The sequence below is a fragment of the Magnolia sinica genome, chromosome 2, assembly GCF_029962835.1.
Source record: "Magnolia sinica isolate HGM2019 chromosome 2, MsV1, whole genome shotgun sequence".
NCBI classification, from domain to species: domain Eukaryota; kingdom Viridiplantae; phylum Streptophyta; class Magnoliopsida; order Magnoliales; family Magnoliaceae; genus Magnolia; species Magnolia sinica.
Window position 1 is genome coordinate 65,962,675 of NC_080574.1, and position 144,179 is coordinate 66,106,853.

At 40.8% G+C, this 144,179-nt stretch overlaps 1 protein-coding gene across 3 annotated transcripts; it reads right to left on the bottom strand.

Annotated features, from left to right (window-relative positions):
- Positions 1-58,540: 58,540 nt before the first annotated feature.
- Positions 58,541-110,038, bottom strand: LOC131237169 (probable ubiquitin-conjugating enzyme E2 23). 3 transcript variants are annotated; one of them, XR_009167081.1, is made up of 9 exons: positions 109,883-110,038; positions 74,750-76,834; positions 73,779-73,922; positions 71,686-72,204; positions 70,689-70,761; positions 70,460-70,599; positions 69,414-69,725; positions 59,408-59,729; positions 58,541-58,725 (listed from the first exon to the last, which is right to left on the bottom strand). XR_009167081.1 is itself a non-coding variant. In XM_058234839.1 (9 exons), the coding sequence occupies exons 2-8, from the start codon at positions 76,832-76,834 to the stop codon at positions 59,478-59,480; spliced, it is 3,525 nt and encodes a 1,174-aa protein (XP_058090822.1). In that variant the 5' UTR covers positions 109,883-110,038; the 3' UTR covers positions 58,879-59,328; positions 59,430-59,477. The 3 variants fall into 3 exon arrangements, 1 of the variants encoding a protein (XP_058090822.1); XR_009167080.1 differs by lacking the exon at positions 58,541-58,725 and adding an exon at positions 58,879-59,328; XM_058234839.1 differs by lacking the exon at positions 58,541-58,725 and adding an exon at positions 58,879-59,328 and having other exon boundaries at positions 59,430-59,729.
- Positions 110,039-144,179: the final 34,141 nt, after the last annotated feature.

The following is a 144,179-nucleotide window of genomic DNA, read 5'->3' on the forward strand; positions in this document are numbered from 1 at the left end:
AAATGAGCTTCGTTGGCCTGAAACAGCCACCCTTTGGCTATAACCTAAGTATACCATGGCCCTGGGGCCATTTGCACCAGTTCTGGGCCTATATAAGGGCCTTAACACACCCCTCTCTCATTCCATAATTTCCTAAACCCTAGGAGAGAGAAGAGAGAAAAGAGGATGAAAGAGTGAGGAGAAGAGAGAGAGTGTGAGAGATAGTTGCCGGGATTCATTCCCACCACTCCACGTGCCAAATCATCTCTTCCATGTCGGTACACCGTCGAATCCGAATCCATTTTTAGGTAAGAAATCCTAACCCTAATCTATTTTAGGAATCTGAATAAGGGAAAGGATGAAATAGCTAACCTATTTCATGATTTAAGTAGCGGTTGTGCCATAGACAAAGGCATAGTGTACAAACCGAGTTCGTGATTGGCGTATTAATGAAAGGTGTAGACTATAAATGTTTAGGTTATGGTTTTCAAGGCTTTCAATGTCAGTTAATGATTTATGACTAACTTGATTCCTGTCACATGTACTTAGATGCGATGTTCTCCGTGTATTACACATATATGAACTATGTTGAGTATAATGCAATCCATGTGTTTGTTGAAATGTCTGAATGAAAATAGAATTGATTTGTGCTTAACATGATTATTGATTGAGAATACATGATTGTTGTATGTGTGGTAACTCCCTTGTGAAAGGATTTGTGATAATATATGTTATAACAAATTTATTATATGTATGTTGATACGTGTAGTCCAAGTGTTTGATAAAATGTCTGAATTAGAAGTTGTTTGTTGAAATGTATTTAATAAGGGCATTGAGATAAGATTCTCAATTACCTCATCTATAGTTACAGTTCCCTTCATGTAACCTATCTTGCTACTACGTTAGTTATGGGTGAAATGCCTATGTATGATAATATGTACACCATGTGTTTGTTGAAATGCTCAAATGAGATTTATATTTGATTGGTTGTCACATGCTGTTTGACTATCACACATGAATGCCTATTGTATTTGAGTATGATTGGGACTAATACGTAGTCCAGGCAATCGGTAACGGCTTACGATCAGTGGCCGAACTAGTTTCACCACAACGGATACATTCGATGAATCCGAGTTATACGATGATTATCGATAGTGGTTAGGCCATGAGGGGTGCATATGTGCTCCATGTCGATTAATTTAGCATGCACTCATACTAGTTGATCTTGTCAAGTAACCCGATTGGCCTAATGTATTTTCACCATGTATGGACATTATTGCTTGAATCTAAGGTAGCACTTACCAGTGAAAAGTCTGTTTAACCTTGGTACCACGATCCGTTAAGACTCATGAGCCGAGCATGGTGGTATGAGACACCATGGTCAAGCTGTCGGCCTATGTTGGGGTGACGAGCCTCCCCTTAGTGTCCATTGAGCAACCCAAACTTGTGAGCTGAATACGGTGGTATGGGACAAGCCTTTCCGTAGTGACCTGAGTATAAAATAAGCCTACATTGAGGTGACGAGCCTCTTCGTAGTAACCTGAACTTGCCTATCCACTGCTTTTCAATCAAGGGTGATGTTGCCCTATAACTTGCCTATTGTATGTGATTAACTAGGATTGACGACCCTAAATGGATCATTATTTGGGTAAATGATATAAACGGAGGTACCTTAGCTTCCCAAATCTATTGTATGAATAAGCCTAATTAAATATTGGCTAACATGACCATGCACCGCATTGATGTGCTTTGGTGAGGAACTGCATGTGTCCGTAGCGGTGCATGCGCGATCGTCAGATGATGTCGCTGAGGGAGTGCAGGCGAGGGCATGCATCATTATCGCATACTATTCTTGCATTAACAAGAGTACTTAGGATATGATTGTTGTATTGTTTTATCATTACTGCTTGATTGAATTGATAACATGTTAACCTTTGCCTTATAGCTAGACTGAGTTGATCACTCACTCCCACTCTCGGACGGTGTTTTAAAACACCAACCAGACTCTGTTTTAGTTGTAGATGATGGCGATGCTTATGAAGCGGAGCCTGACTTTGATGATGACGAAGAGTTCTCCTACATGCAACTCTCTGGCGGGTCTATGTAGACCTGGAGTTACATCGCTGGTATTACCAGGATACAGATTAGATGACCATTACTTTTTTTCTATTTTGTAAATTTTGAAACTATAAATGTACATATTTAGCCTGGTGACATGATCATACTCTAGGGATTTACTACCACTTATATACTTTATACATCTATCACAGTCTTCTGCTTGCTAAATTTAATCATTTATGGAGTATGATTTGCTATTTTAGTATAATCCCATTCATGTTAATGTACTAATATGGACACCATTTAATCATCACTATCTATGTTGCATAAGTAATACATCGAAACTCGGGAGTTGAGCTTCTGCTCGACCCTCGATTTTTGGAGCATTACAAGTTGGTATCAGAGCACGATTTGGATTAAATTGGACCTGGGTTATGGACATATGATGCATTCTAACGTACTTTGACTTAAGAGGGGGTGATAAAATGTAGAAACGAACGTAGGATTCCAAGTTTCACCGACAGGCAAAATTAACCATAGAAACAGGACCCATGTGCATCTGTGACCATGTGAGATGATCCCAGTTCTTCTCTAGACCATCAATCGACAGGTTTAGATGATAATTCAGCCTATTCCACACTCAAATGACTAGAACATGTGAATATGCGTGAGATGGATGCCGAAAACATCTTAAATAGACTTGGGGGCCCAAACAGCGCAAATCGGGGGGAACCAAAGTGGCCCCTGTACATTTTCGGCACCTGGGGGGGAGGGGGGATGTCATGGCCCCTAGGGTGATGCCATCGCCCTAGGTCTAGTGGACCGCGATGGCATTGCACCTACTGCAAGGCCACCCGGTCTAGGTTCAGCGGGCCAGTCGGGCCACAGCGGGTCGCGTCGGGCCGATGATGTACACAGGTGTGGGGCATTGCACGTTCACATGGGACCACTCTATATGTTCCCTTTAGCTTCATTCTTCCATTTTTAAGTTTCCAAACCCCTCTAAGCTCTCAAAAATTTAATTTTCCTCTCTCAAATCCCCCTACCATTCTCAAATCTTCTTCTTCTTCATCACTACATACCCACCTCCCACCATTCCTTTCAAACCCATCTCCTATCTCCCTTATTTCCTCCCATTTGAGCACACAAACTCTCCTTTGTGTCTCAAAAATCTCAAAGTCCACCAATCCATCCTATCGCTCCATCTTGTTTCACTCTCATGGCTCTTTTCGAGCTCATGGCTGCTATCTTCTCTCTCTCCACGCTTCTTTCCCTCATGGGAAAGAAGAGGGCTTCCACAGATGAAGCTGGGCCTAGCCACCCAACCCGTCCAAGGAAGAAATTGAATGCCAAAGCAAGTATAAGCACCGTACATGAATAGAAGATGAAGCGGGATCTCGATCCCCAAATTCCTCTTGAAAGAGCTCTACCGGCGGACATGGGACATGGTAGGTTTCAAGGCCGTAAAGTCATCTTTGAAACACACATGGATAAAAAATTATTTGGGCTTTATCCGGCGATGGACCTCCTATTGGACGCCAGGTGGGGCCCCATATTTGAGAGCAAGTCAAGTGCGAATGAGAGCACTGTCCGAGCCTTTTACACCCACATACGAGATCCACGACTAGAGCCTTTGCAGTTCTCCATCCCCGTGGGAAGGCGGGAAGTCATTGTCAATATAGACTTGATAGCCCAAATCATGGGGATTCCACATGGAGAGGTACATGCTAGCGAGAGAAATCTCAGGAGTATGCGTGAAAGAGATCATCGTACACGATTTCTTTGCTGCCAACTGATCCACTGGAATCGAGGTAACTGCCTTCCAGTGACCAAGATGGTTCATGACTTTCACCTACTCCACCACATATTCACACACAATGTGTATCCTAGGTGGAGCAATTGCAGCGAATGCATGTGTTTAATGGTAGTCTTCCTATATAGAGCTGGGTAAGGAGAAAAGTTGTGCCTGCCTACGTACTTACTACTACAAATAGTTTAGATCGCACGCTCTCATAGGACAGTCATTTCACTCCCATTCGACTGACTTATATGTAAGCTTGCTTGTGAATTCAGCTACAGACTTGGCTTAAAGAATCTTGCGTCGATCCATTTCATCAACGACACTATGCTTAACAACATGGGTATTGGACCACAACAACATCAAGCCCAACTCGATGAGAGTGAGTATGAGATGGGAAGTGAAGAGGAAGAAAGTGATGAAGAAGTGGATGAAAATGAAATAAAGGAAGGAAGTGAAGAAGAGGGAGAGCATGAAGAGGAAGAAGAGGAGGCTTAAGACTCTGATGAGGGCTCTTTACCTGTTGCACATGAGAGCCACCCTAATCGGACTACTTTAGAAGCACGCTTGGCTCAGATCGAGGAGGGTCAGGTCGCCCTGACATAGCAAGTCAGAGAGACTTGAGCCAAACTTGAAGAGAGTCAGGCCTACATGAAGTAAAGATTTAAGAAGGTGTCACGCACCTTAAAGGCTTTCCTATGCTATATGTAGGACAAGGGCCCTCCCCCACCATCACTAGATTCGGACGACTAGTCCTATGTTGCAGTCGTCATTGGGTCTTTTCTTTCCTTATTTTTCTTGCTTTCTATGTTAAAGCCTTGATAGGCTTAGTAGTATGGTAGAGTGGTTGGTGTATTTTAGTGTTTAAAAACTTTCTTTAGATTAGCTCACATGCATCTTCTGTCATGATCCATGTAAAACTACATCTCATGTATTGTGACAATTTTTGTTAAATGAAATGTATACAGCTCCTTTTGTTATGAAATGTGTAGAATGCTTGAGAAATTGAGTGTTGTTATGATGAATCTCACACACGTTACACCCTATGTTGTATATAAGGAATGCCACCTAAGGCCACTCGGAGTACGGCATGTCTTACACTTGGTGAATCGATTGACGGGGCACCTCCCCTAAGCGATAGCCATATGGACTCCAGTTTGGGCTTGAATCACGAGACTATGCCGGATTCTCATCCGGCCACAGGCCTCACAAATGGGCCAACACCTTTTGCACCACCGGTTCCAAAACAGAACCACACATGTACCTCGACGCCACACATGCCTTAGGCGGCTCCTCCTCTTGATAGGCTGGAGCATATAATGCTCCTTATGCAGCAGCAGCAGAAGATTTAGACCACCATCGTTGGGGCCCTTGCCCAGAACATAAATGTGGTCCCACCTGCATCACTAGTGCACCCTGCTGGAAACCTGAATGCCATCGGCTTCTTCGAGTGATTCCAACACTTCTGACCTCCCACTATTGTGGGTACTCACAAACCTGAGGAGGCCGAATATTGGCTTGACCACATTTCTAAGATGCTGAAGCTATTGCACTGCACTAAGGCAAAGCAGGTTGAGTTAGTCACGTATATGTTTGAAAAGGAAGCCCGTCTCTTGTGGGACAGCATCCTTTGGACCATTCCCCAAGGGTATGTGTGGACATGGGATGCCTTTAAGGCACGCTTCCACTGGAAGTATTTCCCCCTCACCTACCGTAACGAGAAGGAGAGTGACTTCCTTCGCCTCCATCAAGGAGGAATGACTGTGGCCGAATATGAGAATAGATTCATGGAGCTGGCCAGATATGCTCCCTTGATATTAGCAGACGAGCCAATGCAAAAGTGGTAATTTTCTAAGGGTCTGTGACCTGAGAGACGTACAAAGATGTATTGCGCTAGCATTCCTAACTATGTTGAGCTAGTGAACATGTCTCTTCAAGCTGAGCAGGATGGGGACAGACTATCCCATTCATCGTACCTATGGGTCTGAGGCCTCGACCAGATTTACCGAGCAGATCATTCCTCGGTAAGAGGCCACGCACAGATTCGCCTCTCAGACTTATGGCTCTACCGACTCAATTGAGGTGAGCAGACTTGTGGTGCACCTACTGCAAGAGGTTGGGCCACACTGACACTTACTGCTTCACCAAGATAAGGGACAACGGCTTCGCACCTCCTCAGAAGATCAACCGTTAGTTACCTCAGGCCATCTCAGCTCCACTTCTACGATCAGCACCACCTGCACCTCGATTTAGGCCGTCTGAAGGGCCTATGGCACCGCAGCTGAACTGTTCTCAACAAGCACGAGTAAATGCTCTTACAGCTGAAGCGTCTGAGTCAGCAACTGCAGCACCACTAGCTTTCGAAGTCACGGCACATATCCAAGGTACACCAGTCTTCCTATTGGTGGACACCAGGTCTACTATTTCGATCATATCATGCACAGCAGTTAAACAACTAGGGTTGGTAACTACTCCTATGGTTGGGGTGAGGCTCCTTACCACCACAGGGACCTTCTCAGACTCCACCAAGACTTGTAAAGGTTGCTCAATAGACTTAGGGAGCAGAACAGTGCTCGTTGACCTGATGGTCACCCCATTATATCATTATGACGTCATTCTCGGTATGGATTGGCTCACTGAAATAAAGGCAGAGATCAATTGCAATACAGGGTGGTGACAGCCCATGGACCTAAGGGCATGACCTTTACTTTCCCAATTCAGGTCAGTTGGTATTACAGCGTTAGTTGTTATGCTACCTTGCTAGAGCATGTTGATGGTCTGACACTTGGGAGCACACCTGTAGTCTAAGATTTCACGGATGTGTTCAGGACAATACCTGGACTACCTCCTAGACGCGAGATCGGCTTTTCCATCGACCTAGCACTAGGCATGACACTTATATCTCTACCGATGTATCACATGCCTCCGTGTGAGATAGAGGAACTAAGAAGATAGATCGATGATCTATTAGATGCAGGCTTTATTCGACTGAGTGTATCTTCTTGGGGAGCACCCATGCTATTTGTGAAGAAGAAAGATGGATCACTGCGATTGTGTATTGATTAACGCAGATTGAACCAAGTGACAGTGAAGAACAAGTATCATTTGCCAAGGATAGATGATCTATTTGATCAGTTGAAAGGGGCTCAGTATTTTTCAAAGATCGACTTACAGTCATGGTACCACCAATTGCATGTCAAGGATGAAGATGTGTAGAAGACAATGTTCAGAACCATCTTTGGGCACTACGAGTTCCTTGTGATGTTGTTTGGAGTCACAAACGCACCCGTAGTGTTCATGGACCTAATGAACCAAGTGTTTCAGCCGTATCTGTACTGATTCATCATCGTATTTATAGATGACATATTGATATACTCTAAGAGTCAAGAAGATCACGATGAGCACCTGTGAGCAGTCTTTGATACTCTCAGGAAAAACCAGTTTTCTGTTCAGTACAAGAAGTGTGACTTCTGGAAAGAAGAGGTCAAGTTCCTGGGACATGTAGTGTCTAAGGAAGGAATAGCTGTGGACTTTTCTGAGGTGATCGTAATTCAGGACTGGGACAACCCAGCTCGATTACTAAAGTGAGGAGTTTCCCTGGCCTGGCAGGTTACCATCGTCGTTTCATTAGGGACTTTTTCAAGATAGCCAGACCGTTGTCTCAACTCACGCGGAAAGATTTCAAGTTTACCTGGAATGAGAAGGCGGAAGCAGCCTTTCAGGAACTGAAGGACAAGTTGACATCCATACCCGTGCTAGTATTGTCAAAGCAAGGGGTCAAATATACGATATACACTGACACCTCTCGTGTTGGTTTGGGTTGTGTTCTGATGCAGAAAGACAGAGTGATTGCTTATGCCTTGCGACAGTTGAGGAAGCACGACGAAAACTATCCTACGCAAGACCTGGAGTTAGCAGCCATCATCTTTGCATTAAAGCTATGGAAACATTACCTCTACGGAGAGGAGTTCGAGCTCTTTTGCAACCACAAGAGCCTCAAGTACATATTCACACAGAGAGACGTGAATATGAGGCAGCGACAATGGATGGAAACCTTGAAAGATTTCAAGTTTGAGGTTTCCTACCATCTTGGCAAGGCCAACCTTGTGGCAGACGCGTTGAGTCATAAGAAGACGATAGCATTTGCAGCTCCGCTGATGATAGAGGAATGGAACATAGTCAAATTTGTGTGAGATTTTGAATAGAAGCTTACGGTAGATGAGCCATTCGAGAGCGTCACACATATTCGTGTGCAGCCACTTATCGATGACCAAATCATTGTGGCTCAGAAGGAAGATGGAGGGTTGACAGAGTTGAGAAAGCGAGCTGGTGATAATGAAGACTTGGAATGGAGAGTTGGTATGGATGGGGGTTTACGTTAATGTGGCCACCAATGCATCCCAAATCTTCATGACCTGAGAAGGGAAGTTCTCGAAGCTGCTTACAATTCGAAGATGGCAATGCATCCTAGTAGTACGAAGATGTATCAAGATATAAATCATTCGTACTGGTGGGACAACATGAAGGCCCACATTGCAGACTATGTATCCCGTTGTCCCACGTGCCAACTGGTTAAGGCCGAACATCACCAACCTCCTGGTTTACTTCAGCCCATGCCTATAGCTGAATGGAAATGGGACTTTATTTCTATGAATTTCATCTCGAGGTTACCGAAGACGAGGAAGGGACATGACTCCATTTGGGTGATTGTAGACCGATTGACGAAGTCGGCTCATTTCCTCCCGATTAAAGTCTCGAACTCAATAGACGATTTGGCCAAGCTGTACATCAAGGAGATAGTATGTTTGCATGGAGTGCCTATGGAGATCATGTCGGATCGAGACACGTGATTCACATCTATCTTCTTGACTTGCATCCAGGAAGTAATGGGTGTGAAACTGAAGTTCAGTACCGCGTTCCACCCACAGACTGACAGGCAGACAGAACGAGTAAATCAGGTGTTAGAAGACATGTTGCGGGCATGTGTGCTTAATTTCAATGATAGTTGGGATGACTGTCTTCCCTATGCTGAGTTCACTTATAACAACAGTTTTGAAGAGAGTATTGGCATAACTCCCTATGAGGCCTTGTATGGGCGCTCATATCGAGCACCGCATGACTGGTCAGAGATTGGCGAGAAGAGTTTGATTGGCCCGGGGTTAGTGCAGGCGACCTCAGAGAATATCGACATTATCAGGCATCGACTTATGGCGGCACAGAGCAGACAAGAGTTACGCCAATACGAGACGACGACCACTAGAGTTTGAGGTTAGGGACCATGTATTTTTGAACGTTTCCCCAATGAAGGAAGTCCTCCGATTTGGAAAGAAAGGAAAAATCACACCAAGATTCATTGGCCCATTCCAGATATTAGACCGAGTGGGGGTGGTAGCGTACCGCCTTGCTTTGCCCATGCCACTCGCAGCCATTTACAACATATTTCATGTATCGATGCTGAAGAAATACGTTCCTGAACCTTCCCACATTATCAAATGGGAGCAGGTACAGTTGAGTGAGGATGCTACTTATGTACTGCGACCGACGCGTATCCTAAACAGGAAGGAATAGGTGTTACGCAGAAAAGTTATTCCGCTTGTGAAGGTACTGTGGACACATCACACTGAGGAAGAGACTACTTGGGAAACAAAAGTGGAGGTCCTTAAGAACTACCCTCAGATTCTCAAAGAGTACAAAAAGGTACTAATTTTAAGGATGAAAATTTTCTTTAAGGGGGGTAAATTGTAACGTCTCGAAAAAATCCGTACAAAAACCCGAGTATCACCTCAGGCAGAAATCACTAAGGATCAAATTATATAGAAATTAGATGAAAATTAACTAAGTACTAAACTAAATTAATTAGTAGATTAGCTTGAACCGCTTTCTATGCGAACTGCAAGACCCAAAATTTGTAGAATCGTTAACTCTACATTACCTAAAAACTTAGGAGAAATCTCAAAACCCAGTTGCTCTCGGGAGCACACTGAAACTCCGTATCGAACCTAGACTGCACGTCAAAAGTCTGATTACTATGAAACTATATGATTATGACCTCCTTACTAGGCTTGACAACCATCACGGGAATCAAGTCCAAATAGTATCCAGAAATGCACAACTTGAGCCCAGAGCTTACTATGTGAGAAACGCGAATATCTTTAGAAAATGAACTCAAACTTAAGTGATTTGGGTAGTTTACTTGCAGGCCAAATTTAAGGTTTCAGATCATCAGATTCTGACCCAACTACACCCTTAGATCAGAGAAATTTTCCAACACATGTCAGTGTACTTGTGGCCTTGATCGAGTGACAGTGGTCGTTGAACTGAAACTGGTCCTCCACAGTCGATCTACAAATCCGATCAGATCAAAACTTTAACCTGGCAAAGATCCATTGTCAGGAAACTTTCTCCGGACCGGATGTAGAAAATGGACCTCCAGATGAGCTCCATTGGCCCGAAACAGCCACCCTTTGACTATAACCTAAGTATACCATGGCCTTGGGGCCATTTGCACCAGTTCTGAGCCTATGTAAGGGCCTTAACACACCCCTCTCTCATTCCATACAAATTTCCTAAACCCTAGGAGAGAGAAGAGAGAAAAGAAGAGGAAAGAGTGAGGAGAAGAGAGAGAGAGAGTGAGAGATACTTGTTGGGATTCATTCCCACCACTCCACGTGGTGAATCATCTCTCCCGTATCGCTACACCATCAAATCCAAATCAATTTTTGGGTAAGAAATCCTAACTCTAATCTGTTTTAGGAATTCGAATAAGGGAAACAGTGAAATAGCTAACCTATTTCATGATTTAGGTAGCCATTGTGCCATAGACAAAGACGTAGTGTACGAACCGAGTTCGTAATCGGTGTATCGATGAAAGGTGAGGACTATAAACATTTAGGTTATGGTTTTCAAGGCTTTCAATGTCAGTTAATGATTTATGACTGACTTGATTCCTGTCACATGTACTTAGATGCGATGTTCTCCGTGTATTACACATATATATGAACTATGTTGAGTATAATGCAATCCATGTGTTTGTTGAAATGTCTGAATGAAAATGGAATTATGATTTGTGTTTAACATGATTATTGATTTAGAATACATGATTGTTGTATGTGTGGTAACTCCCTTGTGAAAGGATTTACGATAATATATGTTATAATAAATTTATTACATGTATGTTGATATGTGTAGTCCAAGTGTCTGATAAAATGTCTGAATTAGAAGTTGCTTGTTAAAATGTATTTAATAAAGGTGTTGAGATAAGATTCTCAATTGCCTCATCTATAGTTATAGTTCCCTTCATGTTACCTATCTTGCTACTACGTGAGTTATGGGTGAAATGCGTATGTATGATAATATGTACACCATGTGTTTGTTGAAATGCTCAAATGAGATTTATATTTGAATTGATTATCACATGTTGTTTGACTATCACACATGAATGCCTATTGTATTTGAGTATGATTGAGACTAATACGTAGTCCAGGCAATCAGTAACGGCTTAGGATCAGTGGCCGAACTAGTTTCACCACAATGGATATATTCAATGAATCCAAGTCTTACGATGATTATCGATAGTGGTTATGCCACGAGGGATACGTATGTGCTTCATGTCAATTAATTTACAGTGCGCTCATACCAGTCGAGCTTGTCAAGTAACCCGATTGTCCTGATGTATGTTCACCATGTATGGACGTTACTGCTTGAATCTAAGGTAGCACTTACCAGCAAAAAGCCTGTTTAACATTGGTACCACAATCTGCTAAGACTCATGAGTCGGGCATGGTGGTATGGGATACCGTGGTTGAGCTGTCAGCCTACGCTAGGGTGACGAGCCTCCCCATAGTGTCCATTCAGCAACCTAAACTCCTGAGCTGAATACGGTGGTATGAGACACTGTATTCGAGCTATCGGCTTATGCTAAGGTGACGAGCCTTTCCGTAGTGACCTCGAGTCTAAACTAGGCCTACGCTAAGGTGACAAGCCTCTCCATAGCGATCTGAACTTGCCTATCAACTGCTTTTCAATCAAGGGTGATATTGCCCTATAACTTGCCTATCGTATGTGATTAATTAGGATTGACGACCCTAGATGGATCATTGTTTGGGTAAATGATATAAAGGGAGGTACCTTAACTTCCCAAATCTACTGTATGAATAAGCCTAATTAAATATTGGGTAACACGACCATGCACCGCATTGATGTGCTTTGGCGAGGAAGTGCACGTGTCCGGAGTGGTGCATGCGCGATCATGAGATGATGTCGCTGAGGGAGTGCAAGCGAGGGCATGCATCATTATCACATACCATTCTTGCAATAATAAGAGTACTTAGGATATGATTGCTGTATTACTTTATCATTATTGCTTGACTGAATTAATAACATGTTAACCTTTTCCTTATAGCTCCACTGAGTTTATCACTCACTCCCACTCTGGGATGGTATTTTAAAACACCAACCAGACTTTGTTTTAGCTGCAGATGATGGCGATGCTTACGAAGTGGAGCCTGACTTTTATGATGATGAGGAGTTCTCCTACATGCAACTCTCTAGTGGGTGTATGTAGACCTAGAGTTACGTCGCCGGGATTACAGGGATACGGATTAGACGACCATTACTTTTTTTCATTTTATAAAATTTGAAACTATACATGTACATATTCAGCCTGGTGATATGATCATACTTTGAGAATTTGCAACCACTTGTATACTTTATACATCTATCACAGTCTTTTGCTTGTTAAATTTAATCATTTCTGGAGTATGATATATTGTTTTAGTATAATCTCACTCATGTTAATGTGCTAATATGGACAACATTTAGTCATCACTATCTATGTTGCAAAAGTGATGCGTCGAAACTCAGGAGTTAAGCTTCTGCTCGACCCTCGATTTTTGGGGCGTTACAATGATCTATATGCATATGACAATGCTTAATCCTAGATTAACAATCATGGCAAGCACTAATTATCTTTTATTGCTCATTTAAACATTTCAACAAACATGTAGGTTACATCATTCATTTATCACAGTTCGTAGGTGTATCTCATACAGAAATCAACGTTGCTCATTTAAACATTTCAACAAACATGTAGGTTACATTGTTTGTTTATCATAGTTCATAGGTGTATCTCATACAGAAATCAACATAGTTAAGACAATACGGTAGAAATCACAGCAGACATAAACCATTAGTTAACATGAAAGCACTGATAAGCAGTTACCTAAGCATTTATAGTCCACACCTTTCGTTAGTACGCTCGATTCGGACTCAATCTAAATTCTACATTTCCAAAAATGGAACGTCGGGCACCTAAATGATGAAACTGGTTAGCTAGGTTGCTGTAAAACTATCCGGGAACTCTACATCGATATTAGGATTGGTATTTCTTACCTGAAATCATAGCCAGAAGAGGTTTGGTCGTGCAACGGAATGGTGATTAGGTGCGTGGATTCGTGGGAGAAGATTCCTATAGCGATCCCCCAAAATTTCTCCTTCTCTCCTCTCTTTTCTCCTCTCTCTCCCTCTAGGGTTTGGGAAATTTAGATATGAGAGAGGGGGGGTGGAATGAAGGCTACTTATAGCCTCAGACGAGATGCAAATGGCCCAAAGGCCACTTTATACATTATTTATACCCCAAGGGCGGCTGTTTCTGACGAACAGGGCTCATAGAGAGGCCCATGACTCATTTACATCATAGGATGCATTCCCTGATAATGGATCCATGTCAGGACATGATTTCGGTGTGATCGAATAAGCCGATCGACTGTGGAGAGCCTGTGTTAGATCAACAGTCATACATGTCTAATCAGGGCCACAGTTATACGGATATGTGCAAGAAAATTTCCTTTCCCCATGGGTGAAGTTTGGTCACAAACTAACAATCTGAATTCTTCAATTTCGCGTGAGAGCGAATGGCCTAATTCACTTAAGTTTTAGTTCATTTTCTAAAAATATTCGCATTTCTCACACTCTTAACTTAGGGCTCAAGTTGGGCATTTTTGGACACTATCTAGGCTTGATTACCGCGATGGTTGTCAAGCCTAGCAGGATGGACATCGACCTATAGTTTCGCGGTCATCGGACCCCCGACGTGCAGTCTAGGTCCATTATAGAGTTTCAATGTACTCCCAAGAGCGACAGGCCTTTAGGATTTCTCCTAGGTCTTCGGGTGGCATTGAGCTAGCGATACTCTTGATTCTAGGCCCTCCCATTTGTAAAAATGGTGGCCCAAGCTTAATCCACCAATTTCTTCAATAAATTCCATTTAAGTTATATAACCGGACGCGGTCCTTGGGTTATTCTGCAAGAAGTTGTACTCAATCTTTGTACAAATTTTTCAAGATGTTAAACCTTATGAGAGACCCGCTTTAATACCAATTACTTTAATACCAATTGAAATTACGGTATAAACCACTATAGTAAAAGTAGGAATAGGTCAAAGTATCCTAGAGGGGGCTGAATAGGACTTTATAAAATTTTATCCCAATCTTGATCTATTATGCAACAATCAAGATATACTCATGTTAATTCTAAAGGCTTCCAAGCCAAGTAGAGGATCCAAGCATAAGACTAGTAAATATTAAGTAGAGTTAACAATTAATCTATGACAGACGATGTGTATGAGTGTGTGTGTGTGTGTGTGTGATGTGATTCTTATCAGTTCTACATATTCAAATAATCATGCATTATATGAACATTCAAGATAAACATAATCAAAAGAATATGCAAGCAACAATCCCAAACACAGTCATGTATAGTGGTTCGGCTATGTGCCTACTCCACTCCCGGTGGACGCACTCAACCCAGGAGTGTACCAGATTTCACTAACGAAGTTTTCAAAATAGGTTCACCTTAAACCTTTACAACCTACACAAGGTTGACTCTAAGACCTATATAAGCAACCTAAACATGCCTACACAAGGCAAGGGTCCTACACAAGGGCATGATAGTTTATGCCCTACACAAGAGCAAAAGTCCTACACAAAGCACCTAGGTTTTAAGCCACACAGGCCAAGGATCAACACAAGGAACCTGAGTTTTAGGCCACATAGGCCAATGATCTACACAAAACTTAATTTAGGCCACACAGCTAAGGATCCACACAAGGAACTTGGTTTAGGCCACACAGGCCAAGGATCCACACAAGGAACCAGGTTTAGGCCACATAGGCCAAGGACCTAAGTTTATGCCCTACACAAGAGTAAATATCCTACACAAAGCACCTATACGTACTCTCCTGTTGGAGGCCTCCACTGAGGGCTTAAAGGGTTTGAGATAAACTTGGGACCCAATCCTACACAAGGAATGATCAATAGGGTCTCTGGACTCCAACGACTTACAAAAAGTAGATGAGCCCCATTTTACGCATTGATGAAGATGCACTCCCTTGATGATGGAGATTCTTCGGCTCCCTTGATCCGCAACATTAATGATGCTTTAATGTAAGGCGACAGGGTTGGGTTAAAGTTATGTTAGAATCCACTCTAATGAATGTTACTCATTAAAGAGACGGAGTGATTCCAAGGTCTTTAAGCATTCAAGGGATCCCAGCTCAATGATTTACCATTAAAGAGGTAACTTGATGCTCCTTGAATGGGGAAGTTCATTCACCAATCCACACTATTGAATATCAATGATGAGGGTGGATTGAAGGATGGATTCCCATGAGAAAAAGGGCTTAGGGTTGGTGATAAGCAATAACTCTCTCAAAGCTCTCTCTCTCCCTCTCTCTCTCTCTCTCTCTCTCTCTCTCTCTCTCTCTCTCTCTCTCTCTCTCTCTCTCTTTCTCAATACAGCAACCAAGAACAAGCTCTCCTTATAAAGGTAAAAAGCTCCAACGGTAATAAAATAGTCAATGTCTGACTGAGTTCGATGTCATTAAACCTGATTCGATGTAATCGAACATATACTTTCGATGACATCGAATGTCAGTTCGATGACACAAACTTTACTGAAAAACATTGCTGGAACTTTTTGACTGGTGATCGATGTCATCGAACTTGATTTGATGTCATCAAGATTTGAACTCTGATGTCATCGAATTACAGTTCAATTCCTCGACAATCTGCGTGACATTTCACTAGAGCTTGCTGGACAATTTTAAGCCTTTCTTTGATGTCATCGAGCCTGATTCAATGTCATTGAATTTTAAATTTTGATGTTATCGAATCACAGTTCGATTCATCAATCTTTTCAGAAGATATTCCTTGAAGGCTCGCTGGACACTTCCTTGTCCAATTTTGATGTCATAGAACTAGTTCGATGTCATCGATGTTTGAATTGCGATGTCATCAAGGCTAGCTCGATTCCTCGAGCATTTCAGTTTAATTTTACTTTCAAGCTTGCTGGACACAGACTTGTCCATATTCGATGTCATCAAACCTTATTCAATGTCATCGTAGTTTGAATCTCGATGACATCGAAGCTCATTCGAATCCTCGACAATACCAAAATATTTTCCAAGAAGTTTTGTTGGACAAAGCTCTAAGTCCTTCGATTTCATCGATCCACCCTCGATGTCATCAACTACATGTGTTCAATATCATCGAAGGTACATTCGATTCATCAAATATTCTGTCCAAATACTTATGTGGTTGCTGGACATAAAAGGTCACTTTTCGATGTCATCGAAACCTGTTCGATGTCATCAAAAATGAGTGTTTGGTGTCATTGACCTAAGAAGAAAACTTAGAAAACTTTTCATTTAGAAACACGTTTTCAGACTTTTTAATACCTATGTTGTTCTAAGGTTTTTAAGGATTTATTTACCTGGGTGTTTTGTGACATGGGATATGAGGCTTGATTTACCTTTGACGATCTTGAAACACACATCCAATCGGGGCAATAGCAAATCTGATACCGCATATTCTTCCATCTACAGCAAGGGGTGATGATGTACTAAATAACGGATAGGGTGGGAGCCATACTCACATCAAGAATAGGCCTCATGGGTGAGTCTAATGGCTATACAACAAGGCGAATTGAGAGGGTGAAACTATGTACAACAAGTGGGCTTCCTCGCCCTCTCTATCATGCAATAAATTGGGCCTTCTATGGGGCCCGATCCGTACACAAGGTGGGCTCCAAGGTTTGTGTAATCCTACATGGTATGGTGGAAAGCAGCATCATTAATGGGGGCCCAATGGTTTGGGTTAGCCCAAGGGTATCACTAATATCAGTGGGGACCCAATGGTTTGGGTTAGCCCACTAGGGTAAGGGTGGAAATGGGCTTAACAATGGGCCTTAGGGAAGTTTACAATAGTGGACATTTAACCACCATTGTATTAAGGTGCGGTCCATTTGGGATTGGAATCAGAATCACAATAGGGCCCTCGGCCCTCTAAATATCTAGAAAATGGATGGGTAGCATAAGCACGTCACTTATACATGATGGACCTTACAAGGCAGCCGAATAATGGGACATAACTCATTCATCATGGTGGGCCTACATAAGGTAACCCATGGTCCGCATAAATGAATGGATAGCGTGCATGTAACACACACATCATGGCGGGCCTCACACATCTCAATTGGGCCTCACACATTACAATGGGCCTCACACATACAATAGGCCTTACACATACAATGGGCCCCATATATACAACAAGTGGGCCGCATGCATCACAGTGGGCCACATACATCCCAATGGGCCTCATGCATCACAATGAGCCACATACATCTCAATTGGCCTCATGCATCACAATGGGCCACATACATCTCAATGGGCCTCATCACAATAGGCCTCACATACAGTAGGTGTGCCGCACATGCAGCAGGTGAGCCTCAAGAGTTTTCAATGGTGGATGCTAGCCCACTGCTGTCCAGCAGCGTGGGCTTGGACGGTGTGGATAAAATACACATAGGGTGGGTCCCATCGTCCCATTTGCTGGACGGTGCGGATACATCACATATAGGTGGGTCCCACTGTCCCAGCTGCTGGACGGTGCTAGACGGTGTGGATAAAACATACATCAGATGGGTCCAACCATCCCATGCTGGACGGTGTGGAATAAATACAAACATCAAGTGTGTCCCACCGTCCCACGCTGGATGGTGTGGAATAAATACATACCTTAGGTGGGTCCCACCGTCCCACGTTGGACGGTGTGGATACAACACATACGGGTGGGCCCTGCAGCTGTTGGATGGTAGTCCAACAGCATTCCACTGGATGGACGGCGTGGGTGCCGCACATACATCAGGTGGGGTCCACGTGAGTGGGCCACCCCACTCCCCAAATCAAGATGATATTTATGTTTTCCCTTCGTCCAAATCAAAAACTGGCAGCGGGGTGGGCCAACTGGACGTGGCAGTGAGGTGGGCCTCGATTTTGGATGGCGGGTTGGTCCGCTAAATGGACAGCGTGTATGAACTTCATACATCGAGGTGGGCCATCAACAAAGAAAGAGAGAGAGAGAGAGAGAGAAAAAAAAACATGTGTGTGAGGGAGGACCTTCGTCACTATGAAAACTCCTCCAAGCATTGCAACACATACATTAAATGGGTCCCACCACATGTGGGCCTACAAATATGCAATCAAGGTGGGGATACTATCCCCACTACAAACTTAAGGTCTAGGTGACCTCTTCATGTTGATCATCAAATAAACATCATAGTGGGGTCCATCGAGAATGGCCCCATCATGGATTTACATATATGAATCATGGTGGGCCATTAGTCACACCTTGGGTCCCAAATAAGATCCATACCATTAACCGGTAGGCTCCACTAGTACCATGCATCAAAATCAAGATCTAAACCTAAGATCACCCACCTATAGCTTATTCTTCCTAGCTCCTTGGACTCCTTGGGTCCTAAGCTCTCTCTTTGATGGTGGATAATGAAGTTTGGATAGTGAGATTGGGTGGTAGGGAGATGGAACTTCTCTTGGCTTCTCTTTTATCTCCTTAATCTTTTTTTCTCTCTTGGTTGCTAGGGAAATGGAGGGAGAAATGAGATGGAATGAGTGAGGAATGGGTGTTGTAAGAAGAGGTGACATGGAGGGTATGGGCTTGGTTGACTTTTGGGGGCATGAGGTGGCATGGGGCATGAGTTGCCTTACATTGTTGGTAAGAAAGGAATGGGATAGGTATGGGTTAATTTGACTTGATGATGAGAGAGGTATGGGTGAGTGATGGGTTATACTTGACTAATGATGTGATAAGTTAGGTAGAAATTCCTCTCTCGGGATTCTCAACACGCAGTGTTCCTCAAAATATACGCGAGCCCACAACTCCTAGCCTACACCTCACATTGGTGCGCAAGACGCGGTGTTGGAACCGTGGCGACGGCGCGGTCATTAGGGTATAGGTTTCGGGTTAAGTCGACTCAGATCTTCGAGATGTGACTTAAGGTCATGCACATTCACTGTTTACAGGTCGTGGGTTGCCAAAATTCGACAGGGAAGATTGCAGGAGTTGGTGGAATGGTACGGTATATGGGCCTTATAGAGAACCATGAGAGCTCCCGAAGAAGATTCAGAGCATGTAAGGGATCTCTGTATTAGAGATCTTATTATAGAAAGGATTGTAAATCTTGATCATATTGCTCCATTCAAACTTTTGCCATTCTTTCTACTGTCGGTTGGGAAAATATTCTGAGATGGGGCGGAACGACATATCGTTCCATAGCTCAAGGGATGTATGCATCAATAGGAGAACTATCTCTTGATAACCTTACATTCTTTATTAATTTTAGAAAAGGGATAGTTGCAGTTGATAAACATTTAATCTCTAGATTACTTGATGTAAATGTGAATGATGAAGGCATACCCATTGCCCCACTTGTTGATAGAATGTTTGAATCTGAGAGTCGAGATATTACCCATAAATTATGTCGGTTTAATGTTGAATGGGGTTCTAGTAATGCTCTCCGTACACCCAGATGATTCCGAGATTCAAGGTCCATCATATTTTTACATCGAAAATGTATTCTCATTTCGGGAATAAGTCTGAACTTACTCCCTTTATGGCTCGTATTCTTCATGCTATTGCATCTGGCATTCCTATCTATTTTCTATCTTTGATATGTTACTTGATTATTCAATTTTGTATCCATCCGAGTCATGGGTTGATTCCTTTTATATATCTTATGACAACTCTTGCTATCCAATGCAACACTGTCATTCCATCGACTGAGGTGCTAAAGTGCTTTTTCTTTTGATAATATGAATATTCACAAGATGAACTTGGCATACCTCCCCGGTCAAAGAGATGAAAATGACGTTGAAGAAGAAGCACCATTACCTAAGGACACATCTATGGATGATATTTTTGCAGAACTGAAATTAAATGATGAAGCTGATCCTGAGTATCAACCATCTCAGGTTGATGATCGGCTTAAGTCGTTAGAAGAGAAAGTAATGGAGTTGAAGGTATCACAGGATACTCTGGCTGAAAGTCACAAATCTTCCATGAAATACATGCGAAAATACTTTCATCGCATTACCAAAGGAGAAGACCAGATTGATCCTTCTATACCTCCTACATCTTCCTCTAGATCCGATTATCTTGATTTTCTTTTATGTTGGGTTGTATAAATTTTAACTATGTGTGTGTTTGACTTGTTAACTCTTGAACTATGCTCTCTTTATACTCCTTCCTAATTTTGATAACTCATTTTCTGGACTTAATTATAATGATTATGTTTTAGTTCAGTTATGCATCTTCTATTTCTTATTCTGATGATTCAGTTATATATATTATGTTCACATAGTTACTCTTTCCTTTGTCAATTTGTGACAAAAAGGGGAGAAAATATTAGAATGATGGGAATGATGAATGATTGAACTGATTGATTAGAATAATGAATCCATGGAAAATGTCGATATCTGTTGGAGTTGTGCATTGGAAGTATATGTTATAATACAGGTGTAGTATAAGGTACAAAGCAGAGAAAAACTCACATTAAGGGGGAGTAGTAGAAATTTCAGCAACATGGAATTATTTAACAACATTTTATTTGGAATTATTGTACTAAGTGTTTTGTTATGAATTTAAAAAAGGAGGAGATTGTAGGTTCTATAATGTATAGAGCACACTCTTGTTTGTCAAATTTTGATGGGACAAAACAACTTATATATGGTTCACACAACGTGATGGAAAGTTCACCTTCAAGTGAATCAAGATGAAAAGTTCACCTTCAAATGAATTAAGATGGAAAGTTCACCTTCAAGTGAATCAAGTTGGAAAGTGCATGCATAAGCATAAGTCATGAAGTTGCAAAGTTCAAGCTAAAATGAATTCAACTTCTACTATACTTCTAGTAAAAGATCAAGCTCCACCTTCGACTACACTTCAAGTACAAGATCAACTATGCACTATTGAAGATTCAAGAAGAAGATTCAAGCTTTACACTTCAATGTCCAGTCTTCTAGGTATTATAGACCCTAGAAAGACCTTAGACTTAGGTGCTTTCAAAAGACAAACTTATATGGGTTTTTATACTTTGGTTAGGCTTAAGTTCGACTAGTTTAGGCCTTAATTTGACTACTCTAAGTTGTGGCTTGACCAATTTAAGATAATCTTCGACCAATCCAAATTTAAAATAAAAAATGGATATTTCTGGTGCTTTCTCGACCAGTCGAAGATGGAAGTTCGACCAGTTGAGGGTTGCTCGACTCAAAGTCCAGTTACTACATTTTGGCTCCCTTGACCAGTCGAAGCCCATGCTAGACTAGTTGAGCAAGGCCTTCGACCAGTTGAAAAACAGTTTTATTTGATCGCGCCCAAAATTTGAAATTTTGTTAGTTCTTAGACGAGTCGAAGCAACAACATTTCTAACTATAAATAGAAGCCTTCTCTCATTCTAAGTTAACTAATTCAAGCTAAGAAAAGCCTTCACCAAGAGAGAGAAAAGTCCACATTATTATCAAGCTATTGCATGGTATTTTAATATTTTATTTATATAGCTTTTTGTTTTAATTTCTTGATCTCTTTCCATGAATCTTATTCTTTCAAGAGAGTAATTACTCTTCTTTGAGATCTTGAGGAATTCAAACAAGTAGCATTTGGTTTGAATTAATTTAAAATCAATCTAAAACCTAAAACCCTTGTTTGTGTTATTAGATATTAAACATTCTACTTTAAGCGAAGTGGTTCTACAGGCTACATCAAGAGATACGTCTTCAAGGAGAAGATAAGTACAATTCTATTCTTTGTATTTTAGTTTCTTTGAGATAGCCAGAAAATCTCATGTGTTGGTTTTGACTAAGATAGCCAAAAAATCTCAGTGTGAGGTTTTTTTGTTTATGATAGCCCTTCTAAAATCACAACTGTACATGTTTTAAGGTGAACGTGTGAAAGCCTTATTTTTTAGTGAACGCCAATATCATGTGAGTTGTGATTATTGAGAGTGGAGTAGGTGTGGCTGTTTGAGAACAGTTGGTGTACACACCGAACCACTACAACTCCTGGTATTGTGGTGAATGTTTAATTTTTATATATGTGGTGAATGATTGTAATTTTATTTCTGCATAAGTGGTAAATGATTGTAATAGATAGGTTTTTTTATCTCTTGCTTGGTTTGAAGTCTTGATCCTTACAAACGTTCGTGAAATCAGGTTGTCCTACCTAAAACTTTATTTTTAGTGTAAGGTTGTCCTATGAACCTAGTTTGAATTAAATTTTTAATACTGATACTATTGAGATTTGTGATTTATTCTGATTTGTTTATTATTTCAGTACTTTAAGTTTTTATTTGGCATAGTCCTATTCACCCCCCCTCTAGGACTGTTAAGTTCGCATTTTTCAAGAAGAGCCAAACAATCGCAGACAATATTGTGAGATGGTGGAAAAGTCACCCATTGTTGTGATGAAGTGCATGAGATGTTCTTCTGGGGATCCATCCTCATTGAAATTTTGAAAGTTTGGATGTTTGAAATTGACCGAAAGTGATACGTCTTCTACTTCCCTTGGGTATGGTGTTCAGTAGTGGAATCTCCCAATATTATCGCGTTCTTTGTCGATCCTGACAACCTCCGCAACCACCTATCATACTTCCTCCTGAATTATTCCCCTTGTCGCAGGAGTGAATTCGTGTGATCCTACTCTCGATGGTTGTGAACCTTCGGGTTGCTATTCACACTCGTTCATAGTAGCCATCATTGAGGGAGCTATGATGTGAGCTACATTATGCGTGAGAGTAGCTAATGCTTCTCGGAGGTTACTGCACTCCTCCATAAGTGTTATTTGTGCTTGTCGCATCTCGGCTATGCGATCACCAATGGTTGGCGGTGACCCTTGACTTGCTCCTGCCATACATATAGCAACTTCTCCACTCCCTGTCAAAGCAGTTATTGGAGTGGGACAGGAATATATTGGCACGATAGGGCTTGATGAAAGAAGAGTTTCATCAGACTCTTTTATACTTCCGTAGAATTTGATTGATTGTGACATGACTTGCAAAGGTGTCTTTTGAAGAGATATAAAGACTGATGGATTTGGGAAATTGACAGTATTCGCCTCGAAGTTTGCAAAAATTACCTAGAACGCTACAACACTCCATATATTCCCAGAAGGGCCTTCTAACATGCTTCTGAAAATTACTTGGACCAAAATGCCCTTGTCCTTGTTTCAGTAGTTGTACGGTTTCTCAAGAAAGAAGAAGTTACGTCGTATTTAATGCCAAAAAAGTGATGTGTACGGAACCCTCTTTTGGGTCCGGGCAAGGACCAAGCTTATGGGGTCCACATTGATGTACGTGTATAATCCATGCCGCCCATCCTTTTTACCGTGTCATTTTAGGGCTAGGGCTCAAATATCAGCCTGATCCAGAGCTTCTGTGGGTCACATAATAGAAAATAATGGTTACAATGGAACCCGCTGTTGAAACTTTTCAGGCTCACTGTGATGTTTGTTAGAAGTGGACATTGCCCAAGTCAGGACTTTTTTAGGCCCAAGCAGAGCAGGCCGACAAGGTGGATGGAATGGATCACCCCATTGTGGGCCTTAAGCTATGGTACCAATGGTTTGATAGAAAAGGACGTGAACACATTCAAAACCACGATCCATACAACATGACAACCACGACCCATATAACATGGCAACTACGACCCATGCAAACCACGACCTAAATGGGCCCACAATGATGTGTATAATCCATTCCGCCCATCCTTTTTGTCATGTCATTTTAGGGCTAGGGTCTAAATATCAACCTGATCTAGTGCTTTTATGGCCCACAAAATAGAAAATAATGGTGAATGTTGAAAGTTACCAAGCTCACTGTGATGTTTGTTAGAAGTGGACATTGCCCAAGTTAGGACTTTTTGGGCTCACACCAAGTTGGCCGATAGGGTGGATGGATCGGATCACCCCTTTGTGGGCCTTAAGCTATCGTAACAATGGTTTGGTAGAAAAGGAATTGAATACGTTGAAAACCATGATCCATACAACATGACAACCACGACCCATATAACATGGCGAATACGACCTAAATGGGCCACAGTTGTATGGATCGTAGTTGTCATGTTATATGGGTCTTAGTTATCCTGTTATATAGGTCTCAGTTGTATGGATCGCAGTTGTCCTGTTATATGGATCATAGTTATCGTGTTATATGGGTCGCGGTCGCAGTTGTCCTATTATATGGGTCTTAGTTTTCTTATTATATGAGTCAGTTGTATGGATCGCAGTTGTCTTGTTATATGGGTCACAGTTATCTTGTTATATGGGTCGCGGTAGCAGTTGTCCTGTTATATGGGTCTTAGTTTTCCTATTATATGGGTCTCAGTTATATGGATCGCAGTTGTCCTATTATATGGGTCGCAGTTATCCAGTTATATGGGTCGTGGTCGTAGTTGTCCTATTATATGGGTCATAGATGTCCTGTTATACAGGTCTCAGTTGCATGGATGGTAGTTGTCCTGTTATATGGGTCGCAGTTATCCTGTTATATAGGTCGCGGTCGCAGTTGTCCTGTTATTTGAGTATTAGTTGTCCTATTATATGGGTCTCAGTTGTATAGAACGCAGTTGTCCTGTTATATGGGTCGCAGTTATCCTGTTATATGGGTCGCAGACGCAGTTGTCCTGATATATGAGTCATGGTTGTCATGGGTCGTGGTTATCATGTTATATATAGCCCACAATGGGGTGATTTGATCCATCAACCTTGTTAGCCAGCTTGTCATGGGCCCAAAAAGTCCTGACTCAGGCCCACATTGATGCTTATTAGAACTAGACAATGCCTAAGTCACTATTATTGATGTTTCAACAGTCACCACTATTTTCAAAAAGTCCTGACTTGGGCTGACATTTGATCCATTGATATTTCAATAGTCACCATTATTTTCTATTATGTGGGCCACAAGAGCACTTGATCAAGCTGATATTTGGCCCTTAACCCTAAAATGACATGGCAAGAACGATGGGTGGCATGGATTATACACATATATCAATGTGGGGCCAAGTCAGGACTTTTTGGGTCCATGGCAAGCTAGCCAACAAGGTGGATGGATCAGATTACCCCATTGTGGGCCATATATAACATGATAACCACGACCCATGACAAACACAACCCATATAACAAGACAACTGCGACCTGAATAACAGGACAACTGCAACCGCGACCCATATAACAGGATAACTGCAACCCATATAATAAAACAACTGCGATCCATACAACTGAGACCCATATAACAGGACAACTGCAACCCAAATAATAGGACAACTGCGACCGCAGCCCATATAATAGGATAACTACGACCCATATAACAGGACAACTACAATCCAAACAACTTAAACCCATATAACAGGACAACTAAGACCCATATAACAGGACAACTACAGCTGTGAACCATATAACAGGATAACTATGACTCATATAACAGGACAACTGCGATCCATGCAACTGAGACTTATATAACACGACAACTAAGACCCAAATTACAGGACAACTGTGACCATGACCCATATAACAGGATAACTACGACCCATGTAACTGGACAACTGCGATCCATGCAACTGAGACCCATATAACAAGACAACGAAGACCCAAATAATAGGACAACTGAAACCGTGACCCCTATAATAGGGTAACTACGACCCAAATAACAAGACAACTGCAATACATACAACCAAGACCTATATAACAGGAAAACTAAGACCCATATAACAAGACAACTGTGACCGCGACCCATATAACAGGATAACTACAACCCATATAACAAGACAACTGCGATCCATACAACTGAGACCCATATAATAGGAAAACTAAGACCCATATAGCAGGACAACTACGACCGTGACCCATATAACAGGATAACTACGATCCATATAACAGGACAATTGTGATCCATACTATTGAGACCCATATAACAGGACAACTAAGACCGCAACCCATATAATAGGATAAATGCGACCCATATAATAGGACAACTGCAATCCATGCAACTGTGACCCATATAACAGGACAACTAAAACTTAAATAACAAGACAACTGCGACCACGACCCATATAATAGGACAATTGCGATCCATGCAACTGAGACCCATATAACAGGACAACTAAGACCCAAATAACAGGACAACCGCAATCCATGTAACTGAGACCCATATAACAGGACAACTAAGACCCAAATAACAGGACAACTGCGACCACGACCCATATAATAGGATAACTATGACCCATAAAACAGGACAGCTGCGATCCATATAATTGAGACCCATATAACAGGACAACTAAGGCCCATATAACAGGACAACTGCGACCGTGACCCATATAACAGGATAACTGCGACATATATAACAGGACAACTGCGATCTATATAACTAAGACCCATATAACAGGAAAACTAAGACCGATATAACAGGACAACTGCAACTGTGACTCATATAATAGATAACTGCGACCCACATAATAGGACAACTGCGATCCATACAACTGAGACCCATATAATAGGAAACTAAGACCCATATAACAGGACAACTGCGACCATGACCCATTTAACAGGATAACTATGATCCATATAACAGGACAACTACAATCCATATAACTGAGACCCATATAACATGATAATTAAGACCCATATAACATGACAACTACGATCCATACAACTGCGGCCCATTTAGGTCGTAGTTGCCATGTTATATGGGTCATGGTTGTCATGTTGTATGGATCGTGGTTTTCAACATGTTCAATTCCTTTTCTACCAAACCATTGGTACCATAGCCTAAGGCCCACAAAGGGGTGATCCGGTCCATCCACCTTATTGGCCAGCTTGGCGTGGGCCCAAAAAGTCCTAACTTGGGCAATGTCTACTTCTAACAAACATTACAGTGAGCCTGGAAACTTTCAACAGTCACCATTATTTTCTATTTTGTGGGCCATAAAAGCACTGGATCGGGCTGATATTTGGGCCCTAGTCCTAAAATGACACGACAAAAAGCATTAGCGGAATGGATTATACACATACATCAGTGTGGGCCCATTTGGGTCATGGTTTGCATGGGTCATAGTTGCCATGTTATATGGGTCGTGGTTGTCATGTTGTATAGATCGTGGTTTTGAACGTATTCACGTCCTTTTCTACCAAACCATTGGTACCATAGCTTAAGGCCCACAATGGGGTGATCCATTCCATCCACCTTGTCGGCCTGCTCTGCTTAGGCCTAAAAAAGTCCTAACTTGGGCAGTGTCCACTTCTAACAAACATCCCAGTGAGCCTGAAAAATTTCAACAGTGGGTTCCATTGTCACCATTATTTTCTATTATGTGACCCACACAAGCTCTTGATCAGGCTGATATCTGGGCCCTAGCCATAAAATGACACGGCTAAAGGATGGGCAGTATGGATTATACACATACATCAATGTGGGCCCCACGAGCTTGGTCCTTACTCGCACACAAAAAAGGATTCTGTACACATCACCTTCTTAGCATTAAATATGACGTAACTTCTTCTTTCCTAGAAAACCGTACAAGTCCTGAACTAAGGTCAGGGGCATTTTCATCCGAAACAAACTCCAAAAGCTGTCAAAAGGCCCTTCTGGGAATACATGGAGTGTTGTAGCATTCTAGGAATTTGTCCAAACTTCGAGGCAAGTATGGTCAATTTCCCAATGGATTTTCCATGGGTGATTTCCCTTTCTCCTTCCTTCTCCATCAAGTGCTTGTAGCAGGTGGAGTTAGGAAATCATGCAATGTCAGAGAGGAAGGGGATTTTCCTGGGTATAACGCCAGAGGAGCAAGTGCAGTGTTCTTTCTGGATATGTTCCTTATCACTAGTCTTCTGATCATATGTGGTGATGGAATCATTTTGACAGTCGTAGCATTTCGAGTTCTTGATCTTCAGTGTGATACGACAATCCATTCATTACTATTTTCTTGCGCTAATGGCGAAATAGTTATGACTCTGGCGGAGGCTCGAGACTTGTCATTTCCAGTCATTATGAGTTGATTCTAATGACTCGGAGATTGATTGCCAGCGTATTCCACCACGAATCCAGTTGGCGTAAAGTAAAAGATTGTTTTACTTGTAACAATTGCCATTAGTTGTAGTTTGAAAGTATGTATTGTATTGTAGTTCTGTCAGAAAACATAAAACGATATCGACTAGTATCTAAACAAAGATGTACTTTATCTTGGAGATGAAAGGGAGGATGTTCCCATTGAGAGTTATAAAATGACGCCAAACAATGATGAGATTCTCTAAACTGTTTCTAAGTTAATATCGAGTAAGGTAATAGTCCCCAACAGAGTCCCCATTTTGTTTCGACAAGAACGAAAAGTATTTGGTTTGGGGATTGTCTTACTTAATAGTAATAAAGAAGAATGAAGAGAATAATCATCACATATTATTTATTAATTCTGAATTAATTTACATCATTCTCATCCTTTGATTCCAAGATAAAGAACTTACATTTAAAGAATACAAGTATTGAATAAGCTCAATGTCGATTTCGATAGCATTTCAACTCAGATTATTCATGTCTTCATAAGAGAAGAGTTGTGCGGATCTTCTTTCATGCATATTCCTCCAAATGAGGTCAGGGAATGCTTGACTCCCTTAAAAGGCTGCAATATTTTGAAAACAATAAAGCATATAAGCTACTCCTTAAGCTATCCACACAACTCCTCATTGAGTTGTGCAGGCCCATGCAACTCGTCCTAGTTACACGGTCCTCTCCAATACCTATCAGAGGTATCAAAGTCTTTTTTCCAATAATTCTAAATCTCTCAAATGAAGGGCTAGGGGGTATTTATTGTAACATCCCGACTTTTCACGGCCAGAGTTTATACTCATTCCTGAGGAAATCAGGTGTTAATAATGTAAAGTGGGGATGCTTTGATGACTTTCCTTGAGTTTTCTCCCATCTATATCACATCCATTTACACTTGAAATGGAAATCAATCATAAGAATAGAATTAACTGTATTTCTTATTCCAAAGGAAATTAAACAAATTGTCAAATGCTCTCACAATGGGAGCTTATTACAAAATCAAGTAGCAGCAAAAATGTAAATAAAACTAAGACATATTTTCTGGTTTATTCAATGTATTCTTCCTCAGGAAGGTGATCCTTTGGTTCTTCAATCTATTTGTCACCTACATAATCTATATGGTTAGGAGACAGTCAATGCCCCACTCATAATGATAGTTATCCATTAAGATTAACAATAATTCAAGAGATTCATAAAAGGTAAAGTAAGGGTTCTGATACATCTCGTACTTCACTAATACATGAGATATCAGTATGCACAAACAACCTACATAAGATGCATGCCTAGCATAGTGTGTGCGGCTCATCATGCATAGTGATCATCAAAATGTGGAATATAATTTATAGAAAGTCTGACTCGACCCGTATCCCATAGCTACAGATATTCGCTGGCACGGCTAACATTAACGTGGATTTATGCGAACATCTCGATGCGACACCACAATGCGATTGGGGGATTTACGTAACATGTGTATTCATAGAGAGACTATTTGTGACATCCAATCCTAAAAAGGTGATGTAACACGCATGACGATTTACCTACATTGATTGTACACCATGCCAACCAACCTACAAAATTACATGTCAAACAAGAGAGCCGCTACCCATAACGCATTATGTCCATGATAAATATTGAGTAACTAGTTGTGATACCTTCAACGCATCACTTGCATTAATAGAGAATGTGAACTGAATCATGGAGGTTCGGGAATAGCAAGACACATGCCCAAGCCTCAAAGATAGATAGCACAAGGCCAATATAATAAAGAGCAGACTGACAATGGTCAACTCAAAAGTGGCAATGGCCAGTTTAACAAATAGGAGAGTGACAATGGTCAACTCAATAAGAGAAGATTAGCAACGGCTAACTCAACAAATAAAAGAGCGGCAATGGCCAACTCGATAATAAGGAGAGTAGCAATGGCCAACTCAATAATAAGGAGAGTGGTAATGGCCAAGTCAAATAAAGAGACGAGTGGCAGAGCCAACTTAAATATAGAGACAAGTGGTAGGCCTAACTCAATAAATTTGATAAGGCAAGGGCAAGGCTTATATCCATGGCCCCACATAAATTTAGAGAAATCACTTATAATTAACATCATATCATAATCCCAAAAGGGCTAATAGTTGTTGATGATAAATTAAATAAAAACAGACAAAAAAATTATGGTAATATGAGAACAAGTAAAAGGTACATGAAAGGCGAGATAAAAAGCATCAACTCAATTACGATAAAAGGTACGTAAAATGTGAGATAAAATGCATCAACTTAATTAAGATAAAAGGTACGTAAAAGGCAAGATAATAACATATCAACTTAAATTATGTAAGCTTAAAGGATAAAATCCTCACCTCTAGTGTTGTTCCTTCCTTGAAGTTAGGTATGCATCAAAGGATTTAGTCCTTAATCTAGTGTTTAACAATCCTTAAATGGTTAGATTTGGTTTGAGCTAATTGGTTTAATTGACTTGATTTTAGATCAAGACATAAGGAGAAGGGAGAGAAGGAGTATAGATGAGGAAAGATTGGGTGTGACCTACCTTGGTGAACCAGCGGGCATTGCCGATCCTTTCTTCTTCTCTTTTTTCTTTTTCTTCTTTGTTGTATTTTCAAGGTGATGGAGTGGGTGTTATTTATAGGGTGTGCAAGCCACTAGGTCGGTTGTAACTCTTACGCCGACTTGTTTACGCAACAAGGGAGAATCGAAAAATACCTTACACACCTCCCTGTTTACATGCTAGAAAAACAGGTGCGGGATTTTCTAATTTTCCTAACTTTCTTTATTGTTCTATTGTAGACTTGGTCGGTTAATGGCCTAAACATCTTAAATCAGTTTGCTTCCATTGATTGGCCCACCAGATCAAAGATCTAGTCATCCGATCTTGCTGTTGTGAATCCACTACCATGCAGGAATGTTCTACCGAACACTTAGGCTAGTGGGCTATACACTATGCCTAACACTTAGGCAACATGGTGGGCTCTCAAGCAAGGTTGGGCCCAACCATAAAGATATGAGAACACTCATTGTGGTGGGCCTAATGGTCAGCTCGTCATTCCAACCATATGGGCAATTCTTATGTTTGAAATAAGTGAGTTGGGCCTCACATCTTGGCCCAAGTATGGGGTTAATTTAATGGGCAACCAAAGGCCCAACTTCCCAACTACTTGAGTATTTTGGCCTATAAAATCCATCACAAAAGCATGATAAATATAGGCCCAAAGGTCCAATGGGCCTATCTAAAAGTTCCAGCCCAACTGAGCCTAAAGAATCCAACAATTAGCCATGTTCATGAACCCAATAAAATTCCAACTATGGCGGGCCTCAAAAGTGCATTTATTAAGCCCAAATTTTTTAAGGGATTAAAGGCATAAATGGGGGCCCAATATCTTAGGAAAATTCATGCATAGGGTGTACACATAGCACCACCAATCTGGTAGAAAATTACAATTCAAAACCACCTAACAATGTATAGTGAAAACTGGGCCTTGCCGGAATTTCAGCCCACCCAACTTCCTGGGCCTTCTAGGGTCCAGGAAATGGGCTTACTGGATGAAATAAATATCCTAAGGTAGCCCATACATGATACAAAGGGTCTTACCTAAAAAGGAATTGCTCAAAAATCACAAGGTGAGGATACACAACACATCAAGATGGGCCCACAAGGAGGATGGACGGCCAACCATGGCTAGACATCCTAGCCGGGCGTCCCAGCCTGGTGGGCCGATCTAGCCAGTCTCACGAATTGCATAGGGATCCATTGACCCTAAAATTTAATAGGTGACACCCACCTCTCTGTAAATTTTCAAAATTTTTGGAATAGCAGAATTGTTTTAATTAATTTAAAGAAAATAGGCTGTCTAGAAAATCTATTTGACCTGGGCGTCCCAGCCTAGTGGGCCGGTCCAGCCCTTTCCACGGTGTGTACAGGGGTCTGTCGGCCCCAAATATTGGTAGGTGGGTTCTACCATGGGTGTTCCACCTCTCTGTAAATTTTCATAATTTTTTATTATCAAAAGTAATTTAATTAATTTAAGCAATCCAAACTGTCCAGCAAATCTTTTAAGTGTAAAATTTTGTAGACCCTGATCTGAGCCTCCAATGGAGTGGATCAATGGCCTCAAAAAAATAGAAAAAATAGGTTTTAGGTCCCCTCATATATGTTCTAAAAGGTGGGGTCTACGGATATGGCCCACCAATGGAAAATTTATTTTATATTTAAAGAATTCCACACTAGTATGTTGCTGGAACAGTGCAGAAATTTCAGACTAACCACCTCACTTGGGCCACACCTTTGGGACCTCAATCAGGGTCAGGTGGGGCTGAAATTTTATAAGTTTATAGGTGGGGCATAGGTCTTCAAGAATCATGTATTATGTGGCATCAACTTTGCCACCAAAAGACCAACAATCAGGCCATAAAATGGTCCAAAATCTGTCTAGACAGACTGGACAGCAACATATGCTTCACAAAAATAAATTCAAACATAATTTAAATGGGGATTTAACCCCTAAAATTCATGGTATGGTCCACCCAAGTGGGCCCCACAAATATCCAAACCATCTCATCACCAAAAACAAGCTTGAATGCACCCCTTTTTTGTGCATTTAGGGGTCACACGTTTAATGGGAGGGACTGTGAAAACATCCCCTCTCTATGGATGGTTGGGATCTTATCGGTCCACAAGGTGGGCCACACACATCATCATCCAACATAAGAGAAAAGAGAGAAAGAAGGACAACCCGGCCATGAGGATAGGGCCCTGCCACTAATGGGCCCTCTCAAGAATAATCACACTCATACATCTACATTGATTTACACTTACAACCACAGAACTAACACATGCATGATCTATATTTTCAATGGATGGTTGGGATACCATCCCAACATGATGTTAAGGTCTAGATGACCTTAGGATGTTATAGATCATGAGATAAATCATGATGGGGTCCATGGAGAATGGCCCCATCATGGAACATGACATGTATGAAGGATGGGCCAAGGGCCACATCCATGGGATCAAATGGGATCCCCACCATGGATTGGTGGGTCCCATATGTTCCATTCATGAAGAAATAAGCATATTAAGGGATAAAAAGGAAATCAACAAGATATAATCACTCACATGCAAACCAAGCTCTCAAACTTCCACACCATGTAAATCTTCGACCAATGAAGAGGATTTGATGGTTGAGATGAGTTTTTAATGGTGGGATTAGAGGGAATTTGGAGCTTTAAGGGCTGGAGAAATGGGGGATTATGGGACATTGGGAGAGGAAGGTTTGCTAGCATGGAGAGAAAATGAGGAGGGAGAGAGGGAGGGATTTTCTAGCAACGTAATAATGAGTTGTAAGAAAAGGCAATGATTTCCTATGGGAGGAGAAACGAAAGTGATAGGTCTAGGGTAGGCCTTGGTGGTGTGTGGGGTTGGGTAGTGTTTACTATGAAATTTTTATATGATGTGTGTAGTGTGCTTTGGAACTTGTGCCAAGAGTGGGGGTCATATGCATCAACATAAGTGGGCCACATGATTAAAGGTCATACAATGAAATGTTCATAACTTTTGATCTATATATCGGATGGACGCACAAGACGCGTCGTCAGAACCGCAACAACGATGCGAATAAGATAGCATGAGTCTTGGGCTAATCTAAGTCAGGTCAACGTGACCAGATTCAAGGATGACTGCAAATACTATCTGAGGGTCGTGGGTCACCGGGATTCGACTAGTAAGACCGCGAGACCAAAAGAAATGAAATGCACACCTACACACACATGCACACTCAAGAACTCGAGTCGGGTCTCATAATCCTTCCCACCAATAAAGAAATTTCATCCTTAAAATTGGTAAAACCGGAACAATGAAAATGTATAAACATCATATATATATATATATATATATATATATATATATTAATCATCAATCACAAGAGTAGGTAATACAAGCAATGCAAGCAATCAGTCGTCAAACAAATGGGGATAACGCTCTCTAATATTGGCCTCGTGTTCCCAAGACACCTCGGTATCTGAATGATGACCCCATTGTACCTTCACCAAGAAAATGACCTTGGTCCTAAGGACCTGCTCCTTCCGATCAAGAATATGAATCGGTTGCTCAATGTAGGAAGCATCCTTATGGACCTTGAGTGGGTGCCAATTAATCACAGGAATAGTGTTCGACCCACACTTCCGTAACATAAAACATGGAACACATCGTGGATCGTGGACAACTCAGGAGGTAAGGCAAGCCTATAGGCTACAACGCCCACGCCCTCGGTAATCTCAAAAAGTCCAATGAATCTCTGGGCAAGCTTGGCCTTCACACCAAAGCGAACCACGCCTTTCATTGGTGAGACCTTGAGCTATACCATGGCCTCAACTATAAACTCGAGGGGTCGAAGCTGATGATCAGTAAAACTCTTCTACTGGCTCTGAGCTATGCGCATCCTCTACCTAATAACATCAACAGCCTCCAACGTCTGCCGCACAAGCTCGGGACCTAAGAGACGATGCTCTCCCACCTCGGTTCAACAGCTAGAAGATCTGCACAGTCTATCATAAAGTACCTCAAAAGGAGTCATGTCGATAGTCGCCTGATAGCTATCATTGTACACGAACTCGGCGAGGCACAAATGCTCATCCCGACTACCCATGAAGTCGATCACACAAGCTCTGAGCATATCCTCAAGGATCTAGTTGACCCTTTCGATCTACCCATCCGTTTGTGGATGATAAACGGTGCTGAGATGCAAAGAGGCCCCCATCGCCTGCTAAAAACTTCTCCAAAACTGAGACGTAAATCTGGAGTCTCGGTCAGAAACGATTGAAATTGGGATGTCGTGCAGTCTCACTATCTCCTCAATGAACACCTTTACAAGTCGGTCCATAGACCAAGAAGCACGCACTAGAATGAAATGATCTAACTTCATCAGACGATCGATGATAACCCAGATGGTATGGTGACTGCGCTAAGTCCTCGGCAAACCTGTGATGAAGTCCATCGACGCATGCTCCCACTTCCACACTGGAGCACTCAACGGCTACAAGAAACCAGGGGGTCTCTAGTGATCGGCCTTGACACGCTGGCATATGTCACACTTGGCCAAAAAACTATCAATTTGGTGCTTCATCCCCTGTCAAAAATACTACCTCCTCATATCACAATACATCTTCGTGGAGCCCGGGTGAATAATAAGTCTTGATCAGTGTGCCTTGGTTATCAGATCACGATGTAACTCTTGCACGTCGGGGACACACAATCGGCCTCTGAAGCATAATCCACCATCAGAACCAATATGCCAGTCTGACTACTCCATGGATACGGCCTCTGCTCGGTACTCCTGAAGTGACTTGTCCATCTGTTGAGCCTCGATCATCCTAGCCACCAAAGAGGGTTGAATCAACAAGCTCGAAAGCTGAACAATGGAAGAATGCAGACCAAACTCAAAGTCAAATTCTGAAACATCCTCGAGCATCTGCCACTATCGAACCATCTTATGTGTCACCAGGCCTCGTGGCTAACAGCTGAGCGCGTCCGCCACCACATTCCCCTTACGCGGGTGGTACTGAAGGTCGAAATTATAATCTTTCAATAGCTCCATCCATCACCTCTGACGCAGGTTCAACTCAGACTTCGAAAATAGATACCTTAAGCTCTTATGATCCGAGAAGAGCTCAAACCTAACCCCATATAGATAATGTCTCCACACCTTCAATGCGAAGACAACCGCTACAAGCTCCAAATCATGGGTGGGATAGTTCAGCTTATGGACCTTAAGCTGGTGTGAGGCATATGCCACTGGCTTCCCATGCTGCATCAGTACAGTACCCAAACCAATTCTGGAGGCATCAGTGAATACAACAAAACCCTCACTCCCATCAGGAAGAGTGAGAACAGGAGTAGACATGAGGCAGTCCTTCAACTCTGTAAATGTATCCTCGCAAGCGTCAGTCCAGATGAACTTAACGCCCTTCTGTGTCAACCGGGTCAGCGATGCTGCAATACGAGAGAAACCCTCAATAAACCATCGATAATATCCTGCTAGACCATGGAAGCTATGAATCTCGGAAGCATTTGTGGGCTGGCCCCACTAACACACTGCATCAACCTTTGAGGGGCCCACAGTGACACCCTCCCTCGTCACCACGTGACCGAGGAATTTCATCTCCTCCTACCAGAACTCACACTTATCTAGCTTTGCATATAGCTGGTGGGCACGGAGGGTCTCCAATACAATCTGCAAGTGTTGAACATGGTCCTCCCGGATCCTCGAATATACAAGAATATCATCAATGAATACCACCATGAACTGATCGAGGAACGACCAGAAGACCTCGTTCATCAGCTGCATATATATAGCGGGCGCATTAGTCAGCCTAAACGATATGACTAGGAACTCAAAGTGACCATAACGGGTCCGAAAAGGTATCTTCAGAATGTCCTCCTCTCAGACCCGAATCTGATGGTAACCAGAGCGCAAGTCTATGTTGGAAAAATACTGTGCACCCTACAATTGGTCGAACAGATCACCAATACGGGGAAGCGAGTATCAGTTCTTGATGGTGACTCTATTGAGCTCACGGTAATACACACAGAGCCACAACGAGCCATCCTTCTTCTTCACAAACAATACCAATACTCCCCAAGGTGAACTGCTGGGATGATGAAAACCTAACTCCCATAACTCATCTAACTGCTCCTACAGTGCCCTCAACTCTAACGGTGCCATCCGGTAGGGGGCCTTCGAGATAGGCATGGTACTGGGCACCAAATCAATCTGAAACTCCACCTGCCGACCCGACGATAAACCTGAGATCTCTTAGAACACATCCAAGTACTCACAAACAACTGGCAGCTGCTTAATACACCCAACCACAGAATCCTCAATGACAGAAGCCAAAAAACTAGACAACGGCTCTCCCCTGGGATCGGTGACGAACTGGAACACTGGCAGGCCGGGAATGTGAAACGTAACTGTCCTCGTGGCACAATCCAAGATGGCTTAATACTCCGCAAGCCAGTCCATAACCAGAATAATATCAAAGCCTATCATCGACATCACGAATAGATCGGCAAGAAGGAACATCTCGCCCACTAACATCTGGCAAGAAGGGCAACGACAGGTCAACATAACAGACTTCCCCATGGGAGTCGAAACTGCCAAGGCCTCAGACACAGACTCCGACGGAATACTAGTAAATCAGCAAAACTGCTTGCCCATGAAAGAATGGGAGGCACCAGAATCAAACAAACTATGGACAATGTAAGCAGAAACAAAAAGAATACCTTCGACCATTTCGTCAGTCGATGATTGCGGGTCCTAGCCTGGCGTCTGCTACGCGAAATAAATCGGCCCTGAGCTGGCAAGGGAAGTAAGCTGGAAGACTGTGGATCCTGAATCTACGCCTGGTGAACTACAATACACACTCGACCCAGGGACTGGACCTATGGATATCCCCTCTGCGGCTGCTGCTATCTCTGATGGGGAGGTCTACTTGGCTGCCTCTGTTACTGAGAAGGGGCCCTAGGAGCGGCGGCTGGAACCTACGCTCGCTGTTGTTGCTGCTGCTAAAGAGGATGAGGAGGAGTCAACTATGGCGGCCTTTGCTGCTGCAAGGAGAGAGGGAAATCTCGTTTCTAATGCCTGACCTGCCCACAACCAAAACAAACACCGGAAAAGGGGCCGGAAGATGGAGCGGCTGGCTGTACTGATGATAACGATGAAGCTGCTGACTGAGCTGTAGGCTGTCGAAACTCTTATCTACCCCTCCTTGTCTACTGACGGTGCTACCTGAAACTACTAGCTAGTGCTCTCCTCTTCCGGTCTCCACCGGAACTCTACTCTCGCAATCTCTGGGTCATAGCCCAGTCCTCCTCACAAACCAACGCTCTATGGACAACCTAATCGAACATCTCCAAATAATGTCCCACCACAAGGCTACGAAGAGCAGGATGCAAGTCGGTCATAAAACGGTGAGCCCTCATCTTCTCATCGCTGGTGAGATGAGGAGCAAATCTAGACAAGGCCAAGAAATGGGCCTCATACTGTGATACTGGCATATCACCCTAAACTAGGGTCTCAAACTCAATTGCCCTCTGAATCTGAACATGCTCGGGGAAGAATTTCTGGTCGAAACTGACCACGAATTCCTCCCAAGTCTAAAAAAATTTGGCCCTGCCATCCTGGATACAGACGACCACCAATGACGGGCCCGCCCTAAAGAAGAAAGGTTGCAAGGAAAACTCTCTGATTAGCTGGACACTGCATAGTGTCGAAAATCCTCATGATCTCAGTGCACCATGTCTCAACAGCAGAAGGGTCTGGCTCACCCCTAAATCTCGGAGGGTCATGCTGCCTAAACTCTCTAAAAATAGTGCTAGTGCGTGGCAAATCACTTTGCTCAGAAACTCGAGCAGCTGCAAGATGACGAGTCTACAACACTGTAGCGATAAGCTGCATCAGGTACTAAAAATGCTTGACACCTACTGGCACTATTGGGAAGCTAGGAGTAGCACACGCCTCGGACGGAGGCATGGGTGAGGCTGACAGGGCAGAAGCCTCTGTAACCAGAACAGCAAGCTGAGAAGGGGAAATCGGTGGGGGAACTGGAGCAACTGGAGGAATAGGCACTATAAGAGGAACAGACGCTACAGACTCAACAAGAGGCGGAATCAAGACCTCAAGGATGCGCTCGAGTAGAACGGGTATCATGAGTGCTCTACCGCAGGCACCTCGGCCATGGGCGCCACGTCTAGGCGAAATCATCTACAAAAGAATGATGACTCAAGGAATCGGGATAATTACAAGCTCAATACGGAGCAAAAGAAGGATCTCAAGACACTACTTGTCCTATGCCCTTAGCAGACATGCGATATTATCCTGAGTTATTCCAAAATTACTTGATATGCTCTGATACTAACTCCTGTCACACCCCCAGACTCAGTAATCGAACTCACAAGGAACCCAAATAGACATTTCTGGCAGCGACAACCTCCATAGTACCCCATTCTCGGCTCCTGAGGTAGGTTCTGATCCTAGGATCCCCCAAGGAGGATTTTCATAACCGTATAACCATTTCCAATACGAGCATACCCAAGATCACGGCAACTAAATCTTGAAAGTAACAAAGGGATACATCACAAAATCCACTATAAATTTGAACATTGACAAGTACATAGCTGAAAAGAAATATATCTGATAATAAAAGAAGGAAGAAGATCCACAACACTGGGGGTCCTCGGCTCAACTCTAATCCAAACTCTGCCGCTACGATGCTGACCTAAGATCTCCTAGATGCATCAATCGTGCATAAGCTTATAGAAGCTTAGAGGGTGGTGTGAGTGTGTGACAATAGTGTGTAGAAAAAAAATAGGAGGTACAGGAAGGGAATCATGATCATTGATAATATCACTATCCTTACTGAGGCTTATCATGAATACAATGTAATGAGTACCGGGCGCCTTACTAAGGCGATGCATAAAGGGGGCTTAAGTAGTCGATGCAAATGCAATGTCCAAATCCACATATCTAGTACATTTTCAATCATAAGGAAATCACCGGGGTCCAGTACACTGTTGGATGACTACCGCTCTCCAGACCCGCACAGTCAAACGAGCGTAAGATATGTCGCTACCCGCCTGTGGACAGCTAATCACCAACAAAGCTCGTCGGTAGTGGACCCATTTACGAGCTGGTCAGACTCAGCCTAGTAATGCCTTCTTACACCAGGCGGGTAAGGCCACACCCCTACTCAATCGACTACATGACAGTGAGAGTCGCGGCCTAACAGTATAAGGCCCTCGTGCGCTCATAGTTTCCACTCGGTCACGACATTGGGGCAGATCCTTGGTACCATGGAAGTTTTAGAAATTTCACCTATGGGCATCTTATGCACCCTAAATGCTCAAGTAACATTTCTGGTGTCCATACATACGGTCATCCACGAATGTCCCTGTGGAGGTAAGGCCCTAACGAAGCAAGGGTGGTATCATCATGAAATGCAATTCCAATGCATGAGTCATGCATACAGATCATGCACTACTTCAAGCACTCGACGTGCACAAGGGGAGAAACTCCATCCCTCTATGATATCAACCCAATGACCACACACAATAAAATTCATTCATGCAGATGATGCATATGGGTCATAATAGTGTAAGTGCACTACTCGGTGATGATGACGAGAATCATACTCCTTCCTAAGGAGGGACAAGGTCTAGATACATAGACATGTACTCAAAGGAGAAGTCCTCTAGTGCGGGGCCCAATACTTTAAGGTAGCCCATAAGCCAAAAGGGTCATGAAGGCTCAAGGAATGTGCGGTCCTAATAAGGGTCCAAGGTTGGCCTTCAACCACCTATAACAACCCTATGTGCCTACCTTAGGGCCACCAAGGAGGACATTCAACCTCAACTGGGTCTCAAAAGGTAGCTCGTAACCTACACGCATATAAAGCAAGGCCCAAGGCCTAAGCAATCCATGGCCTGGTGGGCTATACACTATGCCCAATACTTAGGCAACATGGTGAGCTCTCAAGTAAGGTTCGGCCCAACCATAAAGATCATGAAAATACTCAGTGTGGTCGGCCTAATGGGCAGCTCGTTATTCCAACCATATGGGCAATTCTTATATTTAAAACAAGTGAGTTGGGCCTCACATCTTGGCCCAAGTATGGGGTTAATTTAATGGGCAACCAAAGGCCCAACTACTTGAGTATTTTGGCCCATAAAATCCATCACAAAAGCATGATAAATATAGGACCAAAAGTCCAATGGGCCTATCTAAAAGTTCCAGCCCAATTGAGCCTAGAGAATCCAATAATTGGCCATGTTCATGAACCCAATAAAATTCCAACTATGGCGGGCCTCGAAAGTGAATTTATTAAGCCTAAATTTTTTAAGGGACTAAAGGCATAAATGGGGCCCAATATCTTCGGAAAATTCGTGCATAGGGTCTACACATAGCACCCCCAATCTAGTGGAAAATTACAATTTAAAACCACTTAACAATGTATAGTGAAAACTGGGCCTTGCTGAAATTTCAGCCCACCCAACTTCCTGGGCCTTCTGGGGTCAAGCAAATGGGCTTACTGGATGAAATAAATATCCTAGGGTGGCCCATACATGATACAAAGGGTCTTATCCAAAAAGGAATTACACAAAAATCACAAGGTGAGGATACACAACACATCAAGGTGGGCCCACAAGGAGGATGGACGGCCAACCATGGCTGAACGTCCCAGCCTAGGCGACCCAGCCTAGTTGGCCGGTCCAGCCAGTGCCACAAATTGCACAGGAGTCCACTGTAAGACCCGTATCCTAGATCGTACTATTCTGTGGGCTTCCGTGATCCTCCTGGTTGAATTTCGATGACCCACAATCTGTTATTAGCGTTTACGCATGACCCTGAGTCGTATCCCGTATTCTAGACCCAGCTCAACCCAAGACTTATACCCTAGCGATCACACCATCGCCGCAGTTCCGATGCCACATCTCGCACGCCGAGGCAATACCCGGGCCAGGAGATGTGGGCCTGCGTTCAGTTCGAGGAAAACACTGCGCGTTGCAATCCTGAGAGAATCCATCACATCAAATGTCAAGTACACATCACATCACTCCATCACTCACATCACCCCTCTCTCTCTCATATCTCTCTCTCATTTTTTTCTCCCAAGCTCCATGAGAGCAACCCACATCCAAGCAAGCTCCATGAGAGAGCTTTGTGTGGCCCACTCCCTACCACTCAATCCAACCCTTCAAAGTCGATCTCAACCGTTAAAATCCACCCCTTGGAGCTCTAGATCACATTGATGGAAGGAGAAGTCCGAGAAGATCAAAGGTGGGTGATTTTTTATTTATATTTGATGATTAGAGGGCTCACATATGGTGGGACCCATCTTGATATATTTTTTGTATTTAAGAGGGACCTATAGTGGCGGGGTCCCTCCATCATCCAATCTCTCTCTCTCTCTCTCTCTCTCTCTCTCTCTCTCTCTCTCTCTCTCTCTCTCTCTCTCTCTCTCTCTCGGTGTGTGGTCCATAGTGTGTGGCCACTAATGATGCATGTGTTTCATCCATGCTTGGGGCAAGCCATGATGGATGGGCCTGTCTACACCATCCAGAAACTAGACATGTGGGAACCACCCTGATGCATGTGTTGCCCCAGCCGTCCATCTGTGCGGGTCCCACCCTGATGTACCCGTTGTATAAGCGTGGATCCCACCTTGATTTTTACCTTAGCCGTTCGTTCAGACTAGGGAGGTGGGCCACCTGGATGAGGCACCCATCCAAACCATCCATTAGATGGACATCTAGGTCCGGACGAGGGCCAGCAGCCCTCCCAGTTGCTGTGTTGACATAGTAAGTGTTGTAGGTCCCTCATGTGGTATGGATTATATCCCTACCATCCATTCATTAGCCGTGGACCCCACCATGGCAGCGTGTGGGGCCCACCTTATACGTTATGCGTGATATCCCCACCGTCCAGCAATGGGACGGTGGGATCCACCCACCTGCAGCGTGCAGGGCGCTTGTTGATGTATGCATTTTATACATTCCGTCCATCTGTTTTTAGACGTGGGCCTGCCCCACACGTGTGACACGGGGGGCAGGAGGGACCCACCTTAATGAATGTATTTTATATCCCCACCATCCAGAGATTTCTGGATAGTACTGTGGGACCGACTGTGATGTATCTGTTTCTATCCACTCCGTCCATCAGTTTTGAAATGGGACGTGGCCCACCCCACATGTGTGGGATGGGACCCACTTGATGAATGTATTCTATATCATTGTCGTCCACATGGCCATGATAAATGTGTTTCATCTAACCGTCCGTGTGGGGCCTGCCTTGATGGACCGTCCAGATCATGGACTCCACCATGATGTATGTATTATATACACACTATCTGTCCACTTGTGGTGTGACCCACCCTGATGTAGTGTTGTATTCACTCCGTCCATCCATGGGTCCCATGCGAGGCCACCTTGATTTATGTATTCTATATCCCCACAGTCCACTTGACTGGGACAGTGGGATGCCACACCATTGATGTATTTATTCCATATCCATGCTGTCTATCAGGTGGACCACTACAGAAATCAGTGGAGAATGAATGGCTACCATTGAAATCCTTTGTGGGTCACGGAAGTTTTGGATCAATGTGATATTTGTTTTCCTCTTGATTCAGGTCTTTCTGACCATATGAATAGATTGAATAGAAGATAAACGTTTTGGTGGGCCCTACCTTAATGTATTTATGGCCCATCCATTGGGCCCACCCGGATATATTTGAGGCCCTTTAGTGCGACCCGTGGATGCAACCCACTTGATATGTATGAGGCCCAGGTGCAGTGCCCACCTATTGTGTATTTGAAGCCCATGGGTTGTGGCCCATAGTGATGTATATGTGACCCATGGGCGAGGTCCAATATGATGTATATGTGGCCCATTTAGTGAGGCCCATGTAATGTATATGAGACCCATGTGCAGGGTCCACCTATTGTGTATTTATTGCCCATTTGGCGAGGTCCATTGGTATGTATTTGTGGCTCATTTGGTGAGGCCCATTAGTGTTGCCCGTTGATGTGGCCCACTTGGCATATATGAGGCCCATATGATGAGGCCCGACTTGATGTACACGAGGCCCATTATGATGTGTATTAGGCCCTTATCGCGGGCCCATTATGATGTGTATTAGGCCCATCGCGCATGGCCCATTTGATGTATTCGAGACCCATATATGTCACCCATTTGATGCATACGAGACCCATGTGTAGGGCCTACATGTTATGTATTTGAGGCCCATGAGCAAGGCCCACCTATTGTGTACATAAGGCCCATGAGTGAGGCCCAATGTGATGAATGTGCGGACCGATGTAATGTGTGATTTCACTATAATGCATGTAATGATGTTTATATGGGTCACTGCTTAAGAGCAATGTTGGTTAAATGTCCATATTGATGGGCAATGATGGTTGGATGTCTAAATTATAACCTTCCCTTAGGCCTTATTAGGCACATTCTCACCGATTCCGATTGTCGAGGCTGATTTTTAAGGCCGATTTCATTGTCGAGGCCGATTGTTAAGGCCGATTTCGATTCTCATTGTCGAGGCCGATTTTGATTTTTGAGGTCGATTATTAAGGTCGATTCTGATTCTGATTCCAATTGTCGAGGCAGATTGTTGAGGCCGATTCTGATTGTGATACTGATTCCGATTCTGATTGTCGAGGCTGATTCCAATTGTCGAGGCCGATTTCGATTACGATTTGTCGAGGCTGATTCTGATTTATCGAAGCCAATTGTTGAGGCTGATTCTGATTGTCGAGGATGATTCTAATTGTTGAGGCCAATTGTCAAGGCCGATTTTGATTTGTCGAGGACGATTCCGATTGTTGAGGCCAATTGTCAAGGCCGATTCTTATTTATCGAGGCCAATTGTCGAGGCCAATTCTTATTTGTCGAGGCCGATTCTGATTTGTCGAGACCGATTCCGATTTGTCGAGGCCGATTCCGATTTGTCGAGGCCAATTCTGATTTGTTGAGGCCGATTCTAATTTTTCGAGGCCGATTCTGATTTGTCGTGACCGATTCTGATTTGTCAAGGCCAATAATTGACGTTGATTCTGATTGTTGAGGCCGATTGTCGAGGCTAATTTTGATTGTTGAGGGTGATTATCGAGGCCGATTCTGATTGTCAAGGCTGATTCTGATTTGTCGAGGTTGATTCCGATTGTCGAGGTCAATTGTCGAGGCTGAATATTGAGACCAATTGTTAAGGCCTAATGTGATATATATGCGGCACGTGTTTAAGGCCCATTGTGATATGTATTCATCCCATGTTTAAGGCCTAATGTGATGTATATGAGGCCTATGTGATGAGGCCCATTGTGGTGCATTTGAGGGCCAAGCAATGGAGCCCGTTGTGATGTATATTATGCCCATGTGAGAGGCCCATCATGATGTCTATGAAGCTCTTGAGTGAGACCCATGGTATCGTATATTCAACCCTTGTGTGAGGCCATGCGTCCACTATATGTTAGGCTTTATGTGGGCCATTCCTTGGGGGCAATGTTGGTTAAATGTCCAAGGGCAATGTTGGTTAAATGTCCACATTGTCGAGGCCGATTATCGATACCCGTTATTAATACCGATTATGAGTATGTGACAGCATAACATCATGATAAATGTCCATACACATCATTTGCATGTTTATTATGAGATGTGATTAACCATTGCATATGCCATAACATAGATGGTTTATGGACTCCCTGATAGGTGGAGTTATCCCACATGAGTGCACGATATACGCAGGATTGATGCATAATTGGGCTACATGACTCATGCATCTTGCATTGTGTGATTGTGATTACAATATGCCCAACATCAGGGCTGTGACCTCCACAGGTATGTTGTGGATGGCAAGATGGGACACCGAAAATATTTGGTTCGAGTATTTGGGCACTTTGGATGTCCATGGGTGAAAGTCCTTAAACCTCCGAGGCTAAGAGACGCCCCAACGTCTAGACCGAGTAGATACATGAGCGCCCGAGTACCGGATACCAGTAGGCCGCATCTCCCACTGTGTTGTGGTCGGTTGGGAAGGGGTATAGCCTTATCCGCCCGAGTGAGAGGGCCATAAGCTAGGCTAAGTTTGACCAACTCCCAAATGGGTCCACTATCGACAAGCCGGGTAAGCATTGGTATACTACTGGTAGGCAGGTAGTGAGGTCTTTTCCACTCGCTGGGCTGTGCGGCCGGTAGGGGCGGCAGCCAGCTTAGAGTGTACTAGACCCCGGTGATGATCCCAGAGATGTACAGTACTGATTTGTGGAGCAAGAGTTGCATACTCAGCATTATACTCATTCATTTATTCACTATCCACTCGGGCTGGTGGTACGCAATCAAGACATCGTGTGTACCTTGCAATGGCCAGGATTTCGGTTGGGGCGCACGACTAACCTGAGATCAGGAGTTTACCACATTGAGTTTATCTATCTAAATTTAGGTATGGGACTAGTTTGGATAGAAGTCTCTTGTAATAGACCCCGTAGCATGCGATACTACATACTATCATCCCGACTTCATGTTTTGCCTGATTATTTCATTCGCACTGCATATTACATTACATCCGCGGCATGTGGCATTTTGGGTTGTTATATTTTTGCATTTATATGGCTTAGATACGGCTGGTGGCATTCGGGGACTCATCAGGATTTACTTATTGCATTACATTCTCAGTATAAGATATTAGCTTATTATATTTTTACATCATATAGCTTGGATAAGGCTAATGGTATTTATGGCTTACCAGCATGTTTCCACATTACTCTAATATTGTACGGTTTATGGATTGCTAGTATTTTTGCTTACTTTGATATCTATATGCTTGGCACATGCAACGCACACACTTACACCACCCTTTAAGCTTCCTATAAGCTTATGCATGATAGATGCGTGCAGGTGGAGTTACGTCGCAGTAGTGATGAGCTTGGAGCGTGCAGTGGACTTCTAGAGCTTTGATTTTTCGATATATGTACTTCCCTTTTTAGCATTGTATTCAAACGTTTATATTAGTGGATATGTGATGATGATGTGGCCTATGTGATTTGGGTATGCCTGTGGTTATGCTTCTTTCAAGTAAAATGTACATTGAAAAATCCTCCTTGTAGAATCCCAGGATCAGAATCTGGCATATGGGCGCCGGGAGCCGAGAATGGGATACTACGGAGGCTATTAGCACCAGATTCGACGATCGAAAATTTTATGAGACCGGTTTTTGAGTTTGGGGTGTGACATCCACTGACCCCGAAACTTAGTAGATGGGTCCTAACATGGGTAGGCCACCTCTCTATAAATTTTCAGAATTTTTGGAATAGCAGAAGTAATTTAATTAATTTAAAGAAAACAGACTATGCAAAAAATCTATTTGACCTGAGCGTCCCAACCTGGTGGGACAGTCCAGCCCTTGCTACGGTGTGCACAGGGTCCATTGGCCCCAAAAATTGGTAGGTGAGTCCTAACATGGGTGAAACACCTCTCTATAAAATTTCATAATTTTTGGATTAAAAAAAGTATTTTAATTAATTTAAGGAATCCAAACTGTCCAACAAATCTGCTAAGTGCAGAATTTTGATAGACCCTAATCTAAGCCTCCAATGGGGTAGATCAATGGCCTCAAAAAATTGGAAAAAATAGGTTTTAGGTCCCCTCATATATGTACTACAAGGTTTGGTCCACGTATGTGGCCCATCTGTGGAAAAATTATTTTATATTTAAATAATTTCACACTGATATGTTGTTAGAACAGTGCAGAAATTTCAGACTAACCACCTCACTTGGGCCACACCTTTGGAACCTCAATCAGGGTCAAGTGGGGCTGAAATTTTATAGGTTTACAGGTGAGACATAGGTCTTCAAGAATCATATATTAGATGGCATAAAATTTACACCAAAAGACCAAAAATTATGGCCTAAAATGGTCCAAAATCTGTCCAGACAGACTAGACAGCAACATATGCTTCACAAAAACAAATTTCAAACACAATTTAAATGAGGATTTAACCCCTCGAATTTATGGTATGGTCCACCCAAGTGGGCCACATAAATATCCAAACCATTCCATCACCAAAAACAAGCTTGCATGCATCCTTTTTTTGTGCATTTAGGGGCTACACGTTCACTGGGAGGGACTGTGAAAATGTCCCCTCTCTTTGGATGGTTGGGATCTTGTCGGTCCACAAGGTGGGTCGCACACATCATCATCCAACATAAGAGAAAAGAGAGAAAGAAGGATAATCTGGCCATGAGGATAGGACCCCGCCACTAATGGGCCCTCCCAAGAACAATCACACTCATACATCTACATTGATTTACACTTACAACCACAAAACTAACACATGCATGGTCTATATATTACAATGGATGGTTGAGACGCCATCTCAACATGATGTTTAGGTCTAGATGACCTTAGGATGTTGCAGATCATGAGATACATCATGATGGGGTCCATGGAGAATGGCCCCATCATGGAACATGACATGCATATAGGATGGGCTAAGGGCCACATCCATGGGATCAAATGGGATCCCCACCATAGATTGGTGGGTCCCATATGTTCCATTCTTGAAGAAATTACAAGATTAAGGGATGAAAAAGAAATCAGCAAAATTAGTCACCCACATGCAAACTAAGCTCTCAAACTTCCACACCATGTAAATCTTGGACCAATGAAGAGGTTTTGATAGTTGAGATGAGTTTTTAATGGTGGGATTATAGGGATTTTGGAGCTTTGAGAGCTGGAGAAATGGGGGATTATGGGACGTTGGGAGAGGAAGCTTTGCTAGCATGGAGAGAATGAGGAGGGAGAGAGGGAGGCATTTTCTAGTAATGTAATAATGAGTTGTAAGAAAATGCAATGATTGCGTATGGGAGGAGAAACCAAAGTGATAGGTCTAGGGTAGGCCTTGGTGGTGTGTGGGGTTGGGTAGTGTTTGCTATGGAATTTTTGTGTGGTGTGTGTAGTGTGCTTTAGAACATGTGCCAAGAGTGGGGGTCACATGCATCACACATAAGTGGGCCACATGATTAAGGGTCATACAATGAAATGTTCATAACTTTTGATCTATATATTAGATGGATGCACAAGATGTATCATCGGAACCGCAACGACGATGCGAATAAGATGGCATAGGTCTCGGGCTGATCTAGGTCGGGTCAATGTGACCGGATTCAAGGATGACCACAAATACTATCCGAGTGTCGCGGGTCACTAGGATTTGACCGGTAAGACTGCAGGACCAAGAGAAATGAAATGCACACCTACACACACATGCACACTTAAGAACTCGTGTCGGGTCTTACATTAAGTGAACTGTGGTTTGCAGGTGAGCAAGTTTTCTGATCACAAGGATAATTAGCACAAGAGATGGAAATGACAACCGTGAAACCAGATGGACATGGTTGAGTGTGCTAGATAGTGAGATTTGCCATTAGAGAGACTAAATAGGCTTTTTAAATGATCAACATGATTCCCTATTCCTTTGGATAAGAAGTCTTATTTGAAATAGGTGCTTAATTAGATTACAACCCATATTAATTGTAGGGCTAGTGGGAGATAGTTGAAGTTATTTCCCTTAAAAGCTATGCATGCCCTTATCCATTAACCATATGGATGTGATGGGGCCGATCTCAATTGTTGATCTTGAGAACTAAGGTTCCTTCATGGACGTGTGTTATATACTTTAGACATATTTAGTGCTACATCATTCATACATACTACGAGCTATGTGAGGAGTACACAATACATCCTTTATTCCTAGGGAACTTGAGATTGGACATATTGGTCACTGATTGGGGAGAGTTGTATTCCATTGATCTCAATACCCTAATGAGCCATGATCAATAAAAATGCTTAGGACACATCTGTGGATGTTGATCTTAGTGATGTATGATCATCTTATGTGAGAGATTGAATTGGGTTAGGATAGGTCTCCACCATCAAGCACCAACTTGGTGTTAGTTGTACATTTTTCCCTTACCCTACATAAGAATGTGAGTATGCCATGCATATAGGATCTTAGTATGGACCCTTGGACACTTACATTGGTAGATCGAATTTCAAGTTAACAATCTAGGGGTTAATTAGCATGAACTATGATTAGCAATCATGGACTTGATTGTGCACAATAATTGATCAATCCTTAGAATTGGGGACGTGTGAAGATCTTAGATCTTAAATAAGTGCCTTGAGCTCACTTTACAGGGTTTCCTATATGCCACTAAAAGTGGATGATGCTGGGTACCTCCATCAAGGTTCATTTATTCTCACATAGGCCAATAAGGGATCTACCAGTTTTACCATGGGACTTGCTCAAACAAGATCTAGTTAGATAAAGAATTCATCAAGTTGTTTTTTCATTGGGCTTAGTACTTAAAAGGTTTTAATCAACCTTTAGAAATAGTTTCACCATTGAAGTTTTATTTTAACCGTTAAAATAGTTTTGATCATACTTGATGGTGATATGATGGTCCAGATCCAATGGTCCAATTTATAATAGCATGGGATATGGATTATAGGTGGATGTACTTAACACTGAGTGATTAGATTAATGTGCATGTTAGAGGTAGAATGGCGAGCTTCCTTTACAATGCGATATGCCGAAGTTTGTAAGTGGTGGAGCACCATACTAAGTGAACCCTATGAAACCCTATTACAAGAGATTACTTGAGGGGGAGAGAGAGAGAGAGAGAGAGAGAGAGAGAGAGAGATCTGCTCCCTTCCTTGCTTCCATCACCCTAACCCTTGCTTCATATTTCTTGGTGTGGTACACCTTGTAGATGATTTACACATTTACTTAACCCTACCAGAGGAAAATGTGTTTTCTCTTGAGCTCTCTTCATCTACAATAGATTAGGGAGAGACTTTTTTGTTTAGGAAATCAACATCAATAGATTGCATTATGAAAATCGTCTATGCAGTCCAAGTATGTGTTATCAAAAGAAAAGTCTTCAAGACTTTTGTGCTGCTCGACCAGTCGAGGGTCCACTCGACCAGTCGAGGCCTGCTTGACTCAAAGTCCAGTAAGCAGGATTTTTTAGTGTCGACTAGTTGAGGGTCAGGCTCGACTGGTCGAGGGGGTCCTTTGACTAATCGAGGGTTATGTAGATTCTGCACGATTTTTGTGCGGACTGCATAAATTTGAGGCGATTTCGCAAAGCCATGGAAGAGGTGTTTCCTAATCTATAAATAGGGGTCCCTAGAGCTATTTTAAAGGATTCCAAAACTTTCTAAAGGGGTTTCAAGGGCTCCTAAAATAGTTTTAGGGTTTCCAAAGGGTGTAGCAAGGGTGAGATTCGAGATTGTTCGAATCGGGTAAGTCCTCTCTCTTGTAATTTCTATTTCATAGTGGATTTCTGTTGCTTTGTGCCATGATTTTTTCTTACAAGGGTTTTCTACATTAAATTATTGTGTTCTCTTATGATTGCTTGTTGCTCTTGGATTGCTATCCTAGATCTAGATCTGTGTGATTCCACAGCACAAATCCCTAACAAGTCATATCAAAGCAATCATTAGGGCACAGATCTGAATCTACAGGATTAGTAATAATGGGAAATGGTAAGTTTGATATTGAGAAGTACTCAGGAAAAAATAATTTTGAGTTATGGAAGCTTAAGATGATTAGCCTTTTAACCAAGCAAGATAAGATTAAGGCTCTTGAGGATTGGAAATCTACCATAAAAGATGAAGAATGAGAAAACCATGATAGTAAGGCTCTAGCCTATATCCGTTTATGTCTCACGGATGAGGTTCTCTATAATGTTTTAAGGGAGAAAACTGCAACTAGTTTGTGGGCGAAGTTAAAGAACATCTATGCTAAGAAGTCCTCTAAAAATTGCTTACACTTAAAGTTACAATGTTATACTTTCAAGATGGCAGAGGGTAGCGATCTAGAAGCCCACATCAGCAACTTTAATAAATTGATGTGCGAATTGCTAGATATGGAGGAAGTGATCAAAGATGAGGAATAAGTATGTATATTGTTGATATCTTTTCCTGCATCATATGAGTCTTTCAGGGACACGATGTGCACTGTAAATAAAACTCTAAGTGTCGACACCGTTATCTCAGCCCTTCAAGAAAAGGCTATGAGAAAGCTAAACGGCGACATGGGGACATTTTTCGATGCACTGATTACGAGGAGCAAAGATTCTGAGTGAAGTACAGGATCTTCAAGACCTAGATCCAAATCTAAGGGTAAGAGCAAAGGAAAATTAAAGTGTTGAAATTGTGGGTTGTCTAAATACCTGAAGAAGGATTATAGAAATCTTAAAGCGAAGAAAGAAAATTCAGCGGCTTCTTCTGAGGAAGTCAATGTTGTCACATCTGATGAAGAAACAAGTGGTGGTGATGTTCTGTTTGTGTCCATGATCAGACATGTTCACGACAATCATGCAGATGAGTGGATCCTAGACACAGGAGCGTCATATCACATGACTCCTCATCGGATTTGATTCACCAGTTATAGAGAATGCGATGGTGGACAGGTTTTTATGGGCAATGATAATGCTATAATGTTGTAGCTATTAGTATGGTGAGCATCCAGATGTTTGATGAGATGGAGCGTACCCTGACTAATGTCAGGCATGTTCCTAATATGAAGAAAAGTCTGATTTCTCTAAGTGCACTCGAGACTATAAGGTACAAGTTCACCAGATTGATAGTGTCCTTAAAGTTTCAAAAGGGACACTCATTGTTATGAGAGCATAAAGGTACGAAAACCTCTACAGGTTGATCGGGAGCACCTCAGCAGTGGAGCGGCAACAGCTATTGTAGATTTCATGTCTCTACATATGTGACATGCTCATCTGGGCCACATGAGAGAGTGGGCCATGAAGGTACTTTCTAATCGATGTTTGATTCCAGCTTTTAAAAATTCTGATTTAGATATATGCAAGCATTGTATATATGGTAAAAAATCTAGATTGTCTTTTAAATCTGGAAAACATGTATGCAAGGGAGTGGTTGATTATGTGCGTTCTGATGTATGAGGGTCATTGCCAAAAGTTTCCATTAGGGGGTCGTCACAGTTTGTTTCATTCATTAACGACTACTTCAGGAAAGTTTGGGTTTACTTCATGAAACGTAAATCTGAAGTTTTCACCATATTCAAACAATGAAAGGCAATGATGGAAAAATAGTCAAGGCGAAAAATTAAGGTTTTAAGGACTGACAATGGTGGAGAATTTACTTCTACTGAGTTTAATGATTATTGTAAGGATGAATGGATCACCAGGCATAACACAATGCACCACACACCCGAGCAAAACAATGTAGCTGAGGGAATGATCGGACTCTCTTGGAGAGGGCCAGATACATGTTAAGTAATGCTGCGTTGGGTAAGGACCTATGAACTAAAGCCGTTAACACGGCTTGTTATTTGGTGAAACGGTCTCCTTCAACGGCAATTGAATGTAAAATTTCAGAGGAAGTATGGAGTTGTCAGAAAATCGACTACTCAGATCTACGTATATTTGGTTGTGATGCTTACTCTCATGTACCGTCAGTTGAGAAAGATAAGCTAGACCATAAAGTCAAAAAGTATATCTTTGTTGGTTATGGCATTGGTGTGAATGGTTACAGGTTATTCGATAAGGTCACACGCAAGGTCATCACTAGCCGTGATGTCAAATTCAATGAAAGCTCTCTATTCCACAAGAATGATCAAGAGGAGTAAAAGGAACTAGAAAGGTTGATCGTAGACGTCCAGATTGACTCAGATGATACTCAGGCAGAGACAGATGCGCAGACAGATGTACAGAATCAGGTAGAGCAGCTACCTATGAGGAGAAATTCACCACGTGATCGCAGGTTACTGGAAAGATACAGGGACGACTCTAATATAGTATATGCCCTCATTACAAATGAGGGGGACCCGTCTACTATTCAGGAGGCTCTTGATGAGTCTGATGCAGAAAAGTGTAAGGCGGCTATGGACGATGAGATGGACTTGTTACACAAAAATCACACATGGGAGCTGGTGGAGCTTCCAGTGGACCGAAAAGTGATCGGATGCAAGTGGTTATTCAAAAGGAAACTAGATGGATACAAAGAAAGGTTGGTAGCGAAGGGTTATACTCAGAGAGAAGGAATCGACTTCACAAAGATATTTGCGTCGGTGGTTAAGTAGGTGTCTATCAGATTGGTGTTGGCGTTGGTTGCCCAATACGATCTCGAGTTGGAACAGATGGATGTGAAGACTGCATTCCTACAGGGAGAATTAGAAGAGCAGATCTACATTAAGCAACTAAATGGTTATGAAGTTAAGGGGGCAGAGAAAAATGTTTACAAGTTAATTAGGTCATTGTATGGCCTAAAACTGTCACCTAAGCAGTGGTATAAAAAATTTGATTCTTTCATGGTGAGTCAGAAATTTACTCGGAGTGAATACGATCACTATGTTTATTACAAGACACTGAGTTATGAAAAATTCATCATCCTAGTATTGTATGTTGATGATATTTTGATTGCCTGTCATGATATGTCTGAAATCAACGTACTAAAAACTCAGTTATCAGGGACATTCAAGATAAAAGATCTAGTTGCTGCAAAGAGAATTCTCGGCATAGATATTCATAGAGACAGGAAGAAGAGCAGGCTTTGGCTATCACAGGCAGAATATCTTGAAAAGTTGTTGATCAAGTATGGAATGGACCATGCAAAGCCGGTGAGTGCTCTCCAAGCGGCTCACTTTAAGCTTTCCTCAGAACAATGTCCTAAATCAGATGAAAAAAAGCAGGTTATGTCTTATGTGCCTTATTCGAATGTGGTTGGCAGTTTAATATATGTCATGGTCTGTACAAGACCAAATATTTCACAGATAGTCGGTGTTGTGAGCAGATACATGTCAAACCCCGGCAAGCAACATTGGAAAGCAGTGAAATGGCTACTTCGATACATTCAAGGTACGAAAGACCACGTCTTAACTTTTGAGAAAACAAGGACAAAGTTGGTAAGGTATGTGGATTCTGACTACGCAGGCATTATAGATTCAAGGAAGTCTACTTTAGGATACTCGTTTGTGCTATCGGGTGGAGCAATCAGTTGGATGTCGAAGCTTCAGTCCATGGTGGCTCTTTTCACTACCGAAGCAGAATATATGGCAGTGACAAAAGCATTTAAAGAAGGTGTTTGGCTCAAAGACATGATAAATCAGTTGAGACTTCAATAGGAGGTCGTGCCGGTTAACTGTAATAGCTAGAGCGTTATCAATCTGGTTAACAATTCTGTTTATCACTCATTAATGTTCGTCACCACTTTATCCGACAGGTGCTTGAGGAAGGAGGCATAACACTAGAGAAGATTCACACCAACATGAATCAGCAGACATACTCACCAAGGTCGTTCCTACAGAGAGGTTCAAGTTCTATACAACTTCTCTAGGCTTGGTAATGGTGTAAAAGAAGGACGGAGTGTGCACGAGAAGTGTTGATTAAAGCTATGATGCGATGCAAAGATAAGAGAAGAGGTTTAAAAGCTACACAGTTGAAGATTAAAAACTTGGTGGAGATTGTTGTCAAAAGAAAAGTCTTCAAGACTTCTGCACTCAAGCGGGCCACTCGACCAGTCGAGGCCGCTCCAATCAAAGTCCAACAAGCGGGATTTTTTGGTGTCAACCAATCGAGGGTCAAGCTCGACCGGTCAAGGGGGTCTTTCGACTAGTCGAGGACCTGTCTCAAGTAGTCGAGGGTTATGCAGATTCTGCGCGGATTTTGTACGGACTGCGTAAATTCGAGGCGGTTTTGCAAAAGTGCGAAAGAGGTGTTTCCTAATCTATAAATAGGGGTCCGTAGGGCTATTCTAAAATATTCCAAGGCTTTTTAAAGGAGTTCCAAGGGTTCCTAAAAGGGTTTTAAAGTTTCCACAGGGTGTAGCAAGGGTTAAATTCGAGATTGTTCAAATCGGGTAAGTCCTCTCCTTTGTAATTTCTATTTCATAGTGGATTTCTATCGCTTTGTGCCATGGTTTTTTCCCACAAGGGTTTTCCACGTTAAATCGTTGTGTTCTCTTGTGATTGCTTGTTGCTCTTGGATTGCTATCCTAGATCTAAATCTGTGTGATTCCGCGGCACAAATCTCCAACAATATGATCACGACCATCTGTAGTTTATTTGATTTAGAAATTTGATGTTGCTGCAATTGGAATTTTCTTAGGAGGGTTCCTTGATAAAAATTGTATGATACACAATTTTTCTGCGTGTATACCCTAAGGACCTCACCACAAAATGGAGAGAAAAAGTGGACTGGAACATCAAGAATCTCAAAAATTCAAAATCTAATGTTTCAAGTCAGCCGTGGTTAGTGATTATTCACTAGTGGAGTCATCAATCTGTGAGACATGTACTAGGCAGGGCTCACTGAGATGGCGGTTTAAAGGTGGAAAGGAATGTGACGTGGAGGGATGATGAAATGTGTTTGTAGTCTCTACTAGCCAACATCTCGAAACTGGCAAGCTAACATTGTAGGACCACGGTGACCTAGTGGTTAAACTGAACTGTTTGGATTTGAATGACTACGCATGTGGTCTATGTCCATGGATTCTTAGTAAAGGCCTTGGTTACCGAGAATAATGATTCTCTGCCCATATATATGTACGGTCCTATATGAAATTTATGATTTTTTATATTTCAATTTTAGAATATTGCTTGAAAGTAAATAAAGAAACAAAATAAAAAAGAAAGCAAATATACAATAGAGGAGGTGTGTAAGAAAGAAGACGAGCAGTATACAAAATGTAAAATAATATAAATAAAAGCAATAAAATGAACAACTCAACTTAACCAAGGGAATTAGAGATATGAGTGGACAAAGGAAAACTTTGACACTCATCGTTAGGAGAAGATAGTCAGAGCTCTTAGATTCCACACCCTACTCTATGAAATCGAGATCACAAGGTGATTAGTCCTTGGCGATGTGAGCTGGGAAGGCAAAACACTAGCACTAATCCATGGGGAGAAGATGATTGAGCTCTTCCATTCGGGCCCTACACCTAGGACCTATCTCAATGACCTTATTAGGAGAAAGTGGATTATGGTAAAGGCTATGAGAGAGGATAGGGCTAAGGTGTTTAGGTTGTTGATGGCTTGAGTTGATTTTCTGTTGTTGGAAATGAGGGGGTGAAGGGTTTACATAAGTAAAGGTAATGGCATTTTGATAGTTTGGATAAAGATTAGGGATAAAATACCACCAGCCTTATTGTGATTGGCTCTTGGAACCCCTTGTAGCACGTGGCATCTTCTCGTTTTCTTTCAATGATTTTTTGTTAATAAGGTTGAAAAGGGCTTATGATTAAAGGTGAGTTTGATAGAAAATTTTAAAAATTATGGAAATGATATCATAATTGAGTTGTCACAGAAGGCAGAATTCAATTTCCTCTAAGCAGTGGTTGATCCAATCTTGACATCAAGATAATTGGCCGTCAATTGCTAAAATTGATGGTAAAATTGATGGTATTCTTCGGAGAAAAAAAAAAGCAGGTGGCGAAAATTGACTGACTGGCTTTTTATTATTGGGGTTCATGGCATTTTTCGGATGGGAAAATATGATACAGAAATTGGATTTCTGCTACCTATCTCTTGTAGGAATTTTGATGCATGATTGATTTGTTGTTCATTGCAAGGACCCATGGCAGCTTCTAGGTGTAAAAATGGGTTAGTGGAATTTGGATTTCGCTGCCACCATGAGGTCAATGTAACCTTATTTTAGGATTTGAATGGCTTGGATTAAGCTCTAGGCTAGTTTGGATTGAGTTAGGGGTGATTCCAATGGACTCGGACAGGAGTTTGTGATTTCGGGCTCCAAGAGATCCATCTTGATAGGAAACTACATATTGGGAAAAGGTGGCATACTTTTCCGATAGTAGCCCAAAGGAAGAAAAGTCACAATTAATTACTTCTTGCATCTGAGTTTGGTCGCGTGGGTTGGGTCCATTTAACACAAACGAGACCTATTTAAAAATTGGATCTTACTTGGGTCGGGTAGGGTTGATTTTGAGAGGACTAAGACCTGACCCATTTAGTAATTTAGGTCAAACTTTTGGACCTCGATCTAACCAAGTACACGTTGCTTAGTTCACATCACCAAACATATGACGGCGCAGGCCTAATTTGAAATGGGGTTTCAATCGGGAATGTGAAGATTACCAAACATAAGCTCGTAAAATCTCTTATGCATGGGAATGTGTTCATAAGATGGTGAAGTAAAATGCACCTTGGCAACCGTTCAGTAATGAAATGGGGTCCTGTATGAGAAAGTGTGCAACTCGATTCGCCTCAGTTATGAAAATAAGGTTATTGTTAGGGAATGTGTGCAACTCCACTCCCATGCTTGCTCCCCATCAAAATCAATCTGTTCTTCACAAGCGAGCATAATTTAATTTGATTGCTAGTTAACTTTCAACCAGTGCCATATGCCTTTGAAATCAATGCAGATACTGTAGCATCTAAATGCTCCCAAAATGTGGACTTTAGAATTCTGGAAACCAATAGAAGGGCTTGGCTCTGGCAACATATAGTATTGCAGTATATGAGTTTTAACAAACCTTCCAAGTAGGGCCTCGTAAACTTTTCAAAGATCAAACCAGCTTCAAAACTAGAGCACCCTCCCAAGAGGATCATTCCATCGGGTCCTTGGCCCTAAAGGGGGCTTAGGCACCACACACACACACACACACACACACACACAAAAAGATTATTTTGTTTTTGTTTTTTTTTTTTAAAGCCCACCTTAGGAGCCCATCAGAGTCTGCTTGCTGGTTTTGGGGACCCTTTGTGCATATAACAATTTGTAGCCCTGGTTTGTCATTCGGCAAGAAACCACATTTGTGGTGATTAGGATGCTTTGAGAAACTCTCTGCTGCCATGATGTGTAGTCGGAGCACAATATGCTCGAACTACCAACCTGCCTCCAATGATGCAAAAATCACCACAAACAGTCAATGCAGAAAAAAGGGCAATAAAAGCCTAGAGTCTAATGGAAATGCCTAGTGAGAAAGAAAAAGATTCTTGGAATAAAAGGGTGATATGATAACTAACTGTTGCCACTAATCATCGATTAAAAATAAATAAATCAGATAGCAACCAACCATGAATGGGAATTCTATACACAGGATCAAAGGTACTGCTGCTTCAATGAAACTTAAATTAACCATTTTAGAAAGAGAAAGGCCATGCATTCCATGTAGCCATGAATAAAATCATTATTTATAGTCTTTGTCATTCTATCATCACTTCAACACTATATCAATTCGAATGGTCGGTTAAAAAACTACCGGGCCACAGTGGAGCAAAGGTTAATCAACCCCAACTTTCTTTGTTTTTTGGGTTTTGTTTTTGTTTTTTGTTTTTTTCCCTTTTTCCTTTTTCCTCTTTCCTATTGTGCAGAAGAGACCCTGCAACTTGATCCAAACAACCATTGGTGTTAGGGTGAGAAATACAATAAAACCAGCCTCTCAATGGAACAGAAGGATGCTTCGGGTCAGAGAGATTGATGGACGGATCATTTCTACAGCATACAACAAGCAACCATCAATCATCAGAAGTAAAGGTAAAATTTTACAGTTGGAAAGTATTTGTACAAATACCTTGAGAATCGTTGCAGCCCACCTTGCATCAAAAGGAAATGTAGAAATATTATCCCTTTTGAGTGATGCACTATGACTGAAGTAGGTGCTTGAATTGGTAACGGTCAGCGCCAACTTCCATTAGAGCTGAATCCAGCTTGGGCACAATCTTAGCCAGCATAAGCTTGAAACCAACTGAGTTTGAGTTCTCACTGCTCTTTTCATTTCTGCAAGCATCTTTTGTGAGAGAACCAACTAAACAACCTTCCATATATGCGTCGCATGCTTTGAGTATGTAATAGCCACGCCTTTGGAAATGCTGCTTGACAAGCTCTTCAAAATGCTGTAATAACCATTGTTATTAGACATTAATCAGACATTTTTGAAAAGGGAACCACTAGTTACACCTGCCATAGTCTATAGACACACCCTTTCGTTCAAGGGTTGATATTGCAAGAGCACAACTTTGTACCATTGTGCTACCAGAAGAAAGAAAGGATGTATCCATCAACCCTCCGGAGTATAGACAACAAACCCTCGTGAAAATCAACAGCCCTGATCTTTAATGGTATAAAACCCTACCAAAATTCATTTGATGAAAGATGGCAAGAAAAAATGACTCTCTACATGAAGTGGAAGAAAACAAAAAAAAGGGCCTTGTATGCTTTGGCAGTGACTGAAATAATTGTTGCAAGCTAACAGAAATTGCAGTAATTTTAAATAACATATTAGATTTAGTAATAAATGCATGGAGAGACAAATGAGTACCCAATTACTGTAGGCTTGTGCCAGGGGTCGGCATTTAGCTCTGACCTTTTCAAATTGGTTTTGAAAAATTTAACGAGGCATTTGCTTGAAGAGATCCCATGGTGTATGTTGTTTGCAAATGACATAGCTTTGATTGATAAGATGAGGGAGGGCATAGATTTATGGAGGGGTGCTTTAGAATCTGTAGTATTTAAATTTAGTCAACTTAAAACAAAGTATATGGAGTGCAATTTTAGTAACAATAGGAGTGGCAATGAAGAATTACTTACCAAGAGATTTCCCAAAATTATCACTTTCGATATTAGCTTAGTAATTCATAAGAATGGAGATTGAGAAGGATGTTGCCCATAGAATTCAAGCTGGATGGAAGAAATGGAGATATGCCTCGGATGTTCTATATGATCGTCGTGTACCACTCAAACTAAAGGGAAATTTTATAGGATAGCTATAAGACCAGCCATACTTTATGGGACAGAATGTTGGGAAGTTAAGAAACATGTTCATAGGATGGGTGTCGCTGAAAAGAGGATGTTGAGATGGATTAGTGGCAAGACAAGGAAGGATAGAATTAGAAATGAAAGAATTTGAGGAAAATTAGGAGTAGCGCCAATATGTAATAAGATGAGGGAAAGCAGACTTTGGTCATGTGCAACAAAGACCAAGAGTGGTTGGTTAGGAGTGAGTTGGTTCAAGTTGAAGGCACCGGGGAGAGGGGAAGGCCCAAAAGGACATGCATGGAGGTAGTAAGAAAAGACTCGATGACCAATGGTGTAACTTAAGTCACGGCCTTTGATAAAGTGGAATGGCGGAACAAGATTCATGTAGCTAACCCCAATTAGTTGGGTTAAGGCTTAGATGATGATGGTGATCAATGTTATCAAAATCATACAATTCAAGATATAAATCATATGACTCATATCGTATTGCATGGGTGTACGATTTGAACCATACACCCAAATCATAAATCCTAAATAATCGTACAATTATCGTATGAATCGTAAGATAATTGTAGACTGCGTAAATGGGCCCAAAAAATACTAAAATTTTGATTTATTATTATTTTTTATTCAAAATTTTTCCTTTTCTTTGTACCCTTTTGCTCATAAAATATGAAAAAGGCTCCCCTATTAAAAATGTTCTCATTTTTTCTTTTGAGAGAGAGAGAGAGAGATTTGGGGATTTTGATATTCAAAAACCCAAAACAAAGAAATTAAGATATCTTTCAACTCACAATTGAATCAAATGCCATTTTTTCTAACATGAATCTACACTCAATAAAGGCACAAAACAAATTTTTAGGGACTCTTGTATGTTTTTTAAGGTAAATTTTTCAAAACACAAGAAAAGAAAATGAAGGAAAAAGACAACAATCCTTTACTATCATGATATGTATATTGTATACATTTTCTCAATTGATAATATCATGATATGTATTACTTTTTTTTTGTTAGCTTGTTAGTACACCCCACTGTCAGTTCACACTTCACTATTAGCCACACCCACTAGGGATCGATACCAAGACCTCAGTGTTGAAACGAGGTATCTTTCACTCAGACTACCACTTGAGCTATGGATCAGGGTACATGTTGATGGTAAATGGATGATTGATGAGTTTTTAATCTTTTATGACTTACTTATATATATATATATATATATAAACCAGAAAAAATCTTACGATTTATGATACGATTTGCGATTCGATATAATTCAACACCTATTACGATTTGCGATACGATAACCAATGTTCACAATATCAATACTATCGGCCGATATTATCGGTATCGCAATCCAGCGATACGAAACCCGTCAAAAGATACTACGAAATTTTTTTATTGCATGTAAATATCTAAAAAAATCGGGGAAAAAAAAATTAAAAGAGAAACTTTCAACAATGTGGATTTCCGTACTTGTAAAAGAGATTGCCCTAATCAGAAGCTGCATTTAGTGGGCCATTCAAATCGAAGCACGTTGTTCATAGGGAATTGCTTTTGGAAGTTAATGTGAAAAAAATCTAGAGAAATCCGAAGATTTGGGAGTTAAAATAGGGTTTTAGGGGCCGAAACCGTCTTTGCTTCCAAATAGGGCTTCCGAGCCTTTTTTATCGCGCGGTAGGACGCAAATTTCATGCGAAAGACTTTCACGCATGAAGTACTTGCGCTGGGATGCTAGGTGGGGCCCACTGTGATGTTTGTGAGAAATCCGCCATGTCCATCTGTTTTGCAAGCTTACTTTAGGACATGCAACCGAAAATGAGGTGGATCCAAAACTCAGGTGGGCCGTACAAGAGGAAACAGTAGGGATTCAATGACCATCATTGAAACATTTTTATGGCCACAGAAGTTTCGTATCACGATAAGTTTTTTATGTTTTCACTTCATCCCAGTGGAAATGACCTCATAAACAGTTTGGATGGCATATAAACATCAAGGTGGATCCCAAGAAAGTTTCAACAGTAGGAAACTCTTTCCCCAATTTTTCCTCTCGTATGGCCCACTTGAGTTTTGGATCCACCTCATTTTCGGTCGCATCTCCTAAAATGAGCTCATAAAATGGATGGACGGGGTGGATTTCTCACAAACATCACAGTGGGCCCCACCTAGCATCCCAGCATAGGAATTTCCTGTAAAAGCCTTTTGCAGGAAAGCCACATCTGGCGCGGATTGAAAGCCTTGGACACGGACAGTCCTGTCAGAGGCTCTGTAGGACACACCATGATGGCATGATATACGTGTTTTACCCACACCGTCCATCCATTTTGATAGGTCATTTTAGGGTATAAGCCTAAAATGTAGGTAAATATAAGACTCAAGTGGACCACATGACAGGAAGTCGTGATGGCAATGATATTCGCTGTTGAAGCTTTCCTAGGGCCCATCATGATGCTTATTTGCCATCCAATCTGTTCATAAGGTCCGGCAGACCTAGATGAAGGGAAAACATAAATATTAGCTTGATCCAAAACTTTTGTAGCCCCTAAAATTTTTTTAATGGTGGTCATTCAATGACCACTTTTTCGTGTGGTGGATTTGCCTCATTTTTTGGCCCATTCCCTAAAATAATATGCCAAAATGAATTGACGGTGTATATACACCATATTACGTCGAGGTGGCCCCATAGTCAGGGTCCCACCATATTACATATGTCCTCTGATGTGGTCCACTTAATCTCTAGATTTGCCCCATTTTTTTCTCAGGCTTTAAAATGATCCAAAAAAACAAACGGACGGCATGGATACGATGCATGGGGCCCACACAATCTACTTTATTTTTTGAGCCAAGACCTATCAAAAAGTAAAGATATCAATGTCAGGAATTGGAGAACGGATTAGGTGAGACCCAATACTTACCCAAGACGGCGCGGCCCTTAATGCAAGGCCCAACTTAATGTATGTATTTTGTATCCATGTCGTTCATCCATTTTTCCAAATCATTTTAGTGTATTATCCAAAAAACGAAGCACATCCAATTATCAGGTGGACCATACCAAAGGAAAAAGTTGTGATTAACTATTAATGGGCCACAAAAGTTCTGGATCAATCTGATATTTGTTTTTTCCTTTCATCTAGGCTTATGTGAACTTATCAACAATTGGATGGTAAATAAACACTACAAAAAATTAAGGTGAGCCCTAAGAAGATTTTAATGGTAGGGCCTTCAATCAATATTGTTTCCTATGGCATGGTCCACTTGATAATTGGATATGCTTCATTTTTGGTATGATGCTGTAAATTAAGGTGGCAAAATAGATGGACAGTGTAGATAAATGTCTTGATGCATTTATAAATGTTATGCAACATATTTGAATATAGTTGTTTTAGTTCAATTGGACAACGCATAACTTAGGACCCTATACAAAGGAAACCTATTTTATGCACTTTTTTTTTTTTTTTTTTGAGATTTTATGATTTAAAAGTGTGTATTAAGGTGATTTTTAATAATCCCTGAAGTTTCATTGAAAAATTCAAGCATTTTCCCAATGTTTCCTTATGTTTCTCGAAATGTGCGATAAATTACGCAATACAAACGATATATCCCATGCGATAACTGATACGTATCTATATCCCAAGCATGCAATACATTATATTTCAAACACTAACGATAACAATTTTGACAACATTGATAGTGATGATGTTAGATTAGGTGAGAGTTGTGGTTCTGTCCAAAGGGCCCCTTCATTCAAACATGTACCCCACTATCTTCAGTACAAATGACAGACACTGCTTTGAAGTATCCATTTAAGATAATGATGAATGTGAATATGAAGCATGTGCTTCATAATGCACATTGAAATATCTCCATTGTTCATATGGAACTTAGTGACACTGTTCACAACTGTTGACGTGGCGAGACACCATGTGGATAGACCATCTCACAAGAATTCAGTAGATCAGATTGTATTAGTCATCCAATCAGTGGCCTGAACAGGGGAGGTCAAAGTGTGTGTGTGTGTTGGGGGAAGTTAAGAGTTAAATTCAATGGGAAATTTCACAACAATATTGTCACAGTTTTCCAATCCCTTTAGTCTTTTAACACAGCCCATCCATGTGGCAGCCAATAGATCAATGGATCTGATTAGAAGCATAATAACCCCATTTGCTACAGTTTTCTGATCAAATATGTCTTAACACATCATCATCATCTAAGCCTTATACCAATTACTTGGAGTTGGCTACATGAATCCTGTTCCACCACCCCACTCCATCATGGGCCAGACATTCAGTTACACCATAGGTCATCAAGTCTTAAATCTTCTAACACAGCGTATCTGTGGGGCAGCAGAATACATCAATGGTTCTGATGAGGCATAACAACCACATTTGCTTCATAGAACTGTCAAGCATTAGTCATAATGGCATTTGTATAAGATCATTGGTCACAAGTGAAAAATAAATAAATAAATAAAGCAATAAAGTCGGTTCCCGCAAAATGAACTCTGCTTTAGAAGACTTTAAGAACATTTCAGTCATTTGAAAAATAGTGGGTGGGCATGATGGAATGGAGTCGATTAATGTTAACCACACCAGACCTACAAATGCACTCTTTCTTTTCTACTTTTGGCAAGACAATAAATACAAGTTTATGATATAGTTCTAGTAATTAATAAAGGAGCTGTACTCTGGTGGTACCAGTAGCTTTACCACCAGAATCTACCAGTCCCACTGTAAGTTTATGGTGATACCATGCAGATGTAGGGCCCAAGTGATGTATGAAGACCATCTAACCAGTCCATACAATGCTTCGCCTCATATTACTACCATGTGCCAAAAATCAGCTCGAACCAACACTCAGGTGGGCCCAGTGTTCCAAATATCAGCGATATTATAGATCAACGATACTGAAACTGCTCTAAGGGCTCGTTTGAGAGCTCATAAATAGAGGTAAATGGGAAATGGAATTGGAGGAAAATGAATAGGGAGTAAATGGCTTACTCAGTTGTGTTTGGATGGGAGAAAATGGAATGCATTTGAAATCCAAATATTCTGTTTGGATGGGAGTAAATGAGAGGAATTGGAATCAAGGTATGCCAAATCGGTTACGTATCGGCCGTATCGGCCGATACGTAACGGTAACGGTACGAACCGTTACCCGTTTCGGGGCCGAAACGGCCGTAACGGGCCCGAAACGGTAACTTTTTTTTTTTTTTTTTTAGCTCTGTTTTTGCTGTTTTTTTGAAACCTCTTGCTTCCAAACTGTTTCTAACTCCTTCTACTACTAATTTCGACCAACCTTAGCTAGGTATTTGATAGAAAAACACATTATATTATAAATTTTTTTGAATCAAAGCTCGGTGGGCCATTTTTCAGAAATTCGTCAAAAATAGGTATTTATACTTTTTTTAATATATTTGCTGTTTTAATGATGTCATATGATGTGTTAATCATACTAGAACATGTTAATGTGCATTTTACAGATTTGGGGTGCCATTTAATAATTTTTTAATATTTTTTTCTATTTACGCATGAATTTTGGCCCCTTTTTTTAAAATTCGAAAAATCAGTTTTTAATGGTTGTTTTGCTGTTTTAATCATGCCATTTGATGTATTAATCATAGTAGAACATGTTAATGTGCATTTTACAGATTTGGGGTGCCATTTTATATTTTTTTAATATTTTTTTCTATTTACGCATTTATTTTGGCCCTTTTTTTGAAAATTCGAAAAACCATTTTTAAATGATTCTTTTGCTGTTTTAATGATGTCATATGATGTGTTAATCATAGTAGAACATGTTAATGTGCATTTTACAGATTTGGGGTTCCATTTTATATATTTTTTATATTTTTTTCTATTTACGCATTTATTTTGGCCCTTTTTTTGAAAATTCGAAAAATCATTTTTTAATGATTCTTTTGCTGTTTTAATGATGCCATATGATGTGTTAACCATAGTAGAACATGTTAATATGCATTTTACAGATTTGGGGTGCCATTTTATATTTTTTTAATATTTTTCTATTTACGCATTTATTTCGGCCCTTTTTTTGAAAATTCGAAAAATCATTTTTTAATGATTCTTTTGCTGTTTGAATGATGCCATATGATGTGTTAATCATAGTAGAACATGTTATTGTGCATTTTACATATTTGGGGTGCCATTTTATTTTATTTATTTATTTTTTTTCTATTTACGCATTTATTTCGGCCCTTTTTTTGAAAATTCGAAAAATCATTTTTTAATGATTCTTTTGCTGTTTTAATGATGCCATATGATGTGTTAATCATAGTAGAACATGTTAATGTGCATTTTACATATTTGGGGTGCCATTTTATATATTTTTTCTATTTACGCATGAATTTTGGCCCTCAAAAATAATTGCAAACACCTAAATGTAAGATATTTTCATATTACATTCATTCTAATATATTTATCATTGATAGTAGATAGTTAGAAAATTAAATATATGAAATTTGTAGTCAAATTCAGGTTATCTGGTTCATAAATTCATCAGACAGTCCGATACAACTTCTCACTAAAGAGTGGACCGTTACACCACCATAAGCATGTTCCAATTTATAAATGAATGCACATTTGGAATGCTTAGAATATTCCGGATTTAATCCATATTTTTTCATATTTTTTTGGCAAAAAAAAAAATTTGCGCCGTTACGGGCCGTTACGCCCCCGTATCCGTATCGGTTTTGGAGGTCACCGTTACGCCAACCGATACCGATACGGGACACCTTGATAGAGAATGTTAGTGTATTTTTCAATATATTCAAAGGAATATATATATATATATATATATATATATATATATATATATATATATATATATATATATATATATATATATATATATATATATATGATTATCCCAAATCAGCTTTAATGTCCCAACTCAGTGTACAATTGTACATCTGTGATATTTAATAGAATAATTGTAATAAGCCTATTGAAATATATACTTTAGCAAAAAATAAGGAAATTTCAAGTCTCAAGCAGGCCATAAACGTGAGGATCACAAACAAGAAACCTGCCAACGTTTTTTAACCGTCCATTTAGATGACCAACCCTTGGACGGTTTGGATCATTCTTTTGGTATGATTTTAGTGATGTGCCCCATAATTGTATTGTTTTGGAGTATCATCAACATGCCACATGTATGATGGACATGTGCATAATGGCACCTTTGTTTACTCATGCGACTGTCCAAGGGAGATCAAAAAGGCATTTCACCCCATTTCCTACCAAATCTTCTCTTGTAGAGAGGATTTCATTTACATGCTCATTTACTCCTATTTCATTTCATTTACTCCCATCCAAACACACCTCAAATGCCATTTACCCCCATTTACTCCCAATTCCACCCATTTACCTCTATTTACTTCTATCCAAACTGGCCAAAGTGTAAAAACTTTCAAATATTCACCGAAATTTTCGACAATATCGGTTATACTTGGTGATATTATCAATACCAACGATAATTTGAGAAAAATCCCTTATAAAAGTTCACTGATATTGGCAATAATATCCCCGAAACCATCGCAACATTTGTAAATAGGCAAAAATTGATTAAAATTTGGAATTTTTTCCAAAAAAATAACTCCATTTTTGGGGATTTTTTTTTTCTTTAGGTGATTTCGATCACTCTAGGTTTCTATTAACTCAGGGTTTGGATTTGGGAAGACTTCAACTCGAAACAAGGACAGGTTGGAACTTAAAGGTGATGAAAAATCCATAGAAATTTTATCTTTTTTCAAATGTCAGCATGAATAGCAATGGAAATCCATGTTTATGCATGATTCTCATGCATTGACATGGATTTGTGGTGAAAAAAAAAAATTTAACATTTAAGTGACATTTTGGGGAAATTAGGGAAATCCCAATTTTTCCATTTTTATATTGGAATTTGTAAAAATGTGTTCTTCACTATAATTAATGTGGAAATTTTATATATTAACGAGTGATGGCGGCCAATCTACTGATTGGCTACAAATTTTTGAATTTTTTGTTATACTTTTCAACAACACATGGTTATGCCCCTATGACCCTGTGTTTCGAAACTTATTATGTATAGGTGTTTTTCGCAATATTTTGATTCCTACATGTAAACATGTCTTTTAACATCTCCTAAAGAATCAATAAAAAATTTCACCTTTTTCCCAACGTTTCCCTAATGTTTCCCTCAAACAACAATATTTTTCTAAGTATCAATGATAATTCTGGTGATTCCGATACATGTTTCCATATCCCCAACATCATCGATACAAACAATGCACTGGTACTCTACTCTGAGCACTAGGTGGGCCACAACACAAAGAACAACGTAAGAGATAAGCCCAACCTTGATTTGCACAGGACACACCTAAATCGCAAAACAGTTTGAGTTGTGGGCAAACCCTTCATCCAAGCCAGATGAATGTTCGGAACAGCCACGATTTCATATAAACAACATGGCAAGTGTTCCGTCCCAAATTGAACCTGATGGTGTGGCCTACCCAACTCACAGATCAGCTTGACTTTTGGAATCTGAAGGTAACATGTGTTGACACATCTGATGGACGGGTCGGATTTTGTTTATGCATCATGTGGCTCCAACATCTGGCCAATACCACTATAGCTTATGGTGACAGCGATGCCACTGGAGTGCACCCGTTATAAAAGGGGTGTCTATTTGTCAAGCAAAGTGGGAAAACATAGCAGCACCCTAACAATATAGTAACAATAAGAATAAAAGCAGCGGCAACGAGCAATAATGACGGAAACTAAAGAAAGCTAAGACAACTAAATCCGAGAAACATAAGGAGACAATGCTTTTACCATGGGAGGCCTTCGGAGAAGATACAACATTGACTTGCAATTTAGAAGGAAAGTGTTCTCATTGTAGGATAAAGAATTCTTCTCTCCCTCGGCTGTCCCAACCTGCTTATCGTATCCGGCCTCATTGAAATATGGCTTAGAGTTGAGTACCAAACCCTGGAGTGAAACTAGGACTTGAAGGATGCTTGAAGACGATGGGTCCCAAACTTCATTTCCTTTGCCAGTCCATGTATTTAAAAGGCTAAGGCACACCTTCCCATCCTCGTATAAATTTGGGTTTAACCGCAAACCACCAGAATGATAGTATGCTGACTGCAGTTTCGAGGCACTGACAGAGTTAGAGAAAACTGAAAAGATTGGTGTTTAATCAATCCAACAAGATACTTACCAATAACTCAATATTAGAAGTGAAACTGTCTCCCGCTCGTTAGATGAGCTGGTAGAGACAGTGTAGTGTGTGAGTGATCCAGGGTTCAATCCCTGGTAGTGTTACCCTTCAAAAAGAAATTAGAAGTGAAACTATGATTTAATATAAAATAAAGGAGCACTGCCATGGCTCTTGCAAGAGTAGGCATCCTACTCTCCCTATGCATGCTAATGCAGTACATTAGAGGAGATATGTACCATTCATCAGATGGGCCCCACAATGGATTTACCATGGCATGAAAATCAAGCTAGACCGTTCATCAAGTAGGCAAGCACGCACGTTGGGTGTAGTCTCTTGGTTCATTTCGTCCAACCAAAAAAATTTTAACACATGTAGCCCACATGATGACCACATGGGGCTATGGCACATACATAGTGGAACCCACAAGATAGATGGTCCAAACCTCACATACATGCGCACCACTGTTATGGCACATACCGTGGAACCCACAAGATGGACAGCAAAAATCTAACATACGTGTGCATCATATCAACACTGTCACTGTGACTTGGCCTCCCATGGAAGGTGAAAATTTCAGAAATGTGAAATCCTGCTCCAGCAAGCCATTACATTTCTCAAATTCAAAAACATGACAGGATTCACTATCAATTTCACTCACCGGTGGAACTTGAGGGTATTCTGGTGGAAGGTGAAAATCAAAGAAGAAAAGACCATCTTGGTAAGGCGTTCCATATGCTCCAACTATCACAGCCCTTAGGAGATCCATTCGGTCCTCATACACTCTAACATGAATCCCATCTGTAATGAAATATCAACCAAAAGGTCAGCTGATTCTTCCTTGTGGACATTTTGAACTCTTAACTGAGAAAATAGTAAATTATTCCTACCAGGTAAGTTCTTCTCGAGGATGCTCCAGTCTTGCTGAACCTTCTTAACCCACTTCCTTCCACCATTGTTATTCTGCAAATTAGGTTCTTTAATGTGTGTTAATCTCATATGCATTTGGCACAAGTCTAATGACATAAATCTCTAGAGCATGTGAGCATACGTGTAAGGGTGATGTGTTACCAAGGCACATGCATGGTTTCTGGTATGTGCATGCATCAAATTGTGTTTCACTTGACTCCCAAATCTCAGTGTACACGGACAGGGCAATATATGTAATTTTCAGTATTTCGTCATTGAGTTTTGCTAGGTGCACATGACTGTGCAATAAAGCTCATGTACATGCCACATGTGCTAGCATGGCACATAGGTGCAAGATTCAATCCATCCATCAAGTTGGTTCAACATTATACATCTTTTTCCAAAAGCAGATCTAATCCACTCAGCATGTGTGCCCTATATAGTGGTGCCGTACAATATTATGCAAACTGTGGCCCACCACAATAGGGAATCAACCTGATTTTTGGACTAGGGCATCAATATAATGGTGTCGTTCTGAATTCTGATGGATGGACTTGATCTCGGACCTATCATGCCATGCTGGCCTGTGTGGCATCAGTGGCATGTATATGAGCTTTATTGCACATGCATATGCTTAGCAAAGCTATTCATTATTATTGAATTTTATTTTTTTAATATTCTTATTCATTTTCACATGTACATTACAACTTCTAATTATTTTCAACATCAAATATTTGGGTACAGCTGAGCTATATCCAATATAGATTCCATGCGCATGCCCATGTGCCGTATATAACAAGGGTAACCCAAGGGGTTTGAAGGTCGGGGTTTGAATTTCATAGTAGACAAAGTTAAGGAGATTTAAGGGTGAGTGGAGATGTAACATATGTCCATGTATGCTAGTGTAAATACAAACATTAGGCTTGTGCGATCAGTTAGTGAGCAATGAAATTGACCAACACAGGAAAATATTGATACCTGTCCGCTCCCATCAAGATAATAATGGTCCAATGGATCTTTAGCAATATCAAAGCGTTTAAATCGACAAGGATTATCCTCATGACATGCCCTTGTTGTGCCAGCATCAGATTCTTCAGACATCTGGCCATTTATATTTTCTACCCTGTCCAGTTCTACAATCATGTTAACTGCCACAGAACCGCATTCCTCTGCATTTTCACCAGTATTGTTTGGACTATGATCATCTATAGCATCAGCTTCTTGAGAGGTAAATTCATTGTCAGCTAATTCTCCCTCTGAATCCTTGACATTTTCCAGCAATCCAGGTTCATCAGCAATTTTGGAATCTGAACCCAGTACATCTGACTGTTTTCTTCCTCGAGAGAACAAGCCAGTGGCGAGTCTAGTAACAAATCCGAGAGCAGCTAGAGGAATTGAAAGCGGTCCATTCCGACCAGGATTGCTTTCTTCTGAATCAGCTGAAGCACCATTTCCAGACTCAGAACTTTTCCCAGAATCATTCTGCAAGTTAGCTTCCTGAAAACACGGTCCTACAAATCACTTGAGCAGCCAATGAGAAAGTAAATGAATAAAATTACGCAAGCACCATTATTTGTTTTTTGTTTCTTTAAATAATGTACCCATATAGACTTCAGGTGGTTCTCGCAGGTGATTTCTAAGGTCCGACCGTCCGAGGGGTGTTTGCGCGGGTAGTGGATTCTTGATAGTGCACATGCACTTGTAGTGCTTTTTTTAACCCTCACCTAACACCCCCCGCGCACTCACGTTGTAGTGGGATTTCACCACCTATGGGCACTCGAACCCCAGACCTCGTGTTGAAACTCCTCGGAGTTTACCACCGAGGCAAGGATAAGGACCCTATAGTGCATGAGTGCATTTATTCTCAATATAAGGCATATAAACAAAGTTATTGTTTGCAAGCTAGACATCGAGAAGGCTTATGATCACATTAACTTAGACTTCCTTGACTATATGCTCGGGCGGCTGGGTGGGTAAAGGTGGAGAAGCTGGATCTAAGAATGCATCAGTCGGCCAATCTCTCAGTGTTGGTTAATGGGTCCCCAAAAGGATTTTTCAAGACATCTAGAGGAATTTGTCAGGGAGCTCCACTTTATCATTCCAGTTTGTGGTGGCAGCAGAAGCTTTCAATAAAATGTTGCACAAGGATCAAGCGGCTAGCCTGTTTTGAGGTTTCAGGGTGGCAAGCATGGGTCTTCAAATCCCTCACCTTCAATTCACTGACAACACTATTCTCTCTTATGAAGCAGATGATGTTATGTTGGATAATCCGAGGAAACTTGTGAGGTGTTTCAAAGTGGTTTTGGGATTGAAAGTCAATATTTCCAAGAGTAAGCTGCTGGGTGTGCACATAACTATGGAAGTAGTGGAGGATCTGGTGAAGATTTTTTGGTGTGGCGCAGAATCTTTCCCCTCGTTGTATAGAAAAGGAAAAGTCGGGCCAGTTCTCCATCCACTCTTTTTACAAGGCTCTCTAAGAGACTACAATGAGTGAGAGTATAGATCACACCTCCAAGATTTGGTTATATGGTGCTCCTCCCAAGGCTGTGACTTTTGTTTAGCTAGTGGGAGGAAGAAGGTGCTAACTCTTGACACTCTTCAAAAGAGATCGTTGGAGCTCCCCAATATTTGCAGCATGTGTTTGGAAAATGCCGAATCCATTAGTCACCTCTTCATTCATTGCCCTTTCGTTCGAAATGTGTGGGTGTAGTTCCTTGAAGTTTTTGAAATGACCGGAGGCAATAGAAGAGCTCCTCTTTGCTTGACATGGAGTAAGGGTTGGGAAACAAAGCAGAGTTGTCTGACGGTGGGTCTTTATGGCAGTTCTATGCGCTATCTGGGGGGAAAAGGAATAGTCTATGTTTTCAAACATACGTGGGTAGTTGGAGGTGATTAGGAAAGTCAAGTTGAGGTGTTGGAGTGGGCCTCTTGCCTAAAGGACTGTGATATGTGCTCGTTGTATGGTTTGTTTGGGATCTAGCTTTGCGTCGGCTTTTGGCATGTTTTCTTTGATAAAATTTTGTTATCTTTCAAAAAAGGAAAGAACGAAAGAAAGAAAGAAAGAAATCAACCTCTTCAGCATTCTCGAGGACACGCATTTCATTTTCTTCGACTGTTTCCCAACTAGCCGCATCATCATCACTGACTTCGCTCCCACCTTCAATTGATTCCTCGTCATCATCCCGGCCAACCACATAAATTGCTTGAGGACCAACCTGACACCAAAAACAAAGGATAGACTAATAAAAAATGAACCCTCAAAGAGAAGCAATGCTATGAACCTATCACATAAAGATAATCCACTTGTCTAATAGCTTGACGTGCCCAACATGTGTCAGACTCAAATAACACAAACATCCAGGCAAAAACAGTAATTTTGCTTTTCTTATTGTCATTTGGCACAATTTGTATATACTATCAATATGGCATTAATGTTTTGCTAATTAATTTAGATATGTTTGTCTATAGGAGATGAGAAACGATCACATACGTGTACTACATGTGAACTTTCACATACAGCCCTATCTTTCTCACCAACGTGTCATGTTCATCAGTAATCCAACCTGTCCAGAAGATGGATTACAACTTACACCATATGAACATATAGATTGCCTACTGTGAAAATCAGACTGATCCACTTATTAGGTGGGTAAGATCTGTACACAGAGTCAGGCCATCGGCTTTCCATTGATCTTGAAAGCATGGCCTGCCTGATCAGTGGATCAGACTGATTTCTCACAGTGGGGAATCTTTATTGGCCATCTGACTATTGCATTGTTCAGATCATAAATATATGTTAAGGTTGGCAGGAAAGACGGATATATGTGAAAATTCACATACATTACCTATACGTGAACACTTCTCTTTCTGTACAGAGAAAACGTATTTTTATCAATCAACTTTACAGACATGCCGGTGTATCACTAAGGTAAAATGGTTCCATACTAAAAGAGTATAATTCCATTGCTTATCTGATCCTAGATAACTAAATCAACAGTGTCACATTCAGTAACTAGTCCATCAAACAGGGTGATGGATGTACCTTCGAAACCATCCCATCAGCCCATGTAACTTCAATATCACCATCTTGAAGACCGGTTATATTCCCCACCCAAGATAGACCAGAAAAATTAGCATCAGTTTCGTCATTGGATGCATTCTCCACCCTTTTAGATCCTGCATGTTTTCTGCTCTTCCGATCACCACTAGCTTCCACTGGAATGGGTGTATCAGCTCCCACTGAAACTGGGGATAGCCGAACAACAACGTCTCCATAGCAGTAATCATAATCTGGATGCTCGTCAAGTTCATAGACACTTACCATTTCCTCATTATCAAATTCCTTTGGATCTTCTGGCCTTGCAACTGGCTTCAACCACCTCACACATGCAGTCCGCTCCTTTGCATTCACACTTCTGACAACCCCTACACGTCTCACATCAGAAGGATCATCTCCATCATTCGATGCCTTCTCCACCACGTACTGTTCAGGGTAGAATTCATGATCACCTGGACTACTGATTGGAATTAAAGCCTTCGAATCCTGTCCAAATTCTCTAGTTCCGTCTTGCCAAGCCACATCAACCTTTGTCATAGTATTTATAATGAGAAGAGCTCTTTCAAAAGTTTCACCTCTTTTCCTACCTTTCCTGTCTCTTCTAACAACAACCTTACGGATCTTTTTGCGATGTGCAGGCCAACCTTCTTGCACGGGTTCCTTTGAGACTGACATTAAGCTGCTGCAAGAGCCAGAAGCAAGGGAGGCATTACTTTCTGCAGTTCCACTATCTCCATCCACATTAGAAGTTGCATCAAGATCCATGGAATTCCTACTTTGGGATGGCTCACAGATTCCATCTAATTTCTCTGGAGCACCTGACCCATCTGTGCAACAGCTCATATCACTAACTTCATTTTCAGTATCTGCACACTCCTTTGAATCCCAGGCATGAGATTCACAGCCCCTACTACGATGCTTGGAATTTCCGCTTAATAAAGCCTCATCCAAGGGGGCTGAAGATGATGTTGCTGATGAAGGAAGCAGACACCAGTCACCCAGTTGCCAATTTGAATGTGCAAAGCAAGATAACAGTGCCAAATCCTTCGGCTTCTGCTCTTCAGGAGGGACAGATACTGACCCAGAACCATAACCAGGGCTGGCTGAAGCTATCCAATAAACAAAAACTGATCCAGCATGAACTTTAGTAACAGTACCTTCCAGACGGCTAGCTTTCCACACTCCAGAAAGCCACCTAGCATGCTTGAAAACTGACGACGAGCTAGCCTTAACGCGCTGACCTGGGTGATACGGGAAATTTGCATCTTCAAGTATATTTTTGGAAACTGGTTTGAGCCGTGAAGGATCAGCCTTCATGACTTTACAAGTTGATCCATCATCAAACAACACTGTCACATTGTCTAGAACATCATCAACTCTACCCAGCCAAGGACCACAGACGACATAATCACCCACGGTGAAATCTGTTACCCGTTTCAAAAGTCTGGAGGAGACATCTTTTACAACTGTTCCATCTGCAGCTAGCAAATCAACTGAGATATTGACATCTACCACAACCCCCACTTGTCCTGTCGGATCTGAAGCAGAAGCAACAATGTCCCCGTGCAAGAATCCTCGATCTACAACCGTGATATCACTAAGACTGTTAGTTGTCTCAGTATGATCAAGCCAAATTACTCTAATTTGGCCATCTTGAAGAGAATCGTTCTTGTCACCATCATCTTCAGTATCATTAGTACCATTGCGGTTATCATCACGGCCACCACCATCATCATCACAATTAGAATGACCACCATCCTCAGAGTCATCACTGTCATCATCAGTGACACTTCCATCAGAATCTGAGTCACCAGCAACCTCCATTACAATCCCAACCAGGCCTTCATGCTTCTTGCACTTCACAACATCTTGTCTGTAGACATATAGCTCATTCGACACGTCTCTTATAGACTCCTGAGACTTTATTGCTTCCCCACTTTCGGAACTTCCATTGGGCGAAGATGCAAAACCATTTGTTGCACATTCAGTTGGATTCGACATGTCATTCACTTCTGCATATTCCGCAGATTCTGAAATGTTTTCATTGGCAACATGATGCTCATTCCTCATCTGGAAAAAATAGTTGATTAAATAAAACTGTAAGAAATCAAGGATTTCACAATCTTATGAGAATGTGAGGTAATTCTCCAGGGGGGGTGGGGGGGGTGGGGGGGAGAAAAATTTAAGTCAGTTCCCTTAAAGTTGTCCGCTTGTGCAAAACAGATGGCATTGATTCATAGTAGCATTTATGATCATATGTTCAGATTAAAGGCTGTGAAGGTTTCCCAGATTTACAGGAAAGCGAATCAATTTGCAGAACTATTAGCTAATTTGAATACCTTTAGTGTTGAAAACCATCACTTTCCTGATTTCATTCAAAGTTTTAAGTTAAAAGCAAGATGACAGAAAGAGGAACATTTTAGAAAAGGGGGGGCGGGAAGCAGAAAGACATGTACAAGATCAAATTAGCGAAGTCATTCCCAATTGAATAGATAAAATGAAACCAACGGGCAATCAGTAGATGACTAGTAATCAAACATAATCTGAGTACAGAAAATTATCAATGGGTTAACAGTGAACTTTGCTAGCCCCAAAGGCCCCTTTACATGCAGCAAACATGCCAACGTGGTAAATGTATGAGACATTTGACTGAAGCATAAGGTAACCCCACTGGCCACTGTGAAGATGAACACACGCGAGAGTCAGGCTAGCCCAGTCACTAGGTGGGCCACCCTATACAAAAAAGGATGGGCTTAAATTAAATTGCTCACATTCGATATTCTCAAACATGTGGACGGGCCTGATTCTGCTTATGGTCATATTCATGGTAAGACCACCTTATCCACCCTTCAGACGTTGGACTAACTTGTCAGGCTGACATTTGTGCTGCATCATGTAAAGGTGCATTTGGTGAGGGTTGGGTGCATATGGGGATGGAAAATCTCAGATAAATATAATAGAACAGGATTGCCCATCACAAATTTATGTATTAGTTATTATTGCCTCCTGATGAAATTGTGGGTTGCATTTGTCCCTTAGTACTACATTTTGTTGATGAACTTCCACTGGTAGATTTGAAAAAAAAATAAATAGTAATAATAAATAAAGTAGCTATAGGTACATATACAAGCAAACAATATGAATTTCTTGAAGTAAATAGAAAAAAGGACATCAAAAATAGGAAATCCTGCATTCATTTGGATCATTTCCTGTGCTCATCCCTTGCTTATGCCTTGCAAGAATTACCACAATAGGTTGAGCTGTTCTTGTACCACGATGAAGAGTGGAACAGTTTGGAAGCTCATTCCTTTATGCAAAGTCCTTAGGAAAAATGAGATCCCCTTCAAGTTTTATGCAATCTGATCAAAAGCAGTGATGCAAGCATTTGTGAAGCAGTCGGTTTAAAATGAGGAATAATTTCTTATCCACCCAAAAAGAAGAAATTTTTTTTTCATGTAACTGAATCCCACCCTCGAAGCTCTGTTGTTCCTTAATTCATTTTGTATACCCTTGCACATAATTGACAACGTACTAGCATTTGCCACCCTGTAATAAAAACATTGCCCAGACATTTTTTGGGTATCTCTGCCAAATGCAAAACAATGTCCCTCTTGGTTCGATGGAATCAAAATAGCTATGGTTAAAGAAAGCCAATCTTGCAAGTAACACCGTGACGGCGATGGCATGATTCTACGATGATGACGATGATGCCCATCGACGACCAGCGAGAGTCAGAACTAAATATAGACGCAAATGAAGATATGACTACAACGGCTTTGATCGAACCTAGGAAAAGGACTATAGAGAACGACAACGAGATTCAAAAGGGGAAGAAGATAGAAGAATGGATCCACAATGGAAGGAAAAAACAGGATCGAAGGAAGGGTACCAACAGATATGACTCCCTTCTAACACTCTTTGTCAAGGGATATCCTTCAGGTTGGTTTCCTATAAACCTAGAAAGGGTTTTTGGGAGAGCAGGGGCGGTCATGGACGTGATAATGCCCAGAGACAAAAAGAGTGGCCAATACAGGGGATTTGCACTCATCAGGATGGGCTCGGAGGAAGAGCTATGCAGAGTTGTATCAATGCTTCATGGACAGAGCTTTGCGGGGGACAAACTACTTGTGCAACGAGCGAGATTTGGGCCAGAGAGAAATCAAAGAAAGGGCGTAACCTCAGATAAATCGGACCGTTGATCCGCACCGGTTTCAAATACCACTCCCCCTTCGAACACCTCATATCGGGACGTGCTGGTGAAGCAGACTCAAGACAGGAAACAATCTAATCTTCCATCCGAGTCGGAAAATACAGGAGGAAGGAAGAAGGAACCAACGAATCCTAAGGAAGCATATTCAATTAGCATCAATAAAGAGCGAATAGAACAATCTAAGAAGGAACTGCAGGACTTGGTGGTAATCAGAATGGGAGATGGGGTGCCGATATCACAAGTTAGGGAATGGATCGAAGGTGTTTGTAGAATCCAACCCTCTCAATTCTTAATCAGACCCATTGGATACAACGAGCTTTGGGTAAAACTAACGCCGAGGTTGAACCCGGATATTCTTATCATGGCAGGAGCAGTACACAACGACAGGCCTATAAGCTCAGTCTTGAGCTGGGAGGAGTTCACTATTTTTGGCTTCAAGGAGGTTTGGATTCTCATTTGGGGGATTCCTCTCGAACTCTAGTATGACAAGTTTTTTATCACTGTGGCGAAACTCTTGGCTCTGTTAATGGAACTGGATCAAAATACCAAGATCGACGAGGAAATGGCAATCGCTAGGATGAGGGTGCGAAGGAAGACCCTATTCCGTCTCAGATTCAGGTAAAAGTAGAGGACAAGGAGATCTTAGTCCCTATTCAGCAGGAGGATAAACGGTCTCCATGTCCGAGGTAGGGTGATCTATGGTGTGCCAGAGAACCCTCTGTTGTTTTCGGTAGGACAGAACTGACCGGAGCAGAGCACGGACAAGCTCCGTTTCAGTACTCCCGCAGAACACCAGACCCCGCTACAGTTCTCTCTCAGGAGGCAATTACTCCAGCGATCCGTGACAAGTTATCTGTCAGATACGTGGAGGTAAGAAATCCGCTGATCTCAGTAACATAAGCAATCTTGGGACAGGTGGCACTCCCCCAGCAACTCGCTCGGAGAGCGTCTCAGACGTTATCCCCAAGATTGGTATCCATCGTCCATCGAGCTGCGTCGGTAGGGAGTTTGAGACGCATGGCGTTATCGTCTCGAATGCCGTGTCTTTCAAGGAAGGCGGGCGGCTCGATGTTTCTGATCTCAATCCGGGCCTCAGATCCGAATCTATTAGCACTCCAGATAGGCGGATACTGAGTCCTCAAAGTCACTATAATAAACCCGAGGTTTTGGGTCCAAAGGTTTTCGGGTCTACGTTATTAGACCCGACATTCTTTAATCTCAATCTCCCCGTTCTATCAAACCCGACTACAGACAGTAGCCTCATCTCGACCCCTTCAATCCCAACCGATGCCCTTTATCCTCCATCCTGCCTCTTGCAGTTAGTCCTTTCCTCACAAAGATCAATATCAGTCGCAACAAATCCTTCCTCTCTCCCAATGTAGCCCGAAGAAGATGATCTAGGGAATCGACACCTCCGAGTTAGACCAAGGATCTTTTTGCTCCAAGAATCCGCCATCTCAGTTATCGGTTCGATCCTCACCTCCATCGTAAGTTTGTGACTGGTCAGACCATGGTCTTCTCGAGCTGTTCCAAGAGCACCCAGATCTAGAGGTCATTAAAGCAGAACCCCTACAGTCTTGCGTGGGAGTTGGTCCGACTACAGTCGAAGATGTTTCGTAGCAAATGATAGGTTGGGAAAGAATAAATCTGATTGATAAGATCCATAATAAGAAATGGATAAGAGACGCTTTGGGATGTGTGGGCAGATCTCTCGGTCTATCTTTTGGAGACTGTCCGGAGGATTTTATAGTGCTTTTCCAATGAGTAGAGTCCAGCGGAAGGCCCCTTGCAGAACAGAAATCGCTCAAAGGGCGCAGATTAATGCCACGTACCAACAGGGAATTGCAAAGTCTACTATCAGGGCAAAGATATCCAGAAACTCCATCGAAAAGGGTCTCCATCTAGGGCATTCAAGGAAGCTTCATTCCTAAATGAAGCCGATTTCATGGAATGTGAGGGGAGTGGGGTCCAAACAGAAAAGAAGGATTATCAAGGACACCTATATTAGATACAAACCGGATATTCTTTGTCTTCAGGAAACCAAGTGTAGCAATTTCGATGACAGGCTGATGGGCACCCTTTAGAGGGCTATCGATGTGAAATGGGTGGCGAAAAATTCAATCGGCAGTGCAGGTGGTATTCTTATAGCTTGGAAGTCATCTATTTGGTAGGCCCTTAATAGTTGGAACGGTAATTTCTCGGTTTCGGTAATTCTTCAGCATATTTCTTTAGGTTTCATCTGTCTTTTCTCCTCAGTTTATGGGCCTACTCAGGATGGGGATAGGGGTCTATTCTAGAAAGAACTTTCAGCCTCCAGGCAGATATTCATAGGAGCGTGTTGTATAGCAGGGGACTTCAATATCATCAGGAATGCTTACGAAAAATCTCACGGCAGGTCCGTATCCCCAGCTATGAATTCCTTTTCTTCTTGGATTGAAGAAGAGGAGTTAGTGGATCTTCCTCTCCTAGGGGCAAGATTCACCTGGTCAAATGGGAGAGTGGTCCCTACGATGAGTAGGCTGGATAGGTTCCTAGTCTCTACAAATTGGATAGATCAATTCCCCTTAACTTCTCAATCTATTCTCCCCAGGATCACGTCTGACCATTGCCACATATCCCTTGTTGTGGAAGAGCAGAACTGGGGGCCAAAGCCTTTCCGTTTTGATTTATTGTGGCTTAAAATTACAGGGTTCTCAAAAAAGGTTACCGATTGGTGGACAGGTTTTAAGGTAGAAGGCTTTGCAGATTTCAGGTTGTCTTCTAAGTTGAAGATGCTGAAGAAAGAGATAAAACAATGGCACCGGAGTGAGATTCAAAACAAGGATCAGGATTTAGAAGTGCTGATAGCTGAACTGTCAGCCATAGATGCGCGGGCTGAAATAGACTCTGTCCCCTGATATGCAGGCCAGAAGAGTGCAGGTGATTCAAGACATTGCTAACAGCATCCTCCAAAAAGAAATATCTTGGAAACAAAAGGCTTGTCTGAATTGGTTGAAGGTGGCAGAAATACGCGATTTTTCCACACAATGGCAAGCATGCATGCGACAAATAATAGAATCACCAGTATTTTGGTGGACAGAGTTCGAATAGAAGATAAAGACGAGATTGCAGAGGAGATGATTTCTTATTACAGGTCCCTTCTCAAGGGAGAAGAGCGGTGCAGGCCCAAGCTAGATGGTATTCAGTTCAATACAATTTCAGAGGAGGAAGCTATATCTCTAGAAGCTCCCTTCTCTGGAGAGGAGATCAAACAGGCCATCGACTCGCTAGGGGGTGACAAAGCCCCGGGCCCAGACGGCTTCCCAATCATTTTCTTTTATCATTTTTGGGAGGTGATCCAATCAGATGTCACGAAATGGTTCAAGGAGTTTCATAACAGGAGTAGGATCTCTACCAGTTTAGGGGCTACCTTCATAGCCTTGATTCCAAAAATGATAGGTGCCACGTCTCCTAAAGACTTCAGGCCCATTAGTTTATTGGGGGGGCCTTATAAGATTCTGGCTAAAGTCTTGGCTATGCGTCTGACAAAGGTTATTGGGAAGCTCATATCAGAAAATCAGAGTGCCTTCATAGCAGGCAGGCAGAGTGTAGATGCAGCTCTCAGTGCTAATGAAGTTTTGGATGCTAGTGTTAGATCGGGTCAAAAGCATATTGCTTGTAAACTAGACATCGAAAAAGCCTACGATCACGTAGACTGAGGTTTCTTGCAATACATGCTTCAGCGTATGGGGTTTGGGGACAAATGGAGAGCTTGGATGAGAGAGTGCACTAGATCAGCCCATTTTTCTATCCTCTTAAATGGTTCTCCAAAAGGCTTCTTCAAAAGTACTAGAGGATTGAGACAGGGAGATCCTCTCTCCCTTCTTATTTCTAATAGTGGAGGAGGCATTGTCTAGAATGCTCCTTAGAGGGCAAGAGGAGGGCATTCTAGGAGGGATCGAAATCAAAGGAATGTCAAGGCCTATTACGCACATTCAATACGTGAACAATTCCTTAATTTTCTTTGAAGCCTCGACTGAGAAGGTGGTCAATCTCCGAACTAGTATCCATTGCTTTCAAGCGATTTCCAGTTTAAAGGTAAACTTGGTAAAATCCAAAATCTTTGGGATTAACATGGAAAGAGAGGAGGTAGAAAGTCTCGCTCAATCTTTTGACTACACCGCCGATTCGGCTGCCGTCTTCTTTTGTAGGTCTGCCGTTATGCGTTGGTCAACCCCCCAAAGCCCTATGGGACAGTTATTTTCAGATTTTAGTCGAATCTGTCGAGATGGAAGAGCCGATATCTCTCGTTAGGTGGTCGTCTCACGTTGATAAAAGCCGCTCTCCAATCTTCTGATATATTTCATGTCTCTCCTCAAGTGCCCGGCCCCAGTCAGAGAGTCCATTGATAAAGCGAGGCGGGATTTTCTATGGCAAGGTAAGGAAGTAGGGAACAAATTTCATCTTCTAAAGTGGTCGGAGGTCTGTCTCCACTTGTCAGATGGGGGAGCGGAGGTCAAAGATCTTAAAGTTATGAATCAAGCTCTCCTTGGAAAGTGGATTTGGCAGCTTGGGGCTGAAGAAGGAAGTCTCTGGAGTTCCATTATCAAGGGTAAATATGGTAGATCGCCTGGTGGCTGGTGGGTTAAAGATTTGTCATGTCATAAAATTTCTCATATCTGGAAAGAAATCATGAAAACGAAACGAGAAGTCCTCCCTAGTGTTGGATTTGTGCTTGGCAATGGCGCCAAAATTCGGTTCTGGGATGATATCTAGATTGGAGATCAAACACTTAAAAGTAGATTCCCCATCTCCTATCATATTACCACTTCCAAAAATTCGTATGTTGTTGACCATTTCACTGAAGTTGGTGGAAAATTTGTCTGGAACGTGATTTGCAGAAGAAGTCTCCAAGATTGGGAGATCCCAGATTTTACAGGCCTCCTCGAATGTCTCTACACAGCAGCCCCCTCTCTCTCGTCAGAAGATAACATTTTCTGGAAACCAGACAGATCGTCTCCCTTTTCTCTGTTAGATCCCTCTACAATCAAATGCACATGCAGAAGTCCGAACCAAAGCTTAATCTCTCTTTTCTGTGGAAATATGCTGCCCCCCCGAAAATCCTAGCGTTTGGGTGGGTGGCAGGGAAAAAGAAAATCCTAACGGTGGATAATCTAAGGAAGAAGGGGATGGTCCTCCCCAATATCTGCCTATTTGCATCCGGGCAGAAGAGTCAGTCGACCATCTGCTGCTACACTGCCGGTTCGCCCAATCCATTTGGGCAGAGATCATGCTTAGTTTTAACTTATCTTGGTGCTTCCCAAGCGAAGTGAAGCAGTTCCTTCAAACATGGCACGGGGTGCAACTAGGAAAGGGGAAGACAATTATTTGGAGGATGTCAGTTCTTGCAGTCTGGTGGTCGGTTTGGGGAGAAAGGAATAGCAGATGCTTCAGGAATACTTCAAATATGGCTGGGGCAGTAGCAACTAGGGCCAAGCGTTTTACGATTGAGTGGGCCGCCAATGTCAAGGATCTTTATGGCCATGACTTTTTCTTTTTAGGAGTGTAATTGTGGCCTGCCTTCTCAACAGCCCCTCTCTGTCTTTTTAACTTTTTCTTTTAATGATATCCTTCATCTTTCCAAAAAAAAAAAAAAAGGAAAGCCAATCTTAAATGATTCTTTTGTCGCATGATCAACCCAAATGAAATAACTACCTAATTAATATGGATTTTACATTTCCATACCTTTTTCAAAAAAGATACCTCATTAATCCATAAAACTATCATTCCACTACCTTCCATCACATCAACGGTGAGAGCAAATAAATTGGGGGCTCAAGTGGGCCCCATCGTGATGTTTATGTAAAATTCACCCTAACCATCAACTACTTCACCCTCAAGCCAAGGCCCGAAACTCAGCTCCATCCATGATTCAAGGGGACCACATGATTAGAAATAGTATACAGGGCAACGCTCGCCTCCAAAATGTTTCCACTAGTGTGGAAAACACAAATCATGGATGGGTATGATTTTTGGGCCACAAACATAAATTTTTTTAATGAAATCTAATTGTTATAATGGATTTCTCGACCCTGTACAAATCAAAGGTGGACGTCTCTCTCCCAATTGTTTCCTTTGGTGTGGCCCACTAGAATCACAGGTCGGCCTAAGTTTTTATCTCTAGGCCTAATATGGGACTAAATATCTAATGGTCAGAGTGGATCTCACATAAACATCACGGTGGAGCCCTCCAAAATCAAGAGCGACCTCCTTTTACAACTCCCTTTTTTAATTAATAATCTTTGTACACTTGGAAGGGATGCTGGGACTTAACTTTTAGAGGGGCCCACCATGATGTGTATGCAAAATCCACTCTGATCATTAGATGTGTAATCCCAGTTTAGGTATAGGGCCAAAAACTCAAGTTGACTCATGATTTAGGTAGACCATACCAAAGAAAATAGTTGGCAAAGAGATGTTCACCCTTGATTTTTACAAGGCCCACCGTGATGACTATAAGAAATCCACTCCAACCATTAGACGCCACACCAAAATTTAGGCTTAGGGCCTAAAACTTAGGCCCATCCGTGATTTAGGTCACCCATGCCAAGGGAAACAGTTTGGAGGGCGATAGTTGCCTTGTACACTGTTTCCAATCATGCGGTCCACCTGAATCACGGATGCGGATTATTTTTGGACCCTTGGCCTAACATGAGGTGACACACTTGGTGGTCGGGGTGGATTTTATATAAACATCACGGTGGATTATTTTTGGGCCCTTGGCCTAACATGAGGTGACACACCTGGCGGTCAGGGTGGATTTTACATAAACATCATAGTGGGGCCCACCTAAGCAGCTAACCCATTTGGTTGCACACCCACCCAACCGTCCGTTATAGAAATGTAATGGAAGGTAGTGGAACAGTATTTATATGGATTAATGAGGTAACTTTTTTAAAACCTTTTTTTAAAAAGGTAAATGATGTAAATTCCATATTAATTACGTAGTGTTTTAGTGAATTTACCAAAAATGGGGGGTCGGTCCTGACTCCTAAGCAATCACATTGAAAAATCTTTGATCATTGGTCTGGACCATCCCTCATATGTCCCACCTTTGACTACCTGTCTCTATCTAAAAACACTTTGATCGATGATTCTAAACCATTTGATCAATTGCTAGGAAGACAGAAAGGTTTGTATTGATTATAATATAGATGTAATTATTGATGTACATTGTCTATCATTTGTGAACCATCTTTGATTGCCCATGCCTCTTGAAAGTGACTTTGATTAGATGATCATAACCAACCAGTGGTCATGAAAATAAACTGTCCATATTGATTATGCTAAAATCTTGATCATTGATCTGGATTGCCCATCATGTGTGGCCCACCTTTGATTGCCCATCCCTCACAAAAATTCACTTTGATTGCAAGGTCCTAACCATCTGATCCACTACTAGGAAATGGATGATCCATTTTTATACAAGAAAGGGCTCAATCATTGCGTATCATGTGGAACCCAACTTTAATTGCCCATCTCTCCCAAAAACTCACTTCCATATCACGATATTAAATGATTGATTAATGGATGAGAAATGGAAGGTCCATCTTTTTTATATTGGAAAAGGTCTAATCATTGATCTAGGCCGTATCCCAAGGGGCCCACCTTTGATTGACCATGCCTCCTGAAAAGTCACGTTAATCTCATCATCTTATTCATCCGATTAACTACTAGGAAATGAAAGATTCATATTATTATACTAGAAAAGGCTTTATCATTGTACATGATGAGGGGCCCCACCTTTGATTGCCCATCCCTCCCAAAAATTACTATGATCTAATGATCCTAATCATCCAATTAATAGATGGAAACTGAGTGATCCATATTTATCATCTTTAAAAAATGTCTAATCAATGATTCAGACTACCTATCAAGTGGGGTTCACCATTGAGCTCGGAGAAGAGTAGAGGAGACAACTACAACAGTGGTATGAAAGGGGTGAAGAGAGTAGGGGCATAGAGAGAAGAATGGGTTGATATTGTTTTATGAGTTTTCCAAGCTTTTCTAGGGAATTTTTTTTCCCCAGCTTTTACTGTGGGAAATAAATCCCAGGAAAAGCAAGGAAAAAGGAGCCTTGGGAAATAATATTTTAAAAATAAATAAATAAATAAAATAGAGAGAGAGAGAGAGAGAGAGAGAGAGAGAGAGAGAGAGAGAGAGAGAGAGAGAGAGAGAGATGAAAAGGATGTAGCCAAACACATTTTCCTGGAAAGGCTGGGAATTTGGTTTCCAGAAATCAAACAGGCCCATATATTGTAAACTCTAAATGTTGGGATTCTGATAGGGACTGATTTAAAGATTGCATGTGGACTAGCTGACCAGTAGAAAGAATTGCTGCATGAAGAAGTAAACTCTAAAACATGATCCCAGTGTAGACCCCAATTTGAAAATTGACCTTCATCAAGTAGATATGACAAAATTGTCAAATGAGAACTGAACACTAAAGCTTGCGACCCAATAGAAGCCCCATTGAAAGATGGAACTTTAAAAGGTATATATCTACCAGACTTGTTAAACTATTGGAACTAATGGTTTTTAGAGGAAAATGGAATATATTCAATTAGGACATGCATTTTATCAGAAACTTTCCGACCTTGTCAACAAATTGCAGATTAGGCCATTCCATGTAACCTTGCAAGGCCGTTGACTGCATCCCTCCTTACATTTCCAACTAGCCGGTCACACTACAAATTACTCAGCATCCCACTTGCCTTCAATGAGAGATGGATCTATGAAACCCATATACTGATGACGATGATAGGGAAACACATACAACTCTCCATTTCTCTTTTCTATATATATATAAGAAAACTGAATTTTATTATAAAAACACTGAGGACAGCAACCTACAATCTTGCCAATGGGATGATTAGCTATTATCCCCTACATAGAACTTAAAATAAAATAAAATAAAATAAAAAAGAATACAACAGAGTAGCAAATCAACAATCCAAATCCTCGTTGCTCAACCAGTAACACAAGATTCTAAGGAATTCCTTGGCATTGGACAGTCCAATCTGTGATAAATTTCGAAACCAATATTCCTCCGAATTTTGGAAGAATACTAGCCCAGCTGACCATCATGAAATGAATCCCAGTCATAATGGATTCCCCTTTTGCCTCTTTGCCTTAAAAAAATCTGGGGTTCCTTTCTTTCCAAATTGCCCACTGAATAGCCGATGGCGCCATTTTCCAAAGGATAGAACCTTTGGAAGTGAAATGACTTTTCTCCCACCCCTCAACCAGATCCGAGACAGAAGCATTGAGGAGTCAATCTACACCAAAACTGCTAAAGTTACTTCCCCAAAAAGCCCTGGCCACTATACATCAAAATCCACAATATGTACAGGTGGATACAGGTCTTCCACTCGTAACACGACATGATAATTGTGATGAAATATTTGACCTATTATACCAGCTTTAGTTTTATTAAACAACTTGGGATCCGTTTGGGTAGGGAATCTGGCAAAATCGGGATTTAGCCCATAATCCCAATTTAGGCACTAATCATGCCTTCCACGTCATATTTGCACGCTGAACTGTTGCTTTCATAAAGAATTGAGTACTACACGATTCAGTTAAAACATTTCATACAAGTATCATCGAGTACTTGGTACCAATTTGGTAGTACCGTATAGCTGAAATTATCAATAATATCAGCAGATATCATCTGTATTGCAGGTCAACAATGTAGATGCAGGATGTAATATAAAATATAAATTGCAATGGTCGCTATTATCAATATCACATGATATTTCCAATATCGAGAGATCCCAGCAACAACCTTTGAAATAAATACATCCTATCGTTGATACATGCAATAATATTGCCAATATTTTTCATTTATTTTTTTTAAAGCAACTTCAATAAAAGGAGAAAAGGAGCTACAGCAGAAGAAGAAAACAACAAAGAAACAAAAAACCAGAAAAAACAAAGCTGCCAAGATGGCAAGCCGCAGCTAACAACCTAGAAAAGAAAGATCAGATCAAAAGACCTTAAAGAAGTTACATTAGATACCCATTCAATCAACAACTTTTTAGCCCTAGACCCCACCACAAAGGCAGAAGAGGAAACACTGTTGAAACAGCGATTGTTTCTTTCCTCCCAAACAGCCCACCAAATGGCGATGATGGCCATTCACCAAATTATCGATTTGGCCTTTCCTACTTTCTGCCCTTTCCAACTGGATAGAAAACTGGCTGCAGACGGAGGAGTGCACCAAGAAATCGAAAATTGCTGACAGAAGTCGGCCTGGATTTGAGACATGAAGGGGCAGTGGACGAGCAAATGATCAACCGATTCAGCATTGCTCATGCAGCAAAGACAGATATTAACTATCTGCAAACCTCTCTTAACGAGATTATCCACTGTAAGAATTTTATTGCGGCTGGCTAACCAAGCAAAACAGATAAACTTAGGTGGGACGTGGAACTTCCATATGAATGGAACCGCAAGATGAGCGTGGGGATCCTCAGAGCAGGAGGCAGTGTACAGCGAGTTCACGGAGAAATTGCCTGACTTCTCCAACCTCCAAATGAGACCATCTTGTTGAATAGAAAGGGGGGCCGCTCGTTGGAGGTAGTCCATAAGAGCTTCGTACTCCAAAGCTTCGCAATCGTTCAGATTTCTGAGAGTTCTGATGTCCCAAACAATGCGACCATCTAAGGCATTGTAGCAGTTAATGACAGGGTGGTTTTTCGTAGGAGATAGACGGTAAATTTGCGGGAATTGGATCTTGAGGGGCAGGTCGCCAAGCCAAGGATCTTCCCAGAATTGAATAGAAGCACCATCGCCCAGCTCGAACGAAATGTGACGAATGACGGTATTTGTTTGCTTGAGAACCCCTTTCCAAATATGGGAGGCTTTATACGCAGTGGTTTCTTTAGGCCACCAATCGCCCTGCGACGAGCCATACTTACCTCTGATAATCTTAGCCCACAAAGTCGCCTTCTCTGTAGTGAATCTCCAAACCCATTTCCCAAGCAGCGCCGAGTTCATCAATTTCAGATTTTTAACATTTGCCCCTCCTTCCTTGAAGCTTTTACAGACGTCATTCCAATCCAGCAAGTGAAACTTCTTCGTATCGCCAATAATATCGCCAATATCAATGATACCAGCATTAATAGCTGTTAAATTTTAGAAAACAAAAAATAAAAAAACAAATAAACATTTTTTCATGAATCTTTTAGGGGGATCTGTTCCTAGGGTGTTTTCAATTAGTGCACTATATGTGTTAAATTATTGCCTTACTTTCTTAAAAATTAGTAAATTAAAATCATATTTATTAATTAATTAACTGTCCAATAGCACATAGTTTGAGCCCCCATACAGTGGAAACCTATTGTCTTTTGTTTTGTAATATTTTTTAGTCCTGCAAGTGCAATCATGTGTCCTTTAACATCTCCTCAGGTTTCACTGAAAATTTCCAGTTTTTCCCTAATGTTTCCCTCAGACAGCAATACATTCCCCTATATCTGGGATATTATCAGCGATATCGATGCATGTTTACGCATCCCAAGTCATTGATACTTGTAACAGCAACAATACTCTGAATAATGGCTATGATAGAATACATTAACATAGTTAAGTTTAAAGGTTAAAGCATGAAGAATAATGGTTTTTCCTCTGTACATTATCAAGAAGTATTAAAAGACCTTTTCCCCTAATATAGTATATAGTAAAAAGTAGTTTTTGCCCTCATGCATTAGAAACATGGACAGCACATGTCAATAGCCTGAATCTCACATATGTTTCCATCTTCGCATGCGGGTTTTAGTGATCCAAAATATTTGTATGTAGGCGCGTGCGGTCCGGATATGTTTAGTGACCCAAATGTTGGCATGTGGGGCCATTTTCAGTGATCCAAACCATCTACATGTTTTGGCACGAAGAGCATTCTTCGGTAACCCAAGCATCTATATGTTAGCATATGGGCCGTGTTCAGTGCTCCAAACCATCTACATGTTTTGGCATATGAAGCACACTATTCAGCACCCCAAACTGCCTATAAGTTGGGCTGTGGAGCCATGTTCGGTGAGCAAGGTGTTCCAAAACAGTAACGGTGGCCGTAACGGCCACCACCGTTACCGTTATGATACAGGCCATAATGGCCGTTACAAACCTCTTTAATTTTTTGAAAAAACTGTTACAAGACCATTACGGGCCGTTATGGCCTGTTTTTTCTGTAACGGCCATTTCGACCCCATAACGCGTAACGGTTATGACCGTTACCGTTACCGTTACATAACAGCCATTACCTAACCAATTTTGAATACCTTGTCAACGAGACAAATGCAACCTTACAGGGTTATTTAGATTATTCAGGAGTCTATTTAGTGTGGTTTTTTTTTTTTTTGTGTGAAAGAAAATTATGTGAGTTTACGAAGTGTCTCAAGTAGTTTTAAATTTTAATGGCTAGGATTAGATGGCATGGATGGTTAAGATTAGGTGAATATGTGGTTCAGCAAGAGCCGTGAAAAACAATCGATAAGATGAGAGTGCGCGACCGTGAAAAACCGAGAGCGAAGGAACAACGACAAGATCGTGAGAACAATCGAGACGCTTCTAAGCGTCGTTGGGGAGATTCATCAATAGACGACAGCGATCGCTCGCTAGGTAATCAAGAAACGGGGAGAAGCAGGGATCTAAGGAATATAGAAGGTACAGAAGCTACTTTAGAGGGAGGTGAATATGTGGTTCAGCATGACACGGCCTGGACGGAAGTTCATCGCCAGAAAAATGCCTCCGTCACTTCAGCGGCAAGGAATTGGACTGCATATCCTACTTTATTTGTGAAGCGTTTCCCGGTTGGTTGGTTCCCTCTCAATGTTGAAAGGGTTTTTGGCCGGGCTGGTGCGGTCATGGATGTAGTTATGCCAAGAGATCGGAACAATGGCGATTACAGAGGATTTGCTTTAGTTCGTATGTCTTCCAAGGCAGAACTAGCAAGAGCCGTCATCATGCTGCATGGGGTGAGGTTTGCTAGATGTCCTCTGCTTGTTCAGCGTGCTTGATTTGGGCCCCCTTTAGCCCGTCCTCAGATCTCTTGTGCTCTCATTCCTCCCAAAATCTACCAACCCAAGTGTGTCATGCCCCCTCCCCTTCCTCCTCCTCCACCTCCCCCGCTCCCGCCCCTCCCTACTGAGTCAGCGCCCCTTCCTTTAAGGAGGTTCTCCTTCTCCAACATCATCCTCAACCTTGCCCTCCCCGCCCGTCCCCGTCTTCTGACCCTCCTGCTCCCTCCGTCCCCTCTACTGCTAATACATCCTCTCCCTGTTCCAAAATGGGCATCCCCATTACAGTCAAGACTGACTTCTTTCATAAGGCCAAGGAAGATCTAAAGGAGTCGGTGGTGATAGTATGTAAAGAAGGAGCATCGTTATCGCAGGTGAAAGATTGGATAGCAGAAACAACGGGCTTTAACCCAGGGAATTATAAAATCAAACCGTTGGGTTATAATGAGTTATGGCTTAAGGTGTGCCCCGGGATCAACCCGGAAATGTTGATTATGGCAGGTCATCTTCATTCCGATGGACCGATGGCTACGGTGAAAAGGTGGGAAGAATTTTCGATCTTTGGCATGGAGAACGTTTGGTTCCAAGTCTGGGGAATTCCATTAGAATTATGGTTTGATGAGTTCTTTATTGCAGTCGCCGCTTATCTGGGTTCGTTTCTTGAGTTGGATGCGAAGACGAAAATCGGGGAGGAGATCGGCGTTATCAAACTCAGAGTTAGAAGGAAGAAGGGTGTTGATCTGCCCTCGTCGGTGAAGGTGATTGTGGAGGATCGTTGCCTCAAATTTCCGGTGATCAAGGAGGCCTTCGATGATCCGCTCCCTCGTTGGGGCGATCTATGGCGAATCAGGGAAGGTCCCTCACCGGAGCAGCTGCTAACTTCCCAACCATGGCAGAAAGAAGACACATACTCCGTGCTCCAGCAGAACACCGATTCTGAAGCCTGCCATCTCTCTCCACCAGCAGACGAAATGACCACACCGTAGACACCACAGAGACACGTGGAGCTCATCCATCCTCTCAGCCACCTTCTCCAGCTCGTACTCCTCACCCGGCATGCGATCTAATGACGGACTCCGATATGGCGACACGTGTTGTACTTGGTGAGACACGTACATCCAACGACCGCCTTTCAGCCGAATTTCCAGCGAACAATTCGATGTGTGCTCAGACTCGACAGGCTTTTATCCAGGAAAAACTACAGCCGGCGTCAGGGGCAATTATGATAGCTCCTTTCGCGATACGCAATCCAGGATGCGTGGCACGCGAAGAAAGAAACAACGAGGGACGCGTGGAGCTCGAGGAGAATGCTAGGTTTATCTCCTCGCATAGAGAGGATCTATGTGATGGACACGTGGATGGCGCTAAAGGCAGTGTACATCCTATCCGAGGACACGTGGCAGACACCCAGGTTATCCCTCCCCTATCGATTCGTTTAGCTTGCGGGTCCACTTCGGATCTGGACCCAACCTCAGTATCCCCCCAATCTGTCGTCATACCTCCCTTGCCTCTCCCATTAGCCATTTCTTCCTCTATTTGCTTCTCACCCGTGCCCCCTTACAACTTAAGTCTTCTTTCTGCCTCTGATGATCATTCCGATTCTCGATATTTGTCCGACCGCAGTATGTCTGAGGTTCATTCTCAGACGTCTTCGCCCTGTTCTCCTTCTGCTTCCTCCCTCCCGTCTGCTGATGCTTTGGACATGGGGCTAATCACTCTTTTTCAAGATTCTATGTCTACTGAGTGTCTTATGGCGGAACCGCTTCAGATGATTGTTGATCCTCAAATTGAACCATCGACATCAGAAACGGACAGATCTAATCTGTTGGCCAAGATTCAGAAGAAGCGGTGGATACGAGATGCAATTGGTAAAGTGGGAAGGTCCCTCAGTTTGTCCTTCGGGGATAGGGTGGAAGATTATATTGCCTTATTTCAATGTATTGAAAATAGAGGCAGACCCATTGAGAAGAAATCTTCTCCTGCAAAACACTTAGTCAAGATTTCAAGCTCCTGCGAGTTGCTACGACTTGAAGCCAGCCCAAGGTTTATCTCAACTTCTGTTTCTAACTCTAGACGTCAGGGTAAACAGGGAAGCGTAGTGAGTCCATGAAGATGATATCCTGGAATGTTAGGGGGGTAGGCTCCAAGCATAAAAGGAGTATAATAAAGGTGACCATCAACAAAAAAAATCCTGACGTTCTCTGTTTAAAGGAGACTAAGGTCTCTCATTTTAAAGACACCCTCTTGGCAACTTTCTGGAAAGCTAATGACGCGAAATGGTTAACTGTTGATGTGGTAGGAAGCTCGGGTGGGATTCTCGTCGCCTGGAAATCTTCTAAATGGGACCTTGTCTCTTCTTCTATAGGCACCTTCTCGGTGTCAGTGACTCTTCAAGATAAGTCTTCCTCCACTCAATATCTTCTTTCAATTATTTATGGGCCTACCAGTTAGTCTCTCAGGACAGATTTCTAGGATGAGCTTGCACAGGTTAGACGGTCATTCTTGGGACCGTCATGTGTGGTTGGTGATTTTAATGTCACGCACTTTCTGGAGGATCACTCCAGATGCAAAAGACCCTCCGCTGCCATGGTTCGTTTCTCCAACTGGATCCAGCAAGAGTAGCTTATTGATTTGCCACTTTGGGAGCGAGATTCACATGGACCAATGGTCGGGCATCTCCTATCCAATCCCGCCTAGATAGATTCCTTGTCTCACCAGAATGGCTTGAGGCTTTCCCGACTATAAAGCAAATCGTTATGCCTCGTACCACTTCTGATCACTGCCCAATTCTTCTCAGTGTGGAAGATGACAATTGGGGCCCAAAACCTTTCAGGTTCAATGCTTCTTGGCTCCATACGGACTCCATCAGAAAATCACAGAATGGTGGTCATCTTTCCAGGTGAAGGGATTTGCTGGTCATAAGTTGCTCTGTAAACTCAAACTCCTCAAGGAGAAGCTGAAGGAATGGCACAGGGAGGAAGCTCAAAAACGTGAGGCAAAGATTGAAGCTCTTCTGTCCGAGTTACAGAGAATTGATTTCGACTTTGAAGAAACTCTGATGTCAAAAGAGGTCCTAGTCAGGCGTATTTCCATCATTCAGGACCTCTCGAACAAAGCTCTGGAAGAAGAAGCGTCCTGGAGGATTAAATCCAGAGCTAAATGGATTGCAGAAGGGGATACAAAACACTACGTTCTTTCATCAAATGACCAACATGCATTCTCGGGCAAAGGTAATTCTCAGTATCTACGACAAAGGCAACAGAATCGAGGATAGAAAGGAGATAGAAGATCTTGCCATTTCTCATTTTCAACTCCTGTCATCTGAGAACTAGACCAGACCGACTGTAGATTCTATTTCCTTTAACAGGCTTCAGGCAGATGATGCAGATTTTCTGGAATCCCAATTCACGGAAGAAGAGGTTAAGGCTGTTGTGGATGCTTTGGGAGCAAGGTGTCCCGTATCGGTATCGATTGGCATAATAGTGCTCTCCGATACCGATACGGATACGGGGGTGTAACGGTGATACGGGGGCGTAACGGCTCGTAACGGTGCAAATTTTTTTTTTGCCAAAAAAATATGAAAAAATATGGATTAAATCCAAAATATTCTAAGCATTCCAAATGTGCATTCATTTATAAATTGGAACATATTTATGGTGGTGTAACGGTCCACTCTTTGGTGAGAAGTTGTATCGGACTGTCTGATTAATTTTTGAACCAGGTAACCTGAATTTGACTACAAAATTCATATATTTAATTTTCTAAATATCTAATTTATATACTTAACAACTTGATATCATTTCTCCTAATAGTTCTTTAAAAAAATGAAATTAAATTCAGATAGATGGCATTGCCAATTTGGGGCTGACTTGGAGGACCAATCTATGCTCCAAATCAGCCTCAAATTCATGCAATTTATTACCATTATCCCACTTATGAATTAGTGGACATTTATTGGATAATGAATCATGACAAAAAAATAATCAAAAGGCCTTATTTTAAAAAATAAAAGTCCACAAATTAACAATTAAAACTATTGAAACAATTTGATTTTGGCATTGTTTGTTAGCAATTGCAATCCATAATTTAATTGGTAAATTTTAAGTTAATATATGTCTAGTGTACAATTTTTTAAGGGCCCGAATTAGGCGGGACTCAGATTGTGAAGTGTAGCACAAGTGTCAAAGTTTTTTGAGCCCACCCGTGATGAATGTGTTATATCCACACTGTCCATCCATTTGGCCAAATAATTTTAGGGCATGAGCCCAAAAATGAGGCACATCTAAAGCTTAGGTGGACTGCACCATAAGAAACAACAATAATTAAACGTCCACCATTAAAAATTTATTGGGGGCTACAAAAGTTTTAAATCAAGCTGACATGTGTGTTTTCCCTTCATCCACGTCAATGTGACCCAATTAATAGATTAAATGAAAAATAAACATTACAGTGGACCCAAAGAAATTTTTAATGGTGAGCATTCTATAACCAGTGTTTCCTATAGTGTGGTCCACCTGAGACTTGGATCTTACTAATTTTTTGGATCATGACCTAAAATGATATGGCAAAATGGATGGAAGGCATGGATAAAATATATACATTATGGTGGGGCCACGTGGCATGTGTACAAACCGTGCTACCCGCCTGGTGTACCTGTGTATTAACGTCAGTAAGTCCTGTGGTTCTGATCATGATGTATGTGTTATATCTAAACCGTCCATTCATTTGACGAGATCGTCTTAAGGCTTGACACGAAAAATAATACAGATCTAATTATCAAGTGGACCACACTGCAAAAAGCAGTGGGGGATTGAACGTCTACCATTGAAACCCTTTTTGGGATCACAGAACTTTTGGATCAATATGAAATTTGTTTTTCATCTTCATTCAGGTCATTTTGACCTTATGAACAGATTGGATGGAAAATAAATCTTATGGTGGGCCTACGAATTGTTTAACGGTGAAAATCATCATCTCTGCTACTATTTTTGGTGTGATCCAGACGATCTTTGGATACGATTCATTTTTTGGCTAATGCTCTAAAATGATATTTAAAAATAGATGAACGGTGTAGATATAATAAATACATCACTGTGGAGCCCATGTAACTTTGATCTCCTTTGAACCGTTCGTACAACTCGGAGCTCGAGGAGTGTCAGCGCTCGTCTTTGCGTGACACATACCTACAGCAGTAAGCAGCTCGCTGCTGCAAATTATAAAAAAAAAAAAAAATGGGGAGAGAGGGAAACGAAAAGAAAAAAAGAGGGAAAGAAGAGAAGAAAAAAGAGGGAAAGAGGGAAAGAAGAGAGAGAGAGAGAAAGAGAGAGAGAAAGAGAGAGAGAGAGAGAGAGAGAAGAAGAAGAAAAAGAATGCCGCAGCCGCAGCTGCCCGAGAAGAGGAAGAAGAAGAAGAAGAAGAAGAAGAAAAGAAAGGAAAACAGGTAAGTTTTTTTCTCTTCTTTTTCTTTTTTTTTAAGGCCCGTAATAGCCGTTACGGGTCCGTAACGACCGTTATGGCCCATAACGGCCCCGTAACGGCCGTTACGGTCACAGAATTCCTTAACGGGCGTTTCGACCCCGTATCGCGTAACAATGTCGGCTGTTACCGTTACGTATCGGCCGATACGGCCGTATCGTAACGGATACGGGACACCCTGTTTGGGAGGGGATAAGTCTCCAGGTCCAGATGGATTCCTGATCGGCTTTTACCAAATCTTCTGGGATTTAGTGCGCCGGGATGTCCTTCAGTTTGTCCAAGAATTCTATACTCGAGAAAGATTGTCAAAAGGCCTTGGAGCCACCTTTATTTCTCTTATCCCCAAGGTGGCGGGTGCGTCCTCATTTGCTGAATTTAGGCCGATTAGCCTAATAGGGAGTCCCTACAAAATGCTGGCGAAAGTTTTATCCGTTCGGTTGTCGAAAGTCATTGGGAGCCTCATTTCCAGCAATCAAAATGCATTCATAAGAGGAAGACAGATCATCAATGGTGCGCTTATTGCCAATGAAGTTTTGCACACCTGTCATAAATCCAGGTACAAAGGTGTCTTCCATAAGCTGGATGTTGCCAAGGCCTATGACCATGTGGATTGAGATTTTCTATTATATATGCTATCACGGATGAGCTTTGGAACCAAGTGGAAAAGATGGATCGCTGCTTGCATTGGATCGGCCCACTTCTCCATTATTCTAAATGGTTCGCCTAGAGGTTTCTTCAGAAGCTCGAGAGGTTTGAGAAGGGGGACCCTCTCTCCCCGCTCTTATTTCTTATTGTGGGAGAGGCCCTATCCCAAATGCTAAAAAGAGGTCAGGAGCAAGGTCTTCTTCGTGGTATTGAGATGTCGAGTCTGTCAGCTCCCCTAACTCATATTCAGTTAGTTGATGACACCCTAATATTCTCTGAAGCTTCGAATGAGAAAATTGAGCACCTTCTCATTGCTCTTCGGTGTTTCGAAGCGATTTCGGGATTACGGATCAATCTGAATAAATCAAAGATTCTCGGTGTCAATGTTCTGCAAAAGTCTCTCCAGAAGTTTGCTTCCATACTCGGCTGCCGCATCGATTCCTTCCCAACATATTTTGTTGGTCTGCCCCTTTCAGTGGGATCCCTGCCGAAGAGCATGTGGGATAGGGTAACCAGTAAATTTCAGCGATATCTGGCATCCTGGAAATGCCGATATCTGTCTCTCGGTGGTCGGTTGACTCTAATCAAAGCAACTCTATCTAGTCTTCCCCTTTATTTCATGTCGCTGTATAGATGCCCGGGGTCAGTTCATAGAGAGTATGGAGAAAATTCGAAGAGACTTCTTGTGGTTTGGCAAGGAAAATCAGAGGAAGATTCATCTTCTAGAATGGAATCAGGTGTGCAAGGTCTTCAGAGAGGGAGTTGCGAATGTTAAGATTCTGAAGCTAATGAATTTGGCACTGTTGGGGAAATGGGCTTGGCGATTTGCGTCGGATCAAGATGCCCTTTGGTCTTCGATTGTTAGAGGAAAGTATGGTGCTTCGCATGGAAACTGGTGGCCTAAAGATAAGTCATACTACAAGGTTTCTCAAATCTGGAAAGGAATTCTCAAAGCCAAAAACCATGTAATAGCTAACAGTAGGTATGTGTTGGGCAATGGTTCAGCAACTCGTTTCTGGGAAGATCTATTGGTTGGAGAAAAGCCTCTCAAATTTTTGTTCCTGCAAATCTATCGGCTTTCCCCTGACAAAGGGATTTTTATTAGGTGTGGTTATTTCACTTCCGCTCAGTTTGTTTGGGACATCAAATGTACCAGAAATCTCAACGACAGTGAGGCTGCTAATTATACGTCTCTCCACAATTATATCTCCAAATCTAAGCTCATCCCCTCTCAGCCTGACAGCATTGAGTAGCTGCTGGAAAAATCCGCGGTCATCTCTGTCAGGTCCCTCTATGTAGCAATTTATCCTGCGGCCCAACCTCAGTTTGATGCGACTCCTTTTATTTGGAAATATCAAGTTCCTCCTAAGATCAAATGGTACGGGTGGCTCGCGGCTCGTAATAGAATTCTTACTGTTAATAATCTGGCCAAGAGAGGCATGCAAATTGTCAACATTTGCCTTTGTTGTATGCGTCAAGCGGAATCCGTGCACCATTTGCTGGTTCACTGTCCCTTTATCTCGTCCATAATGATGGAGTTCTGCCAGCGTTTCTCTGTTTCCTGGTGTGTTCCAGAATCGGCTGCTAAGATGTTGATTGCGTAGAATGGGTCCAAGCTGATTGCGTGGAATGGGTCCAAGCTTGGCAAAATCAAATCAATTATCTAGTGCATGGCCATTCTGGCCATTTGGTGGGCTGTATGGGAGGAAAGAAATGAAAGATGTTTCAATGATCGATCGACTTCTACGAAGGGGGTGGGTACTAGGGCTAAATCGATGGTTTTAGAATGGGCTGTTAATGTAAAGGATTTAAATAGGGTTGATCTTTCTTTTTTAGGTGTCTTCTGCTATCTCAGCAGTTCTCCTTCTTTTGTTTCTTTTTCCCTTCTTTTGTAGTTGTTTCCCCTCTTTTAATGCATTTTGTCTTCGTTGCCTTTAAAAAAAAAAAAGATTAGGTTACTGTTTTCCTATGCTTATGAAGAAACATATATGCTTCTACAGGGCCTCCTTTGATGGTGATTGAATGAAGAATTCAATCAAGAATTAGACCTTTTATGCTTGGGAAAGATTCTATAGTTTTGGAGGGATTCCTCTATTCTTGGCATATATGTTTTCTATGCTTATCAAGAAAACATATACGCTTTTACAGGGCCTCCTTTGATGGTGATTGAATGAAGAATTCAATCAAGAATTAGACCTTTTATGCTTGGGAAAGATTCTATAGTTGTGGTGTGATTCCTCTATTCTTGAGTGTGATGACCAAGAAGATTAGTGTGATGCTTGTCTAGATCGAGCTAAATGATAAATTTGTATTTCTGACTCAACAGTGTTGTTTCTATTTGCTTCTTTTCTTTCAGTACATTATTACTTAACTTTCAATGCACGTTTAGTAAAGGCATGCGGAAATATTGCAACGATACCTTTAACTAAGTTTCCAAGTTCACTAATTGACCGTAAGTATTCTGAAATGGGCGAATTGAATTGATTTACACTTGATGTGAATCAATTATCCATCTTCTCTTAACCAAAAGACTCAAATTGGCAAATCCCCCACTCATGAATTCAACAAGCTTCCTCCACTGGTTTGGAGCTCTCAATCCTTAAACTGGCCAAAACCATACCAATTACTTGGGACCTTGCATGAATGGGATGGGTGGAAGTTATGCTTGAGAAGAGGATGCTAAAGCTTGGATCAAGGATATGATGCAGAGGTTGTGTGGTTAGCAAAAGAGGATATATATATATATATACGGACAACCCCATAACGTGTAATGGTTGCCACCGTTACCTTTACGTAACGGCCTTTACGGCACACCATGTATCCAACCTGTCTTCTCTCTTATTTATTTCTTGAATGTTATTTAGAATAAGTGCTTTTTGTCTCCACCACCTCACAACAATCCCTGCTCCATTGCTTGGATATTCCTATAATTAATTTAGTTTTGCCACCAAGCGATGACCCACCCATCTGGACACCCTCAACAACCTCCACCAATCCTTCCCATTATGGGGCTAATACAATTTTTTCGGATTTTTTTTTTACAATAATAATAATATATATAATAAAAGAGACTGTAACGGCCGTTACACCCCGTATCGTAAAGGTAACGGTGGTGGCCGTTACCGGATACCTTGATTTGGATAATCTAGAAAAGCTCATATGTTGGCAAGAGAGATAGACTGGTTGGAGCATCCATTTCTTTATTCTTGAGAAGATAAAAGTGATAGAATCAAGAGATAATTATGGGAGGACATGGACTAAATGATGCAAGGAATTCCAAATGGAGAGAGGATATTTGTAGGAGGAGACTTTAATGATCACGTAGTAAAAGATAGAAGAGAGTATGAAAGGATACATGAAAGATATGGTTTTGGGAGAAGAAGTGAGATAAAGGATGCTATCCTTGATTTCACTATGGCCTATGTTAAACACAGACAAGCCAAACAGACTTCTTTCTACTTGGGAAGATAGAACAATCAACATGTGAAGACTGCAAGGTTATATTAGGAGTGAGTTTGACTAGGCAACACATTTTAACGGTCCCAGATCTTTACATTGAGAAGTGGAAGGACTGAAATTAATCCGTCTAAAAACGAGATGGTGGAATTTAAAAGGAAAGAAAATGATGTTAGTTAGTAATAAATTGATGAATGAAGGAAAGTAGAATGTCGAGGAAGAAGTTAATATTATGTGGAATGAAAAGACTAAGTGCATTAGGAAAGTGGTGAAAGATGTTTTTTAGAGTATCAAAAGGGTATTGCCACTCATATAAGGAAACTTGGTGGTAGAATGACGAGGTACAAAAGACTATTAGCAAGAAATGACCATGTTTCAAAGCCTAGCAAGGAACTAGAAACAAGAAAATTTTAGAAGAATATAGAAATGCCAAAAACAATGCTAAGAAAGAGTGAGGTTAAACTTAAGACAATGGTGGTCTTTACAATAAATTGGGGATAATAGAAGATGAGAAAGATATCTTCAAACTAGCAAAAATGAGAGAGGAAGGGTAGGGACTTTAATGCAAGGGCGTTTTCACACCGGGCTTAAGTGGGGTTGCCTATGGGATGTAGGGGCACACTCGGGGTGGGTGGCCCGTGTGAGGCGGGTGGCTCATGTGAGGCGGTACCCATGTAATTTGGGGCCTACGAGGGGGTTCAACAGAAGTCCTAACCCATGCGATGTGGGGCCTGGGCTATAAGATAAAGGGATTAATTCGCCATACTCTAACAGTTCGAGCTTTTAGAGCAAGTGGTTAATTGTCCTGCATCAGACTTTCTCTATTTCGAGTTGTATAGCTGGTTTAGCTTTCTAGTTTTTGTATTCTTTTTGTTTTTGTTTCTTTGCCTCCGGTTATATAATTGGCTTTTGTTTTGTTTGTTGGTTTTGATTTTGCTTTGTTTCAAGGTGTTCTAAAACGGTAACGGTAGCCATAATGGCCACCACTGTTGCCGTTATGATACGGGCCGTAACGGCCGTTACGACCCCCGTATCAACCGTTTTTTATTTTTTGAAAAAACTGTTACTGGACCATTACAGGATCGTTACAGGGCCGTTACAGCCGTTTCAACCCCATAACGCGTAATGGTTATGACCGTTACCGTTACGTAACCGATTTTGAATACCTTGACTTTGTTTTTCTTTTGGGTTGCTTTTGGCTCCCTTTAATAAAGTTCAAACTTTAAATTTTATTTTTTATTTTTTTAAAAAAAAAAAAGTATTTACAGTGATGACTAGAGGGTATTTGTTAAGGATGATGAGATCAACCAAAACGGAGTTAATGACGATCACTTTGAGAGCTTAGAGATGGAACTAATCATAAACTCAAATGAGGTTACAGGCTATAGATACTTTCATAGGATTAGGATAACTGAAGTGAAAGAAGCTTTGACAAAGATGAAGATAGGAAAGGCCCTTGGAACAAATGATATAGAAGTGCACAAGAGATATTGGTTTATTTTGGTTGACAAAGTTGTTCAACACGATTGTAAGATTAAGGCATGAGATGGATGTAGCAAAAAATCAATTTGGTTTCATGCTAAGAAGATCAACCATTGAGGGTATTTTCCTTGGACAATTGATGGAGAAAGAATATGATCATGGTATGCCGTAAAGGCCGTTACGGAAAGGTAATGGTGGAAACCGTTACATGTTATAGAGTTGAATAGTCATAACAGCCATTATGAAAAAAAAAAAAAAATGACCTGTAACCGCCATTAACAGCCCGTTAGACCCCTTGTAAAGGCCATAAGAGCCCCATAATGAGTTGTTATGAGGCAAATACTGGATTTTTGGATTTCTTTTCTCAACGTTATGGGACAAATATAGGTTTTTTGGAGTTTTTCTTTCACTAAAAAAGAGACTGTAACAGTCATTACAAAGGTTGTAACAGCCGTTACAGCCCGTGTCGTAAACATAACGGTGGTGGCCGTTATGGCCACCGCTGCCGTTATGGAATACCTTGCATATGATAGGGTTCATAGAGAATTAATCTAGTGGGTGTTAGGAAAGAAAGGAGTCTCAAAAAGATATATTAACATAATTAGGATATGTATGAGGGAGCGGCAACAAATGTTAAGGACCACTAGTCGAGAGAGAAGTGTTTCTAAGTACTGTAGGCTTACACTAGGGATCGGCATTGAGACTATATATATTGCATTAGTTATGGATGAGTTAATGAGGCGTTTATAGGAAGAGGTCATGTCATGTATGTTGTTTGTAAATCATATAGTTTTGATTGACAATGTGAGGGAGGGGTGAACGCAAAGCTAGAACAATGGAGAGGTGCTTTAGAATCTAAAGGTTTTAAAATTAGTCAAACTAAAATAAAGCATATGGAATGCAATTATAATAACAACAGGCCTGGAAACGAGGAATTAGTTAAGATTGCTAACCAGAAAGTGCTCTGTAATGACCATTTTCAATATCATGGGTTGATAATTAAGGAGAACACAGAGATTGAGGAGGATGTGCCTCTAATCGACCAAGATATGCCTTTAGAGTTTTATATGATCACCGCATACCAATGAAACTCATCATCCTCATCTAGGCCTTATCCCAACTAAATGGGATCAGCTACATTAATCCTTTTCCACCATTCCTCTCTATCAAGGGCCATAACTTCAGTTAGACCATAGGTCATCGAGTCTTTTCCTAACTCCACCTATGTCCTTTTAGGCCTTTCCCCTGCCCTTTTAGAGCCTTCAACTTGTACCAACTCACTCCTTTTAACCGGTGTAATTCTTAATCTCCATTGCACATGACCAAACCATCTGAGTCTTACTACCTATTGGTGTTACTCCCAAGTTCCCTCGAATGCATTCATTTCTAATTCTATCATTCCTTCTCTTCCTAGTTCCCACTCATCCATCTCAACATCCTTATTTCAGCTATACTTGTCCCATGAACATGTTGTTCCTTAAATTGCCCAACATTTTGCCCCATGAAGCATGGTTAGTTCTATAACTATCCTACAAAATTTCCTATAACTATCCTATAAATTTTCCCCTATAGTTTCATTGGTATGCAGCTATGCTATAAGACTAGCCATGCTTTATGGGACAGAATGTTGGATGGTCAAGGAACAACATGTTCCTAAAATGAGTGTAGCTGAAACAAGGATGTTGAAATGGTTCAATAGCAAAATGAGGAAGGATTGAATTAGAAATGAATGTATTTGAGGGAACTTAAAAGTAGCACTAATAGATAATAAGATGAGAGAAAGTTGACTTAAATGATTTGGCCATGTAAAATGGGGACCAAGAACTACACCTGCTACGAGTGAGCTAGTTCAAGTTGAAGGCTCTCAAAGAGCAAGGGGAAGGCCCAAAAGGACATGGGTTGAAGTAGTAATAAAAGACTTGATGACGTATGGTTTAACCTAGGATATGGTCCTTGATAAAGTAGTAAGGCTTAGACGATGATCATGATGATGATAATGATGGGAACAAGACAAAGTGAAGTGGTAAAGTACCAGTTTTGAGCAAAGCACTAGGTTTAGATGGTTTTCCTATTTCATTCTTTTAGGTGCTCTAGGAGGAGTTTATGGGTGATCTTATAGTGTATGTGTCAAAGTCCTACGGTAGAGGTAAGATATCAAATGCTATACGGATTTTCTTTATCAATCATGCTCCTAAGAAAGATGGTATGGAAAGTCTAAAATATTTTCTTCCCATAAGCGTTATCAAAGGACCGTATAAAATATTGGTCAAATTTCTTGTGACAAGACCTAGGAAGGTGCTCAATGGGGTGATTTCAAAGCAGTGAGTGGCTTTTCTATCTAGGAGACAAATTCTTGACATGGAACTTATCGATGATGAATGTACTGATTCAAGATACCAAGTACGAAGGTCGGGGTGTATATGTGAGGCATACATGAAAAAAGCATACGACTACGTTGATCAGGATTGCTTGCACTATACATTCCAACTTATGGGACTTGGGTCGAAATGGAGGAATGGATGCAAAAAATGAGGGAACTCAGTGTTCCTCTCCATTTTTTGAATGGATTGCTCAAATGAATTTAGAAGGTCAACGAGTTAGCATCACATTGATAGTGTCATATTGAAGTTATGGCCCTTCATAAAGTGGAATGGCGGAATTCACCCAAACCCCATTAGTTGGAATAAGGCTTAGACAATGATGAGGATGAAAGGATTAGCATCAAGGGGCATGCTCTCCCCATCTATCTTTGTTATTATGGCTAAAGTATTGAGTAGGATGATGGAAAAGGTTCTAGAAGAAGGCCTAATGGAAGGCTTTAAGTAGAAAACGATAATTTTAACATACCCCATCTCTAATTTGAGGGACACCTAAGAAGATGGAGAACCTAAGAGAAGTATTGAGATGCTTTGATAGATGTTAGGCTTGAAGATAAATCTCCCCAAAAGTGAACTGTTAGGGATTTACTTGAGGGAAGAGGTCGTCGAGAGCTTAGCAGAGCAATTTTAGGTAGGCAAGCACCCATCTTCTTATCTCACACTTTCACCATGCATTGGGAAACACCCGCCACAATTGTGGAATGTGGTGGTCACATGAGTAGAAGAAAATTGTCTAAGGGGACGCATCACCATTTATCAATTAACTCTTTCCAACATGACAATTTATTGCATGTCTCTATTCCAATGTCCTACAAGCATGATAAAAAAAGGCTAGAGAGAATTTTCGTGGCAAGATAGGGAAGAAAAGCACAAATTCCACTTGGGATAGTGGGGAGAGGTATATAAAATTTTAAAGCAAAGGGGAAATGGTTATGGGAATTTGGGGGAAGGGGGAATGGGAGTGTGGAATGAAGTGGTCGAGACCGAATACGAGATCTGCATAAGAGGGTGGTATACCATAGATTCATCACTGTATAAAGCATTGGATTTGTGGAAAGAGGTGAGAAGGGTGGAAGAAGTTTTCTCCAAATGAATCTTTCGCAAAATTGAGAAGGGAACCTGAAAAAGATTCTGTAAGAATGTTTAGTGTGAAGAATGAGCTCTCGGACACGTGTTCCCTCAATTCATATGGTCATCATCATCATCATCATCCAAGCTTTATCCTAATTAATTGGAATAGGCTAATTGTTTGATTCATGATGAAAGTTGTGGCATAAGTTAGATGTTGGTGTACGACCTGACACACCCCACCTTTATCAAGGCTAGGGACTGGCACTGAGAGCACAAAATCTCATAGGAGCAATGTAATAGACTATTACATAGGTTGATTACAAGCAAGCGCTATCTAATAATCTATTACATAGGTTGAATGCAATTAACAAGTTGCTTGTTTCATATGGTGCCGATGGTGTGGATGCCAAACTTTCAAAGGAACCTTATGACGACGAAATGGGAGACTTCCTTGGAATCATGGAGAGAAAAGGTTGTCAACAGGTTGGGTTCAAGTCGAGTCCTAGAGTGCCCATACCAGCCTGATCAAGTGCGGGTCTTGTCGAGTCTAAGACTCACTTTTGAGGACCTGGACCCATAATTAATTAGATCTAGGTATCCATTGGGTCTTTGGACCATGGTTTCAAGTCAGGTTCAAGTCAAGTCATTAGGTTCGAGTCAAGCAAGGGCTACATGAGTGGAACCACCGAATGAATGGATTATATTGCATGCATTTGTGCCCCTTCCACACATGCGTGGTGTGTATATGAGCTCTCTCACAAGAGTGGCCACTTAGCAAACCTCATTCCATTTGTTGGACTAACTAATATATAATACTACTAACAAAATTAACTAGACCTAGCCTAACCCAACTTTAATCGGGTGCAAGATGGTCAAATCAACCAAAACCCGACTAGACTTAATTTTTAACCTGATCCAAAATGGACCCAAGCATGGCCCAATTTCTGAACGGGTCCCAAACGTTGGAGCTGGACCCATAAAAATTGGATCAAATCCATCAGGTACCTATTGGCAGCCCTAGTGTAGAGGTTGAAAAGATGGCATTTGTGCCCTTGGGTGGGATGCCTAGAAGTGGGTGTTTGACAAGAACAATCTGTTCTAAATCAAGTCTGTGTATTTTATGATAGTGGATGTTGCAACCAAAGGTGTGAGCGTGAACTAGGCCTGTAAAAGTTGGGTCAGCACCATCAGGTACACATTGACAGCCCTAATGTTGAGGCTAGAATGATGGCATCCGTCACCTAAGGAAAGTGATGCTTGGAATTGGGGATTCGAGAAGAACAGTGTGTTCTCAATAAAATCTCCATATTATGTGATAGTGAATGTCACAACCAAAGGCATGAACACCAGATTCCCCACATTTGGTGATCCTTAGATCCCCCTAGGGTGATTGATTTTGGTTGGCTTATGAGGAAGGATAAAATATTATCCATTAATCATTTGAACGGAAAGAATATGCACACCACAAATGTGTGCATTGATGCCTTCATAATGAACAAACAATGAACTATTTGTTTCTACAATATGAAATGTGATATGTTGGGTATTTGTGTGATAGATTCTTCGCCCTCTTCAGGATTGTGTAGGTGATGCTACATAGGGACAATTCACGCTTTTCTTTAGGTGTTGCATGGGCATGAGGGCATGGGGATAGGAGAAAATTGCTATGGCATCTCACTTTGCTTGTGAACCTTTGCTCAATATGGAAGGAGAGAAAGAATAGGACTTTCTGTAACATGGCAGAAGTGGTTTCTAGAACTTTTCAAAAGGCAAAAGGGAAGGTGATCAGTTGTCTAGGGGTCTCATACGTCCGGGGCTAATAATTGGGAACAAATTCTAGAATGATGCGTGAATGTTCTTGTATGTAATGGTCCTCATCGTCCTCCCCTATTTTTGATGTAGCTCTAGATTTGGTTTTAATAGAATCTTAGACAACTATCAAGAAAATTAACACTTGAGAAGACTTCAATACAAGATATTATAGGATTTAAAAGAGCGTCATGAACCACGCACCTTTTTGGACAAGTATGGGTGAACCCAACACTTTGAAATTGTTTTATCTACAAGGAATTGTTAAAAGTCGGGTATTGGTGTATCGAAAACAAAGCAGATAGAAGTAGGGAACACATTAAAGAAGGCCATTTCCTTGTTCCATTCATTTGTCTCTCACTTGAAACAAAACATGCATATGTTATCCTATCTAAGGGAGCAGCATCTCCCCACATGCACAAAAAATTTCTAAATCACTCATATTAATGAATCAATTGGATTAAGTCTGTGAGTGTAGCTAACCGATGCCACCAATTGAAGAAACTGATGCAAATTAGATTGCATCTCAAGAGGCACAAACTCTGAACAAAAACCAAACTGAATTTAATCGACATATGATTATGTTCATTACAGTCGTAATCCAGAGGCTTCTTGTCAGTAACAAGGTCAAACTAATACGCGTACCAAACATACAAGTCCGCCATGCCATGATTTGAACTCATTACAAATAAATAAATAATTACACAAATAACAATAAAGAAAAGAAAAAAAAAAAATCGAATGGCAAATCATCGAGAGTTAAGACAAGACGCTCAAATGCAAGAAACAGAATTTTCCGTTCGGCTAAGGGATGGTGCAAGTGGGACACATAACATTCAGTTGATTTCAACTGTTCATCTGATCAGAATGGGCGACGCCTGAATATCCTCCCTATCAGATGATCCCAGCAATCCAATGGTGGATTATTTCCAAACTACACTTAAATCCAACAGACCAAATTCAGCAAGGAACTCATCGCATAGCTAGGACCCTCAAAAAAAGGGATTCCAGGGCACCTCCGAGGGATCCACGATAGCACCAACCATTCAAAAGGTCTGGATCACAAAAGGCTGGCCCTAACATACACAGTCTGTTGGGGGATCCTCCAAACTATTCCATCACACATTGTATATTTTCCTCAATTTACAACCTCAGCTATAACCTGGAAACCTTCTCATACACGGTTTCCTTCCAAAATCAATCAATTTCCCAACTCCCGCAGACAGCATTCCATCCATCCGATTACATTAAAAAATTCAGAAAAAAAGGAGGAGGGAATCATATCCAAAAGCTAAAACCATTAATGACGGATCAGATAAAATAAAAATGAAAAATGAAAATTTCCCATCTCGACTATCAGCAAGGCAGTCTATCGACCATCGGATCGTTCCACCATCCGAAAGAGAATGGCATCGATGCGAGCTGAACCAGCTCGAAAATCACAGCAACTTTTTCTCAAAATTACAACTTCGACCCAATACAATACATCAGATTTAAAAGAAAAGGTAGTATGGGAATATTGAAAACATTTCCGTACCTTGGAAAATCGGAAAAGAGAGAAGGAAGGAAGAATTTGCGTTTGAATGAACAAATCTTAATCTTTCTGCTCTTTTGTTTTGAGATGGAAAGGAGGGAGCTGCGAAGCGGCGATAAACAAGAGATGGAAAAAAAGAAAATGTAACAGCTCCTAGGATTCTTTTATTTTGTGTTCCGCGTTTGTTAAAAGACGGAAATCACCCTGCTGTTTTCGGTGGACGGGAAAGTTAGGACGACCGTAATCCTCCAGCGGATGCGACACCCGAACTATGTGGGTCGCACTGTATTGGGCGTCTGACATCTGCTCCGTCCATCAGGTGATCCTTTCTATGATAGGCCCTGAGACCAGAACTTTGTTCTGTCCACAGCTCACACGAGCCACACCAATGGGAGCAATGGGGAGTGGACACCAAACGTTGCTTTGTGTGTAGCCCAGAATAATGAGAAATTTGCGACTGTACGACCCATTTATAGCCCATTTAGGAAACTAAGCCCACCTCATTTTCCTTTGCGAGAATACGCCCCAGCTGTACGGAAGGCTTGCCAAAGGTCGAAAATGCCCCTGCTTGCTCCTTCAAGCGGATATGCGGTGCTCGAAGACGAGCGCTGACACTCCTCGAACTCCGAGTTGTACGAACGGTTCAAAAGATATCAAAGTTACATGGGCCCCACAGTTACGTATTTATTATATCCACAACGTTCATCCATATTTCGAGATCATTTCGGAGCATTATCCAAGCAAAAAAAATCATATCCAAAGAGCAACTGGACCACACCACAAAAAGCAGCAGAAAATTGATTTTCACCTTGGAAACTTTTGTAGGGCCCACAATAACATTTATTTTCCATCCAATATATTCATAATGTCACAAAGACCTGGATGAAGAGTTAAAACAAATTTTGTAATGATCCAAAACTTCTGGGACCCCTAAAAGGGTTTCAATGGTAAACGTTCAATCTTCCACTGCCTTTTACAGTGTGGTCCACTTGATAGCTAAATCTATCTTATTTTTCTTCCCAAGCGTTCATACGTGTTCGCCAAATAGATGGACGGTTTAGATGTAACACATACCTCATAAAAGGACCCACAAAGGCAATGGGGATTACAATAGGAAAAAAGAGAGCTGGTATCTATGGCTACGGATTATAACCATAGGGACAACCGCAGCCAATGCTTTTCCAATATGTCCTCTACTATACATCGAAGGTCTTTCGATATGTACTTCGATATATCGAATGTCTTTCGATTAATCAGAAAAGGTCCAAAATTGTCCAACAACTTTGCATAAAAAATCCTGTAATTTTCGATTAATCGAAGTGTATTCGATATGTATCGAAGATATAGCTACAGATTATAACTGTAGCCATAACTGTAGTCTGTAAAAGTCTATGCAAATTTTTTTATTTTTTATTTTTTATTTTTTACACGGAGAACTTTATTCTACCTACAATTTTCTTTAATACATATTTATATAAATATGTATATATAGGCATATAAAAAAAAAAATTCTCCCTTTTTTTCATTTATTTCTCTATTCATTTAACAAGAATATCTTCTAAACCAAAATTAGTTACTTGACGTACCCTATATGATTTTGGGGTAGAAGAAGATACTTTAGCCAACTAACCTAGTTATTTTCCAAGATTCCATTAGGTCGATGGTCGAAAATCCATTTCATTCACTTTGCGGTCAATTTCAATCAGTTCGTGGTCATTTCCATGCATTTCACCATCAATTCCCTCCACTTCACAGACAATTCCATGCATTTCACGGTCATCCCAAACTATTTCGTGTTGATTCACGATCATTTCGAGGCATTTCACGGTCAATTCCCTTCACTTCACAATCATTTTAATGCATTTCACGGTTAATTCGCATCAATTCATGATCATTCCCATGCACTTCAAGGTCATCCCAAACTATTCCGTGTTGATTCACAGTTGTTTCGAGGCATTTCGCGGTCAATTCCCTTCATTTCACGGTCGTTGGTTTGAAGCGATTTGAGCGCGAAATGCATGTAAATGACCGTGAAGTGAAGCGAATTGACCGCGAAATGCCTTGAAACGACCGTGAATCAACACGAAATTGTTTGGGAAGACCGTGAAATGCATGGGAATGATCATGGTTTGAAGCGATTTAAGCACGAAATGCATGCAAATGACCGTGAAGTAAAGGGAATTGACCACGAAATGCCTCGAAATGACCGTGAATCAACACGGAATTGTTTGGGACGACCGTGAAATGCAAGGGAATGATCATGGTTTGAAGTGATTTAACCGTAAAATGCACGCAAATGATCGTGAAGTGAAGGGAATTGACCGCGAAATGCCTCGAAACGACCGTGAATCAACAAGGAATTGTTTGAGACGACCGTGAAATGCATGGGAATGATCATGGTTTGAAGTGAATTGACCGCGAAATGCATGCAAATGACTGTGAAGTGAAGTGAATTGACCACGAAATGCCTCGAAATGACCATGAATCAACACGGAATTGTTTGGGACGACCATGAAGTGCATGGGAATGATCATGGTTTGAAGTGAATTGACCACGAAATGCCTCGAAACAACCGTGAATCAACACGGAATTGTTTGGGATGATCGTGAAATGCATGGGAATGATCATGGTTTGAAGCGAATTGACCGCGAAATGCATGCAACTGACCGTGGTGTGAAGGGAATTGACCGTGAAATGCCTCGAAACGACCGTGAATCAACACAGAATTGTTTGGGATGACCGCGAAATGCATGGGAATGATCATGGTTTGAAGCGATTTGAATGCGAAATGCATGCAACTGACAGTGAAGTGAAGGGAATTGACCGCGAAATGCCTCGAAATGACCGTGAATCAACACGGAATTGTTTGCAATGACCGTGAAATGCATGGGAATGATCATGGTTTGAAGCGAATTGACCGCGAAATGCATGCAAATGACCGTGAAGTGAAAGGAATTGACCGTGAAATGCCTCAAAACGACCGTGAATCAACACGGAATTGTTTGGGATGACCGCGAAATGCATAGGAATGATCATAGTTTGAAGCGATTTGACTGCGAAATGCATGCAAATGACCGTGGAGTGAAGGGAATTGACCGCGAAATGCCTCAAAACGACCGTGAATCAACACGGAATTGTTTGGGATGACCGCGAAATGCATCGGAATGATCATGGTTTGAAGCGATTTGACTGCGAAATGCATGCAAATGACCGTGAAGTGAAGGGAATTGACCGCAAAATGCCTTAAAACGACCGTGAATCAACAAGGAATTGTTTGGAACGACCGTGTAATGCATGGGAATGATCATGGTTTGAAGCGAATTGACCGCGAAATGCATGCAAATGACCATGAAGTGAAGCGAATTGACCGCGAAATGCCTCGAAACGACCGTGAATCAACACGGAATTGTTTGAGATGACCGTGAAATGCATGGAAATGATCATGGTTTGAAGCAATTTGACTGCGAAATGCATGCAACTGACCATGAAGTGAAGGGAATTGACCTCGAAACGACCGTGAATCAACACGGAATTGTTTAGAATGACCGTGAAATGCATGGGAATGATCATGGTTTGAAGCGAATTGACTGCGAAATGCATGCAAATGACCGTGAAGTGAAGGGAATTGACCGCGAAATGCCTCGAAACGACCGTGAATCAACACAAAATTGTTTGGGATGACCGCGAAATGCATAGGAATGATCATGGTTTGAAGCAATTTGACTGTGAAATGCATGCAACTGACCGTGAAGTGAAGGGAATTGACCGCGAAATGCCTCGAAACGACCGTGAATCAACACGGAATTATTTGAAATGACCGTGAAATGCATGGGAATGATCATGGTTTGAAGCAAATTGACCGCAAAATGCATGCAAATGACCGTGAAGTGAAGCGAATTGACCGCGAAATGCCTCGAAATGACCGTGAATCAATACGAAATTGTTTGGGACGACCATGAAATGCATGGGAATGATCATGGTTTGAAGCGATTTGACCGCGAAATGCATGCAAATGACCGTGAAGTGAGGGGGATTGACCGCGAAATGCCTCGAAACGACCGTGAATCAACCCGGAATTGTTTACCAGATGCAATATCACATCTTCCAGTCCATTATCATATCCTTCTTTGAGCACTTCGATCAATAGAGATTCTTTACCAGATGATGATGGACAATCATTCTCAATTGACCCATACAACAACATACCCTCGATTCCATCACCATCTCCTCCCCCTTCTTCATTTAAATCGAGCTTCTCGATCAGCGAATGGTGCTCACCTCCTCCACTTGAAACCCTTCCCCAGTCAATAAGATTCTGGTTGCTGGACCATTGAGGTACATTTTCGATATATCGATATTTATTCGATATATACTTACTTCGATATATCGAAATATCGAAGATATAATCAATAATTGCCTAAAAAAGCAGTTCGATGCTGGACATTTTTTGACAATTTTCGATATATCGAAATCTAGTCGATATATCGATACCTTAATATATCGACATCTACTCGATTATATCGATAATACAATTTAAAAAGTATTTTGTCGCTGGACAGTGTGTGACTATTTTCGATTAATCGAATAATAGTCGATATATCAGTCGGTTGTAAGGATGACTTACTACTATTATATCGACTAGATTTCGATATAATCGACAACTTACTCTACCATTAATCGATTAGGTTTCGATTATATCGAAGAGTTTTGATATATCGTGTTCTATTTGATATATCGAAGTGTAATTTTTCTGTTTTTTTTCTAATGTGTTTATATATATATATATATATATTGTTTTGCTTTTTTAGGTTAGCTTGTTAGTACACACCCATGTCGGTACACACTCCATGTTTTCCAAGTTGTGTTCATAGTGTGCTTCTTCTAGTCTCTTAAGTTGCACGGTCATTTACATGCATTTTGTGGTCAAATCGCTTCAAACCATGATCATTCCCATGCATTTCACAGCCATCCCAAACAATTCCATGTTGATTCACGGTCGTTTCGAGGCATTTCGCGGTCAATTCCCTTCACTTTACGGTCATTTGCATGCATTTCGCGGTCAATTCGCTTCAAACCATGATCATTCTCATGCATTTCGCGGTCATCCCAAACAATTCCGTGTCGATTCACGGTCGTTTCGAGGCATTTCGCGGTCCAAATCACTTCAAACCATAATCATTCCCATGCATTTCGCGGTCATCCCAAATAATTCCATGTTGATTCACGGTCGTTTCGAGGCATTTCGCGGTCAATTCCCTTCACTTCACGGTCAGTTGCATGCATTTCGCAGTCAAATCGCTTTAAACCATGATCATTCCCATGCATTTCGCGGTCATCCCAAACAATTTCGTGTTGATTCACCGTCGTTTCGAGGCATTTCGCGGTCAATTCCCTTCACTCCACGGTCAGTTGCATGCATTTCGCGGTCAAATCGCTTCAAACCATGATCATTCCCATGCATTTCACGATCATTCCAAACAATTCCGTGTTGATTCACCGTCGTTTTGAGGCATTTTGCGGTCAATTCGCTTCACTTCACGGTTAGTTGCATGCATTTCGCGGTCAATTCGCTTCAAACCATGATCATTCCTATGCACTTCACGGTCGTCCCAAACAATTCCGTGTTGATTCACGATCGTTTCGAGGCATTTCGCGATCAATTCGCTTCTCTTCACGGTCATTTGCATGCATTTCGCGGTCAATTTGCTTCAAACCATGATCATTCTCATGCATTTCACGATCATTCCAAACAATTCCGTGTTGATTCACGGTCGTTTCGAGGCATTTCGCGGTCAATTCCCTTCACTTCACAGTTGGTTGCATGCATTTCGCTGTCAAATCGCTTCAAACCATGATCATTCCCATGCATTTCACGGTCATCCCAAACTATTTCGTGTTGATTCACGGTCATTTCGAGGCATTTCATGGTCAACTCCTTTCACTTTACGATCATTTGCATGCATTTCACGGTTAATTCGCATCAATTCATGATCATTCCCATGCACTTCACGGCCATCCCAAACTATTCCGTGTTGATTCACGGTCGTTTCGAGGCATTTCGCGGTCAATTCCCTTCACTTCACGGTCAGTTGGATGCAACTGACCGTGAAGTGAAGGGAATTGACCGCGAAATGCCTCGAAACGACCGTGAATCAACATGGAATTGTTTGGGATGACTGTGAGATGCATGGGAATGATCATGGTTTGAAGCGATTTGAGCGCGAAATGCATGCAAATGACCGTGAAGTGAAGAGAATTGACCGCGAAATGCCTCGAAACGACCGTGAATCAACACGAAATTGTTTGGGACGACCGTGAAATGCATGGGAATGATTATGGTTTGAAGCGATTTGAGCGCAAAATGCATGCAACTGACCGTGAAGTGAAGGGAATTGACCGCCAAATGCCTCGAAATGACTGTTAATCAACACGGAATTGTTTGGGACGACCGTGAAATGCATGGGAATGATCATGGTTTGAAGTGATTTGACCGTAAAATACATGCAAATGATCATGAAGTGAAGGGAATTGACCGCGAAATGCCTTGAAACGGCCGTGAATCAATACGGAATTGTTTGGGACGACCGTGAAATGCATGGGAATGATCATGGTTTGAAGCGAATTGACCGCGAAATGCATGCAAATGACCGTGAAGTGAAGCGAATTGACCACGAAATGCCTCGAAACAACCGTGAATCAACACGGAATTGTTTGGGACAACCGTGAAGTGCATGGGAATGATCATGGTTTGAAGCGAATTGACCGCGAAATGCATGCAACTGACCATGGAGTGAAGGGAATTGACCGTGAAATGCCTTGAAACGACCGTGAATCAACACGGAATTGTTTGGGACGACCGTGAAATGCATGGGAATGATCATGGTTTGAAGCGAATTGACCGCGAAATGCATGCAAATGACCGTGAAGTGAAGGGAATTGACCGCGAAATGCCTCGAAACGACGGTGAATCAACACGGAATTGTTTGGGATGACCGTGAAGTGCATGGGAATGATCATGGTTTGAAGTGAATTGACCGCGAAATGCATGCAACTGACCGTGAAGTGAAGCGAATTGACCGCGAAATGCCTCGAAACGACCGTGAATCAACACGGAATAGTTTGGGATGGCCGTGAAGTGCATGGGAATGATCATGAATTGATGCGAATTAACCGTGAAATGCATGCAAATGATCGTAAAGTGAAAGGAGTTGACCATGAAATGCCTCGAAATGACCGTGAATCAACACGAAATAGTTTGGGATGACCGTGAAATGCATGGAATTGTCCGTGAAGTGGAGGAAATTGACGGTGAAATGCATGGAAATGACCACGAACTGATTGAAATTGACCGCAAAGTGAATGAAATGGATTTTCGACCATCGACCTGATGGAATCTTGGAAAATAATTAGGTTAGTTGGCTAAAATATCTTCTCCTACCTCAAAATCATATAGGGTACATCGAGTAACTAATTTTGGTTTAGAAGATATTCTTGTTGAATGAATAGAGAAATAAATGAAAAAAAGAGAGAATTTTTTTTTATATGCTTATATATACATATTTATATAAATATGTATTAGAGAAAATTGTAGGTAGAATAAAGTTCTCCATGTAAAAAATAAAAAATAAAAAATAAAAAAAATTCATAGACGGGCACAGACTACAATTATGGCTATGGTTATAATCCATACATATCGAATGCACTTCGATTAATCGAAAATTGCAGGATTTTTTATGCAAAGTTGCTGGACAGTTTTGGACCTTTTCCGATTAATCGAAAGACATTCGATATATCGAAGTTATATCGAAAGACCTTCGATGTATAGTAGAGGGCATATTGAAAAAGCATTGGCTGTGGTTATCTCTACAGTTATAATCCATAGCTATAGATACCAGCTCTTTTTTTTCCCTATTGTAATCCCCACTGCCTTTGTGGGTCTTTTTATGAGGTATGTGTTATATCCAAACCGTCCATCTATTTGGCGAACTCGTACTAACGCTTGGGAAGAAAAATAAGATAGATTTAGCTATCAAGTGGACCACACTGTAAAAGGCAGTGGAAGATTGAACGTCTACCATTCAAACCCTTTTAGGGGTCCCAGAAGTTTTGGATCATTACAAAATTTGTCTTTCCTCTTCATCCAGGTCTTTGTGACCTTATGAATATATTGGATGGAAAATAAATGTTATGGTGGGCCCTATAAAATTTTTAACGGTGAAAATCAATTTTCCCGTTGCTCTTTGTGGTGTGGTCCAGTTGATCGTTGGATAGGAATTTTCTTTTTGATAATGCTCCGAAATGATCTCGAACTATGGATGAACGTTGTGGATATAATAAATACGTAACTGTGGGGCCCATGTAACTTTGATATCTTTTGAACCGTTCGTACAACTCAGAGTTCGAGGAGTGTCAGCGCTTGTCTTCGAGCACCACGTATCTGCTTGAAGGAACAAGCAAGGGCATTTTCAACCTTTGGTAAGCCTTCCATACAGCTGGGGCGTATTCTCGCAAAGGGAAATGAGGTGGGCTTAGTTTCCTAAATGGGCCATAAATGGGTCGTACAGTCGCAAATTTCTCCCAGAATAATGGGAGCGGATTAGGTGAGACCCGGCCTCTCGCCCTTACTGTGGGGCCCACCTTGATGTCTATATTCTGTCTCCACTCCGTCCATCCATTTTTACATATCATTTTAGGGCACTAACCGAAAAATGAATCAGATCCAATTATTAGGTTGACCATACCATAGGAAACAGTAGTGATTGATCATTAATGAGCCACAAAATTATTCGATAAAGCTTATATTTGTTTTTTCCCTTCACCAGGCTTATATGACCTTATTAACAGATTGGATGGGAAATAAACACTACATAAATATTAAGGTGCACCCTAAGAATGAACGGAGTGGATACGGAGTACACACATCAGATGTGAGCGCACAACAATAAGGGCCCCACTGTATTGGGTGAGGCCAGGGTCTCACTTAATCCGCTTCCCATAATAATGTTCAAGTGAGCTCGAGAGGATTAAGGGTTACTCACAGAATAATCATGGTTCTGAACTCACGCAAGCCACACCAGGTGAACCTAGATGTATTAGGCATGGGTTTAGATTTTTCAGCGTGGTCGTATGGTCTGCCTGAGTTTTAATCTGACTAATATTTTTGGGATGTAGGGTGAAGATGAGGAGGCGCGCCCGATGGAAGGAGTTGATGTCACAATCCTAATGTGGTGGGCCCACAAGCCCGGGTGTGGTGCCTGTTGCCTCCAACAGGTTTTGCTGATGATTCTGGTCCAAAGCTGGAAGTACTTTTGTTAATGTTGAATTACGTGCAAGCGGGTCTCGTGGGGAAGCAGATTGCGATGTGACTCAAACACCGTTGGTATCCCCGGTGACCAGACTCTATGTCCACGGTGATGTATGTATTTTATCCACGCCGCCCAACCTTTTTGACAGTTCATTTAAAACAGTGAGGATTGGATGCATACGGTTGAAATTTTCCGAGGCTCACTGGAGTTTTTGGATCAAGTGTTTTCCCTTTGCTGATGCCTATATGACTTCATGAACATGTTGGATGGCAAATACATATGACTACGTCTAGGGAAGGTTTCAACCCTAAACACCATAATATCCTATGTTTATGTGGTGTGGTCCACTTGAGTTTTGGATATGCTTAAATTTTGAGCTTATGTTGGCAAAAAAAAATAGGAAAAAAATAAAATGCTAAACAGCTTATCCTAGCACGATGCAATTTGTATTGTACCATTTAAGATGACTTGTGAGCTTAGAAATAACTTAGGCCTCATTTGGCACCATGAATTCAGAATACTCGATTAGAATTCCCTAGATTTGGAATCCTCCCGTTGAGGTTGTGTTTTGTACCTAGATTCAGAATTCTCTATAATCCAAAAGTAGTTATGTATGGTATATTTACAAGTTCAAAATTCCTCATAATCCAAAAGTAGTTATGTATAGTATATTTACAAGTGTTTGAATTTAACTACTAACTTAACTTTAATATTCGTAATTAATGTATGTAAGTAATGTTTTGACACAATTATTGTAATAAGTCTGTTGAAATATATACTTTTTGCTTAAAATGATGAAATTTCAAGTCTCGAATGGGCCACAGGCATAGGATCACAACCAAGCAACTAACTAACAATTTTTAACCATTAATTTAAATGGACAATGTTTGGACTATGAAAGGACAAGTTATAAATGTCTTATAAGGGGCGGTGAATAGGACTATGCTGAATATTTCTACATAATGAAGAATAATAAAACAATAATACTCAATTGCTGAGATTATTGAATTCTTGATATCAAATAGTTCATAGGACAACCTTCACCTAAAAGATTTAAGTAGGACAACTTTATTTCACGACGTCATTGAAATCAAAATATCAAACTTAGCAAGAGCAAATTAATCACAAGACAAACATATAAATAATAAAAACATTCACTACAATGCACAAATGAATTATAGTGGTTCGATGCTTAAACTCACACCTACTCCACTCCTAAAATTACTACTCTCGCAATTTTGGTTTTCACTATTCAAGGTTTTCCTAGGTTTACCTTAACAACCTGGTACGGTTCTTGTAATTTTCACGAGCTATCACAACAAAACCTACTTTTTGATTTTCACAGATCATTACAAACAAACCCGCTGAGATTTTCGGGCTATCTCAGAAAAACCCAAAATGAAATAAAGTAAATTTACATACTTATCTTCCAATGGCGAGCGAAGACGTTATTATAATCTGATTGCAGCAATATTCTTCTTTGGATATTGATGAAGTCGTATATGAGTTCAACCGAAAAGAATATAGGGATCTATAAAGTATTCAATATAAACAAAAACCCTAGATGCTGCAAATTCCATTCTCTAGATCTCAAGTAGAATTTGGATTACTATATTATAAACAATTAAAGCAATTGAGAAATAGAATAAAATAAGTTAAGGCAGAATATTAGAATTACCGCTCAAAAGCTTAAGCGGAGCCTAACTTTCTCTCTTGAATAGATGGATTTTCTCACTAACTTTCATGCCTTAAAAGAATGAGAGAATGCCACTATTTATAGCCAAAAGATATGAGAATTCGGTTGGCTCGAGAGTTGGTTGATTTCATTCCAACGGCACTCGGATTTTGCTGGATAAGATCTTTCAAAATTTTTGCTAGCCGAAGCCCAAGTTCGGCTTGCCGATCATAGGGTTTGCTGGCCCAATTTCTCTGAAATCTGAAATCTTGCATTACTGGAAACTTGACCGAACATGTTTAGGTTGGCCAAACCCAAGGCTAGCCTGGCCGAACATGCCACAGAAAATCTTATATAATCTGTAAATTTGCCCGAATCAAGTAAGGTTAGCTGAAGGTAGTTAGGCTGGCTGAACCAAATGCTGGGCTGGCCTAACTAGAGTGTGTATTTTTACATAAAAGATAATAATTAATTATAATGCTATATGAAATACACCTAACCTAAGGTCAATCTAAGGTTATACCACCTGATGGTTGACTCATACAGAGTGTTCCAGTCTTCGAACCATGTACTTTCATGCCTTGAGATGTTGAGTCTTCCCTGAGACACTTAATCGAGTCAATAACATATATTCATAAGTTGTTGAAGAGTATCTTCATGAAAGCTTGTGATCCTTTCAGGACTACGAAATTTTACAAACTTGATTGTGTTTAAGAATAAACACTTACAATCTCACCCTTTATCAATTTCGTGGCAAAACACACTCATACAACTCATTAGAATATATTACAACATCTCAATTAATTCATCATATACATACGATCTATGACTCAAAGGAACATTTCTACACCACCAGAGATATCTTGGATCTTGTGACTCCCCCTTAGATCATGCATCCGAAACTCTCCCTAAGCATTTAGTCACATATATCACACATAGCAAAAATATATATAATTCCATAGAATATCCACATGCAAGTGTAGGTGCTCATATGTGTATTCAATGTGAGAGAGTTGTGCTCATCATCATATCCACATGTTATCCATAACCTTTCTCCCCCTTTTTGTCAAAAGTTGACAAAGAAAGAAATAAAATAAATGAAGTATTTAAGCGAATAATCAAGGATAAAAACTCATTTAAATATTAGCTATCATCCAAATGTATGTAAGGAAGAAGTTATCATCATGGTGCAAATAATCCAAAAAAAAGAAGAAGAGAGAATTATAGTTATTACAGACCATAATAGAAGTTTATCAATCAGAGCTAGAAGAGGACAGTGCGGACATATTAGGATCATTGATCTTCAGACTTCTAATAAATCGATGAAAGTACTTTTTCATGTACTTCATTTGTTGTTTTTTATTATGAAGTAATGAATCCTGTGAAACATACAAAGCATCCACCTTCTTCTCTAAGCTCTCCAACCTCTCAAAAAATTGTGAAAGCTGGAAGTCTGAATCATTAGTATCACAAAATTCTTCCAAATCAGCAAAGATGTCGTCCATGCTAATATCTCCTTTAGGAATTGCTTCTTGATCACCTCGCTGCTCAGGTCTCAATTCAAGTTTTATCATGTTTAAGTTTGCATTGCCAAATGGAAACTCGGACTCCGGTGCTTCAATCGTGGAAATTTGGACATTGTACCGCAAAGAAAGGGAAGTCATAAGGAATGTAAATGGAATGGACCCATGACGAGGACGGAGACAATACTGAATAATCAAATAGACTATCAACGATGGAAGACAAATGCGAATACTAGATACAACGAAGTGCATAATGCGCATCATGTAGGGAGTAAGATCAGTCTTATTCCCAACCCTTGGATAAACGTTAAAGGATACGATGAAGAACACGGTATTTTGGAAGAAGATTATAAGTGGGGAGAGAGTTACCGATATGCCATTGTGCGTTAAAACCACATAACACCCGGGTGATGAAATTTCTTTTCAAAGAATACATATCTTCAAAAAGAGTCGGGATAGGAATTACATCCTCTACTATATTAATGCCTATAATAGACAATATGATGGATGGTGTAATGGTGACAGTTTCTTCCAAAATTTGAATAAAAAATGTTAATGCTTCAGAAGAAACTCCACTAATGTATGTGTACATCCATTGAGCAAGTGACCAGTAAGTAACTCCGCCTCAATTAAAAATTTTCTCTCATCCTACCTCGGAGAGAATTTCAAGAAGACCAAATCTAGCAATGTGATTGACATTCACAGTACGTTCAATGATTATACTCCGAGTATGGAAATCCCATACATTCTCCGGATCATCCTCCGGTGTGCGAATGGCGCGCATAACTGGAGTAGCAGAGTGAGATGAGGAACCATACTAAGGGCAACGAATAGTACGTTTATACCGATGTTCCATGGAAGAAATGGCTAAAGAGTATCAAGAAACCACAGAGAACTAGATGGGTTTGTCTAGATCAGATTTTTTGAACAAAACCCACTAAAAAGAAAGCTCTAGATTCAAGCAAAATGATGAAATCTCAAATAAATCACAATTAGGTACTTAAATCTAGAAGAAAATGACAAAAGAACCACTTACAAGGAGGCTAAGATAATGGGTTGGCCGAGCGAAGCATCAGCGAACCAAGAAAAATGAAGTGGAAATGAGAGATTTGAGATTTTTTCCCTTTTCTGCCCAAATCGTGCCCAATTCAGCTAGCCCAAGTGTGGTGCTCAACTGACCGAATTTTTTTTAAATATGATATTACTTCTTATATTATCCTTTTAATGCAATATAAAATAAAAGACAATAAAAATAAATTGCAATGAAGAATGATTAATTAAGAAATACAACATAATCCAATATCAATTTTTAAATTAAAGAATCTGACACAATCTAGTCGCTTTGTCAGAATGTGTGCAAGCTATTTTTCAATATTGACGTATTCAAGCATGATAGTCTTGCTTTCAACTAATTCTTAGATATAATGATATCAAATATCGATGTGCTTAGTTCGAGAATGTTGAATGAGAATTTTAAATATGTTTTTGGCACTGATATTGTCGCAATATAAATTCATGGTATCTTGATCAATACCATAGTCTGCTAACATACATTTCATCCATATCAATTGTATGCATGCATTTCCTAGCGCAATACACTCAGCTTCTACAGTAGATAATGATACTAAGTTTTGCTTCTTGCTCATCCAGGAGACAAGATAGTTTCCAATGTAGAAGCATCCACCACTTGTGGATTTTCTATCGTCGACATTACCTGAACAATTAGCATCAGTGTATCCAACAATTTTATAAAGACGTGTAATGAGGATACCATAACCCTAAATTGGCCGTGCTGACAACAAATCTAATTATTCTTTTAACCACAGCTAGATGAGATTCTTTAGGGTTAGATTGATATCTAGCACATACGCCTACATTGAAAGAAATATCAGGTATGCTGGCTGTTAAACATAATAGACTACCAATCATGCTACGGTAAAGACACGGGTCAACACTTTTACCTGAATCATCTTTAGATAACTTGAGCGTTGTAGTCATTGGTGTTGAAAAGTTTATACCATTCTCAAGCCCAAATTTCTTAATGAGATTCATCGCATACTTGGTTTGAGATATGAATATCCCGTCCTTAAGTTGTTTTACTTGGAGACCAAGGAAATAGTTCATCTCACCAACTAGACTCATCTCAAATTCTGATTTCATAGAATCTACAAACTTAGAGGAAAGGTTAGTATTTGTTGATCCATAGATAATATCATCAACATATATTTGAACAATCAACAAATCTTTATTATATCTTTTTATAAACAGGGTTTTATTAACACTTCCCATTTTAAAGTTTTGACTAAGAAGAAATTTAGTTAATTTTTCATACCATGCTCTAGGAGCTTGTTTTAAGCCTATAGGGTCGTTTTAAGACAGTATACATTATTAAGAAGTTTAGGATCTTCAAAACATTTAGGTTGTTCTACATAAACTTCTTCATTTAAGTCATCGTTTAAGAACGCACTCTTAACATTCATTTGATATATTTTAAAATTTTTATGGCATGCTGTTCACAACCCCAAGTGTAGGGTCGTGATGTTATAATGACTCTGTAAGACCGAGGTCGAATCCACAGGGACTAAACTTGTACGTATTCTGAAAATAACTAGAACTAGAACTAGAAGAAGATCTAAATTGAAATCTGAATAATTTAGAGTAATTGTGAATGATGTTGATTAAAACTTATGAATTTAAAGGTGGGAACTAGGGTGCTAAGGATCCACTTCTAGCTATCAAGATGTTATCTTGATTCGATTAACACTATTGGAATTGGAGTCATATCCTATCAAATTAGAAAGTAAAGCAATTTAAATCAAATCTGAACTTTTCATTGACCTAATTCTCAATGGAAGAGAATTATGATGATTGGAAGGGATTCCATCACCCTACCATGCCCAGGAGACGATGGTGAACAAAAAAATTTACCAATCTCATAATCTCAAAACAAGAAAAGAAGATATCTAAAGCTATCGCAGCATTTATTGTAATTTGAGTCACAATAAATCATAGAAAATTGAAAATATTCCTTAAAATCAAATTAGAATTCAATAAAGTTTATCATAAACAAGAATTAAAGCAAGATAAACATCCAAACACACTACAAGCTTTACCTCTTAGCCCTAGCTAAGAGGTTTAGTTAACCATAGACATGATTGAGTTAAAAACTCTTAAAGAAAACATGAAAATAAACTAAGGAATAGGAAAAAAACTCTTGGGAGGCTTCTTCACCATTTGGATCCACTCCTTAAACCCTAGAATATACCTAAGAACGTCATAGGGACTCCTATTTGTATTTGTGAAGCTCCGTCTTACGCACCGCCTTGGAATTTCCGCAATCTGATCTTGAATCTGCCTCAAATTTACACAGCCATGTTACGCTTTGGTCGAACCAAATTTGAGTTCAAGTTGTAACAGGATTCTATTTCAGCGGTTGCCCGATTTCGGTCAGACCGAGCTTGGGTTCGGTCGGACAAAACTTAAGTTTCGGTCGAACCGAATTAATCTTTGGTCGAATCGAATTAGCTTCAAAATTCATCATTCTTTACTGGAGCTTTTTAAGCACTTTTGGTTGCACCAAATTCTCCATTAGCTCTGAATTTCATCGTTGGTTACTGGACTATTTTGTGCGATTTCGATCGGACCAAACTTGGGTTTGGTTGGACCGAACCTGTCTATTTTCTGTCGTAGATTTTGAAATCTTTCAAGTCTTTTCTTCATCCCTGGTACTTGGTTTTCTTGGATCTTTAGCATGTGAATTCTTCATTCTTGGTCTTATAAGATCTATCCTTTGCCTTGGTGATTCTTGAGCATCAAATTTATGCTCTTAGCATTCTTTTCAATTTAAGCTCTTAGATTCACCTTGCAATAAAAACATGTATAAAATATACTATTAAGCATTATCATATCTATAAAACTAAGAGGTAGATGTAACGTCTTGGAAAAATCCGTATAAAGACCCGAGTACCACCTCAGGCAGAAATCACCCAGAACCAAAATCTTTAGAAATTAGGTTAATATTAGTAAGTGTTAAACTAGAGTACTTATGAAATTAGCACCAATCACTTTAAATATGATCTACAAGACCCAAACCGTGTAGAATCATTGACGCTACATTACCCTGAAATCTAGAATCCATCCCTAAACCCGGTTGCTCTTAGGAGCACACCGAAACTTCATATCAGACCTGGACTGCACATCGAAAGTTCGATAACTGCAAAACTATGCAGCTATGACCGCATCATTGGACTTGACAACCCCCTCGAAAATCAAGTCTTAAGTGTGTCTATAAATTCACAACTTGAGCCCGGAGTAAAGTATGTGAGAAACGTGAATATCTTTAGAAATAAAATTCGAATTTAAGTAAACTGAGTCGTGTCGCTTGCGGGCCAAATATAAGGATTTAAACCATCAGAATCTGACCCAAATACACCCTTGGATCAGGAGAAATTTTCCATATATGGCAGTGTACTTGTGGCCCTAATTGAGTGACGGTGACTATCAAACTGAAACTGGTCCGCCATGGTCGATCTGTAAACCTGATCAGAGTGAAAACTCAGCCTGTAATGACCCGAAAAATTTCATGTAAAGACTCGAGTACTACCTCAAATTCTTTAGAAGTTATATGTGGGTTAATTAGCGCTAAACTCGATTGCTTATGAAATTAGCACCAATCACTTTAAATTTAATCTGCAAGACTCAAAACCTGTAGAACCGTTAGCGCTATGTTACCCTGAAATCTAGGATTCAACGCTAAATCCAGTTACTCTTGGGAGTACTTGGAAACTTTGTATCAGACCTGGACCGTGCGTCAAAAGTCCAATAGCGATGATCTTAGACAATTATGATCACCTTGTTGGGCTTGACAATCACCTCAAAAATCAAGACCAGATGATGTCCTGAGACGATTTGCTTGAGTCCGGAGTAAAGAGTGTGAGAAAGGTGAGAAATTAAATATGAATTTATGAAATCTGAGTCGTGTCGCTTGCACGTCGATTTTAAGCTTTCTGACCGTTGGATTCTGAACCAAATTTACCCTCAGATTAGGGAAGATGGCCTAGACATGTTAAAGTGCTTGTGGCCCTGCTCGAGTTTCGGTGAGCGTTGAATTGAGATTGGTCCGCCATGGCTGATTTGTAAATTCGATCGGTATAAAAACTCAGCCTGACCTAGATCCATGGTCAATGAGCTTAAGTCCGACCGCACGTGGAAAAAGGCCACCAAAAGTGCTCCGTTGGACCGATATAGACTCGATTTGGTTATAACCAAAGTATACCTAGGCGCTGGGGCTATTTTCATTAATTTTAGGCCTATACAAAGACCTTAAACCCCTCACTCTCAACTCCATACAAATTTTCTAAACCCTAGCTAAGAGAGAGAGAGAGGAAAAGAGAGAGAAAGTGAGAGAGAAGTTGGTGAATCATCTTGAGATTCTTCCCTGTTATTCTGCGTCCCCAAGCCATCACTTCTGAATCGTTATTCCAGTGATTCTAAGTTCATTCTTGGGTAAGTTAATCAAACCCTAGTATGTTTTGGAGCTTAGAATAGTCTAAGTGTTGATGTAGCTCATTTTATTCATGCCTTAGGTTATCTAGTCGCCGTTGACGATGACTTATCGTCTGAATCAGATCTGTTGCACATTTTCTGGTTTAAGGTACGGACTATATTCGTATAGGTTATGATTTTCAACGCTTTCAATGTCGATTAATGGTTTATTATTGTTGTGGGTGCAATTTATGCCAAATGCGATGTTTATATTGCGTTCCCGATATATATGGGCTATATTGAGATTTGTGTATTCTATGTATAGGTAGAAAGTATCGTATACGTATGAAATACGAACATGTGTTTGCCATGATTAATTGTCGTGTATTTGTACTAGTTGTATGTGTATCAACTCCTTGGCGAAAGGAATTGTCCAAATGTGTGTTATCACCAACATACATCATATATGTTGGAATATGTAGTTTAAGTATTTGTAGAAATGTCTGAATGATCAAGTGTGTAATATATTATCCTATTTATGGGCGTTGAGAAGAGATTCTCAACTATCTTATTGATGTGTATGATTTTCTACATGCAATTTACATTCTTTGTTGTTTAAATTCAGGCACTACTTATGTGTAAATCCATGTTAAGTTGATATTCATCAAATGCTCACATACTGTATGATTAGAATTGTTAATCCATTACTGTTCTGAATTGCTGGTATGAATATCTGTTATACTTGAATGTGTTTAGGACTATGAAATAGTCCAGGGAATCGGTAACAAACCTTGAGTTCGTGGCTAAGGTTGTTTTCGCCACGTAGGACGTGTTTGACGAACCCGAGTCGTATTAGGGTTGTCGGCAGTGGTTTGGCCACACAGAGTGTTTGCATACTCTATGCCATTCAACTCAATGTGCGCTCGTGCTAGTCGAGCTCGTTAAGTAACCCGATTGTCCCGGTGGATGTGCATCATGTATGGATGCTATTGTTTGAATCTAGGGTACCAAACTTACCAATGTAATCCCGTTAACCATTGTACCTTGATCCGCTAAGACTCATGAGCCGGGCATGGTAGTATGGGACACTGTGGTCGAGTTATCGGCCTACGCTGGGGTGACGAGCCTCCCCGTAGTGACCAGTGAGCACACCAGACTCGTGAGATGATTATGGTGGTATGGGACACTATATTCGTGCTGTCGGCCTACATTGATTGGTGACGAGCCCTTTGTAGTGACCTCGAGCATACCTTGATACTGCATTTAAGCGACGAGCGTTGGGGTAGTAACTAAGGTATGATAGGCATGCATTGATTGGTAATGAGCCCTTTGCAGTGACCTAGAACCATATGATCGTATGAGATTTTTTAGGACTGACGACCCTAGAATGGATCACCGTATGGGAGTTGATATGAGGAAGGTACCTTAGCTTCCCAATCCTGCTATATGAAAAGGACTAATAACAACTTGGTAATCATGTTCATGCAACGCATTGCATGTGCTTTGGCATCGTGGGCACTGCGGGAGGTTGTCATGTGTACCGTAAGATGAAGATGCTAAGGGAGTGCAGGCGAGAGCATGCATCATTTCTACTTATATCCTTACATTAACAAGAGTAATTAGGACATGTTTGATTGTATTGCCTTATCATTACTGCTTGATTGATTTGATAACATGTTAACTTTTACTGTATAGTTTCACTGAGTTGATCACTCACTCCCACATTCAGGGATGGTGTTTCAACACCAACCAGACTCTGTCTTAGATGCAGATGATGATGTGACCCCCGAGGTAGAGCAGGAGTATGAGGATGACGAGGACGCATTTTCTTTTATGTAGTTTTCAGGCGGGTTCATGTGAGCCGTGTCCTGATGTACGGGAATTCTGGGTTTTCTTTGTAATAGATGATTTCATTTTGATACTTATATTTTGAAAACAAACAATTGTAATTATGACCTGTCAGAGCATACATATCACAGGGACTTATATAGATATACATATATATATATATATATATATATATATATATATATATATATATATATATATATTTCTTTAAGTCTTCCGCTTGCGTCTTTCACTTATCCCTGGATTATGTTTGCAGTTTGGCTTAATCTACTCCATGTTTTATGCACTCATACAGACAACATACATCCATCATTGCATATGTTGCATAAGTGATGTTTTGAAACTCGGGAGCTGAGTTATGCTCGACCCCCGAATTTCAGGGCGTTACAAGTTGGTATCAGAGCATGATTTGGATTAAACCGGACCTGGGTTATGGTCACACAACGCATGCTGACCCCACCTTAGTGTAGGAGGGTGCAAGATTATTCTAGAATCTGTGTAGGTTTTCCAGTTGCTCTTATCGGCGAAAGTTGACTGAAAATGATCGCCGAGATCGAGTCCATACACCCTCCTGATCACACACAGCGACCTCAAATCTCTTCTAGACCATCCATTGATGAGTTTAGATGGTGTATCATCCCTTTCCAGCCATTAAAAATCTAGTGAAAGTGAATATGTATCAGATTCTATTTATAGTGGCCCGATAAGCGTCAAATCGGACTAAGGGCCCAATCGGGGCATTTATAGGGGGACCTAGGGTGGGACCCACATCAAATGCTGACCTAGGGGGCAGGAGGACCTCGCCCAAATGACGAGTCCCCGCCAGACTGTCCAGAAACCGGCGATGACCTCGCCACCCAGCGGGCCAGGCCGGGCGGGCCAGCTCGAGCCGACGCATGTGGGGACTAGTGTAGCCCACTCCTTCACGGTTGGATGGTTTTAACTCCTCCAAAACCCTCCTTCCTTCACAAAGCTACCCTCCAAGCTTCCCTTTTCTTGAGGTTTTTCTCAAAACCCCATAAAAATCCCTCTCCAAACCCCTTCTTCTTCCATTTTCGTGCATCCCCATTCTACCCATCTCAAAACCCACCTCCATTGCTATTTTCCCTCTCTTTTCTTTCCATTTGAGCACTCAAATCCTTCCTTTGAGTCTCAAATTCGTGGAAGCGTCACCATTCTTCCCATTTTCCTCTTTTCTCTCATTTTCCATGGCCCTATTCGAGCTTGTTACGGCCATATTTTCCATTTCCTCCATTCTCTCTCTCGTGGGAAATACAAGAGCTCCCGTTGATGAAGCCGGGCCTAGCCGCCCAACCCGTTCACGGAGGCTGAGAGGTGCCGCCGTGAGCTCAACCGCCACTCGAGAGTTTCAGACAAAGCGGGATCTCAATCCTCAGTCTCCCGTTGGAAAAACCTTGTTGGCGGAGCTATCTCATGGAGTTTATGAGGGCCGTAGGGTCCTTTTTAAAGCTCATGTAGATCTGTAGCTATTTGAAGAATATCTCTTATTAGAGCACCTGGAAGGGGCCGGTTGGTGTCCGCTGTTCAAGGGCGAATATCGCGCCAATGTGGGTACTGTCTGAGCTTTCTATGCCCACATTCGGGAACCTTCGCTAGAGCCATTGCAGTTCAAGATCGCTTGCGAAAGAGATCGGGAGGCCACAATCAACATCGCTTTGATATCCCAACTTCTGAACATGCCGCTTGGCGAGGTTCATGCAAGTGAGAAGAATCTGAGTAGTGCGCGTGAAAGAGATCGCCGCATGCAGTTCCTGTGTGGTCGTCTGGTCGAATGGCAGCCTAGCAAAAGCCTTTTAGCAACCAACATGACAGACGACTTCTGCTTGCTTCACCACATCTGCACATTTAATATTTATCCAAGGTGGAGCAACCGCAGTGAGTGTACGCGCCTGATGGTAGATTTCTTATATCAGGTGGGGCAAGCAGAGAAGCTATGTATGCTAATGTACATCTTGTGTCAGATTGTCCTTATCGCTCATTCGAATAGGAGGACCGAATCGCTCCCATTTGGCCGACACATCTGTAAGCTTGCACATGAGTTTGGCTACAGGCTCGGGGCGAAAAAGCCAGTACCTGTCCGTTACATTAATGTGACGACTCTTAATCAGATGGATATCGGGCCTCGTCGACGACAAGCCTTACTTGAAGAAAGTGAGGATGAGACTGAGAGCGATGAGGAAGAGAGTAATGTCAAAGGTGGAGCTGAGATAGAAGAAGAAGAAGAGCAGGACGAGAAAGAAGTGGAGGCCCAGGACACGAGTGAGAGTTCTCCTCCTGTGGCACCAAAGCAGGGTACAGATCAGGCCGCCAGGGATGCCCGTATAACTCGACTTGAGGAGGGTGAAAAGGCCTAGCTATATGTCCTAGAGGGGCGGGGGGTGAATAGGACAATGCCAAATAAAACTTATAACAGCGGAATTAAAAAGAATATGATAGTCAAAATAAACCACAATGTAAGAAAGTAAATTACCTTCAAAATTCAGATCTTAAGAGGTTGATACAAATGTTGTTCTAAGGATAACCTTACACCAAAAACCAGAGTTTATGGTAGGACAACTTTATTTCTAGAAAGATCTTTGTATCAAATCTCAAACTGAAGAGGAATACAAAAATAAATACAAACTGAATTAAAATAAATTGTAATCACAAATGTATTGTTCTAGGGACAGCCATACACCATAAAAATGGCAGGGTAACCTTGCTGAAACAACTTTTAAAGGAAATTGAATATCAAGCTGATAAAGGAATAGCATAAAATAAATTCTAAACCATTACAAAATTCTCACAATGCTTGAATTAAATGATTACAACATTCACCACCATACATACATCCCACAAAAGAATAATTAAAGATCAGAAGTATAAATCATTCAAACACAACACAAGGGATTATAGTGGTTCGCCTGTGTGTTCACCAACTGTTAAACAACAGCCATACAGAATGCTACTCCACTCCTAATATCCTCACACAGGGGATATTAGCGTTCACTAACAAAATAGGTTTTCCCAGGTTCACCCAAAACCTTTACAATTGTGTCTTTGTCTGTGGGCTTACACAATTAAAAAACCCCACTTCTGAGTTTTCCTGGCTCTCCTCAGATAACCAATACAACAAGATTTTTCTGGCAAATCTTGAAAGAAACCAAAATAGAAAGGAATTTACAATTAAATGTAAAATACCCGAATATCTCCTTCGTTGTAGCAGCCCGGTAGAACCAAATTAGAGTAGATGATTGATTGTCCTAGTTCAATGTCCAAGACTCAATTACAATGGTTCTAATTCTAATAGATTTTAAATTAAACCAAATAGGGCTTGCCTTAATTGATTTTGATTCCAAAGAAAGGGAATAACAATTCCTCTTATCAAATTAGATTGGAATAGCAGAAACAAAATCAATTAAATAAAGCTAGGGAAAGAGAATATTAAATAAGCACACTTAGCTTAGATGGAGCACATAATTATCTCTCAGAAGTTCGACGAAGATTGGCTTGAATGGATTAATTAATTCGATAATTTCTTCTAAGATTCGTGCACTATTTATAGGTGAGCAGATCGCGTCTTCAATTGGTCTAGGGAGCTCTTCGACTAGTCGAAGCAATAACAGATTTTTGAAAGATCCGGCGGGATAAGCTTTGACCGTTCTACGATTGGTCGAAGGTCTCCTTCGACTGGTCGTAGGTCACCCACGATTGGTCGAAGATCTCCTTCGACTGGTCGAAGAACCTGAAAAACATCGCTGGATTTTGAGTCGAAGATTTTCGACTGGTCAAAGATGCAGTCGACATTGTTCCTTCGACTGGTCGAACAGATTCCTGGACTAGTCGAAGCCTAATAGATTTTATCCGAAATTTGTAACAAACTCACGACTGATCGAGGAATTTCTTAGACTGGTCGAAGCAACTCTAGGACTAGTCGAAGAAGGCCTAGGACTAGTCGAAGAACAGACCAAACTCATGTAAAATAAATATTTGACTTGTGTATCTAAAATGACCTACTTCTAAGGTCAACCTATGGTCAGTCAAACCTCAACCATGAAATAAGGACATTGAAACATTAGGAACTAGTGACCTTGAAGTATGAGCCTTGAAGTCTTGAGTTCTTTACAAACTGCCTTGTACTCTTCTTGAAGTCTTGCAGCTTGAGTCTTGTCTTGTGAGCAGTTCTTGCTTTCAAGATTGATCCTTATAAGCTTTGCTTGTTGTGAGCTTAGCTTGTTCATGAATGTTAATCCTTGAGAGAGCTTCACTTATGTAAGTTATATAAAACAGTGATTTTGGCACCACAAATTTGACAACAGACAGGGATATAAACTATAGCACTTACAATCTCCCCCTTTGTCAAATTAGTGACAAAACACATAACCAAGATAAACATAAAGGAAAACAACTGGTTAAAGAGTTATGAACCAGGTCATATCAACTGGCTTACCTGCAAATCAATATTCAATATTCAACATTTAACCAGTTTCATTCAACTAGTTCAAACATACTCCCCCTGAGTAACATAACCAATGCTACTCCTCTCACAATCACATCGTTAAGAACAAACCATTCTCCCCCTTTTTGTCACAATATGACAAAGGAAACAACAATAAAGGAGAACTAAATAAAGGGATATATGAGAGTAAACATGAGGAGTTATAGCAAAACAGTGATAGAGATACTCAGCATAGCTTCACATAGAATAAATATCCAGCATAAAACATAGATAGTATCCAACTCAAAATCAGTCAAGTGCAAAGTAATAAAGTTATTACAGACCAAAAAACTCATTAAAACTAGTCAGAACCAGAACCAGATGATGGAGCTGGAATAGAGGGATCAAGTTGGTGCATGCCTTTGTTCAATCGCCTAAGATATTTGCGCATGTACTTGAATTGTAAATCATGAGCAACAGACATGTTTTCTAACTTTACATTTATATTCTCAACTTTATCCTCTAATGCACTCAGACGAGCATCAACATCAGATGGTTCAAAATCTGGATCATTTGTTGAGTCAGAATCCAGTTCCTCAAAAATGTCATCCATATTAATGTCATTACCAGTTTCTTCATGACCAACACCACCACCACCACCTTGTTCAGGAAGTAGATCCAGCTTCATCTTATTGATATTAGTATTGTTGAAAATCAGATGATGGATAGGTGCCTCATCAACAGGCATATCGACTAACATATGTGTAGCCAATACAGTCATTAAATAGGCAAAAGGAATGTCACTATGACCAGGATGGAGTCTAAACTGAAGAATGAAATGACAGATTAAGGAAGGTAAACAAATCTGCGTACCATTGGAAATAGCATGGATAACACGAACCATAAACGAAGTCAAGTCAGATTTATTACCCGAACGAGGATACAGATTAGACACAAAGATTTTGTGGAGAATTCTGCATTTGGGTAACATATACCTTGCGGGAAGCGCATTCCCTCTTTGTGTCCATTGAACATCCATGTTGCACAAGTCTCTAATGAGCATGCGTTTTTCAGACATTGAGGGTTTATCAGTTAAGTTATGGATAGGAATACCCTCATCATTCACAGGAATGTCCATAAGGGCTAAAATTAAATGACGATCAACGTCAAAAGGCCCTTCTCTCGTAGATATTTTAAAAGTTAAATTATCCTGTGAGAAAGCACTAATACATGTAAACATGGATTGGGCAATGGACCGGTATGTAGGCCCACCCCAACGTAATAAGTTAACCCAACCTACAGCTTCAAGCATAGGAAGGATGTCAAAAGGTGCACTATGATTAACATCAACAGGATGTTCAACAATAACATTACGTAATCTAATGTCCCTAACATATGATGGATCATCATTGGGAACAAGAAGATGACGCTTAGTGATAACGGTCGATCTGGAGGAAGAAGAAGGACCACGGGAAGTAGTTTTTCTACCTCTAGAAGCTATTTGCAACAAGGATATCAAGGAATTAAGAAGTTACAAAGGATTGAAAAGTGGGTTTACTCAAAATAGATTTTTCAAAATCCAAACCCCAAATCTCAATGAAATCCAAAATAGAAAGCTTAAAGCTTGAAAAGAAAACAATCTAGACACAAATCTGCAAGAAAAAAGTGATTTGGAAGACTAACCTTGAAGAACTTGAAAGATGGGTTCGACAAGTCGAAGCACGGCACTTTAGAGAAGAAAACCGAAATGAGGAAGAAAGCAAAAATCTCCAATTTTAAGTGATTCTCGAATTCTATGACTAGTGGATATCTACGACCGGTCGTAGGACGATTGGTCGTGTATACTCACGACTGGTCGAAGAATGCCCAAAATTCATATTTCTTGCAAATTATACAAAAATTGGAATTCAATCTAGCAAATATATACACTATAATACAAGTAGGCATAAATAATCATTTTAAAATGCACATGCTAAGATCAAATTTCATCTTTTTGAACCTGCTTTTATCAAGAGGTTTTGTGAAAATGTCAGCTCGTTGATCTTCGGTAGGAATATATTCTAGAGATATAACTTTTTCTTCTACTAATTCCCTTATATAATGAAATCTAATGTCAATGTGCTTAGTACGAGAATGCTAAATAGGATTTTTTGAAATATTTATCGTACTGGAATTATCACAATGTAATAACATAGAATCCTGTTTAATTTCATAATCACTTAGTATTCGTTGCATCCAAACAAGCTATGTACATGCATTACCAGCTATGATATCAACTTCAGTTGTTGAAAGTGATATAGAATTTTGTTTCTTACTAAACCAGGAAACTAGACAATTTCCAATGTAAAAACAACCACCACCGGTTGATTTTCTATCATCTAGATTACCAACCCATCCGAGTACCCAGCTAATTGGACACTAGTCTCATGAGGATACCAGAGACCGAGATTTATAGTACTTGCGACATATCTAATAATTCGCTTGACAGCAATCAAGTGAGATTCTTTTGGATCAGATTGATATCTTGCGCAAATACCAACACTTAGAGAAATATCAGGTCTACTAACAGTTAAATATAACAAACTACCAATCATACTCCGATAAAGTTTTGAGTCAACATTTTTACCATTAGAGTCTTTTGAGAGTTTCAGGGTAGTACTCTTAGGAGTATCGAAATTCTTGCCATTCTCAAATCCAAATCTCTTGATTAAATTCAAAGCATACTTAGATTGAGAAATGAATATTCCTTAAGGTTGTTGCTTTACTTGCAATCTAAGGAAATAAGTCAATTCCCCGACCATGCTCATTTCGAACTGTGATTTCATCAAATCTGCAAACTCAGTAATCAAGTTAGTACAAGTTGATCCATAAATGATATCATCAGCATAAATCTGCACCATTAAGATATGATCATTATGTTTTTTAACAAACAGAGTTTTATCAACAAATCCCATTTGAAAATTATGACTTAAAAGAAATTTCATTAATTTCTCATACCATGCCCTAGGTGCTTGTTTTAATCTATAAAGTGCATTTTTAAGCCGATATACATAATCAGTATTTTTGGAATCTTTAAAACCCATTGGCTGTTCAACATAGACTTCTTCATGTAAATCGCCATTTAGAAAAGCACTTTTCACATCCATCTGATAGATCTTTATCTTTCTAAAACATGCAATGGATATAAATAGTCTGATAGATTCAAGACGTGCTACTGGTGCAAAAGTTTCATCGAAATCAATCCCTTCAATTTGAGTATAACCTTGTACCACTAGTCTAGCCTTGTTTCTAATTATATTTCCACACTCCTCAGACTTATTTTTGAAAATCCATTTTGTTCCAATGATGTGTTTATCTTTAGGACTTGGTACGAGATACCAAACATCATTTCTTACGAATTGGTTGAGTTCTTCTTGCATCGCAACAATCTAGTTCTCATCAGCAAGAGCTTCTTTTACGTTAGATGGTTCTATTTGTGATGTAAAACATACATAATTACATATATTCTCAAGTTGTTTACGGGTGCGAACACCAGTGAGAGGGTTTTCAAGAATTTATGTGGTTGGATGATCTTTAACAGTCCTCAACTCAGAATCAGTCTGATTCGATGAAGTATCAGGTTTGTCAATGATTAGTACTTCATCATTATCTGAATTAGAAATTGGCGTGTTTAAGTGATCATCAATGACAACATTAATGGATTCTTGAATCACACCAGTCCTTTTGTTCAGAACCCTATAAGCTCGACTGTTTAAGGAATATCCTAGAAAAATACCTTCATCACTCTTCGTATCAAATTTTCCCAAATTTTCACGATCACGTAAAATATAGCACTTCGACTGATCGAAAGTATTTAAAAGTAGGCTTTTTATTGAACCACAATTCGTAAGCCGTTTTATTTTTATCTTTGCTAGTGTAGACTCGGTTAATAATATAGCAAGCTGTGTTGACTGCTTCAGCCCAAAGATTTTTAGAGAGCTTCATGCTATTCAACATGATATTAGCCATTTCTTAAAGCACCCTATACTTTCTTTCTACAATTCCATTTTGTTGTGGAGTTTTGGGAGCAGAGAATTCATATAATATTCCTTGGTCGGTACAGAACTTCTCAAAATTGCTATTCTCAAATTCAGATCCATGATCACTACGAATTTCACTGATTTGAGAAGATTTTTCAGTTTGAATCCTTTTGAAAACTTTTCTTACTTCTTCAAGGGTTTCAGATTTATCCCTTAAGAAGACTACCCAAGTGAATCTAGTAAAGTCATCAACTATTACCAGGATATACTTTTTCCCACCACGACTTTCTGTTCTGGTAGGTCCTATCAGATCCATGTGGAGAAGTTCGAGTGGTCTTGATGTGGTATCTAAATTCACCTTTTCGTGTGAGTTCTTTGTTTGTTTGCCTATCTGGCACTCACCACATATTTTATCTAATTTCTGAAGTTTGGGTAAACCTCTTATAAGTTCTCGTTTGCTCAATCTATATAAATTTCGATAATGTACATGTCTAAGATGTTTGTGCCATAAATCAGTCTCGTCTGTTTGGACCATGTAACATGTTTGATTAGATGAGCTGGATTCGCTAATAATATAGCAATTTTCAGACGTTCTATGTCTAGTTAATATTACAGAACCCTTATTGTTTAGTATCTCACAGCTTTGATTAGAAAATCGAACATTATAGTTATTATCACATATTTGAGATATACTAAGAAAGTTATGTTTTAAGCCTTCAACATATAAAATATTTTTAAACACAGGAAGACTAAAAAGTTGAACCGTACCTTGGCCTATAATCTTGCAATTGCTACCATCACCAAATGTGACTGAACCATCAGTCATATCTTTCAGATCCATGAATAAAGCTTTGTCACCTGTCATATGCCTGGAGCATCCACTGTCTAGGTACCACTTTGAATGACTTATTGCTTTGAAAGCAGTGTGAGCAACCAAGCAGGTAACTTTAGGAACCTATTTCATAACTGTTTTGGGTTTAGGAACATAGTTGGTCTTCTTTTGTGTATATTTGTAGGAATGACCTATAGAGTTAGATTTTAAGAGCTCCTTGAGTAAATCAACTATCTTTTCAGCTAATGGATTTTGTTTCTGATTAAAGTTGACATGGCTGCTTCTAGGTTTTTGAAAAGTTTTTGAATTTCTAGAAAAATCTTGATAAGTACTTTTCCCTTTTGAGTTTGAGGACTCTCCTTTAACAAACATAAGAGGAGTATACTTTTGTTTAGGAGATAGATTTTTATCATAGCCCAACCCGGATCGATCGCCACATTTTCTTGATCCGGATAACAGTTTTTCTAACTTTGGATCACCTTGGGCATATTTCCATGTGTCCTTTAGACTCAGAAGAGAAGATACTTCAGTTTTAAGTTTCTCAATTTCAGATTTTAAATCAATAATTAGGGAGTTTTTGAATTCCAAATCACATTTTGATTTTTCAAAACAATCTGAAATTTGTGATTTTTCTAAGACAAGTGATTCAAAACAATTTTTGAGTTTAGAAAACTTTTCTTTTTGAAGTTTAAGTTTGACAACAATTTTACAACTTTCCTTATATAGGGCATTGTAAGCGTCTTGAAGATCATCTTCATTTTCACATTCACTATTCAGATTTTCTTCACTTGTTGAGTCATTATCTGAAAATGTGAATTTGGCTAGAGTCATAAGAGCTTTAACCTCATTGCCCGACTCAGTTTCAGAATCTTCTGATTCAGAAGAACCTTCAGAATCAGATGATTCATCCCATGTAGCCAACATACCCTTCTTCTTGGGTTTGTCCCTTTTAGGACATCTATTTGCTAAGTGCCCATATTCTTGATAGTTGTAACATTGACTATCTTTCAAAGATTTTCTAGATTTGGGTCTAAACTTCTTTTTATCATTTGATTTTTGAAAATCAACCCTTTTCTTGCTTTTGAAAATCTTGTAAAATTTCTTAGCTAAAAGAGCCATATCATCTTCTGAATCAGAATTTTCTTCTGAATTACATTTAGAAGATTTTAGTGCGATAGATTTACCTTTAGGAGCTTTAAAGTTTAACTTGTAGGTTTATAGTGAACCAACTAGTTCTTCTACCCTCATATTATCCGTTTCACGAAGTTCTTGGATCGCGGTTACTTTAGAATTGAACTGTTCAGGAAGTGAGCGTAATATTTTTGCACACACTTTACTTTCTAGGATTTTATCGCCAAGACCCCACATTGAGTTTACAATGTCATTCAATCTAGTGTAAAAGTCCATAAACATTTCATTTTCCTCCATATGAATTTCTTCAAATCTGTTTGTGAGGAGTTGGACTTTAGATTTTTTGACAATTGGAGTACCCTCGTGTATCATTTCTAATATATCCCAAGCTTGCTTTGCAGTATCATAGGAAATGATTCTTTTGAACTCATCCGGTGATAGTGCGCAAGTAATTACATTTAGTGCTTTAGCATTTGCACTACTCTCACTTTTCTGAAGAGTGGTCCATTGGTAATATGGTGTGACTTTCATAGATTTTGAACCATCAACCCCAGTAACTTCCATGATAGGAGGATTCCATTCAGTCACTGTGGCTTGCCACACATTTTCATCCATTGATTTAAGGAAGATCCTCATTCTGGCTTTCCAATAGGCATAGTTGGAGCCATCAAAGGGTGGAGGCCTTGTGACTGAAAGGCTATCAAAATTTGACATCTTAAATATCTTAAATTGTTAGCTTAGGAATTGAATCCAAGAATTAAAAAAGACCTATTAGGCTCTGATACCACTTGAAAAGGCCTTGCTATATGTCCTAGAGGGAGGAGGGGGGTGAATAGGACAATGCCAAATAAAACTTATAACAGCGGAATTAAAAAGAATATGATAGCCAAAATAAACCACAATGTAAGAAAGTAAATTAACTTCAAAATTCAAATCTTGAGAGGTTGATACAAATGTTGTTCTAAGGACAACCTTACACCAAAAACCAGAGTTTATGGTAGGACAACCTTATTTCTAGAAAGATCTTTGTATCAAATCTCAAACCGAAGAGGAATATAGAAATAAATACAAACTGAATTAAAATAAATTGTAATCACAAATGTATTGTTCTAGGGACAGCCATACACCATAAAAATGGCAGGGCAACCTTGCTGGAACAACTTTTAAAGGAAATTGAATATCAAGCTGATAAAGGAATAACAGAAAATAAATTCTAAACTATTACAAAATTCTCACAATGCTTGAATTAAATGATTACAACATTCACCACCATACATACATCCCACAAAAGAATAATTAAAGATCAGAAGTATAAATCATTCAACCACAACACAAGGGATTATAGTGGTTCACCTGTGTGTTCACCAACTGTTAAACAACAGCCACACAGAATGCTACTCCACTCCTAATATCCTCACACAGGGGATATTAGCGTTCACTAACAAAATAGGTTTTCCCAGGTTCACCCAAAACCTTTACAATTGTGTCTTTGTCTGTGGGCTTACACAATTAAAAAACCCCACTTCTGAGTTTTCCTGGCTCTCCTCAGATAACCAATACAACAAGATTTTTCTGGCAAATCTTGAAAGAAACCAAAACAGAAAGGAATTTACAATTAAATGTAAAATACCTGATTATCTCCTTCGTTGTAGCAGCCCGGTAGAACCAAATCAGAGTAGATGATTGAATGTCCAAGTTCAATGTCCAGTACTCAATTACAATGGTTCTAATTCTAATAGATTTTAAATTAAACCAAATAGGGCTTGCCTTAATTGATTTTGATTCCAAAGAAAGGGAATAACAATTCCTCTTATCAAATTAGATTGGAATAGCAGAAACAAAATCAATTAAATAAAGCTAAGGAAAGAGAATATTAAATAAGCACACTTAACTTAGATGGAGCACAGAATTATCTCTCAGAAGTTCGACGAAAATTGGCTTGAATGGATTAATTAATTCGATGATTTCTTCTGAGATTCGTGCACTATTTATAGGTGAGCAGATCGCGTCTTCGACTGGTCTAGGGAGCTCTTCGACTAGTCGAAGCAATAACAGATATTTGAAAGATCCGGCGGGATAAGCTTTGACCGTTCTACGACTGGTCGAAGGTCTCCTTCGACTGGTCGTAGGTCACCCACGATTGGTCGAAGATCTCCTTCGACTGGTCGAAGAATCTGAAAAACATCGCTGGATTTTGAGTCGAAGATTTTCGACTGGTCAAAGATGCAGTCGACACTGTTCCTTCGACTGGTCGAACAGATTCCTGAACTAGTCGAAGCCTAATAGATTTTATCCGAAATTTGTAACAAACTCACGACTAATCGAGGAATTTCTTAGACTGGTCGAAGCAACTCTAGGACTAGTCGAAGAAGGCCTAGGACTAGTCGAAGAACAGACCAAACTCATGTAAAATAAATATTCGACTTATGTATCCAAAATGATCTACTTCTAAGGTCAACCTATGGTTAGTCAAACCTCAACCATGAAGTAAGGACATTGAAACATTAGGAACTAGTGACCTTGAAGTCTTGAGTTCTTTACAAGCTTGAGTCTTGTCTTGTGAGCAGTTCTTGCATTCAAGATTGATTCTTGTAAGCTTTGCTTGTTGTGAGCTTAGCTTGTTCATGAATGTTGATCCTTGAGAGAGCTTCACTTATGTAAGTTATATAAAACAGTGATTTTGGCACCACAAATTTGACAACAGACAGGGATATAAACTATAGCACTTACAGAGGGTCAAGCTGTGCTACGGCAGGATATTATGGATCTTCGAGGCCTCGTAAAACATAAGTTCAAGAAAGTATCTCGCACTCTAAAGTCTATCCTGTGTTGCCTGCAGGATAAGGGTGCCTCCTCCATCTCCTGATTCTGACGAGTAGTTGCAGATGTAGTCGTCCCTTGCTCTGTTTTGTTGCTTGTTATTGTGTGTAGCCATTATAGGCATAGTAGTTTGGAAGTTATCTTGTGGTTTGAAGCTTAATATGTATTAGCTTGCATGCTTTCTCTGTCGTGATCCATGTAATGCTGCACTTCTTGTATTGCGACAATTTTGTTAAATGAAATGCATGTTGTTTTTCCATGAGTTGTGATTTAAATGCTGTGTGGGTGGATTATGTGGATGTTGAATCTCACAGGTTGCATCCTCTGTTAAATGTAGGGTATGCCTCCTAAGGGCTCGAAGACTTCGGCCTGCCTCTCTTTGGGCAAGTCACTTACCGGAGTTTCCCCCCAGGCGATAGCCAGACGGATCCACAGTCGGGCCCGTCTCATTTTGGTGCTGGGCCGAACTCTCTGCCAGCTACCAGCCCCGCTGCTGGGCCGACTCCTGTGATACCATCCATGGCTCCACTAGTCACGCCTTCGGTTCCTAAGCCAAACCGTGCATCTGCGTCAATGCCTTATGCATCTTCGTCCACTCCATCTCCTGATAGGCTTGAGCAGATGATGTTGTTGATACAGCAGTAGCAGATCCAGCAGCAGCAGCAGCAGTAGTAGCAACAACAATTTTTATCTTCCATAACTGGCATCTTTGCTCAGTCGATGGGGGTGACTCCACCTGCTTCACCTATGCACCCATCTGGGAACATTAGTGCTAACGGCACATTTGAGCGATTCCAACGCTTACGACCTCCCACATTTACGGGTTCTCATAGACCCAAGGGGCTGAGTACTGGATTGACCGCATCTCTACGATGCTGAGGCCGCTTCACTGTTCTGAGGCCGAGCAGGTCGAGCTTGCCTCCTTCATGTTTGAGAAGGAGGCCAGTTTATGGTGGGACAGTGTTCTCCACACAGTTGTGGAGGGTTTTGAGTGGACGCGGCAGGCGTTTGAGGTACGCTTTCACGAGAAGTATTTTCTGGTCACTTACCGACACAAGAAGGAGAGTGAGTTCCTTCGCCTCCATCAGGGAGGGATGTCGGTGACAGAGTATGAGAACCAGTTTACTAAGCTAGGTCGATATGCTCCATTGCTCCTGGGGGATCAGCTGATGCGGATGCGGCGTTTTTCTGAGGGGTTGAGGCCTGAAAATAGATCGAAGATGTA

Coding starts and splice junctions, on each gene's coding strand:
- LOC131237169 (XM_058234839.1), bottom strand. CDS start 76,834: ATGAGGAATGAGCATCATGTTGCCAATGAAAACATTTCAGAATCTGCG. Junction 73,923..74,749: donor CTGATGGGATGGTTTCGAAG/GTACATCCATCA, acceptor TTTTGGTGTCAG/GTTGGTCCTCAAGCAATTTA. Junction 70,600..70,688: donor CCTCGAGAAGAACTTACCTG/GTAGGAATAATT, acceptor ATTTCATTACAG/ATGGGATTCATGTTAGAGTG.